The 144,179-nt window shown below is 38.8% G+C and overlaps 2 protein-coding genes and 1 long non-coding RNA gene across 3 annotated transcripts; all 3 read right to left on the minus strand.

Annotated features, from left to right (window-relative positions):
- Positions 1 to 5,126: 5,126 nt before the first annotated feature.
- On the minus strand, positions 5,127 to 21,148 carry LOC119792652 (transmembrane protein 41A-B-like). Its single transcript, XM_038299381.1, has 5 exons — positions 20,854 to 21,148; positions 10,294 to 10,444; positions 10,046 to 10,207; positions 5,857 to 5,995; positions 5,127 to 5,772 (listed from the first exon to the last, which is right to left on the minus strand). Exons 1-5 carry the CDS (start codon positions 20,982 to 20,984, stop codon positions 5,537 to 5,539), a joined length of 819 nt encoding a protein of 272 aa, XP_038155309.1. The 5' UTR covers positions 20,985 to 21,148; the 3' UTR covers positions 5,127 to 5,536.
- Positions 21,149 to 24,177: 3,029 nt separating this feature from the next.
- On the minus strand, positions 24,178 to 27,387 carry LOC119792668. Its single transcript, XR_005282020.1, has 4 exons — positions 27,247 to 27,387; positions 27,068 to 27,157; positions 26,852 to 26,964; positions 24,178 to 24,208 (listed from the first exon to the last, which is right to left on the minus strand). It is a non-coding gene; the product is annotated as an uncharacterized LOC119792668 (long non-coding RNA).
- Positions 27,388 to 39,399: 12,012 nt separating this feature from the next.
- bean1 (brain expressed, associated with NEDD4, 1) lies at positions 39,400 to 116,761 on the minus strand. Its single transcript, XM_038299386.1, has 5 exons — positions 116,281 to 116,761; positions 96,788 to 96,907; positions 48,579 to 48,782; positions 48,334 to 48,475; positions 39,400 to 40,228 (listed from the first exon to the last, which is right to left on the minus strand). Exons 2-5 carry the CDS (start codon positions 96,810 to 96,812, stop codon positions 39,823 to 39,825), a joined length of 777 nt encoding a protein of 258 aa, XP_038155314.1. The 5' UTR covers positions 96,813 to 96,907; positions 116,281 to 116,761; the 3' UTR covers positions 39,400 to 39,822.
- Positions 116,762 to 144,179: the final 27,418 nt, after the last annotated feature.

The following is a 144,179-nucleotide window of genomic DNA, read 5'->3' on the forward strand; positions in this document are numbered from 1 at the left end:
GAAACCACACATTCTTGTCTCACTGTGAGAAATGTTAGAAAAGGCTCAACTGAAATTGTTCCACCGGAGAACAATAGTCACCATCAATAGGAAAGAGAACAACTGACCTATTTATTATGGGTTATAAAAACTTAAAATAGAAGCAGTTTGCCAACATTATACGTTTTAGATGCATGCCAATTAATTTAGAAATCTATTTTTCAGTATAATATTCTTCTCCCCACCTGGGATCTTTCCAAATAACACCCATTTCATCCACAATCTTTTATTTCTCCAGTGGAATCGGCGCATCACTACTATGGATAATATAAATTATAATTAATCAAAACTCACTCAAAAAAAAAAAAAAACAAGGGTTAAAAATTAGAAATATTCAGCGATGACTTTTCCACTGCTTCTTTATTCATTTTTTAAAATTCTTAAATGGTTTATTTTAAAACCTTGGATTTTTTTGAAGGATGTCTCCTCTGTTACCATGACGATTTTCTTAGAGTCTTAGAGTGTTTTCATTTCCAACCACAGCTGAGTTTCACTAAACAGGCTGCTGTTTTATCTGAGTTTACATTTTTTATTTCTATGTAGTGACTCGTTGTTTAATCAGTGCCTGCCTCTGACACCCTGAAGCGGAGTGTGTGTTAGCATGACCGATTCTAGCGGTCTATGCCGTGTGTTTGGGTGCAAAGAAGAGTCTTTCATTCTGTGTGTGACTGGTTAACGGGATAAATATCAACCTGGATGTTTGTTTATTGTATTTTCTCATTAGTCCATCAGGGTGAATAACAGCAGGATTTTGAAATATAAAGAAACCAATAAAATAAATTGCATCCAAAATGTCTCTCCTTCACTTTGTCAGATTGATTAAAACAATTATTGTGTTCCATTATGGGGGAATTTTGTTATCATTATTATTATTAATTAAAAAAAAGGTTTTGAGTTGCATTTTTTTCAAGTATCATTTTGCAGATCATATTCTCTTCACTTATCAGGGGGCTTTCCTTGGGCCTGAGGAATGAAGATGCATTTTATTGGTCTGTATGGACTTTATGGAAGTGAAGAGAACCTGATCGGTAAAATCCATTTGAAAAAAACAAAATAATAATAATAAAAAAGAATTTAGATGGAAAAAAGCAAACATGGAACTTTAGGCAACAGCATATTTCTTTCAAAACCTTTCTTGATTTGAACATTTTTCAAAGTTTAATACCTGGATTTCATTTTTTTCTCAAAATTTCCACTTTCAAAACATGTTTTTTTTTTATGTGCAACAGTAATGGAACAAAATTCAATCCATTTTCTACTAAGAAACACATTTATTGAACATGTTATTTTATATTCCACAGAAATCAGACTTCATTGTGCATTGAAAACACTTTCCCCTTTTTGCTCAAAACAGGGTAATAATTTCAAACAGACATAAAGCTTTTTTAAACTAAAACAACATATTCCCAAAAACACAGGATTAATAAGACTGATTTCTGGTTCTTCAAAAAAAGTGCTTTTTACATTTTTACTTTTGTTTCTGAAGCCTCAGAGATTTTAATGTTGGCTTATTTATTCTTTGCACATTGTGGGAAAAAAAAAACAAAGCTCACATTTTGTGTTACATGAAATTTAGATCAGAAAGATGACAGAAGTTTAACTTAAAGTTAATCACAGATGAATCTATTCATTTAATGACATATTTAAATATGTTAAACAGATGGAAAATAGAAAATATAGAAAATCTATGTAATAGAAAAGTGCAATATAGATCTGCATGCACCTAAGAAGACATGAGAATCCCAAACATGTGTGAAGCACTGAAGCTCACAGTGTGGACATAACACGATGGATTTTATTGAGAACCAGCTGTATATGAGCATAAATTGATCAATGAGCATAAATTCAATATCAAAACAACTTTAAAAAGAACACTGCATTCTAATATGATCCCTGGGATCATCATCATATTCATTTCTGGCCTGGAACCTTGTTGAACCTCCCTAGAAGAAGCTGAGGAGTGTTTTAGGGAGAGGGATCCCTGTTCTTTTAATCCCCCACTGGAAAACAGTACAATTAAAGGTTGGAACACTAGTGGGCGAGAAGAAAAGCTTGTAGCTATCTCCTTTAAAAATATACATATTTGAGCAAAACACAACATTCATGTCTACAGTTCAGATAGTTCCAGGCCACAAATCTCTGTGATTTCCTGACTCATTCACCAGTGAACACAGTTATAGGTACTGTACATTAAGACACGTTTATAAGAAAAAAGGACATATTAGATATGTAAACATACCAAACAGCTCTACAATAAAGTTTAGGTAGCTGCAGTGACCGTATCAGGCAGTAAATATTAGCGTTGCAGTAAGTATTGGCGAGTACCGACAATTAGGGCAGCAATACTATTTTGAGAGCCAAAAGTTTATTCAACTATTGTCAACCATTCCAGGTAGGCATAAAAAGTTCTACTGAATTCACTTTGTATTAGTCTCAAGCCATGATGGCAATTATTTTACATCCAAGCATTATGCAGTTCTTAATATATACACACACATCAATTTCAAACAGATGACATCGGCCAATACTGCACAGCCAGGTATCGGGTATCGGCGCAACACTAGTAAATATCAACATGGTTAGCTTTAGAAAGAGTGCAATAGTAGTGTACTTGTAGGCTTTAAACAAAACATTAAACCAGTAAAGTGGTTATCAAGGTATTTGGAGGTTATCTAATCAATCTTACATTGTTTCATTTGGCTGTAACATTGTTAAGGGCGTTCAGATATTTAGTTTTCTTTGCTCGTATTTATTATGGCTGTTATTAAATGCATTAACAGAGTTTATCGCTTAAAAGTCCAGAATATACAATCCTACACATGTTTTCCCTTTATTTTAAAATTCAACTGGATCCATTGACTATCTGCCTGAAAAATCCACTCAACTAGAGATTGGCATGAAGTGGGTGCTCGTCTGCCTGGCTGTGTGTTTCCTGGATGGGGCTGCCTGTGGAGCTGGTTGAGGGTGGCCTTTTGTATCTCTGCTTCTTTTTCTATGTCTGCTTTCATCTATTTGAATCCCAGTCGGCCTCAGCAGATGGCCGCTCACACTGAGCCTGGTTCTGCTGGAGGTTTCTTCCTGTTAAAAGGGAGTTTTTCCTCTCCTGAATGGAAATTATTGAGAAGAATAGTCTCCCTAAATTGAAACAGAACAGTGTTCTCTTATTTCAACCTTTCTATAAAAGACAATGTCCCTAATGAAAGTCTTGTTCCTGCACAAGGTGGCTTATTAGTGAAATTGATTTTATATCAGGATGAACTTCTGAATAAAATAGGCTGTTTTAGGCTGCTCTCCACAATAAAATGACTGTTGAGGCAGCCTGGCACCTCCTTTGGAGTTTTTCCGGGTATGTCCCCCTGGGGACCCCGGGAAAAACTCAGAACTCACTGGGGGAGCTAAATTTATCCTGTTAAGCATGGGAACACCTTAAGACCCTCCAGAGCTGGCTCCATGGTGGCGCTGCTGTAAGAGATGCATTCCTTCAGGACCTGATAACGGATTCTCATTTCCACACCAAGACTAAATTAGGTTTAACATGTTTAGGTGGACTATTTCATTAGTGAAAGTAAAAGTTTGAGAGAAAAAAAGATGATGGCACACCTTTTTTTTTTTTTTAATCATTAGACATTATTTAAGCTTCTGACCCCCCCGTCATAAAACTCAAACAGATATGCACCCTCTATCTTTAACGGCTCTGGAGTGCAACTTAATCGACTCTGTGGTTATTCTGCACAGTTAAAGTTTTTTAAGCAATCTCTTATTTCATTCCAATAATGTAACCTTAAGTATCTTTAGCAATCTACTTGTTTGGATGATGCAATTCATGGAAAATTAAAAGAAACTCCAAAACGGAAATCAATATTTTACATTAAGACTGGTCAATCAATAACCTATAGGCTCTATACTTACTGTAAGCTGGGTTTTTTTGTTTTTTTTTTACACAAGTGGCTGTATAGATAGTTATAATCCATTTTACATTGCTTTAAGGAAAAAAAGAAACTCTTTAAAATGCAATTACATGGTTTGTTTAAATGAGAAATTTATATTTATGAAAAAAAAATAGTCATGTGAAGTACAAGATGAACAATTATAGCTCCTAAATGCTTAACAAAATTCTATACAGTATTATATATATATATATATATATATATATATATATATATATATATATATATATATATATATATATATATATATATATATATATATATATATATATATATATATATATATATATATATATATATGAAGTGATGGTTAATGAAGCATCTTGAAGCCAAACTGTATTGATGCTGTGTTGATCCTGTCTCATAGAATACTGACACATGCTGGACATTTAAAGACACTACAGCTACAGGCAGCTTATTGGAGGAAAATGTGAATGAGGATCCTTGTCGACTTGGAATTTGAATCATAATTTTAAAACAATAAGTACAGTAAAAATAGTAAATAAACTAAGAGTCATTTTGAAATTAACTTTAATTCAGATAATTTGAGTGATAACTGAGAGGAAAATTATGACACAACGAGAAAATTAAAATAAAAAGGCACGACTGTGCTCCAAAATTCTTGATCATTTTAATGATGAACCGCAAAAGATTAGACATTTTTTAGCAGATGCATCATGTTAACAGATACGTTTTTGAACACAGTTAAATGTGTCAGTAATTTAGAAAAAAATCCTGTATCAGTCACATGACTGTCTTGAAATAATAGGTAATACGCACAACGATACAATGTTCTGCTCTATGGGCTATATATATATATATATATATATATATATATATATATATATATATATATATATATATATATATATATATATATATATATATATATATATATATCTATACTGTTGTTCATTGTGTGTCTTTTTCAAACAATGGTATTTTGACTAAATTCCGCTTCAGTCAGAGAAAATTGGAGCAGGTTGGTGACGTTACTTTAAATCACAAAGAGGTTATTCTCTGCTTTTACAGACAACACTGCAATCTGCTGAGCAATCTGCAAAATAGGAGATGTTGGAAGTAAACACGATTAGCAGCCAACATTCACATCACAAATCCTATTTTTAATAGGACAAAGGTTTGATCGTCTCCAGGCGGACGGTTGATCTTTTCTCTTTAAGAGATAATCATCAATTTCTGGAAAATTTGATTTTTATTCTTTGCGTTTAGGATGAAGTCTTAGCTTCAGTGACCTCTAATGGGATTTTCCTAAAGCAAACCCAAAGGGATTTTAAATCCCACTTCAGGAAACTTTATAATAACTTTTCCATTTTAATATTTCACTTAATTTATGAACCTTTGAAAAGGACTAAACGTAACCGGATAAGAGCATAAGGTCATAACAATTATCGGCCTGAATGTCTTGAGTCTCCACAGTGACCTTAGAGAAATCTCACTTCTGGCGTGGATTAAAGGTCGCATGCTTTCATCTAGTGGTTTCTTTCCCCACCTGAGTTCTTTTAGTATTTAGTCCCTTTCTCATCTTTCAGTCATCTTCTCTTCCTATCCTGGCTGATTTCCACCTGACTGGTGCCATTACTGTCGACGCCGTCCACCTTGAGGTGAGCTCTGCCGTAGTGTTTGATCAGTGCTCCGGGCAGTAGGGCCATGAGGGCGATAGCCAGGAGCTGAGCCAGGGTCCCCAGGGAGAAAATGTCGTCCAGAGAGGAGATCTGGGACAGAATGGAGCCCGTACGGACACAGATGAAGTTATACGGGATCAAACCTGGAGGCGGAAACAGGGCAGCGGACGTGAGATCAGACCTACTATTTAGTTATTTTTATTTTTATGGTTTGTGAGTTAGCTCACCTATTAATACAGAGAAGAAGAAAATGGATATAGGGATGTTGAGGACAGGACAGGTGATGTTAAGGAACCAGTTAGGAGTCATGGGGAAGAAACGAAGGAAAAGCAGGAAGAAGAATAAGCTGCTACGGTTCTCTTCCACCTACAAGGAGGAGGAAGGACCAGGAAGAGGTGCAGGAAGAAAATAGAGGAAGGTTCAGCAGGCATTTAAAAAAAAGAAAAATGTTTTTAGGATTTAGGAAAAATTTATAAGTTACATACATTAATCGAAAATGAGAGAATCTGCTTTATATTAGTGAAACACTTCATGATAACTTGTATTAACAAACCATTAGAGAAGTCCACAAACCCAAAATTATTCATAGACTCGGCAGACTTTAAGAGAATTTCATTTAACCAAGAAGCTGTTTTTTTGATTGCAAATGAAACATGGATAAAAACTCAATCTAAAAGCATTAAGACAAACAGATGAAAGGGAGGTATTGCTGATACTGATTTCACTATTTGTAGGTGGAAAGATAAAAGCAAAGATTAAAAAACTAAATATTTCCACCATATAGGGAAGTAACCCAAAATAGCAGCTAATGTACATACTACAGAATTTTGTTTGCAAGGACTGTTAAATTTAAACAAAAAATAATCAGTACTCTATACACTCACTGGCCACTTTATTAGGTACACCTGTCCAACTGCTCATTAACACTTAATTTCTAAGCAGCCAATCACATGGCGGCAACTCAGTGCATTTAGGCATGTAGACATGGTCAAGACAATCTCCTGCAGTTCAAAGCGAGCATCAGTATGGGGAAGAAAGGTGATTTGAGTGACTTTGAACGTGGCATGATTGTTGGTGCCAGAAGGGCTGGTCTGAGTATTTCAGAAACTGCTGATCTACTGGGATTTTCACGCACAAACATCTCTAGGGTTTACAGAGAATGGTCCGAAAAAGAAAAAACATCCAGTGAGCGGCAGTTCTGTGGGCGGAAATGCCTTGTTGATGCCAGAGGTCAGAGGAGAATGGCCAGACTGGTTCGAGCTGATAGGAGGGCAACAGTGACTCAAATAACCACCCGTTACAACCAAGGTGGGCAGAAGAGCATCTCTGAACGCACAGTACATCCGACTTTGAGGCAGATGGGCTACAGCAGCAGAAGACCACACCGGGTGCCATTCCTTTCAGCTAAGAACAGGAAACTGAGGCTACAATTTGCACAAGCTCATCGAAATTGGACAATAGAAGATTGGAAAAACGTTGCCTGGTCTGATGAGTCTCGATTTCTGCTGCAACATTCGGATGGTAGGGTCAGAATTTGGCGTCTACAACATGAAAGCATGGATCCATCCTGCCTTGTATCAACGGTTCAGGCTGGTGGTGGTGGTGTCATGGTGTGGGGAATATTTTCTTGGCACTCTTTGGGCCCCTTGGTACCAATTGAGCATCGTTGCAACGCCACAGCCTACCTGAGTATTGTTGCTGACCATGTCCATCCCTTTATGACCACAATGTACCCAACTTCTGATGGCTACTTTCAGCAGGATAATGCGCCATGTCATAAAGCTGGAATCATCTCAGACTGGTTTCTTGAACATGACAATGAGTTCACTGTACTCAAATGGCCTCCATAGTCACCAGATCTTAATCCAATAGAGCATCTTTGGGATGTGGTGGAACGGGAGATTCGCATCATGGATGTGCAGCCGACAAATCTGCGGCAACTGTGTGATGCCATCATGTCAATATGGACCAAACTCCCTGAGGAATGCTTCCAGCACCTTGTTGAATCTATGCCACGAAGAATTGAGGCAGTTCTGAAGGCAAAAGGGGGTCCAACCCGTTACTAGCATGGGGTACCTAATAAAGTGGCCGGTGAGTGTATATTTATACAGTATATGCAGCACAATTTGACTTCAAAACCAAACCGTGATTTCTGTGTAACAGAACTGGCTAAATTGAATTTATAGTGAATTCTTGTTATTGATGTCACAACATGAAAAACTATCATAAGACTGTTCTGCACCATTTTCAGCTGGTACTTGATCTCTGTCATTTGGATACTAAAGGATCCAAAGTATTACTGGTGAGAAAATTCAGTTCTGTCAATTCCTAAGATTATTGATAACATATTGATTGAAGAACATTTTACACAGCACCGACTTTATCAACCTTAGGACCACAACTTTTTACACAGGTGTTCCCAGATCGAGATTAGCATCAATACAAGCACTTAAAGTATAATGTGTGGCAGCATTTAGCTTCTTGGAGCATCATCTACAGCTATATTTACATGGTAATAAGCAATCTGAATAAGCTGCCGGTCACACTGAACATGCATCACGTAAAGATGCCAGTCAAAATATTCTTATCAGATCTGGAAGGATTAGAATGAAATTATATTCCGATTGACAATCCAGGCTTTCACGTAAGCGCTTGTTTAGATCATGTTATTTTGATAGAGGCGAGCCAGCTGTGCGCAAGATATTCCCATCGACACCTTTCCACTATATATTTTCAGTCCAGTCGGATGTTTTATTCTATATACTCATGTCTATATCAATTCTAAAAGCTGATTCATTTTTATTTTTGAGTCAAAAATAATTGAGGCAGGCAGGCATAGCTAATAAGCAATTCTATCATCATCTAAATCACTGAAAAAAACTGATCAAAATCGATAAACGAAATCAGAATGTATAGCCTGCATTTTTATTGATACTACTCATAGCTCATGGCTCAGACTGGTAATCTGTCATACCAGGCATTTGCCAGGTGGGCCGGTCCTAATTCAGCGTGGGAGGGCCAGCCCTCCTTAATTCATACCGTCCCCAACTCTTACTCTCCAACTAAAGCTCCTACCTGTGACAGTAAATAACTCAAGGAACTCAAGAAGTAATCCAATGTTAACTCCCTAAAGGATGCATGCAGTATATATAGCCCTTCCTTGTCACATCCTTGTGACCGTTGGCATATGGTGTCATTTTCTATTTCTTCAAACTGTAAAATCCTTGCAACAAACTCGATTCTAATAAAACTAAAATCCTTTCTATAAACCAAACTACGATGTTCCTCTCATATTTGGCAAATTTATGTTTGAATATTTTGCAAAAACATGTTGCTGTGCATGATGGGGTTTTTGTGATGGTTGTCGTGTGATGCTTGAAGATAGATCAGTTAATCTACAATGTTTGTTCGTATTATGTTTCACATTTGAGACGCGCACCTGATGATGATGATGTCAGGCTTTGATGGGCCATGAAACTCTTCATCAACCCCTTTGCAAGCTTCAAAATGGTCTCCAACCAGTGACAAACTAGAGTGTTCATTTTTTGAATCCTTGACAGACGCACTTGGCAAAACTTGCATCCTGAAATTAACGTTTTCCAGGTTTTTCCTACCATAGTTTTCCCAACCACCTTGGTTAATATTTCAGTGTGGCTGGCAATTCTCCAATTCACCCTCGTTCCATATCCTGTTTTTCACATTTTGACTTCATACAGGAAACACTAGAACCCAGGACTTAAAAACTAATGATATCAAATTAAAGGACTTTCAAGGATGGGTGTCTTTTAATGATTGTTTTTAAATAGTTTGAGGCCCTGAACTTATTTTCTTTTTAATACCCAAATACTTATACTTCAGCAATAGTACCAAGGTGTTACTTAATTGTATCTCTTATACTATATCCGTTGGTTGTGCTGTTCTTTTTACATCTCTTTGGTGGTGGTGAAGCAGACTGAAAATGTTTTAAAATTATCTCCCCTTTTATCTCCTCTTTCTTTGATATTTTTTCCTTTTTTCTGTTTTCCCTATCCTGTTCTACTTACATTGAAGTGTCCATATAATCTGTAAAACTCCCTGCATGAATTATAATAAAGCTTTTTACATGCATAAATCAAGCGGAACACTATGGTCAAAGCTGTACTGCTCCACTTATGAACGCAAAATCTGTTGGGGTCTTTTTGGCATGAAAACAATTATTCTTATTGCGACATTGCCAGACAGGACACTGTTAAAAAACAACAACAAAAAAAAAAATAACAAAACAAAAAAACATTTAAGGACATGTGGGAACCCTGTTTTTTTTCCACTTTAAAGACTGAGTGCTGACAACAAATATTCAGATTTTGATATTTCCATTCAAAACACAGTTAAAGTTATTTCTGATTGAACTACTGAGCCCTGCACAGACATGCCTACCTTCATCTGCAGCAGAGCCACCTTGTCAGGGAAGAAGTAAACCACATACTGCTTCCCAAACGTCGAGGACAGCAGGAAGCAGAATGTGGAGCCAAAAGTGGAGAGCAAGCAGGCCAATATCAGACCCACCCAAGGTCCAAATATCGCCCCACCCAACATGTTCTGAAACAAGACAGGAGAAACAAGCAGTTGGAGTTTTCAGTTCTATGAGTTTTTTTTGTTTTTGTTTCTTTCTATGCGTTTCTCACCAGGAAGGACGAGCCAGGTATGGCGAAGGACTGTTTATAAAGGTATGCGCTACAGAACAGCAGCAGAACGTAGCCATAGTTTTCCGTCTTGTAAAACTTTAGCGTGTTGGCGAGTTCCCGCAGAGACTCTAAGTCTGAAGGGAACTTCAACCTGGATGGAAAAACACAGAGGACCAAACCTTAGTACCCAGCTTCTATTCCCCCATTTAGGCATCTGTTAATAAAATCAGGCTTTGATAAGGTGGTTGCCACACAATAACCATGATACTACCTTATTACAAGGACATTTTGTTCTAATTTTGAGGTTGTATTGGCCTTTGCCGGCATTTCTGTCAAAAAAGTTTACCACAACATTTCTGTTGATTGACAATTTAGATCTGAAGTATAACCATAGAGACCCTAACCCTATGTCTACGAATGAAATCCTACTGAAAAAAAAATAATTACTATCAATCAGTGGAGTTCACTTATCGATAAAAAGCACTCGCACAAAAACACTATGCTACTGTGCATTTAATAGGGAAAGGAAACAGCAAACAACAGATTTTTTTAAGTCTTAGGGATTCTCAGTCGGATATTTTAATTTAACCAGAAATTCCTATTGTCTTGTGTTTTTTTTTTCTTCTCTTTTTTGTGATTTTATTTCTCTGCATTACCAACAAGCCCCTATCAACGAGCCCTATGATGAAAAAAAGGTTAATTGTGCGACCTGAGTAACGTGCAGTAACGAGGTGTCGGCAATGGTAACTGTGTTATAGTTACAGTGAAAGTAATTAGTTAGATTACCTTGCTACTAAAAAAAGGTAACGGCGTTAGTAGCGGCGTTACTTTCAACACCGTTATGGCACTTCTCTCTCAACATCTCCAGATGGGATGTGGCAGCACTAAAATCTTACATAATAAGATAGGGTTAAGGCTAGGGTTTATAATTCAATTCAGTTTATTTCTATAGCACTAATTCACAAGACATGTCATCTTAAGGCACTTTACAGTTCAACCAGATCATACAGTCAAATTGATTCAAAGTTTTCTATCTAAGGGAAACCACTTGGTTGCATCGAGTCATTGATTCATATACAATCCCTCACACTAAGCATGGTTCTAGCGACAGTGGAGAGGAAAAACTCCCTTTTAACAGAAGGAAACCTCCAGCACAACCAGGCTCAGTGTGAGCGGCCATCTGCTGAGGCCGACTGGGAGTTAAGGGATAAGGTAGGGTTAAGGAAGTAGGGTTAATAATAAGGTAGAGTTAAGGGAGTAGGGTTAATAATAAGGTAGGGTTAAGGAAGTAGGGTTAATAATAAGGTAGAGTTAAGGGAGTAGGGTTAATAATAAGGTAGGGTTAAGGAAGTAGGGTTAATAATAAGGTAGGGTTAAGGGAGTAGGGTTAATAATAAGGTAGAGTTAAGGGAGTAGGGTTAATAATAAGGTAGGGTTAAGGGAGTAGGGTTAATAATAAGGTAGAGTTAAGGGAGTAGGGTTAATAATAAGGTAGGGTTAAGGGAGTAGGGTTAATAATAAGGTAGAGTTAAGGGAGTAGGGTTAATAATAAGGAAGAGTTAAGGAGGTAGGGTTAATAATAAGGTAGAGTTAAGGGAGTAGGGTTAATAATAAGGTAGGGTTAAGGAAGTAGGGTTAATAATAAGGTAGGGTTAAGGGAGTAGGGTTAATAATAAGGTAGAGTTAAGGGAATAGGGTTAATAATAAGGTAGAGTTAAGGGAGTAGGGTTAATAATAAGGTAGGGTTAAGGGAGTATGGTTAATAATAAGGTAGAGTTAAGGGAGTAGGGTTAATAATAAGGTAGAGTTAAGGGAATAGGGTTAATAATAAGGCAGGGTTAAGGGAGTAGGGTTAATAATAAGGTAGAGTTAAGGGAGTAGGGTTAATAATAAGGTAGAGTTAAGGAGGTAGGGTTAATAATAAGGTAGAGTTTAGGGAGTAGGGTTAATAATAAGGTAGGGTTAAGGAAGTAGGGTTAATAATAAGGTAGGTTTAAGGGAGTAGGGTTAATAATAAGGTAGAGTTAAGGGAGTAGGGTTAATAATAAGGTAGGGTTAAGGGAGTAGGGTTAATAATAAGGTAGGGTTAAGGGAGTAGGGTTAACAATAAGGAAGAGTTAAGGAGGTAGGGTTAATAATAAGGTAGAGTTAAGGGAGTAGGGTTAATAATAAGGTAGGGTTAAGGAAGTAGGGTTAATAATAAGGTAGGGTTAAGGGAGTAGGGTTAATAATAAGGTAGAGTTAAGGGAATAGGGTTAATAATAAGGTAGAGTTAAGGGAGTAGGGTTAATAATAAGGTAGGGTTAAGGGAGTATGGTTAATAATAAGGTAGAGTTAAGGGAATAGGGTTAATAATAAGGTAGAGTTAAGGGAGTAGGGTTAATAATAAGGTAGGGTTAAGGGAGTAGGGTTAATAATAAGGTAGAGTTAAGGGAATAGGGTTAATAATAAGGTAGAGTTAAGGGAGTAGGGTTAATAATAAGGTAGGGTTAAGGGAGTATGGTTAATAATAAGGTAGAGTTAAGGGAGTAGGGTTAATAATAAGGTAGAGTTAAGGGAATAGGGTTAATAATAAGGCAGGGTTAAGGGAGTAGGGTTAATAATAAGGTAGAGTTAAGGGAGTAGGGTTAATAATAAGGTAGAGTTAAGGAGGTAGGGTTAATAATAAGGTAGAGTTAAGGGAGTAGGGTTAATAATAAGGTAGGGTTAAGGAAGTAGGGTTAATAATTAGGTAGGTTTAAGGGAGTAGGGTTAATAATAAGGTAGAGTTAAGGGAGTAGTGTTAATAATAAGGTAGAGTTAAGGGAGTAGGGTTAATAATAAGGTAGGGTTAAGGGAGTACGGTTAACAATAAGGTAGAGTTAAGGGAGTAGGGTTAATAATAAGGTAGGGTTAAGGAAGCAGGGTTAATAATAAGGTAGGGTTAAGGAAGCAGGGTTAATAATAAGGTAGGGTTAAGGGAGTAGGGTTAATTATAAGGTAGAGTTAACCTCTTACACCCTAAGGGGGTATAAATAAATTTCTGCCTGACAAAAACACACAAAAGTAAATAACTTATAGCCTCACAGCTATTAGATTTAAGAAGAAACTTTTGGTACGTCTGTAAAGGTAAGATGTCATAGAATGGAATAGAATTCATAGAATTCTGGTGTCAGCACCATTGTAGCTTTGACCCTGCCTGAAACATTAGGGACAAAATACAAAATATTTTGCATTTTTTGAACCTCACCAAAATTTTCTTTGAAATAAACATTGCAAAACACTACCAAAATATTATTTATAGCACAAAAAAGTAGTACAGACTTTTAAATCTAAATGTTGTGTAAAAATATACCAAATTTGGACTCAATCAGATGAATCATATTTATTTTAGAATGGTATTAGTGAGAAATTTCTTAGGCGGAGAGGCCATTTTGGCACATTTATCCATAAATGTCACCAAACTGTGCCAAATGTGTTTTTTACATCAATACTGGGGGTTTGGTAAAATTACGAGGTCACGTAGCAGCTGGACCCACCGGTGGGTCCGTAGGGTTCTAGGGGTTAAGGAAGTAGGGTTAATAATAAGGTAGAGTTAAGGGAGTAGGGTTAATAAAAAGGTAGGGTTAAGGAAGTAGGGTTAATAATAAGGTAGGGTTAAGGGAGTAGGGTTAATAATAAGATAGGGTTGAGAGTGGATTGGTAATGGTTTGCCACACATCTTATTTTGGTCTACAGACAATGCTCAATCATTCATCTAGTGGTGAAGTTTTTTTTACTCCTCTAAAGAATTCAGAAATGACAACAAAATTGTATCGGACTATCAAAGTTACTGTATCATCTTTAAAATCAATATCAGTCAATGTTACATATCAGTATCTTTTGGTGATGTGTTTCTGTTTACTGTTTCTGCGACTTTTGAGACCACCTCATTGAGGAGATGATGAAAGAGTGGCTGAATGTAAGGAGACCAGGTGTTTTTTTTCCACCCCTCACCATCGCTGTTAATATGTAACTCCATGCGTGCCCATCTCACAGCTGATGTGAAAAACATGGGGAAACAAATTAACGCTGCTCGACATCAGTGTGAACCGGACCCAGCAGGTGCAGCAGAAGCAGCGAGTTTACATGCAAAGTCAATGGTTGACGCGCATATAGGTGCAGCAAAAGGTCCCGTAGCGCATTTTGGTGCAGCGCGTCGGGAGCGTTTAAGCATCTGACGCACCGCCAACACGCTGCTGCTGCTCGAGATGGAAAAATTGAAGTTTTGCTGCTGGACGCGCCGCATCAACCAATCAGAGAAGCTGATCTGGGAGCTGCCAGCGAGACAGACAGCGCTCTGATGACATATGATATTAACGCAAATGGAAAAGGCTGGATGGATGCGTGGCTGAGGCAGGTGTATGTGAGAAGACTAGGTGGTTTTTTCCACGCATCACCATCGCTGCGTGCCCATCTCACAGCCGATGTGAAAAAAAGGTGAATCAAATGAACGCTGTGCTCGCCGTTATCCCGGGGGTCTGACAAAGGAGCTTCAACCGCGCGACATCGGTGTGAAGCAGCCGTTCGAAGTAAGGCTGCGAGCGGCGTGGGAGCCATGGATGACAGACTGAGACCACAGTTTCAGGATAAGAAGGCAGCGCCGGGCAGATTACGCCACCGTTTGCGGATGGATTGTAGATGGACTGTGTCTGCTGGCTCTGTTGTTCAAGCTTTCGCAAAAGCCGGCATTATTTCTGAGGAGCCGCGCTGCACGGAAAGTGACTCTGACAGCGAAGAAGGGGAAACTGGCATGTCTGATTTAGCGCAGCTGTTTTATTCAGAAACAGAGGATGATGACTTTGATGGGTTTGATTAATACTTTGTAATAAATACATGAATAAAGCACAATCATACTCAGTTTTGCTCCCGCTGTATTTTTCTCCCTGAAAACTTAATTCAACAGCAGCCCCGGCGCGTCTCCTCCTCTTCATCGCGGTGGCTGGCAGGTGTTTTTTCATCTAAATAATCTAAATCTTGCAGCTATATTTGCTGTGATCAGTGGGAATAAAGTAGTTTTAATATGTTTTTAAGTGAGAAAGTCCACCTGAAAACTTAATAATTGCAGTCAGTTCATCCAGATTATCTATTTCTGTCGGAGGCGCTCAGACCCCCACATACCAGCGGTGCGCTGACAGTAGAAATCTCTTCATCAGCAGCCTGTAGGCTGGGCAGCCTGGGGTTCACCGCGGCTGCTGGCAGGTGTTTTTCATCTAAATAATTTTAGCTGCAGGCACCAGGATACCGGCAATAAAAGCGAACATATTCCGTCAGCAGGTTTCAGGATTTTAAGTTAATTTAGGAGTGATCACAGCGCTGTGTCATCTGCGATGTGTCCGTCTCACATGAATAAAGCACAGTCATACTCAGTTTTGCCCCCGCTGTATTTTTAAATACGCAGTAGAGCTATTTAAAGGTAGTAGAGGACTTGTACCTGTATATAAAAAACGCGCCCTATAGTCCGGTGCGCCTTATGTGTTTGTTAAATACAGAAATGGGACACATAACTGAGAGTGCGCCTTTTAGTCCGGTGCGCCTTATGGTCGTGAAAATACGGTATGTATTTCTTTCAGTAGAGTGGCTGGCCATGTGGAATTTGTTTCGGCATGTGATAGTGATAGAGATACAGGGAGGGCTGGAAAGTCTTTAACTGAAACAGAGAGGCTATGTCAGCTATACATTAATTCTGTAAAAAGGGGGACATCGGCTCAAATGCTTTTATTGGTGCATCCTTAATCTAGACTATACAATGCCTTTAATCTCAGTTTTGAATTCCCACTATATCAAACAGGGCAAAACTTTGAACCATAAGCGTCGTTAGACCTATTTAAGGGTGGCTTCAGCCACCCTTTCTTTGGCATTAGCCACCCTATAATTATTTTGCGATTTTAAAAAATATATATTTTTTTCTGTATTTATTTTTTCCTCATATTTTCCCAAAACAAATGCAGTAAAGCACCGAATAAAAGCCATAAAGAAGACAAGTTAATCTGAACAATCATAGGCGTAACTTCCTTAAGGACTGGTGTGGACATGTCCCCACCAATATTTTGTACACGTATTTTGCTTTCGGTGCTGTGTATATCTGATTAAAACCCCATTCATGCCGCTCCTCAGAAAGAAAATAAAAAAAGTTCTCCCCGCTGCTCACCGTCCACAAACCCCGACAAAAAAACTCAGAAAAAAGAATCTGTTGCCTCTCGCTTTCTCCCCATCACCCCCCTCCAACCTCTCCCCATAACATTTGAATTGAAGATATCCGGGGGTGACGGGTCGGGTTCGGTAGTCATCCTAACGGGTTCGGGCGGGTGCGGGTTGGTAAAACTCGACCCATGCAGGTCTCTAAGCTACACTACAATCAGTATCGTTGCCATAGAAACAGACAACAGCGCCAATATATCAGAATTATACTAAAACACACGCAAATAATTTCCCAAATAAAAAACAGGACTTTCAGTCCATTACAGTTTTCCGTTTTTAGAGGGTTGTTTATTTTGCGTTTATTAAGTGATGGCTGTGGTATATTAGCTTTCACTGCTATAAGCTTTCGCAGCAGTGATTGATTAATTTAAACACCTGCTCTGCTGATGGTCTATCGGAGTTGGTGTTTAGGTTGAACATAAAGAACACCTTTTATTTGAAGCTTCTTATAGCTACTGTTTTAATCCCGGCTTCACTTAAAACTTTTTCCTGACTTTGATAGTGTTGCCATTCAGTAGCAAGCACTGCGCCCCTTTTTCTTTTATATGTACACGTACATTTAAGATTTAGCGTGTTATGTTGACAGCTCATGAGCAAGCTGCTTTTTGCAATCTAGCAGGGAGGTAAGGATAGGATCTTGCAGATGTGACGTCACTCTGCAGGGGGTCCAAAGATAAAAGATTTAAACAATTTTGGCATTGGAATTTCAGATTTAAGGGAGTTAGAAAGTTCACTTAGTAAAAGTGCAAATAATAAATCTGATTACCGATTACTTTTAAGCTGGTTGAACATACTGCGACAGACTGGTGACCTGTCCAGGGTGATCCCACCTCTCACCCAGAACCTGACTGGAGATATGCACCAGCACCTCCTGATCCCACTGAGGGATAAGGTTAAAGAAAATGGATGGTTGAACATAGTCCACTCTCCCAGATTCTATCAAATCAGTATTGATACCCTCAGGGGCGGATTTAGGAAATTTGGGGCCCTAGGCAAAGACAGGCAGGGGGCCCCCTAAGAAGTAAACCCATAAAACAGACCCATTCTACAGATAGAGAAATGCTAATAGAATAGACATCCATTATTTGTTCTAGGTTTTGTCCCTCTCTCCTTGTCCCTTTTTCCTCTCTATTTATCAGCGTTCTGATGGCATTTTAGCCAAAGGATTTTTAGCAAAAACATAATTAATGTGCACAAATAAGGATTAGTTGTATTAACCATACATGGAAACAGAGTTTTATGGGGCCCCCAGAACTTGGGGCCCTGGGCAACTGCCTAGTATTGCCTAATGGTAAATCCCCCCTGGATACCCTGCTAGTGGATGTTCTTGACAGAAAGACGGAGTTGCTTAATCATATTCTGCTTAAGGCCCCATAAGATCTTGTCCGAGTCCTGGTTTAAAAGTAAATTAATTTTAAAAAGTGACCCAAAATTGACTGTCAATAAATGTTCTACAAAATTGATATATTTATTTGATTTCTTTGATTTGTACTGTCTGTTTAGATTTATGTGATATTTTTTGCACAAAATATATAAGTCAATATTGTAACAGTTATGTTTTCAACTGTAAGCATTAAATTGATAAATGTTATTCGCATTTTTTTGGCTTTATCCTTTCCAACAAAAAAAAAAGGCGTCGCGCAGGTAGCTCCCTTTCCTTATGAGCCGTCCCCACCAACTTTCAACACAAAGTTACACCCTTGTCTTAGACAACGCCTTAGCAGGTGCACTGAAAAAATCCGGCGCGCGCTGCGCGCGCACATTATCTTCTAGGGGCTGAGCCACCCTTGTCTCTTAAACCTAGAGACGCCCCTGCTTTGAACCAAGGCAAAACAAAACCTGTAAAAACAGAACTATAAAAGAAAAAGTGATCATCTTGTATGTCTCAGAGTGGAAAAGTAACTGGATACAGTTGATTTAAAGATAGAAATAGCATCACTGCTTGAATACTAGAGGAGAGACCTAGAAGACTCTTTGGAAAACCCACACAGCAAAAAAAAAAATTCCCCCGTCCAAACCCCCCTCAACTTGAAACTCAAGTAGCCAGCTTCCTGGGCCATCTGCTTTCACATCCAGCGTTGCTCCTTTTCACTGGTCAGAGGACAAACATCCAGCTCTCTCACTGGTCTACAGGAAGGGGATGTGGAAACACCCCGACACGTGAAACTCAGTGGACGTATGTACAGTATTCGAGGAGGGAGAGTTATAAATCTGCTTACGACTATTGCTATAAAAGATGTTCTGCCTCAGCAAAAAACCTTCACACACACCCACACAGCTGGTGGAATGTTTAGATGGGGATTCACTTCTGAAGTCTCTTACCCACAAATCAGATTTAAGCCTTTTTTTTTATTTAATTCTGTTGTTCCGTTTAATAAAAAAAAAAAAAAGTAAATGAAGAAGATGCAAACACACACAAATCAGTCATGTTAATTTTATTTTAAACATGAGCAATGAGTAATAGTATATTGTGAGTACTATCATATCACTAGACACAAGCATACAAACAGACACACACAGGGATACTTCATGCATTTGGCCTCAGAGTGTCTGCCTCAGTGTTATTCTATCATCCCTTTGCAACCTCGTTTGACTGTAAATTTAAACTCACCCAGTGATGACGTGCAGTCAACTTTAACTAAATAGACTCACATCCTGTCAGATGGCGAGTGCTTCATTAGTGGATCAATGAACAATGTTTTTACCAAAAAGGTACATACCTGATGAGATCAGATGTTTCCTATTAACATGTGCCTATTCATGAGTGTTTGGTATGCACTCAGAGGAACATTGCATTCCAACTCTACTTTCTGTTCATTAAAAAAGCTCCAGGAACTCATGTTGGCAAAACATTTCAACATGAGCTCATGGTAATCTGCCTTATAGGCCAAGACTGGACTAAAATAAAATGTCTAACAGTTTAAAAGATGTTCTTTCACAAGACTATAAACGTTCAACTCTATTAATAAATGTACATAGATGTTTTTTTCACTGTAAACTGGAATGTTTGTTATTAGAATATTTATTCCACTTGGAGACTATCCAGTTCTCAAGCAACATCCATTATTGGTCACTTATGTTGAGGTTTTCTGACATTTGGAAGTCCCCTTGTGCTTTTAAAAATAGAGGAGTGGTCATTAAAAGACTTTTTTTTATTTCCTCCAAACAAAGAAAATGAGTAGATAGAAGAAAATAAGTAAAAACTTCAACTGTTATGATAGACCAGGGCTGCTTGAAATGATACGATTTAAAAAAAGCAAACATTTTTCATAATACATTGAGATACCAGATAACCCTGTTCTACAAGGCATTGTCTTTGGGTCTCTCAATCAAGTTTCAGACTGTTAACTATAAAAATTAATGTGCTTGATTATTTTGGTAGAATTTAGAGGGATTTCTGTAATTCTGTTTAACAAAAACAGTAAATAGATCATGTTGTACGTTTTAGTTTGACCTTTTTTTTTAAGCTAACTGTTGTATTTCTAAACTCTAACATAATGTAATAATCTCATACAAACCCAAACCTAGAGATCAAAATACTTTACCTCAAGCTGCTAAAATATTAATCTTAAGCTTAAATCTGATGTTTTTTTTTGTTTTTGTTTTTTTTATTTCAGTGGTAGTGGCAATATATGGTTATTTATTATGGCTATGAAGATCTTTTTAAATTAAAAAAAGGAAAACGTTTAGTAGATGGATGCTTCAATTCTAGAATTATATTACAATAAAGAAATTCCCCCCCCCCCATTCAGTTCTGCTTAATCCTTTATAGGGCAAGATAACCCCCCCAAGATCTATATCCAGCCATTCAGCAAAGATGCTGCTACATGGCTGTACGTCTTATTTTGGTGATTGACCAATTAGAAGAGCCCTTGAATGATATATTACCTAATATAAATTAGGTTGGGAAAAAAAGTTAACGAGTCAAGAAAAAAGATAAAAAGCTAATTAAAAGTTAAAAAGTAAAGTTCAAAAGTTAATAAGCTTAGTTAACAGTTATATTTAGGTGTGTAAGTTCCAGTATCAGCATTAATGCTTCTAAGGTTATGTTGTACCAAAAAAAAAAAAGTGTTTCTTTAGCTTTCAGAGTGTTTTTCATGAATTTCTTATAGAAGCACTTTTATTATTTTTCTTAATATATCCGGGCAAGATGGCTTTTCTTGTTTTTACATTGACATTCATTTTTGCCATCAAATTATACATATTTTTTTAATGTTACAAAGGTAATAAGGTCTTAGCCTGTATTCCAATAACACTATTGGTTTGAAATTTAGATTTTTAAAGTATTTAACTGAGTGTCCTATAAAGGCTTTAATCTAAATGCAGCAGTTCTGCCTCTACCTGTTCTCCTGCTCGGCCTCGCCCTCCTGCAGCTGGAGCTGGCTCCGTCCCGGGGGAAGGTGTTTGGACAGCAGGTAGAGGGAGACGCTCGCCGCCGCCACAATGACAGCTAGTCCCGCTAAGGAGCGCATGTTGTCCCTGTAGACAAACTTCACCGCAACTTTCACCAACAACTCAACTTAAACGCAGGGGAGAGCGCCGCTGCAGGGGAAGTTGACGTGTTCTGGTTCAGTTGGAGGAAACCGGGGGACAGGGGGGTGTTGCTTTCCCAGAGGCAGGCCCCTCAGACGGCTGACATTCTGCCAGGGGTCGGTGAGCGGATCAGATGGCAGCTTGGTGACTAATAGCTCTCCTAAGCACACTGACACTGCTTGACTCTATTGAACAGCTTGTCCAGTTAGTTCAAAGTTTATTCAATGTATATATATTTATATTAATGTACAATGTATTATTTCTTTGAGTCATATTTATACAAATTTCCTTCTAAGATGTATTTTTTGCATGCAATGTAATGTGCTATATCACTAAGCGACCGCTAGATGGCAGTGTACCACAACTATTTCCACGGATATTTGTACATCATTGTTTATCTATTCGGTCAGTGGGTTTGGTAACTTTAATTTGCTTTTCCATTGATATATAAGTTATTTATAGTAGGGAGAAATGTTAAATTTTGGTTATTCTAATGCACATAGAGTGATCTTAAAAAAGTATTTCTCCAGGATTGATGTTTTTTCTTTTCATCATTCTGCTTCATTCTATCTCTATTCTTCTACTCTGCAGAATCTGTTTGTTCAATGTCTAACGTCTTGCTCTCTCTGCTTTTTCTTATAGTAGCTTCATCTGGTCTGTTCCTGTTTGGATTTGACTCCATCCTGGAGAGAAATATCAGCTGTGCTGCTTCTATCAACACTTTGTTTATAGATGTTGGAGATCGGCCTGTTTTTCCAGTGTAGTCCTGTTTCTTTGACTATAACTGGCTGGATGTGCTCTCTTAATCCTCCATCCTGTCTGCTTTCATCTCTTTGAACCCCAGTCGGCCTCAGCAGATGGCCTCTCACACTGAGCCTGGTTCTGCTGGAGGTTTCTTCCTGTTAAAAGGGAGTTTTTCCTCTCCACTGTCGCTACAAGCATGCTTGGTGTGAGGGATTGCCTTCGAGTCAATTAGTCTATGCAATCAACTGGTTTTCCTTAGATAGAAAACTTTAAATCAATTTAACTGTATGACCTGGTGAACTGTAAAGTGCTTCGAGATGACATGTGTTGTGAATTTTAGCTAAATAAATAAACTTAACTAAACTGAAACTGAACTTTTCTGTCACATTAAATGTTTCCAATATAACATTTTTAATGTGAAAAAAAATGTATTAAGTAGATGTAAAATGTGATTTTCCCCCTGGTGATTTTACTTAAGACAGAAAAGAAAATCAAATCATAGTGGTCCTATCAAGAATTGTAAGGGCACCTTAAGAATAATTGGTTATGCAAAACTTAATGTTCCGTTCATCTCAGTCTTCCATGTCCTGCTGCAGCAAAGCTTCACATCCCATTGGATGGGTTAAATGCAGAGGTAAATTTCTCCAATTTGAGATCAATAAAGTTAAATTCTTATTAACATTAAGTTCCACCATTTTCTTTTTAAATACTTCCTCATAAGTCCTGGGCAAGATTCTTTCTGAGAAATGCATAATGTACATTTAAATTCCCTATTCAGTATCTTTATGGTTAAATCCTAAACTTCAGAACACCTCATATTGTACCTCCTACCTCCTGTTCCATGCTCCTTTCCCTTCACCTTTCACAGGGTCAACAGTAAGAGCACCATCCAGGGTAGGAAAAGAACTCCTGACTACTGTGCTGAATCCAGACAGCCTTCAGTCTTATGGACATCATTACACGGCAGTAATGTTGGTGTGTGCCCATACAGAGACACATAAAGGATCGTGGGCAACCTTATAGCTCCTAGAGGCTCCTCGTCATGATGAGGTCCCAATGCTAACTGCATCGGCTCTGAGAAGCATACTGATTCCTGGTCCTAGCTCCTTCCTAACTGCCAGCACTTTTTAGATAGGAATTAATTAGCTAGCTGACTAAACGCACTGTTCTGACATTGTTAAAGAGTCCTTACCAATTTGAGGTGTTTGGATGGAGCCGTTGACTTTAATTGACACATGTGATCCTGTTGAGTTTCAGATGTTTTTGTTTTTGTTATTTCCTGCATGCATTTTTGATTTGCTCTTGACGTCATTGACCATCACCTTCTGAGCCACATTCATCAGTGTTAGTGAATCAGTTATTTACTAGCGTCGGAATGCTTACAAAAGACTATTAAGATTTTGGCTTAAGAAATTCAGTTTACCTCTTAGACAAAAACAATTGCTAATTCATACTAGAGAATTTACTACTTTTTCCCATTTGATCAGGTTGGTGATGATAGTTTAATCCCTTTAACAAATCATCCTTTTGTATGTATTAAAATTTTCTTGTTATATAATTTATTTGGTCATTTAAAATATTGACTTTCCTTTGTGACTGTGCTGGGTAGTCCAAATATGTTGTAATACTTGGTTAGTGGTCTCAGATTTAATCAAATGCCACCTTTCAGACACAAATATACAGTAACTCACAGTGATTTCCATGATATTAATCAGAAATCAATTTGTTGAAGTTCCCAAAAACAGGAAAAACATTCAATTGTTGTTTAGGAAAGCCCATTAAAACCATAGTAGTGACCAAAGTACGTGAGAATAATGGTTGATTTTAGATTTGAATAAAAAATTAAAATAAAAACAGGAAAAAATCTATTACTCATAATATGCTAAGAAGATTCATTTTAAGTCTTTAACAAAATGAAGTCAGCTAGATTCTTTATTAATAATATAATTCATATAAATAAAAATAATTGACTCAAGATTGATTCAGTATTTTGTTTTATTTATTTTCATTTTTGGTATTCATAGAATTTATTAGCTCCTCCATGAAACACATTAAGATGTAGCAACAACTTTATTTCGTGCAAATATCTTATATTATTAATGATGAATATTCTTATATGTATAATTTTGTGATTAAGGCCATAAAGGTTTATGAAGAGGTGAGATTTAGTTTAACTTCTTTTCAAGCAACATTTTATTAAAGGTTTTAAGAAGCAAATCCCCCTTTGGATAGAAATGTGTTTGGTAATATTTTTTCCTAACTTTTATCCAATCAGAGGTGGGATAAATTAAGCATAAAAATACATATAGGTACATGAATGCATCGGGGTTTGTTTTACTTTAGCTTTGCTAAAAGCTATAAGTGAAAATCATTGGATAAATGTTTTTCTTTCATCTCTTCTCTCCATTTTCTTCCCCATCTGCAATAAAAAGCAAAATACAAAGAATTATAAAAAGCACATACAGTAAAGCCATGATGCATTTACTTGAAATGTCCTGATCTCTAGTTCAATGCAAATAGATGTCAAAGAATAGATCACAGAATAATAATTTAATTTTTATAATTGCCCCTAAGTTTCTTTAACTCAGTGTGATGTCAGCTTTCTATGCAGTGATTTCTTATTTATTTTTATTTTTTTTTTACAATTTTCTTGTTATTGTCACAACTGAATGTTTCAGATCATTAAACTGATGATGATCTGATAGCCAGGACCGGTACCTGGCCCAGCTGACACCTGTTCATATTTATCTATTTATAGAAATGGCCAAAACACAGTCACATGGTGTTTCATCCACATGCCTTTCAAATGGGGCTTTAACATTTCTGTTTCAAAATTATTTTTTCACAAGAATTTTTTGTTTCATAGCTATGAAAACAAAATAAAATGAGATTTAAAATTCCAGCTGACATGGCTGGCTCTGCGGGAGTAATGCAACAGCAGGTATTCATTTTTCGTCCCACCCCCTATGGCCGCCATTATTGGAAACTAGAGGCTCAGCCTTTCCAAGGAGGGGTCAGAGGTAATTGTGAAACCATTTCAGCGGATGTAACATGCTTTACATAAGCTTGCTATGTTATTCTTTTTTTCTATTCAGCTTGGTGATATTATTGGTAAATTTCAATGAAACAACGGCAAAATCCTAGGAGAAAAGGCTATGCTTTATGCAGAAGGTCACCAATAATGTAAATCAGCATATTTGCCCAGATTCCCTTTTATAAGTGGAAAAATGCATTTTTGGAACAAACATGCTTCAATTATTCAGTCCAAATTTGCCTGAGTTATAGTCAAGCTATGGATCTATAAAGTCTAAGGGTTCCATCAAAATTTCAAATGGGGTTTCATGGTGTTTTGGAGTGTTTATTTTGGAGAAGAAAAAAAAAATTGGCGAGGCTCAATATTTTTTATTTTTATCTGTTTAAATCACCTACAGTATAAATGTCTTGGTGAATTTTAAGCTTAGTGGTTCCATCTGAAAAATATTCCTCAATGCCTTTCTGTCATACAAATACAAACAATTGTATTTCCAATGTATAGTTTGGGAGCTGTACTGCCTTTAATTCACATATCTAAATTCAGAATCAGGCAGAATTTGCCTCTAAGACCCGCTGGGCTTAAGGGGTTGAAAACAACTAGTGGTTTTAAAGTTGTAATTTTACTGAGAGCAAGATCAAAAGTATCCAAACCAGCTCTATGTGGAAAGCAGCTGCTGCACAAATAAACCTGAGCTGTAGAATTAAGAGAGAAATTCAGTAGAACCCAGAGCTGTAAAGCAACTCAATACCTGTACTTCATTTATTTACGTTATATTTACCTGAGTGACCATTTGAAAAAAAAGAAAAGTACTTTCAGGAGTTGTTTTACAGCATTGTGCTTTTTTACTTTTACTTAAGGAAAAATATGATAAAGTAACACTATTTCTACTCAAGTAAAATTTCTGGTTTCTCCATCCATTGTGAGAAACTTAACAAAAACAAGCTTGTTTTAAACAAATTTGCACCATTGAGACACAATGCTATTGAATGCTCTTTTCCTACTTCTGAGCTACTGAGTCTGCTGTATTGTTTGGAGGTTGGGTAATATTACATGGAAGTGTATACTGTAATTTACATACTGTAACTACTGATTTTGAACATTTTATAACAAAAAGTAATAAGTCTGTTATGATCATAGGTAGTTAGTAGATCAGTTACTCTGTGCTTCAGCTGCCTTTTTACCAAATATTTTTTTACTCTTACTTTAGTTGAGAGTTTTTTAACCCTATAATGCCAAATGTGTCGTATTTGATCCATACGGTTTCTGAAATGTTTTGCGTCTGACACCTTTTGCATAATTTAATGGTAAAAACTTTGCTCAAAATCCTATTGTACACAATCAGATATACCTGATAACAGCCAGTAGAAGACTACACAAAAAATAATCTTGACTTATCGCATAGTAATAAATTATTAATATCAAAAATGTATTTCTTTTTTTCTTTTTACATATTTTGTTAAAAGGGCAAATAAGGAATTCAAAAAAAAAAAAAGTAATTTTCTGTTTTGTTTTATTCTTGGATCGGGCTTTAAAGGGTTAAAGGTCAATTTTTACATTTAATAACTGTATATCATATTATTTTTGTCCTGTCGTATCAGCTGTTTGATTCTGATCACTTGATGCCAACTGTTGCAAATATGCAACACACCATCTGTATCTTGCATACAATAAAATAGCATGTGAATTTTCCCCAATGCCAGTTATTACACATTCAATACAGACATAAAAACCTTTAGCAATTAGTTATTTCTTTTGTGACAAGTTGCTGATGGTTTATTTTATTATTCACCATTATGTCTGTTGTAAAAAAAAATCCAGCATACCTAAATTTTTATTTATTCTTTTGAGCAAAAGTCAAATAATATTTTCTTTGCAGTTATTAATGGCAAAAACTTGATTGCATTTCATTTATTTATCTCCATGTATTTAAATCCAGGCATCAATGCGTTAAACATTATAGAGACAAACTTTTTCAAAATAATCTAAAAGTGATTATCTTTACCCAGTTAAGAACATGTAAACACTCACACTGATACATTTTTAAGTTTCTGGAAAACTCTCAGTAAATGGTTCAGGTGAAACTGGCTTGACTTCTCTCAGTTCCCCTCTCAGTTCAGCGAGGGCCACATCTTCTGGAATAACTAAGATATTGACATAAGTCAGAAAAATAAAATTTAGAAGTGCATCAGTGGTAACCATCAGGCTTGGTTCTATGTATAGAAAGTTTCAAACCTAATTTTGTACCTGGTGAGTCGCGGTGGGATCCAGCTGGCATCAGCTGAACTCCAACCACAAGAACGAGGAGCAGGAACAAAACCTGGGCTTTCATTTTCTCTAGGAGTTACGCACTGATCAGATTAATCCCGTTTGATTTATTTTCCACAACGTACCATCATCAAAAGAAGATCTAAATGATAACTCACCTCAGGTGCAGCACATGAGCCGTATGTTATCAGCTGATCTTTACCAGTTAAGGGACTGATGTCGTGATTGAAGCTTAGACGTACCGGTCTAACAGGTGTGAAACTAGGCGTGTTTCTGAAGCACTTTAAGAATGTGCCCAGGTCACTTTTAGATCTAGTTTTATTTTGCAGAAATATTTCCCTCCTTCTTTGGTTTCTAAAACAACATGGGGCATGGGAAAACATCCCAAAGCTAGTCACATGTGGCTGAATGGTTTATGTCACAGAGAGCTTTTATCATGAAAAGAAATACTCATAAAATTACTCTTTATTGTACCTTTAAAAGTTGGCAGCCTCATTGGTAGTAGATTTAGTAGGTTGATTAGCATTGTCTAAGAACCTTTATCTCAGTCTCAACAGTAACAACAGAAGAGAAGAGAATATTTTAAAAAAGTTCAGGAACTTATTGCAGTGGTTCTCTCTGAAGGTTGGCTTTGATTAGAAGTGAAGTTTATAAAGATGATCAAATATTGAAACAACCCCAAAACGTTCTCCAATGTTAGTATGTGGCCACCATGGCGAAACAACAATGCTCTACACCAGAGGTCTTCAACAGGGGGTCGGCGACCCCTGTGGGGCCCACGGAGGTACTTTGTGGGGGTCACGAAAGTTTTGGTTGATTAACCTTTTTTTTAAATCCCCCCCTGCAGTTTTTTCCACTAATTGAAATGTCTTTAAATCCACATTAACATGAATTCAACACACTGTAGTAAACAGAGAAATGAAGCAGAAGATGTCTTTCAGTCATCAATGCACACATTCAGCGACACACAGGAGCTCTTTCAAGCTGGGCACCGTTTCATTCACAACACCTGTCCCATCAACCAGGAATCAGAATCAGAAAAACCTTAATAATCCTAGGACAAAATTACTTTTGTTTTATTACTCCATCTGTAATAGAGTTACTATAGGACCAGTTTGATATAGCACAATTTTATACAATATATATAATTAGGGGGTCCCTGCTCCATCTCGCCATCAGTTTGGGGGTCCTTCTCCTGGAAAACGTTGAATACCCCTTTTCTACACTGTATGTGTAGTGTTGAAAAATATTGTCTTATAAATAGTGAAAAGTAGTGAGTAAGAATGACTAAATGATACATAAAAAAGAAAAAAACTGCTTAAAAACAGACTAATTTTAGCTATCAGACATTGAAACTCTCAAGGACAACTGGAACTAATCATTTGATTCACCTCAGAACCGGTAGGTCAGAGTGAATATTCTCCATTCTCCACCATAGCCACTGTTACTGTATTTGTACATATAAATAGCATTGAAACAATAAAAAGGAATACATTTTGGACTGACTAAATACTGTGTAAATAAGAGAAAACAGCTAAAAACAGTCAAAGTAATAAATATTACAAATGATCAAATTAGTCTCCTTCATGAATGCTGAAATCAGGTCCTGACACCCTGATAGAGTGCATTAGGATTCTAACTTTCAGTACAAATGTTCTTGAATAAGAACATAATGGTTTGCTTGTGACCCATAATTTGAGAACAGGCACACTCATGGACAGGATATTGCTGCAAGCCTCATTGAAAGTTCTGAATAGTTCAACTTTAACGATGATGAATGCACATGCGTCCGACAGAACCCAGAATGTCCAGCAACATACTAGAAAGACCAGGAACCAAAATAAAATAAAAGTTAATATTGATTGTGAATTCCCCATACTTCCTGACTCAAGTCTGCGACTGAGGTTACTATGGAAACACAGCTCTTTTACAAGCTAGAACAACTCAATCAGCTCTCCGGACCTCAGGTTTCATGCACCCACAGCCTCTTCTTCCTTACAAATGAGTACAGAAAAAGCCGCCACCCAACCAGCACATTGTTAATGGTTAAACCCTGCGGCACATGCAGCACAAACCATGTCCTGTCTGACAGGCCCATTTGGCTGTCACAAATTTTGCTTATTATTATGCATATTTTACCACTTGTAACTCAGTGCCTTTTTTTTTAAATCTAATTCTCATTGTCCTCTCTGGGATGTGTACGCTCATCGTTTTTCCCCTAATAAACACATACTCAGATATATGAAGAATTTATTTTGAGTTTTGTTTTTCTACAAAAGAAAATCTTTAACAAAAACATTACAGCACTTCCTATGAAACAACATTTTAGGTTGCTATTATAGTAGTTAAAGAAAAATATAAATAGGAAGATAAGTGGAGCATGATGCACATGTAACACATTTACATACCATTTACATACAGAGAATGCACAAATTAGCGCTCGTTAGCGAAAAATAACGATGGACAACACGCATCAGGAAAAGCTTTTCTAGATGGTACCAGAAATGTTCTGTTTGCTATAATACTGACATTTCAAATCTGCTCTAACTTAAACACCATCCTCATTTAAAATGAGACGCAGCAAGGCGATTGGACTGATTCAGCTCTACAGCGCCCTCTGGTGATCAGGGATGTAATTGGATTGGTTACAGGGCTTGAAAAGATGTTTTTCATGAACATATAAAAATGTCACATGTTAGTTATCACTGATACAGAGCTAAGGGCCTCCATCGTTAATAAACTTTTCTTTTTTTTATATGAAGTGGAGACCTTTCCCTTAACCAGCAGAATGGAAGACACATTCAAGACCATCCTCTACATCTATATAGAAAAAACATGCTTAAGAAGTGTTCAGTAAATTTGATCATGTTTAGTTTTGTCGTACAATGCTAACCATTTGGAGGAATTTATTACAATTTAAGATGGATTAAATCGCAGCTTAGTTTACTTTAAAGTATATAATTAGTTTGGGGACGGGTTGTTGCAACCATCCCCAAGCTAAACATCTTATGAATATTGTTAAAATGAAAATAGCCCATTTGTTCCTTTATAAATAGTATGGGCAAATAGTAGATAGATTTAAGGTTAATATAAATACATTGTTGTTTAAGGCCAATTAATCTCAGAGTGTAGAGAAAAGGAAAAAAAGTTTTGTTAATGTTCCAAGTCTCCACTATATTAAATGAGCTGCGAGACAAAAAGATAAACCTGTATGATATCAGCATAAATCATGGATGCTTTAATACTTATTTTGTGTTGTGGATTGTTAGAAAAGGTTTGACCAAATTATATTGCTCAAGCAGAGAGCAACAGTCAGCAGCAATAGGGATGAGAACAACCCATTGATTAATAACCAACATGTGACTTTATCTTTAGACAATGTTTTATTCCAATATCACAGATTTTGCAGGCCAATATAATCTGATATTTATTTTTGTCTGATATCAGATATCCAATATCAGTATTGGATTGGGACATCTCTAAATGATAAAACTGAAAGCTTTGCAGGAAAAGGATTTTTACTCATTTTATTTAAACATAAACTGTTGTTAATCCTTAATAAATATATAAAAATAAAGACTTAAAGGTCAAAACAGTGCTTTAAACCCCAATTTTTTTTTTTTTTTACCAAATGAATGATTAATTTCTTTTTCTCCGATAAAATCTCCCTTTAAAAATCGAAAAAGGAATTTATTTGATAAAATGTGCCTTAAAATTACACCGCTGATCACCGGACTAATATCTGCACTACAGCTACAGAGCTGGATCCAACAGTGAGGATGAGGTGGAAGGAAGCTTTTAGGCACATCTTTTAACAAAACATTTCAGTAACAATGAGCATTTTACAAGTAAAGGTATAAATGCTAATTACACGAAACAAACTATTTTAAAAGTTGCAAACCACATTTTTAGAGTTATTAAAGCTTGGTCGACTAATGACTTCCTGCTTTAATAACCAGTGATTAAAATGATGTCTACAGGTCTTAGTGTCTCCAGGAAAACTGGGGTTTTTACTCCCCATACTACCTCCAAACAAACGCCGCCTCTTTGTCTCTGTATATGCAAGACGGAATCATTGAAACAAGGAAGGAAGAGTGGATCTGAAAAGCTTTGGGATTGTGGAAACGAAGAAACAGAGTCATTGGCAGTTATTTAGGTAGAAAACATTATGGTTGAGATTTTGGGCGGAATATTTAAAATATTTTTATTAAAGTTATAGAGTAGACTTTAGAGTAAAACAAAAGGGAAGTTCTTGTATCTGTTTTACTTGTTCAAGGTTTGCATTTAAACTGAACTATATGAAGGGGGCTATAACTCACAGCAAAGCTACGAAATGACTACGGCAGGAGCAAGCACAGACCTGCAAATTGAGGCAAACTACTCTGAGAGTTCTGCTTTCAGAACCTCGGTTTTGTTGTATTTATGCATTTATTACGGCTGCAATATGAAGGACCAACTCTGCCATATTTAAAAATAAATACAGAAATAAATAAATGCTCATTAAATGTATAAGCATACAATTAATTGCCAATAAAAAAGTGAGACATAAATGTATATAACTCTTAATTAGCTTCTTTAATTATTTGCCTTTGTAATATTTACCTTATTTATTTTTCTGTCCTTTATCATCTTCAACTTTATTTTTTAATTACTTATATTTTTAAGTATTTATTTATGTGCATGTTATAATATTTTTGTCTGTTTTATTCTTCCTTTGTATTTTTTTACCTTAGTTATTTCTTCGCTGCTGTTTATTTCTCTCTGCCCTTTTTACATTTCTCTATGCATTTATGCCTCATTATGCAAATGAGGAGGGGTTGTGTCCTAGAGAGTCAACTTCTGCTCATTGGTTGGCTTGGCGGCCCATCTTCTTAACTCACAGAGCTCAGAGTACTAAGTTAAATGTTCTCTTTTCTGTTGATGTTGTTCAATAAAAGTACGTTTTAAGATCATTTGAGGCAAGAACCTTATACTTTTAAGCATCACCATATGGCCCATTCACAGATTTAATGCGTAATTTAAAAGAAAATGTGACGAACTTGAGAGGACCGTGGCAACCAGCGGAGCTCCGAAGCTGACGGCAGCCAGGTCTATAGCCAGGCTATGATGGCGATTTTTTGTTGTATTTGGCAAAGTTTGGCAAAGTCCCTACTCAAGTTCTAATGACTTCAGACTCGACATCAGACTCTCCTCCTGTAGATTCGACCCATGTAGTAAAATGCTAACCAACACGCTTCACACACGGTTATGCCGAGAGAGGGCCGCTGCAGATGGGCTGTGGTTAGACCTGGCTGCCGTCAGCTTCGGAGCTCCGCTGGTTGCCACGGTCCTCTCAAGTTCGTCACATTTTCTTTTAAATTACGCATTAAATCTGTGAATGGGCCATATGGTGATGCTTAAAAGTATAAGGTTCTCGCCTCAAATGATCTTAAAACGTACTTTTATTGAACAACAGCAACAGAAAAGAGAACATTTAACTTAGTACTCTGAGCTCTGTGAGTTAAGAAGATGGACCGCCAAGCCAACCAATGAGCAGAAGTTGACTCTCTAGGACACAACCGCTCCTCATTTGCATAATGAGGCAGAAATGCATAGAGAAATGTAAAAAGGGCAGAGAGAAATAAACAGCGGCGAAGAAATAACTAAGGTAAAAAAATACAAAGGAAGAATAAAACAGACAAAAATATTATAACATGCACATAAATAAATACTTAAAAATATAAGTAATTAAAAAATAAAGTTGAAGATTATAAAGGACAGAAAAATAAATAAGGTAAATATTACAAAGGCAAATAAATAAAGAAGCTAATTAAGAGTTATATACATTTATTTCTCACTTTTTTGTTGGCAATTAATTGTATGCTTATACATTTATTGAGCATTTATTTATTTCTGTATTTATTTTTAAATATGGCAGAGTTGGTCCTTCATACTGCAATTCTTTAAAACAGGAATAAATTCTTGCCGGCAGGTAAAATTTGATCTTTATCAATACCATCACAGTAGTAGCCATTCAAAATTTCCCCACTTTCCTTGATGGGCCCATGACTGGTCCCTTTTTAAACATCAATCTTTGTACTAAAATATTCTTTCTGTCATGATGTGTGGACATTAAGATCTAAAGAGAAGCGTCATCTCCTGGTCAGACCCTGTAATTCAGTGAAAGGGTGGATTCAGAGTAAAAAATATGCAACAGGGAGTCACTGCAGTGGCTGGAAGATGGAGGGGATTTCGCTGTGCTGCTATTCGGCTGGCATTTGACTGAGAAGGGCCATTCTGAATGGCTGCTACTGCATGGTGTCCAACATACGTTTTCTGCATTTGTACTAATACCTAATGCAGTCTGCACCAGTATCCTTTTAGTAGCGGACCACCGAGACCAGCTCAAAAAGTGGGTCTCAGAAAAAGTTGGGGAAAGGAACTCTGGTCCGTTTAAAGTTGACTTAATGTGACAGGTGTAAATGCAGCCTAAATGTTTTGCTATCAAGGATATAATGGTTCCTTCAAGGTTGCTGGAAGCATCTCTTTTAGTGTTCTGTCTTACAGGAGAACTGTAGAAGCCCCTGATGGAGCTAAAACTAAAATAAGTCAGTCAGACTGGATGGGTGGAGACTAGCTTTGAACATAAACTGTCCCATTTTACCACGGATTCTATATTAGATTTTAATGGAGCATAGGAAAGATGTGTTGCATTTGAATTTATTTAGGGATATCGGAGTAAATGGGGCTAAATACGAACTGATTTTTTTTTCAAATATTTTATTTTCCTTCTCCCTTCAGGTACTTCATTCTTGCAGCAAAAGTTTCTGTTTCTGGAGGAACAGTTTGTTAAAATCTACAGTTTTGTGTGTTAAAATCTCCATTGCATCAGGCCAGCCTCTGGCGATGGCAGGCTTAAAAGCTACATGTCGCTGCTTGGTTCCAGTTTTAGCGCAATATTAAAACCAGAGCCCTTAATAGGAAGTGTTTCAACAAAAACAGAGCAAGCTGAGCCTCTCTCCAATCGGGTTCTGAGAAGATTTAACATTCAACGTTGGATTTTTGACCCTGCTGCTTTACTAAAAGCTTTAAATAAAACACACAGGAAGAACAGGCAGCTTCTTGGTTACTTCATAATAGCCTTGTGAGACCATCCTGATCTCGTGAGCTTTCAAGATTTCACTCGCAGATCAGCCTGGAGACTCTCCGTTGAAGAAAATTTGGAGCCGTTCACCAAACGAACGTCCAATCAGCGTTGGCTTTGAGACGGGTTGAGGTGTGACGCAACGAGAAGCGGGACAGTTCAGTCTAAAGAACATGGCGGCTTCAGCCGATGAAACTAGCGTTAGAGTGGCTATCGAGCAAGTTTTATCGGAATGACACTGTATTTCTTCACTGCTCTTTTCCCGACTGGTTTCGCAAAGAGTTTGATCTATCAATTGGCTCCTCTTCGTCGTCGCTCTGTTAGTACGTCATATGCTTCGTTGATCTGATTGGTTTATTTGGCCCGTCTATCACCAACATAGGCCAATCAGCTAACCAGTATTTTCGCCCCTTCCCAAAATTACTTCTACGGAAGGTTTCCAGATGGATATGTGGAGCAAATCCATCTGGCGGAGTCAGGTTAACTTCATAATGCACTTATGACAAAGTCGGTACTTGTACTTGTTAGGTTATTACCACCTTAAAGGAAATTACTGAACAGGTACAGCAGTTGTTGATAAGAAGGACATCGCTCCCTAACATCTCAATTCCGGCTCAACTGATACAGGTTTTTAATTGATTATCTGTATTTTAAAATGTAAAATACTCCAAATGATTTAATCTGAACTGGATTAGTCAAAGGATATATTTTGTAATACATAGTTTAAGATTTAGAGAGGAAGAGGAAATTTAGCTACAAAATACTGCCAAAAGTATGAGGTCACCACTCCCAATCAAAGCATGGAGGCAGCCAGACTGTAGGAGGTCAGTGTGGCCCTGTTATAAGGTGCCAAGTGATAAAATATCCAGTTGTGAAATTTCCTTGTGAGCAAATACTCCAATGCTAGGTTTTGGTACCATTTTGCAGAATAATAGGTGAATAGGAATGACAGCAACTTATCCTCCAAGTGGTAGTCCAGATAAAATTATGACACTGTGGGCAGAGCTAGAGGATAGCTACAGGTCTTCAAATGTTAAAAGACCTTTAGATTAGCTCACAGACGGTACATAGTGAGCATTAACCCCCAATTTACACTTTGTGTCCACCCTCTAATATAGATGATGTCCGCTCCATTGCAGTGCAAAGCCCACAGGCGCTCCAAGGAACATGTGCAGATCACGCATTAAAAGCCTGTCAGCATCGATTTAAAACGCTAAAACTTTTTCATCTTTTTTTTTTTTTTTTTTCAGGAGTTTTTATTCCACAAATAAAAACTGAATGCAGAGAACCTGTGTTGTTTTTATTTGTGTATTTCAATTGTTGATTATTTATGTATAGTAATATAGGCTGCCCAGTATTAGATCTAATGTGCGTAGTTGATAATATACACACATATATAAAAATATTTGTAAATTTTAAAGAAAATATAACCATCTGTAGTAAAAATCTGGATGTTGTTAATCTTCTTTTTATGGATGGATCGATGTGATTTCTGATATTTACTGTGATGTCGGGCAAAAATAGTTTTGAATCGAATTTTTACAGGCACGCCGTCCACTCCTCGCTGTTTACTGAGGATCAACTCTGCCATATTTAAAAATAAATACAGAACTTAATTAATTGCTCAATAAATAAATAAGCATACAATTAATGGTCCCCAAAAATACAATAAACAAATAAATGTGGGTAGAAATTAAATAATACAGCGAGACATAAATTTTTTTTCCTTTTTTAAATAGCTTCTTTTCTCTATTCGCCTTTGTAATAACTACTTTATTTATATATTGTCCATTATAATTTTCAACCTTATTCATTAATTACTTATTTTTTTTTATGTATTTATTTATACCCATTGGTTGGTTAGCATTTAAATAAATAACACAAAAATAAAGCAGACAAAATATTGTAACATGCACATAAATCAATAAGGTTATTATTACAAAGAAGCTAACCAAGAGATATATACATTTATGTTTTACTGTATTATTTCACCGTTCACCGGGTTTACCCCGGTGAACGAGAGGGTAGCCTCCCTCCGCCTACGGGTGGGGGGACGGGTTCTGACTGTTGTCTGTGCTTACGGGCCGAACAACAGTTCAGATTACCCACCCTTCTTGGAGTCCTTAGAGGGGGTACTGGAGGGTGCCCCTCCTGGGGATTCCCTTGTTCTGCTGGGAGACTTCAGCGCTCACGTGGGCAATGACAGTGAGACCTGGAGGGGCGTGGTTGGGAGGAATGGCCGCCCTGATCTGAACTCGAGTGGTGTTCTGTTGTTGGACTTCTCTGCTCGTCATGGATTGTCCATAACGAACACCATGTTTGAGCATAAGGGTGTCCATATGTGCACATGGCACCAGGACACCCTAGGCCGCAGTTCGATGATCGACTTTGTCATCGTTTCATCGGACTTGCGGCCGTATGTCTTGGACACTCGGGTGAAGAGAGGTGCTGAGCTTTCCACTGACCACTACCTGGTGGTGAGTTGGCTCCGGTGGTGGGGGAGGATGCCGGTCAGACCTGGCAGGCCCAAACGTGTTGTGAGGGTCTGCTGGGAACGTCTGGCAGAGTCCCCTGTTAGGCGGAGCTTTAACTCCCATCTCCGGCAGAACTTCGAACACATCCCGGGGGAGGTGGGGGACATTGAGTCCGGGTGGACCATGTTCCGTTCCTCCATTGTCGAGGCAGCTTATCTGAGCTGCGGCCGCAAGGTTGTCGGTGCCTGTCGTGGCGGCAACCCTCGAACCCGTTGGTGGACACCTCCGGTGAGGGATGCTGTCAGGTTGAAGAGGGAGGCCTATCGAGCCTTTTTGGCCTGTGGGACTCTGGAATCAGCTGATGGGTACCGGCGGGCGAAGCGGCATGCGGCTCGGATGGTTGCTGAGGCAAAAACTCGGGTGTGGGAGGAGTTTGGAGAGGCCATGGAGAAAGACTTCCGTACGGCTCCGAAGCGATTCTGGTACGCCATCCGGCGTCTCAGGAGGGGGAAGCAGTGCAGCACCAACACTGTTTATAGTGGGGATGGTGTGCTGCTGACCTCGACTCGGGACGTTGTGGGTCGGTGGGCGGAATACTTCGAAGACCTCCTCAATCCCACCAACATGTCTTCCATTGAGGAAGCTGGGCCTGGGGACTCTGGACTGGGCTCTCCAATCTCTGTGGGCGAGGTCGCCGAGGTGGTTAAAAAGCTCCTCGGTGGCAGGGCCCCGGGGGTGGATGAGATCCGCCCGGAGTTCCTGAAGGTCCTGGATGTTGTAGGGTTGTGTTGGCTGACACGACTCTTCAACATTGCATGGACATCGGGGGCAGTCCCCCTGGATTGGCAGACTGGGGTGGTGGTCCCCCTGTTCAAAAAGGGGGACCGGAGGGTGTGCTCCAATTACAGGGGAGTCACACTCTTAAGCCTCCTCGGCAAGGTCTATTCGGGGGTGCTGGAGAGGAGGGTCCGTCGGATAGTCGAACCTCGGATTCAGGAAGAGCAGTGTGGTTTCCGTCCTGGTCGTGGAACGCTGGACCAGCTCTACACCCTCAGCAGGGTCCTGGAGGGTGCATGGGAGTTCGCCCAACCAGTCTACATGTGTTTTGTGGACTTGGAGAAGGCGTTCGACCGTGTCCCTCGGGGGGCCCTGTGGGGGGTTCTCTGGGAATACGGGGTGCCAGGCCCTTTGATACGGGCTGTCAGGTCCCTGTATGACCGGTGTCAGAGTTTGGTCCGCATTGCCGGCAGTAAGTCGGGCTCGTTTCCGGTGAGAGTTGGACTTCGCCAGGGCTGCCCTTTGTCACCGATACTGTTCATTACCTTCATGGACAGAATTTCTAGGCGCAGCCAAGGTGTTGAGGGGATCCGTTTTGGTGGCCTTAGGATTGCGTCTCTGCTTTTTGCAGATGATGTGGTCCTATTGGCTTCATCAGGTCGTGATCTGCAGCTCTCGCTGGATCGGTTCGCAGCCGAGTGTGAAGCGGCCGGGATGGGGATCAGTGCCTCCAAATCCGAGGCCATGGTCTTGAGCCGGAAAAGGGTAGAGTGCCTTCTCCGGGTCAGGGGGGGTGTCCTGCCCCAAGTGGAGGAGTTTAAATATCTGGGGATCTTGTTCACGAATGAGGGAAGAAGGGAGCGGGAGATCGACAGGCGGATTGGTGCAGCGTCTGCCGTGAAGCGGTCGCTGTACCGGTCCGTCGTGGTGAAGAGAGAGCTGAGTCAAAAAGCGAAGCTCTCGATTTACCGGTCGATCTACGTTCCTACCCTCATCTATGGTCATGAACTCTGGGTCATGACCGAAAGAACGAGATTGCGGATACAAGCGGCCGAAATGGGTTTCCTCCGTAGGGTGGCTGGGCTCTCCCTTAGAGATAGGGTGAGAAGCTCGGTCATCCGGGAGGGACTCGGAGTAGAGCTGCTGCTCCTCCACGTCGAGAGGAGCCAGTTGAGGTGGCTTGGGCATCTGTTTAGGATGCCTCCTGGACGCCTCCCTGGTGAGGTGTTCCGGGCACGTCCCACCGGGGGGAGGCCCCAGGGAAGACCCAGGACACGCTGGAGAGACTATGTTTCTCGGCTGGCCTGGGAACGCCTTGGGGTTCCTCCTGAAGAGCTGGAAGAAGTGGCTGGGGAGAGGGAAGTCTGGGCCTCCCTTCTTAAGCTGCTGCCCCCGCGACCCGACCCCGGATAAGCAGAGGAAGATGGATGGATGGATGGATGGATGTATTATTTTAACTTACATTTGTTTGTTTATTGTATTTTTGGGGGTAATTAATTGTATGCTTATTTATTTATCGAGCATTTATTTATTTCTGTATTTATTATTAGATATAGTATAGCTGGTGCTCCATAGATGTTGTTCCAAGACACTAAATGCTTCTATTGATTATAACAGTTGTGTATTTGGTGAGGAAAGATCTCTCAGTGTTTGGTCCTGTTTTCAATCTGATTCAGAGCAGACGAACTGAACTGGATTTCTCATCAAACATCAGTTTCTGACCTAAGAATTTTTTTTCTGGAAAGCTGAAAGGGAGGCAGGAAAAATGTTAAACCCTTTTGATTAAATCACTCAGATTCCAAGGTTTGTAAACACATAGCAACACATACCTTCGGCAATATAGTGTAAGTTTTTAAGTTTTCAAACCGAGGACTTAGTGGGTGAGGTTCTGCATGGAAGGAGGCTCCAGTTATATAGGAACCACCACTGCTCTAAAGTCTACAGCCTATAACGACTTTAGCTCTGTGCTGGTCATGTAATATAAAACTAGAAGAAAAGTAAAGAAATCTGAATTATTAAACTCAGTGTGCTGCTCTGTCTTTTAAGCATCCTAATTCACGAAACAATAACCTGGAAAAAAAGGAACCATGTAGTGAAACAGGCAGAGCATCCTCTCTGGATAAGCCACCTGGAAGAAAAAAACAACCAACCAGGCGAACAGTTTCTCTTCTGGCAAATTTGCCACTGCAGCATAATGGTTCCCCACGGCTTCTGTGCCTATGTTCTGTTGGCAGCTGTATGGAAGAAGTTCACACATTGTTGCTTTCCACTGTTTGGTGCACAGCTGCTCCTAGCAAAGTGTTAGTTTCAATAACCAGGGGCCAGCTGAGAGCTTAGGTGAGCAAAACAAATTAATAGTCTTAGGAGATCTGGCCGGCTGGGAGTTGCTGGGAGTTTTCGCCGTAGTCCCTCTCCGAATGGTGTTTAGTAAGGTCACATGGCATGAGAGGGAGGGGCTGCCTCTGCTCAGCCAGCACTGCCTCGTAAGGTGGTGCTGCCTCCAGGGGGAAGGAAATAGATGCAACGTGTTGCTGCTCCCCCTCATGCAGTCCCAGGGAATAGTGGGAGGAGGAGGAGGAGGTGGAGGAAGGCCAGGCAGCGCTGGCTGACGTCTCCCCACAGCGCTGGGAGGCATCTGGACCGGAGTGTGTGGGATTCTGTTCTGGCTCGGCCAGGCTCTGACAGGGGTCCAGCAGGGAGTAGGGAGGCGGGTCATCGGTTGGGATGTAGATCTGAGTGGAATCTGGTCCGACACACTCCTCATAGCTGTGGAGACAAGTCAGAGGGTGAGTTAGTAGAAATGCGGGGGGAGGGCGGACATAAAAATAGGAGTTAAAATACAGTGTGTTATAGCTTTCAAAACATTTCCACAAGGAAAGAGATCAAACTTTAGGCTGATATACCAACACAGAGAGATGAAGGTGAAAGACTTCTCCTCTGTGATGAATGGTAGTGGCAGCACCATGCTGTGGGGCTGCTTATTCATTAACAAGGACAGTAGAACTGGTTAGAGTTGTTGGAAAAAAAAACTAAAAATGAGGCAATTTTAGAAGGAAACCTGAAAAAAAGCTGCAAAGGTCTCAACCATGTGCTCAAAGAAGAAAAGTGGATTGGAGATTGGAGCGTGGCTCGCATGCACACACAAAAAAAAAATGATATTACCCCTTTGAATTTTTTCCAACCTGGGATCCTTTTTCTAAAAATCATCATTTAGGTTCTCCAAACACGGCAGATCTCTTGGATCCCTCTATATCAACAGGATTCTTTCTGCCAAAAACCTTATTCCACTAGAAGTATTTTCAGATTGGAGCCATCAAGTGGAAAGGTTGTTATTTGCAGAGACGACAAATTACCTTCAATAGTACATTTCCTCTCATCTCCATGAGGACAGAGCCCGACTCTTCCTAAAAAGTCGCAATGAATCGATAAACCCTAACCAGAATGTGGCAAATAACCCAATACCATAGTGAAGATCCTTTTGGTAAACTTTATAAACACTTATAGAGAGATTAAACAAGCTAACTTACTGTACATTCCTCATTAGCTAAAGCTTTGAAACTTCAGAAATGTGTCCAAACATTGCACAAACTAAATCTTTGATATTTAAACTGCAGTATTTGCATTAATGTATTACCAAACCATCCAGGGCATTAGAGTTAATAAAAAGCTAAGATAAAAAAAAACATATACAGATATGGGAGAGTTTACTTGACAATTAAAACCAAACAAGCTCTACTGTAATTCTGTCACATCTCACATTTCTTTGGATGTAAAAATGACGTTTCTAGCCAGAGTTCAAGCCAGCTGTTCAAAACCCTTCTCCTTGAGATTAGGGGCCTTGCATATTTTAAAAGTACCTCTGCAGCTGAAAACCCTGATTCAAATGTTTTAGCAAATGACTCGCATGTTTAAATGTTTAAACGGGTGTAGAAGGACAGTTTTTCCTCCTGTAGCAGCTCAAGAGATTTATATGTCAAAGTTTACAGGAAAACAGGTCCTTTAAAACTAAATAAAGCAGAAAATAATTAAATTGAAAGATAAATGTGTTGTGTTGTGTCTGTTTGGCAAGAGGTGGATTAGGATGGGTTATAAAGAAGCTATTATGGGGAGTCACTCAATCAGTACAGTGGGTAACTGGATTACTGTGGTACTACTGATGCAAACATCTTCTTTCTTTCTTTCTTTCTTTCTTTCTTACTTTCTTTCTTTCTTTCTTTCTTTCTTTCTTTCTTTCTTTCTTTCTTTCTTTCTTTCTTTCAGTTATTGCTGCTGAATAATTATGCACTTTTTATGAAAAAAAAAACATGTCCAAATTAAATAAATAGTAAAATAAAAACTATTTAAACATACATTTTGATCACTAAAGTAAAGGAAAATGTGAGAATATGAGCTGAAAGGTCATCATTTAATGAGTGCACACCAGCTCAACCCCTCCGCTCCACATGAAGGACATGAAGGACATGCTATGGTTGTGTTTTTAACAAGGAAAATCATTTTCTTTTTATTGTTTGCAAAATAACTACGACAGAACTCTCCTGACTGAATCAGGAAATAAAACAAAATGATCGGCTTCAAGGAGGATGGAGACAGACCTGCTCCTGACCAGGTTAACCTTAGAGAGAATCTTACCATGTTAATAGAAACTGAGGCTAAGTAAAATCTCTTTATGAAACTGAAAACTCAGAGTTTGCCTGATTTCAGGTTTTAAAAGACTTTGTGTTTTTCAGAAATCAGATTTTTTAAACGGGCCCCAGGACAACTCTCAATCTCCACAATGTCGGTTGAGTTTCTACTGTTTCTCATTTGCATCATGTGCAGTCATACAATGGGAAAAAAAAAAACAACACAAGTAGTTGGTTATAAAAAGTACGGTGGCCCTGAAGTGCAAACTTCAACTACAAATCTAAAAGCGCAACTACATTAAGGAAATCGTAACTACATAAAGCAAAGCGAAACTACATTAAGGAAAACAAAACTACATAAAGCAAAGCGCAACTACATTAAGGAAAACACAATTACATTAACCTACCGGAAAAGGTAGGTACCAGTGGGAAACATGAGACATCGCTGATTGGACGACGGCGCAGTTTGACCGTTGAACCAGAAGTTGCGTCAGCTGAACAGTCCAGCTTCTTTTAAGTGTGTCTTCAGTGTACGCAAACTAACTGAAATTTCGTGATTAGTCTTGAGCATATCCAGTATCACCTCGTACGTATGTCCTGATTCAAAATATTCCTGGATAACGGCAGCTATGTTTGGGGCGCCGACAATATCCATGTTTTCAAAAGCCGCAGTAGGCAGAATGACTTCCGGTTCAAGGGTCAAACGGCGCCGTCGTCCAATAGGCGATGTCTCATGTTTCCCACTGGTACCTACCTTTTCTGGTAGGTTAATGTAATTGTGTTTTCCTTAATGTAGTTGCGCTTTGCTTTATGTAGTTTTGTTTTCCTTAATGTAGTTGCGCTTTGCTTTATGTAGTTTTGTTTTTCTTAATGTAGTTGCGCTTTTAGATTTGTAGTTGCAGTTTGCACTCCAGGGCCACTGTAGAAAAGCTTTCTATGTAGACTAATTAATCACAGTAACAGATTGTGAATTGAGTTGAGAATTGAAGATGTCGGAAAAGTGTGCAGCAGCTAAGCTGAGGTGCTAAAGCACTTTGTAATCCCTGCTGTCTTTGGTCTCTTAGGAGTTACATGATCCTCAGCTTTCACAGCACATTTCTGCTGCCTGGACCTGTAAAAGGCGTATCACCTAATTATGAATCTGATGTCTGCACTTATTTGCACCTCCTGTTATCACATACGGCCCGTTAAAATTAATTTGGACCTCAGCTTTTACACACTGGGATTCACACAAATTAAGCAACTCCATGTAATCTCTATAAACTGGAGCTGCTCCTCTCTTTCCCACATGACCTACCTCACGTTCTTCAGATCAAATCAGACACACACAGGTGGTCCATTCAAAATGTTTTTTTTTTTTTTTTTTAAATAACACAACAATTGGTTGTTGATTTAATTTATTGGAAAACACCAGGAATTAATTTAGATTTTCAAACATCCACCACAGTAAAGGAGGCAGGACTAGGGCTGCTTCCATGGAAACCCTGATGTTTGATTGGCTGTTTTTCACTGAGCAAGACAAGACAACTTCCTGTATCATTACCAGTGGATATCAAACATCTATCCCAAACCTAAACTTAACACACCATATTTTCTAAACATAACCCCAAAAGAAAAAGAAAAAAAAAGGGTTTATATTATCGCTCTCAAACAAAAGGTTCCCATTTTGCTAGTAAAATGCAGCAAGAACAAGAACAAACCCACACACACCATACATGTGTTCATCTGGCTATATGCAGTTGTACTTTGTATTGACTCTCATCAACTTACTTCGAGTTTTAGACATTTTAATGCCCTAACCCTGACACTAATTCTATACAAATAAATAGATATGGGATAAATAACCCTAGTGTTTACCTAAACTCAACTAACCTACCAATTAGGAGAAGCAAAAAGTCAATTTCATGGTAAAATTGTGAAAGAATTGTACTTAATCTGGTGCCAAAACAGTAGCACACACGCACAGAGAGACGTGTGGCCAGCTTTTCCCTGAGAGGAAGCAGAAGCTTTCAGCCTCCACAGGTGAGCTACTGATCCATGAGTGTGAGTAAGTTTGAAGTGACAGAGAGAGAAAGAGAGGATACTAACCTTCTGAGGACCTACAGGCCTTACAGAGACCAAAGGTTGGTCCAAATGATGCAAAACCCAATTTTAAACCTAGGATTTGCTTAAGAATATACTCAAGCAAAGCAATTAGGGGTGAAATGCAGTAACTGAAATAAATGTTGGTGTAAAACGTGTGTGTGTTTGGGTGTATGTGCGTTTGTGTGTGTGGATTTTAACGTACGCGTGATCTCTATGATCCCAGGTAACCGGGTGTGTTTGTGTTAGAAAGCATTAATGTTCACAGTCTCAGTAGGTAAGCTGTTGATCTGAGTTCACCAAGATTTCCTCCACCATCTGTGTCCCGTTCACACACAAACACACACACACATACTGGTTCTGCCATTGTAGTAAGGACTCCTATTGACTTCCATTGATTTTCAGTCATTTTCAAACCTTTCTATGCCGTAACCCTAAAACTAACCCTAAACCTAACCATTACCAATGCATACCGCACTCTAACCCTAACCTATTGACACCTTAGCCCTAAACCTAACCATTAGCAAAATAGCATATGAGGACCGGCAAAATGTCCTCACTTTGCAGCAGCTGGTCCTCAATCTCATGGTGAAATTGGGAAAAAGGTCCTCACTCTGAGGGCTAGACACGCACATCGCAACTCAGCTACCACCTTAGGCATAAACCTAACAGTTAGCAGAAAAGGAAGAGTTCTCACTAAATGTTCTCATATTGATACAAATGTCATTAATTTAAAGCTAAAACAGGAGCACACACTCTGCAGGAGGATCACATGACCGCAGCATTTACTGCGTCGCAAACAACAACTTGCCAGATCTGTGATAAACAAATCGTGTTGCTTCTATGTATATATGCATATGTTTAGTTGTTGGCTGCCTTCCTCTCATCCTCTCACACAGGCGGTCCAGAATGTTCTGATTTCCTGCCAAGACCTCTGACGTACTTTAATTTCCCTCTTCTGTTTCTTTCCTTTATTCCTGTTTGCATTTGTGGAAAATTGTATTCATGTTTCTGAGAAAACAGCTGAAGTAGGAAGAGCACAAACTTTATGAACTGGAATTGCTTGCATCAAACCCTGGTGCTACCAGGTGCATCCCCCTCAAATGATGATCTATTTGCCCTGCAGGAGGATGGATTTGTCTGACTTGCAAAGATAACCGCAAGAACATGAAAAAGAGCTCCAGCTTAATCCCCAGATCCCAACCTGAGCACAGACCCTGCTCCTCAAATTCAGCGTGATGAATGCACATAGGACAGGCCAATGTTGTGGAATCAGCATGAATCGGGATCCATATGGTGCACTTCTTTTCACTGCTGAGTCTGCTAAAACGTCAGAGAAAATCCAATGGAAGAGGGGGAAGTAAAAGATGCTGTCCAAACCTGTTTTTTTTTTCTTTTTAACCAGGAATCTAAAAAAAAATAAATGTCAAACTCTTTTTATCTGTTTGACCATACATTTAAATGTTGTGTAGGCTTTTCTGGAAGCATAGAAACTCTAGTTTGAAACCCACATTATAAAGATAACAGGATATTAGCTATCATTACAGCGTTTGAATTAAGGACGTAGCATCGGGCCTCAGACAGAAACATTTGGATTTAACGAGTGAATATTTAGGGCGGTGCAAAGAAGGGGAGGCTCACTGCAGGGAAGGGATTTATGTGAATTATTAAAGTTGCCAATTAGACCAGCTGACATTTAGATCAAAAATGCCATGACACTGGCTTTTAGCAAACTTTCTATCTCCTCCTTCCTCACCAATTCTCTCAAAGGGCAGCAAAGCAGAGACTCCTCCATGAAAAGGAAGACAGCTCAAACTGATGAAAGAGTGGGGTGCACTGCATGAATGCACTCTCACTATTCACCCTTTATAAGGTAATATATTGTCAAAACTATTTCCTTATCCACCAAAAAAAACTAAAATAAAATGTTTCAATCCCTTCCCTTTCTAAAAACTTCTGTTTTTTGTTTTTGTTTGAATTTTACTTTATAAAATGTTTGAAAATGAGAGATTTTTACAATTTAAGAGAAAATGTTGCATGAAAAGTAAGAATATAAAATACAATGATATATATATATATATATATATATTTTTTTTTTTACCAGAGACATACAATAAGTAAAAAAAAGTGCCTTTAGCTTTCGTATTTAATCAGAATGTGGATTGTTTTGCTGGTAAATCTTAATTTTCTCAGTTCATGATGCTGTTCATCCATAAACTGACCGTAGAACATGAGCATCTATTCCCTCATCAACTAAAAGGTCCAATAAATAAGAAGATTGTAGGTTTTATGGAAGTAGCTTGTTTAATCAATAAAATAAATAAAATTAAAATTATTGTTGCAAATCTGGGGAAGTGTAACATTCCATTTTTATTAAAGATGTAATAAAAGACAACTCTGACCTAAAGTGGGTGATTAAAAAATGCTCATAAATGGGAATCAGAGGTCATTCATTGTACTGAGATCACCTATAACCATTCAGGTAGATGTCAGGTTGTGGGAAAAAAGGCGTTAATCTGTTAAAACTGTGCAATGCTAGTTGATAGTACAAGAGTACTCCAACATCAGATAGTTTTCATTACTTTTCTTGAGTGAAGAGAATTAGCATTGCCTGGAACAGAGGTGCAAAGCTAAGGAGGGACAGCTGGACTGGTCCATCCAAACATAGCCTGTTGGAAAAGATTTTTCTGTCAAACCGCTTTGAGCAGAAAATGCCTGAATTTGCTGGAGAAGTTAAGAGAAGTTAAGTCAGAGGGCCTGATAGACTACAGATGAAGGAGGACCTTGAAGGGAGATAATGTTTTCATGCCTGTTAGTGGATCTAATATAAAAAGCTCAAAAAAGAAAAGGCTGTCATCAGACAGTTCAGCCTCACAGGTAAGAAATGGTTCTTGTAACCTTAGATATCGGTACTTATTGTTTGATTAAAGTAAGAGATCTGTTCCAAAAGCCAATCATTATCAGAAAATCCACTAGAAACCAGTTCTGATCATAGGCTGTATTGTAATTTTAAAGCTAAAAACTGTACCTTAACTTAATGTTTCTATAGTGTACTTAATTATTGAATGAAGTTAATAAAAACACAAACACAGACTAAAAGGTAAATGTATTGGACAGAAATCAGGAAGTGTCTTCTAGGTCTACGTACTTAATGGTAGCTGATTTTCCTTTGGATATTTAAATATTATTGATATTGATGTTCTAAATAAATTTTAAAAAATCGGTTATTTCATTTTCAGCAGTATTTTTAACTAATTTAATTTTGGATTTAGTGTCCAAGACTTGTCCATGGCCGGTCATGCCTTGGAAGCTGTCCCTATTATCATTGCAAGCGATCTACTAGTCTCTTTTGTCCTTAATAAAATCAGCAAACTCATGCAATTCCATTGTGTCTGCATTGAAAGTTTATTCAAGTGATTTTAAAGCAACACTTGTGTGTTACGTACAGCTTCCTATGTACCCTGTATGTGTCTCAAACACAGAGATCTGCACCCTAAAGGTTGCTCTGCTCCCAGTGACAGCTGACCTTCTTATTATGACTCTACTTCGTCTTCGTCTCTCTCTGATATTGACGGAAGTGTCGTCAGCCACTGTAAAAGCAGTCTATTTACATAATGATGTGCCCCTTTTTACATCAAAACGATGCAATAAAAAGAAAAAAATTCAAAAATTTGTCAAAAAGTACCTTTTTAACAAAGATTTCATTTCAGTAGACAGACATTTATTTCAGCAGAACTTATTCAGTTATTTGGACATATGCATAATGAGAGAAGGATCTCACAAGTGCTTTAATACAGAAGAAACATTTCTTAGGAACTTCAAATGCAGGTTTGCTATAAATGGCTGCCATGATGGAAATCTATTGCTGGTCACTTAGCTGTTTGGTTTTGCAATGTGTTTGTTTACTTTACTAAAAAATAAGTAGTTCTAGAGGAGAATTAAAGCACTTTAAAAAGATCTTGGCTCTGAACAAGATTGTTACTCATGAGTTCAATTATTATATCTAACAGTTCTGCCTATATGTTTAACCTAAGCTGATAACTGTTGGTGCACATCTAGATGCATCTCGATGCAGTGGAAGGTTATTGCACCTTTTCAGTACTTTGAATCACAGTGTTATGTTGTATGTATAATACATATTCACTGTCCCTGTACTGTAGTACTTACCGTGGTGGAGAGTCCTGATACAGGTTGCTAATCTGTGGAAGATTCTCCCCAAAGGAGTCAATGTCTAAACCAGGAGAAAAGTCCTCTACACAGCTGGACCTCAGTTCCCCCGCAGAGCCCCCGTAGGAAAAACCATCTTGCCCTGGAAACAAAAAGATAAATATTTTATTTTATAGCGGAATCAGCTGCCTTAAATGCTTTCATTTCATCTTACATTTAACGCTCTGAAATGTCTGAAAACTGACCATAGCTGGCGCGAAAGTGTGGGTTTCTGAGTCGACTGTCTTTGCGTAAGCTGCCGATGATGATGGTGATGCAGGAGAGGAAGAGGACCAGTCCTATAACAATCCCAGCCACCACCAGAGGAGACACCAGGAGAGACGCCTCCCCTCCTGATTCCCTCTCACTCCGACAGTCTGGATACTCCCCATGGCTCTGGTTGGAGCTCACTGCAGGGAGGCAGACAGAGATGGAAAAGGTCAGACATGAGAGGATGGGAATGGTCTGGTTTGTTGCTTTTAAAGACCGTGAGGACAAAAGAGACATTTATCATAGTAGTACATTTTAGACATTTTGGAACCATTAGCCAAATGGGAAAATACAAAATATAGAGAAATTCAGAGATGCAATAAACACTTGTGTTTGAAAAAACAACTTCTTGCTCTGATTTTATGATTGATAATCTCCTGAGAAATCTACCAACTGTTTACTTTAGTGCAGCTGATGACAGTTCAGCAGAGTCTAGCTATAAAGTCATAGGGAAGCGGCTGTTCAAACTGTTGCAATTCTCCGAATTCTCCCGAGTAGTGCACGACTTTACACGAGTGAATAAAGTGAATGTGATTGGTCGTTTATAAAAAGGGGCAGGATTGTTGTGGCGGAAGGTTCGCAAGCTTTAAATATGATTTCCCTACAACTCCAAATCTCATGTAGCATCTTTTAAATTCAGTTTTAGATTCAAATACACCCTTCTCTATTTAGCACATTTTCCCGTTATAATCCATAATCCCAGCAGTCATGTTGGTTTCGATATTGCAGTCATTTTCTCCAATAAGGATTATTATAGAGCAGAGGTCTTCAACAGAGAGTCCACTACCACTAGGGGAAAGGTCACAGATTAGTGGACCGCGGTCCAGATCCGAACCCACCTGCTGGCTAATCAGGACTCAACCTGATTTAAAACATTTATGAATTACCACATGTTGTCTAAACGTCACTTGCGGCGCTTCTCCTGTTACCCCGAAATCCCACATCCTCCGTCTCCGCCCCGCAGCGCTCCAGACCGCCTCCGCAAAGCAAAGCCTACAGCCTCCGCTGTAGGCGTATTTTTTTTTTTTTTTACAGTTTTGGCATAATTATTGCTCTAAGTGGGTTGCTCTTTCAGTCAACGGCATGTATTAAAATCTGTGTATCGACAGTTATTGGTTTACTAACTAAATTAAATGATGACTATTTTTATAATCAGTTAATTAGGATTATTCTGGTTGTACCACTAGTGCTATCCTGTTGTAGATATTCAAGATAGATGCTGTAGACATTCTACACCTATATAAACAGAGAAGAACTTTCTATCATTGCCTTAATAATTCAAATAATCCCTTTTTTGTTGTTTGTTTTTTTTAAAAGCCGCATTTAAGAAGCCAAAGAGGAACTAGGCTTGGATCTTAACATGTGTACTCTACTGTATGCTGCCTCTGTCCATTCTGCTTTTTCCTCCTCTTCCTTGTTCCTGCACGCGCTCCCTGAAGACTTTTTCCATTTCAGTGTGTGACAGATAATTAGAGCTGGAGTTGACGCACACAGTTGTCATTATCATTAGATTACAGAGCAATCCTGTTCCTTTCCATTTCTGTGTAGTGTCTCATTTGTCTGTTTGTACTGGTCATCCACTCTGCCTGTCTTTCTGGTGATGCCCATTTTTTTCGCTACCAGTCGCCTTAAATCAGTTGCTGAACTGTTGCATTATGGGCCAAATATTAATTTGCTATTGCATACAGCTTCTTCAACATTTGTGTTGATGCAATTTTTGCCATTCAGTGCCTAAGATCAAAAACAATAAAATCATTAAAAAAATTTTTTACTAAATGCATTATCTGGTGAACACTAAAAGAAAACTTTCACCGTACGAATTTCTATCATTTTAATCAGGTTTGGTAAAGAAAAATGTTGAAAAGATATTTACAGAAGGTATAATAAGGAATTTAGCTCCAATACACAGACTATAGAAAGTAATGGCTTTACATAAAGGTGAATTCACACTATATGGTGTTTTTAAAAAGAAAATTACATAACTCAGTAGTTCCCTCTGGTTGCATACTAAATTTTACTGAAACGTATTATGTCATGCTATTGTGTATTGTTAGTTATTAGTCAGTTTAGCCAATTTTAGTCATTAACCTTCTTTTTTACTAATTCACCTATGAAATAATGCCTTTAACGTACATATACTACAACAACAATAAAGGTAAGATACTGTGTATTTTAGGGTGACCAGACGTCTTTTTCTGACATTTCCTACTTTTCATACCTAAAAAAATGTCCTGGGGGGATTTCAAAATCGTCTGGGATTTTGGTCGACTACAGTGCAGCACGTAGTCGAAACACACCGGGCACCGAACTGAGCCATCAGCTCCTGAGCTGCTCCGGATCCGGAGCCAGCGGGGGACGGAGCGACCGAACCCGACACAGTGATGGTAGGTGTGGCCCCTGTGCTTTCCTCCACCTGCCTTACCGGGGAAGCATACCGTCACCGGGTCGGGTTCGGTCGCTCCGTCCCCGGCTGGCTCCAGAATGGCCGCCCTCTAGGGGAGTCGGCTTCGCCACTGACAGCATACATGAGGCATCTATGTATATAATGTTTATGAATCCCTAGAGGAGAGCCTGGTTTACTGATGTACAGGCAACTCTGAATGTTTTGTAGGTAACATTATTACAACATGGGTTAATGAATAAATAGCATGATAGTGATACCAGTGAGACAGGTTGGCCCTATATTTTTGCTGTGTATGCTGAATGGAGACCCTCTAAAGATGTGTTATCATGTGTTACCTGTGTCACATTTTATAGATGTTGGAGATCGGCCTGTTTTTCAGAGTAGTCCTATTTCTCTGACTGTGAATGTGCTCTCTTCATCCTCTGACATGGGAGTTGGCTCGGAGCTCGTCTGCCTGGCTGTGTGTTTCCTGTATGGGGCCGCCTTTAACAGTTGCTTTTTGTATCTCTGCTTCTGTCTCCTTGAACCCAGTCGGCCTCAGCAGATGGCCGCTCACACTGAGCCTGATTCTGCTGGAGGTTTCCTCCTGTTAAAAGGGAGTTCTTCCTCTCCACTGTCGCTACAAGCATGCTTAGTGTGAGGGATTGTATTTGAGTCAATGAGTCGATGCAATCAACTGGTTTTCCTTAGATAGAAAACTTTTAATCAATTTGACTATGATCTGGTTGAACTCTATAGTACCTTGAGATGACTTGTGTCGTGAATTGGCGCTATAGAAATAAACTGAATTGAACTGTTAGCTCAAGGCTAATAGGACATGGGGGTTAAAGGGGTGAAACAATGTGGAGCAGACTATTTATGTTTTGAGTAATGAGTTATTTTGTGTTTATCTTTTACTTGAATTTACATTTGGCCAGGGTGATTTTAAAGGAAAGTAAACCCGTCTCCCGTTCTGTGAATGCCAGGAAGAAAACCTGTTGCACTGATGTACAGAGATGTGTGAATGTTTTGCAGAAAATAATAACCACAAAATACCCCTGGATGCTGTGTCTCTGTTTATGTTTGTTTGGAACCAAAATGTACTTATTCTTTGATGATAGAAGGGTCTGTGGAGGATTCACCATATATAATTCAATTTGATTTGAACTATTATCTAATCCTCAACCTTTAACTAGATAAAAAAGTTCTACTCTTTGAGAAATCTGTGGTCAAATAGGGGTTTACTTCTTTATCGCAGACGGCACTGGTCTTTAAAACTCTGATACTTTTCCGCCTTACTATAATGTACTAAAAAACCTATTCAACATTGGTTATTTCACCTAAAGGTAAGCTTAATATATAATTTAAGGATGGAAAAAAATAAAATATAAAAATAAAAATCTATGCTGCACTGGGAGCCATTTATTAATTTTGTCTGAATAAGACACATTTGTTATTGATTTTCTCTTGTAACTTGGTGTTAATTAACCCGTTTATGAATCTAGATAAAGTGGTGTTTAACGTATTTTCTAATGAAGCATACCCATACATTTATTGTTAATTGACTGATAAATTAAAAAGTAAATTCTATTTTTTTATTTAAATCAAACTTAGGTTATATAAAAAATTAAAATAAAAACTTTTTTCCTTTCTTGTTTTGCTCTTTCCTTTCATTTCTATTCTATAGATCAAGCAGTTAAACCTCCCAGTGTTTTACACCAATATAACCGCTTTCATTTTCAGTCTCTGTGCTCCTCCGTTACGCAGGTTTTGTCTCCATCTCTTCTGGATGGCAGTCTGTGTAATTGCGTTGTCTGTAATAATTTGGTTTCACACAGATTCCCCAGAAGAGTAAAATGTTCTCTCACCCGAATGATTCCCAGCAGACATCTTCACTCCCCTTTCCTCACACTCTGCCTCATCGTCCTCCCTTTCTGTCAATCCTAACATGTTTTTGTCTTCCTTTCACTCCTCATCACTTCTTCATTAAACTTCATCTTCCCCATCCTCCCTGGAGAGAACTAAAATGGAAAATTCTAATTGTGTACATTTATATTCAGATAAAAACCTCAACCTCTGTAAAACCAGGAGACAAATATGAAGACAGCAGGACTTTTCTTCCCGTTAATCCTGGCAGAAGCTACTGATATGTTTTGTGGATTAAATGAGAGTTTAATGTAAACCTATTGTAGTGTTATATTTTTTATTTTATTTTTGAGGACAGGATTTTATATTTTGCCTATTTGCTTTGTCTTCCCTTAAATAAAAATTCAGTGCAAGCAATTACCTTAAGTTTTCCCCTAGCCTGTAAGTGATCCACTTGTGTGTAATTAAATCTGTATATATGTGCTGCTGCTTTAAAAAGAGACACAGCATATATGTCAGAATGATGTGCAGGCGTTAAGTTTACTGTTCAGAAAAGAGTATCCAAGGTTTGAACATCTTTTTTAGAAGCAGACGAGGTTGTCATGGTAACTCTGAGGAGCTGATGGCCGTAGACTTCTTAGTTTAATGACGGGCTTGGACTGAAATTGTTCAGCTGCTGTATGGAGTGAATTTTGGTCCATTATTGTTGCAAACAAAGAACATATTTTGTTAAATAGAAATTTTAAGGAAAAAAATGCAATCCAGAAATATCACTGAACGTTTTTTTTAGGTGTCTTTACAGTTTTCTCAAATTTCATGTTTTCAAATTATCTTCAATTTTTACCATATTAAATCTTTTTTGAATTACATTTTTTTTTCACTTTAAGCCCGATGCAAATAAACACTTTTACACCCACATTAAACTATAGAAGTCTTGTTGCTAACTTCATACCTTTTGAAATGTATGATAGAAATGTGTCCTCGCTTCTCACTTTGACCCAGAAGCGAAAAGAATGTGATCTGGAATTGCAATTTGAATATAATCAATTTGTAAAATTGCAAAACTCAATCTTTAAAAAAAATAAAATTAGGAAAAGCAAAAGTAGGAGAAAAAAAAGAATTTGAAAAGATTTGAATAACACATAAAAAATTGAAAAAATAAAATATAAAAAAACTTGATAAAATAAAATATGACAAAAAGGATTATATTATTTAATATAAGATCATTTGAAAATAATTATCCAAGACAGCAGCACAGTAAGATATGTTTCATACTTGAATAGCATTTTCTTTTAGTTTCCATTTACAAACCTTATTATTATTTTTTTTTTTAACAAAATGTGCTATTTTCTTGCAACAATAATGGAAGAAAATTCACTCCACAGCTGTTTGCGGTGCAGACATACTGAAAAACTCCCTCACTGAATGCTCTGATCAGCCCAGCCCAACTCCACTCTAGAAAAAACAATGTTATACAGGTTCTCATTCTTTCTGGGAGTTGTTGGGCAAAAGCCTTTAGGTATAAATAAATAAATATCCATAAATATCCTTTTTTATCCTCTGTTTCTGTTTTTACTTTTTTATTAAATTATTATAATTTATTTCATTATTATTATTATTTATGTGCTTTAAGTTGTAGGGAAATCATATTTAAATCTCAAATCATTCTGGCTTAAACATGTATATAAATGTACTCTTTATCAGACGATGCTGTCTTAAAATTTAGAAAATTTCTATTTAAAAAAAAAATCCTGTCTTAAAATCTGTGTTGTTGTTTTTTTCGTTATTCTATGCAGGCCAGTCAGCTTGTACACCTAAATTCAGCCAATCATATATCAATCTGTCAATCAAATGATTCTGTTTATAGCATCTTGATTCATATGCCGCAGCTTATATACGCAACGGTTGAAATAAGAAATCAGAATAATTTCCTTTCCCATTGAGTTCCGTCCCAGTGTTCACGGGGATGGACGTCTGTGTCTTCAGCAGGCGTAGAGCTAACAGAACTGGCAGCGTTCAAACATGTACGGATGTAAGCCTTCTACACCAAACCAAGCTTCTGCCGCCCTGGCGGGAGAGTTTGGAAATGCAACGGTTGGAAAAGTTGTTTCCCTACGACTTTAAGTTGTATTAAATTGATTCTGTATTTTTAAAATTCACCAGGACTTTTTTCCGTATGGGGTCTGATCTTTCCTATTTGTGAATCTCAGAAGCTTGAGCTTCACACTGATTCCTTCATCCGTGCACCCTCTGTTCTGTCACAAATAGAAACCTGTCTAGTCAATGTGGTCATTCCTACCGACACTGTTACACTGAAGCATGATGGAAAGCTCCCCTCTGTCATTCATAGATTGAGACTATTTGTGACGGATGACGAAGCAAAATGCGTCATCCGCAAAACCAGATGAGTCAGACAGGAAGACATGGGGAGAAGAAAGCAGATCTGTCAGACAAACAAGTTACTGTATGTGTGAAGCCGGCTTGAAGCCGAGACCACAGTGCCGTTCAGCCACACTTTCTATTTTCAGAATCATATTGTTGAGAAAAACAGGTTTGGGTTCCTAGAGGCCCCTGGAGATTAAAGCTCCAGGCCCCTGTAGGGTGTACAGGGAATGAGTCTCTGAGCTCCATAGCCTACAGGCATTGGAGCCTTGGTACCCAGGAGACTCCTAAGGGTATTAATCCTGCTTTAACTCTGTCACATTATTAATGTTGCATATAGGAAGAAGACGACAGACTAGGAATTGCTTTTTTGTGTACCTTTGTAAATCATTGTGACCCCATTTTAATATCTGTTAATCTTACCTGTGACACAGAGTAAAAAAAGGAGCCAAGGATCTTACAAATGTATTTTGAGCTGGTTTGCTAAGATATTGAAGTAGACGGTGAAAAAAAGGGAGGAAATGGTTGCATTAAAGGATGATAGTGATGGATTTCTAAGCCTGGAGGGAACTGGACCCAGCTGCAAAGGGAGAGCAGAGAAGGATGGAAAAACAGTTCAGATTTTATATGAAAACAGATATTTATGCCCCCTATAAAGACACAGCAGCACAACAGGGAAGTGGTTGGCACTGTTACCTTGCTGTAAAACTGCTGTGGGTTCAAATCCCAACTACTGGAATAAGGTTGGGCGGGGGTGTTGGCCTAGTGGGCCAGAGCAGTGCATTTGTGCTCTGAGTACAGTAGGTTGCAGGTACCCGGTTCAATCCCCACATACTGCCCCTCTGGTTCTCTAAGCAAGACCCTTAACCCCACACTGCTCCCCAAGGGGATGGGTTAAATGCAGAGAGTGAATTTCTCAGATGTGAGATCAATGAAGTTCAATTATTATTAAGGGTGCTTGTTCTCCTCTTACATCTGTGGGTTTTCTGCCACGGTCTAGAACTGAGGTCGTCAACAGGGGGTCCGCAACCCCTAGGGGCTCCACAGAGGGGGTCGCGAAAGTTTTGTTTGATTAGACTTTTTTTTCTGCAATTTTTTCCACTAATTGAAATGTCTTTAAATACAAATTAAAATGAATTCAACACACTGTAGTGAACAGATAAATGAAGCAGAAGATGCCTTTTAGTCATCAATGCACACATTCAGCGACACACATGAGCTCTTTCAAGCTGGACACCGTTTCATTCATAACACCTGTCCCATCAACCAGGAATCAGAAACAGACTTTAATAAACTCAGGGTGAAATTACTTTCATTACATGACTCCATCTGTAATAGAGTGACTATAGGACCAGTTTGATATAACACAATTTTATACAATATATATAATTATGGCGTCCCCGCTCCATCTCGCCATCAGTTTGGGGGTCCTTTGCCTGGAAAACGGTGAAGACCCCTGTTCTACAGTAGAAACATGAACGTTAGTTAATTTGTAATATTTAGATGGTCTGGGTGTTTGCAATGCAGAGCTTTGTCCCACATGGTTCAATCATTAGGGTTGTTCAATGGTAACTAAGTACCCTAAACCTACTAACCCCAGTTCTGATAAAATCATTAACTGTTTTAATACTAAGCACACCAATGTATTTCAAATACTAATTAAATTAGTAAATAGAAAAAAAAAAAAAAAAAAAGAATCTTACACTGTGAGGAATCTTGATTTTGTAATTATATTTCCATAAACTAATTAACATTTTTCTCTGAGACATAATCTTAAACTTTCCCGTACATAATTTAGATTTCTAAATAGCTGACTGTAATCTGACAGAAGACAGAGCAGGAAGAGGAATTCAACCAAAGGCTTTTAAAGGCTGTTTCCTCCAAACAGCTTCAGATGAAACATGGCAGACGAATCCATAGATACTCTATTGCTCTGTTCAAAAACCTAGGACGCATCCTTAGAAGACCGGATTCGAAGGCCGATTACGCCGAGGTCTGGTCGGATTCCAAGAGTCCTCGTTATGCGGCCTTAAAATGCGTCCTTCTTTTTGCCTGATTTGAAGGACGGGTCCGATGTATCCTCGGTATTCTTGGATATCCCAGGATTCATTGCGAGACCAAGCAAGCTGTGATCAGAGTAAAGGTTACTTCGCGCCGAACAGTGGTGAAAATTGGAAGTTCAGTTTAATGTAATACAAGTCAAGTAATAGTTCCGTCTGAGATTAATGAAAAATAGTTTTTTTAATGGTTATTGAGTCAGATATGTGGCGGTAGTGTTTGATTTATCTAAAGGTTTTAATCTGTTACTGTGTAAATGGGTTTGGCTGTAATTTAAGGACAGATTCTAATATATTTGCAGAGTGGGGACTATAAATCTGATAGGATTTTTATCTTTTTATTGCTGTTTTGCACAATATGCTTAACTACGTATTTTTTGTTGTTGAATATTAGAGATTTTGCAGATATATTTTTTATAAATACATTGTTTAGATTTACTTATATATTTCTAACCCTTTTATAGAATAGAATAGAAAATCCCCTCATTGTCCCACAATGGGCAAATTTACAGCAGCAGAAATATTATTAAATGGTCACACAAATGAGGACCTTAGAAAAATGTATAAGAATAACATAATAGGGAGGAGTTAAAATATAAACAATACAATAATGTAAAGTGTTTTAACAATATAAAACTGGGGAATAAATAACCAATATGCAGCTATGGACATTTTTACAGTAATGGATATTTGAAAATAGCATCAACATCAGAGATGTGCAGAATGACAGCATCAGGTTATTTAACTGACTAAGGTTTCTATCATAACATTTGATCTTATTTGTTCCTGCTCCCGGTGGTTGAAACCTTTATTCCATTCTGGATTCTTGTGAGTGTAGTCTTTGTTCACTTCACAATAAAAAAGAAATAAATAAACAGTTTTGAAAACTTCTGTATTCATTCTTTTCCTGCTTTGTGTGTCAACGTTTACGGTTGCTAAGCAACAGAGCATACAGCGGTAAAACCCGCCGAAGGGTATACCTGGTCCAATTCACAGCCTAAACTCTTCCGGTCTCCTTGTTTTCAAGGACTTCGAAGGAACAGTCTAGGTAGACCGCGTCCTTGGAGGACACGTCCTAGGTTTTCGAACAGAGCCTATGTCTATTTGTCTTACATTTATGGGAGCACCATGCTGGGTTGGTTTGTTTTATAGAACCGAGTTGAGGTTCTGCTCCAGGTTCTATCATCTCTCCCTCGGTGGGCTTTCAGCTGTTTTATCCTCTAGAATGGGATCCTCTTAGACTGGGAGGCTGTGGGTTATGTGGGTCAGTCTTATATCTAAATCAGTTATTTCCAAAGTAAAGGATTCAGTTGCTGGGGAGGAAATTACCATTTTTAACAGGTATAGGTGGATAGAAATGTAGAATTATGTTTCATAATATACTGGTCACCTTCCGCTTTATCTCTTACTCCCAGACCTTCCTCTCCCTCCTCCCAGTGGGACGGGACTTTTTTTTTCTTTGTTTACTTTTTTTTGCAAGGAAAATAAACTGTTAGATCTAAAATAATTACACTGTTAAGGGATTAGTTTTGTGATTTGAAGAATATTTTATTTGATTATAATGTGTTTTACTGCTGTTGAATTTTCTGTGTTCCACTGTCCAAAAATTTTAGTCGGAGTGCTGCTCTAAAAATGTATTTTAAATGAAAGGTCGCCGACTGAGAAAAGCTTGCAAACCAGTAAATGATTAATTTCTCTGGATTTGGAACTGAAAATGGAGGATAAGTATTGGTTTTACATTTTTCCAATTAAGATGTTGTAAATCTGCTTAAAAAAAAGGAATACCATTTTTTATACTTCAAACATTTTAGTTAAAAAAGGTGCCCCTAATAGGAGATTATTTATAATCAGAGATACTATACCCAATGCACAGAGGCATCCAGGCAAATAGGGCCAAAAGGGAGCCACAGCCAAGTCACCATAGTAAGGCCCCCTGTGACCTGTTGTTTCTGTGCCCTGAAGGGCCAAAGACCTCAAACCTCTTGCTTTGCCAGTTGTAAGCCTATATTTAGCCATAAAGGAAATTTCCCAGTGAGTAACCTACGTTTTAAAGGTTACTATTAAGTAGGTCAGTTTGATTTTGGAGCTTAGAAATTTAATCCATTAAAGTTTCCAGTAGCATTTTTCTGCTCAGTTCCTGGAAAAACATTTGCGTCCTACTACTGTCATCATTTTTCCATCTCAGTTCAAGCATGGCAGATATTGATATTACATATTATTCAAACATTAGGCTATAAATCAACTTTCCCAGATGGGCCAATGCAGAAAGTGCATTAGAGCATCTCTTTAAAACATGAACCGGTCAGGATTAATGGAGCTGAACATAAATATCCGTATTCGTCGATCACACAAAAAATTAGAATCTGTCAAAAAAAAACGTAACACTAAATAAGTATTTTTTCTTATTTCAAGTGCATTTTATCTAATAACTTATTTTTAGAGTAACAATGCTCATTCCATCAGCAAATCATCTTATTTACCCACTCAAATTAAGGGTAAATACACCTAATATAAGAATTTTTTTTTTTATTCTTTAAATGCTCCCATGGAAATTGACATATTATAATGTATCAACATTATAGGAGATGAGAAAGTATGATAAATTAACCACTTTTAGGGAAGGAGGTAGCAGAGCAGAGCTTTTTTTTTTAACATTCCCAGATGACAGCTCTGCATTCTTTTAGTTGTTTTTGTTTTGTTTTGTTTTTAAGCGAGGCTTAAAACTTATGCTTTCAGAATGGATTATAACATTCAGTAGTTGTTGTCATGTTTTGTAGTTTATGTATTGTGTACTTATTTTTTTTTCTTTCCCTCTCTTTCATTCTGGTTTCTATCATTTTGATTTTATTTATACCACTCAGGGCTATAAAAAGAACAGTTGATCTATTGTGTTTATATACATCAAAATAATTTGTTTTGACATTATGTTTGTGTTTGAACATAATTTCTTTCCTTCAGCCTTTTAAAACTCAGAAAGAGATGCATTAAAGTTTGAATGGAAGCATATTCTTCCAGAAGCAATGCTTTATATTCCAGACAGAACTTAAGTAATCTGCTTTGCTCCTTACTATCACTGCATGAAAAGTGGGATTTTCGTCAATAAAGAGAGCACTTTAGATTGTCGTGGAACTTCAGGTTAGCGGCAGTTTACGGCAATTTGCAGGCTTCGTCGAAAACTCCCGTAAATTGTCAGAAATTGACGTGGAATTTCTTAGGCAGTGTTCCCCCCATGGAATTCTAGGGGAGGCTTTAACATGTAAATGAACATGCTGTGAGCTATACAAATGCAAACCAGGGTTGCAGGGGGGGTTTTACCCCAAGTGACATCTTTCTGAGGAAGAAAATCTCTGATACAAAGAGATCAGGCTTAGTATAGCCTCTCACATTTTAGCTTGAATTTATTTATTTAATTAAAGTATAGAGACCAAAACAGATCTTTAGCTGACAGAGCAATACATTTAGAGCAGTAATTATTTTAAAAAAAAAATTGCATTTAAGATAAAAAATTTAATATTGTCTGTCAATATGCTCAATTCACAATTACTTAAGGGGAAAGGTTTCAAGAAATGAGTCTGAGATGATTCACTTTATAACATGGCGCATTATCCTGTTGGAAGTAGCCATCAGAAGATTGGTACACTGTGGTCATACGGTCTGGCCAGGTCAACATCCGCAATTGCAATTGCACCAAACAGGAAAAAGAACATCGACAAATTCCGGTTCGTCAAATTAAAATATAGCAGCAACAGATCGGTGACTAGAAATTATAGCACAATTCTTATATATATATAAAAAAAAAAAAAACTAACACCGTTTATTTAAATGATTGGATCCAAACTATTGGTTATTCACCAACGAGGAAGCAGATTTCTCATCTCCATCAAAATATTTATTTTATACCGAGGGACTTAAACTTTAATCAAATCCATTCAAAAGAAACTTCTTATTACAGGAATGAAAAAAGATGCTGAGTTTGGAAGTAGTGAACAAGTTCATTAAAAAAAAGCAGTTTTGAATTATCCTTATCCCCGTTACAAAAATCTACAAAAATATAAATATATATTTGGGCAGAAACTGAACATATGCTGGATGATGGTGGGATTTTTTTAATATGTCATATTAAATTAAGCGCTCACAGGGTTCATACAGGAATGAGTGACTCTAATTTAATGCTATTTTAATGCTATTTTTTAATTATTTTTATTGATCCGCGGACACCCTGGTTCATCTCGCGCATGCTCTGTACGATCTCCAAGAAACCTCATTGATTTACATGACAGACAAGTACTCCGTAAGTGAGCGGGGCGGAGCGCTGACGGAGTATGTGGAATCTGGGAGTAAAGGAGGACAAATACACGTCCGGCTGGGTGCAGCGCCGGACGCCGGACAGTGCAATGAAAATCCGGACTGTCCGCCCTAAAGCCGGACATCTGGCCACCCTAAAACTCCTCTTGGACGCGATGGCGACTCTGCATCGAACAAGACGAACTCAAAGAAGAGATGCTAGCGGTAAATATATGTTCGATTACTGCCTGCTAAGCTAAAAGCGGCCTAGCCTGAGCTATGGCTAATAGCAGCCTAGCTATTAGCCTATCTAGCCTAGCCTTGCAAGAACAAGCTTTATTAAAGTGCATTTTTTGTGATTTACAGGAAGCAGTACGCCGTCTTAACAACTCGGAGACTAATTGCAGGCGCTATGAACCGGAGCAAGGGTAAGATTTAAAGAATATGCTTTCATTCTGCGGTAAAAGGTAATGGATACCGATCATAGCTTTACATTTTGTTTTCACAGACCTCTTATTTGCTCGGAGCCATAATCAGCAAGTCCAGATTTGCACGATGTTGATAAAGACGACATTGTGTGTAAGTGACTTGTTTTCATGTTTTCTCCTTCCTTGTTACTGTGACTTGCGTTTGATTTTTTTATTTATACCGCTCTCATTTAATTGTTTTCCAGCTGCTCGGAGTCGGGCCAGAAGAAAGAGGGTAAGACTTTATTTGGTGATTATTTTTCAGGTGCATTAATAGATGTGTTGTGTCCATACGCAGTGCGCTGATTCATTGTTTTGTTTTTCAGCTGCTGAAAGCGAGGCAGAGTGTGCTAGCAGATGAGGAAGTGGAACTCTGGAAGTCCGCCTTCCTCGGCGGTGTCTCTGGATGGATTGTACGGTCGCCGCCATTTCGTAGGCCGGATCTCACTGAACTCTGTGTTAAGCTGCAGTCCCGGTTAGAAGCGATGCCGAAGTACAGGGCCACGCACAGTAGGCGTCTGCACATCGGACCTGCCTCGGAGGGAATGCTGCCTGTTACCTCCAACCCCGAGGAAGCAAACGGACCGTTCACAGAGTTTTAATTTTTAGAAACGCATGTGTTTGGATACGCGTTGTATATAGTTGTGTGTGTTTTAATAAAGCTCTTTCTTTGCATAAACAGCTTCCTGGCAAATGTTCATTTCCTGTATAAATTCATTCATGTCCTTGATGGTAGCATAATAATTGTGTAGTAGTGTAGGATAACATAAATACACACCATATGAATGAATAAATATATGAATGAATAAATATATGAATGAATAAATATATGAATGAATAAATAAATATAAATATATATATATGAATAAATATATATATGTAAATATATATATATATGCCAACCAATCACGAGCGACTTTACTTGTTTAAAAAGAAGCGGTTCCGTCCAATACTCAGTAAGAAAATTAAAGCCTGGCGTGGCCACGTGTGGTTTTGCTGCCAATCACGAGCGATTTCATTTGTTTGAGAATAGTGGTTTCAGCCAATACTGAGAAGGTTATTCAAGCCAGACCTGGCCAGTCGCGCGGGTTTGCTGCATTCATATGCTAATTAGGGCCATTAGTACAGCTGATCGCTCTCCACATACGTCACGGTACGTTTCCGACAATTTGTGGCACGACAAACGCGGACAAGCACGGGTTGCAAATTGTCGGAAACTGACGAAAATCAGGCAGATCTGCGGGAGTTTACGGGGGTTTACGGGGACGAAAATCTCACTTTTCATGCAGTGTATCCTCCCCCATGTGCACTGCAGCAAGGTAAACATGGCTCCTCTTCCAACAACCTTGAATGCGGCGTCCTCTGGTCTTTTCTGTCTTAAAGAGAGTCTATTTCTAGTTCCACCTTGGTTTGCATTTCAGCTAACTTTCCAGTTTCCATGTCTAATGTGAAACAGCATATGCAGTAAGAGGGTAGATGTCAGCCAGTGTGTCTTAAGACCAGAGGTGTCAATAGTATTAATGTGTATTACTCAAGTAGAAGTATAAATCCTACTTTTATAGAAGTTCAATCAAAACTACTACTGTAAAAGTAAAAGCAATACAGGAAAAAAATGGTTTAAACCTTTTACCGGCTGCTGCACTACGCTATTAAAGGAAAGTTTTTCTACAATTCTGGATGATAACTTCCTTACACTTAGTTTTCTTAGTTTTATAAATAATGCCAACAGTGTGGAATTTTACTTTGCATCATCTTGAAAAAACATCTATTTTGCTATGTGGCGAACAACAAGTTGGTGCAGAACCAAGTCCAACCACAAAGAAATGTATGGCTGAAACAAAAAATTTTATTTTTTTGAAATGCAAACGGGGAAAAAAAAAGGAACTTAAATGAAAAACTAACTACTTTTAAAATGTAAGGATTAGAAAGTAAAGATAATTGCTGAAAAGATGTCAGTTGTAGAACTAAAAAGTTTTCTGAAAAATAATTACTCCAATAAAGTATAGATAAACAAAATGTGTACTTAAGTAAAGTAACAAAGTATTTGTATTTTGTTACTTGACACCTCTGCTTAGGACCTCTACTCGCCCAGCAAGGAAGTCAACGCCTCGTTTCTGATAATTTTTAAATGGGCAAGATGACCTAGTGGGTTGAGTGACCAATGGAGGTATGACGTATGGTTTGCAGGATCAGCCAGAAGCTGTGAAGACTTAAAGGCGTTGACAAGAATAGTAAAATGGTGACACGTGATATTAAACCCGAATGATTTTCTTCATCTTCAATTAAATTAAATTAAATTCAGTTTATTTCTTTGGCGCCAATTCACAACACAATTCACAATCATCCAGTCAGGTTGATTTAAAGTTTTCTATTTGAGGAAAACCAGTTGATTGCATCGACTCATTGACTCGAAGGCAATCCCTCACACTAAGCATGCTTGTAGCGACAGTGTAGAGGAAAAGCACCATTTTAACCTCTTCCCTTTTAATATCTTCAATATTGCTGTTGCACTTTCTTTGTCTGGCATTACCCCTCTTTTTTCTTTTTTTAAATGTAACCTTTATTTAAAAAGAATAGTCCCATTGAGATTTAAAACAAATAAAATAAAAGTTAAGCCAAACCTTTTCCAAACATACCACTCTTAATAAAAAATTTGTTTTTTTCTTTTACTTACATTTTTTTTTAAATATTTATTTATTTTATACAGCTTTAGTTTTAGCCTCAGCTTTAGTATTTTTATCAGATTTCCCAGCAGTGGTTTAAAATTGAGGGTATATATACTGTGCTTTTATTGGTATCGCCCACAGTCCATCAGTACCATCCATTAACTTTTCATGTAAAATCAAACGGCACCTTGTTTCACTACCTAAATGTATTGTTGTGACGGAGAGCGAGCGGAAGCAGTATTGCACACGTACATTGGGTGAAAAAAGTCTTCAACAAGCCACCATTTCTCTCAGTAAACATATTTCTAGAGATGCTATTAACATCACATTTTCACCAGATCTCCGTAACAATCCATGTAATCCACAGATACAAAGATATCAAACCATAGATGTCCAGAAATTAAGTTAGTTTTACATAAGAATAATTAGAGACAGACCGGAACATCTGCCGGCAAACATTTCTGGCCGATATGAGAGGCTTTTGTTCTGGTATCGATACTGGCTGATCTGTGAATGTGTTCACAGATCTATTCGTGTATTTACCTGCAGTGCCTTAAAAAACACATGAAGCAGGCATTGCCATTCCCTCCATTTGCAATTTATTGTTTATTATCTAATTTGATTAGTTTAGTGTTTTTTATTTGTTAAAATTAAAACTTTTATATCATTGTGTCAGTTTTTTACCATGTAAATGGAGGGGGAAAAAAATATCATGATGGGTTAGGCTGACCGGTCGATCTCTAAAACAACTTAAAATATTAATCACTATTTTGATTCAGGAAAGAATGACTTTACTGAAAATAAAAGGATGAAAAAGATTTCCTCGACTCACTTTGGACACAGAGGACGAAACAGAGTGAAGCTTCTTCCTGACAGCTACATCTCTCTGCCTCTATAAAGCTGCAACTAACTGCTGTCTTGCTGCTTTTCTTCCCTTTACATCTTTGATCCTTCCTGTTGTGTATTGAGCAAATGCCAACCATGGTTTGGTTCTGAAGGACTTACAGCGATGATCATTAAAGCATCATATTCTATCACCACTCAAGCAGGAAGAAAAGCGGATCATTGCAGTAAAAGCCTTCACACTACCTAAGTGGGCTATCTTCTTTAGAGAGTAACTTAACACTGCTTCTGATTGAACTCGGCCTCAGAAGTGGTGTCATTGAGTTTATCAATATCTCTCTTCTCCAGGAAGAGACGTACAGCCATCAGTTTAAGGCTAGATCAGCTTTGGGTTTTACTTTTTAACCTTTACCATTTTTAGATTCCTGCCAGTACATGTGAGTATTTCTAAAAACAATTTGCAAAGGTTGAAAACTGAAGGAAGAGCATTCTGTGAAACAGGTCATATCTATATTGCCAAAAGTGTTGACCTATCTATATAAAAGGGACATAGTCATGTTATATGATATTTGTTACATCTATACGCTGATAGCTCCTCCTGGGGGTATATACAAATTTTTTTTTTCTAAAAGATTACCACGACCTGCTGGTGTATTATTATTATTATTATTGTTATTATTATGCTTTTTTTTTTTTTTTTTTTACGCTTTTTTTTTTGCCCAATTTGTTTGCAAATAAAACTCTTTGTACCCTTGGCGCTTCACTGATGCAACGGTACTAGAACCTCTAGTTGTTGTGGATTGATTTATGTAATTAATATCTGTTGATTTTTCCCCACACTGAGCTGTCTCTTTACCGTGAGGCATTTTAGCACTGTGGGTCTCTATTAACTAGCTGCCATTTTCAGTGCTGCCAGCAGATGGTGCCATATCTGTTAATGCCTGTTCCTTGCTCTTGGTGCTGAAATTCCCTTTATGCTCAAAAGGGATCTAAATCAGGACAAACGCTTGGTGTAAATAACCTTTTTTTTTATCGTGATCAAATTATTTTTGGCCTTTTTTGTATAGACTAATAACGTTAGCCCATAATTTACTAAGTATTGATCAGTAGTAGTTCATTTTGATGTTGGTACATCTCTTGCAGATGCAGCTTCAATATTCTTAGAAGGCACCTGTTTTAGGGCTTCTGATTTTACAATTTTTTCAGAACATGTTTGTGAGGTTCTCTGCTCTGTTTTGTCCTAAAAATGTTCTGCCGTGTTAAAGTCAGTGAGCTTCACACTCAATAGGCTGTAAAGAAAAACTATAATGCTATCCCCTGACCCTGGGGCAGATAATGGCAGTGGGGTCCGTGCTTCGCCTCTTAACAGTCTGGTATCAGGTGCAGACATTTCTTTCTCATTTTATTTCATACATAAAAAAAAGAAAAATAAATATCCTATTTAAAAGTTTCAATATAGCTTTAACAAAGGCATAAACTTAGTTAACTAACCAAAAGAAATGCTAACAACAAGCACACTGTGTGACGAACTGCACTTTGGTAAATATTTTGAAGCTAACCTCTCATATTCCCCTCGCTTTGATAGAAGATTTAAGATTTCTCTATTCTCAGCTGAGATGATATATAAAAAAGTCAAATTTTAATGTAACACTCCAGTGACGTGCGGTGAGGTTCATAGCTGGTGAGGCACTGACGTCATCAGAATCAGATTTGCAAATAGATGCATAGATTGACAGCAGTTTACAGGTTATGTTTCACTTCTGCATCCTTACACATACAAACTGTAGCTCACAAAACACACATTTCCTTAAAAAACAAAACAAAATAAATGTTATTACTGTCTTACCTTTACTTATAAATGAATAGAAGTCCTCCTTATCTTCCTTCAGTTTTAAAAGTCTCTCTGTCTCAATGGAGATCACTGCCAGGGAAGAAAGCCTTCCTTGATCCGTCCTGTTCCTGCCTTATGTTTTCAGTCTCTTGAGCACCCCCTGCCATGAGGCAAGAGAACTGCCTGCCTCACCTCGAACTTGTTCTCTGCCGTTTATAATCGCTCATTACACGAAACACGTTACACAAACACAGTTGGTGACAAAAAGCTCTGTACATTATATACATAAGCCAAATTATTAGAAATAAGTTCACATATTACATTTGTTTAAACCATTTTATTGACGCCGTACAGCAACATGCTCTCTCCGCTTTGCAGCCAGCGCAGAGCCAGGGGTTGCGCAATCCAAGGTGAGGCAGAGCTCGCTGCTGCCTCACCGGCATCGCTTCCAAGCATTTGAATGGGAAAATAAGAAAATTCAGCGATTTTGAACAAATAAAAATCGAAATTGGTGAAGCTACATGAAAAATGAATATTTTTAGTACAAACCACCGGATGAATATAACAATTTAAATTACTTTATGATTATATATTTTCTTTCTTTCCATGATGGCTGGTGAGGCACTGCCTCACCTGCCTCCCCTGACCGCACGTCACTGTAACACTCAAATCCAGACGCATAACAGAAGCAAGGCGGTTTAGAACTCTGTTGTGAACTGTGGATCGATGTTTGAGGCGCATTGCTTTTATAACAATACTGAAATTCCACTCTGGTTGAAAAATAAATCTGAATTCTTTAAGTGCAGATGCGATCGATCAGGTATATACACTATATTGCCAAAAGTATTTGCTCACCTGCCTTGACTCACATATGAGCTTAAGTGACATCCCGTTCCTAATCCATAGGGTTCAATATGACGTCGGTCCACCCTTTGCAGCTAGAACAGCTTCAACTCTTCTGGGAAGGCTGTCCACAAGGTTTAGGAGTGTGTTTATGGGAATTTTTTACCATTCTTCCAGAAGCGCATTTGTGAGGTCGCACACTGATGTTGGACGAGAAGGCCTGGCTCTCAGTCTCCGCTCTAATTCATCCCAAAGGTGTTCTATCGGGTTGAGGTCAGGACTCTGTGCAGGCCAGTCAAGTTCATCCACACCAGACTCTGTCATCCATGTCTTTATGGACCTTGCTTTGTGCACTGGTGCACAGTCATGTTGGAAGAGGAAGGGGCCAGCTCCAAACTGTTCCCACAAAGTTGGGAGCATGGAATTGTCCAAAATGTCTTGGTATGCTGAAGCATTCAGAGTTCCTTTCACTGGAACTAAGGGGCCAAGCCCAGCTCCTGAAAAACAACCCCACACCATAATCCCCCCTCCAACAAACTTTACACTTGGCACAATGCAGTCAGACAAGTACCGTTCTCCTGGCAACCGCCAAACCCAGACCCGTCCATCAGATTGCCAGATGGAGAAGCGCGATTCGTCACTCCAGAGAACGCGTCTCCACTGCTCTAGAGTCCAGTGGCGGCGTGCTTTACACCACCGCATCCGACGCTTTGCATTGCACTTGGTGATGTATGGCTTGGATGCAGCTGCTCGACCATGGAAACCCATTCCATGAAGCTCTCTGCGCACTGTTCTTGAGCTAATCTGAAGGCCACATGAAGTTTGGAGGTCTGTAGTGATTGACTCTGCAGAAAGTTGGCGACCTCTTCGCACTATGCGCGTCAGCATCCGCTGACCCCGCTCCGTCAGTTTACGTGGCCTACCACTTCGTGGCTGAGTTGCTGTCGTTCCCAAACACTTCCATTTTCTTATAATACAGCTGACAGTTGACTGTGGAATATTTAGGAGCGAGGAAATTTCACGACTGGATTTGTTGCACAGGTGGCATCCTATCACAGTTCCACGCTGGAATTCACTGAGCTCCTGAGAGCGACCCATTCTTTCACAAATGTTTGTAAAAACAGTCTGCATGCCTAGGTGCTTGAATTTATACACCTGTGGCCATGGAAGTGATTGGAACACCTGATTCCAATAATTTGGATGGGTGAGCAAATACTTTTGGCAATATAGTGTATCTTCAAGGTCCGTAGAAGCATTGAACCTCGAACAGCCAAGGCTTCGAATCTGACAGCTGGTTGAGATGATGAATAAGTGGAGCAGTGGAGAGAAGGAGCAGATTGAAGTGTTCTTCAATCAGATGGTTTAAGTATAAAATAGACCAGGAACACACAGTGAAATATGGTATAAAAGCACAAATAGAGCCACAGAACAATTAGGACTGGGAGATATTTAACATGCAATAGATTAAATTCACCCCACAAAGAGATGGTATTCTGAGGGCTTACTAATATGTTGCAGAACATTTTCTGTAAAGAAGATAACTTTTAGGGATTCCTGCTACTCCTGAATCAAAGATGGACTAAACATGAAAGCTCTACCATAAAAATTTGAAAGCAATATCAGATTTTCCCCACCACCCAATCAGCTGTGGGGATTTTTCTCAATCAGCCCCTCTTGTCATGTTCACATTTGTCTAAATTAGGAGTTATCCAGTCATAAAATCCTCAGTGCTCTGAATTCATATGTCAAACACTGAGCAGCTCTCACTTCTTTGTATTTGAGGATGAAATCAGATTTTTGTCTTGAAATGAGGTTGAATGTGGGTCACAAAACATTGCAGCGTGTGTGAATATGGGTCAGAATGCATCATAGTTCTGCTTAATCTCCGTTCCTCCCTCCCATGTGGGATAGTTGGGAGAGAGACAGATTATCACACCCTGCTGGCCCATATTCCTGCCTTCCTCTTCTTTAATCATCTGCCCGTTTTAAATGGATTCATCTCTCAAGACCAACTCATGTTGATGTGATTATGTCTATTAACAGTTTATCTCCACAATTAACTGTTTTCACTTTAATCAGGCAGGATTTTAAGGACAACACACTGAATTTCAGTTTATAATTTGTGTAACTATTTTCACGTTTGCTACCATCAGGAGCAACATTTTCCTTTTGATTTAGCCTTTTTGAACTACATGTTGTCCGACTTTCACACAGGGGCATTGGAGGCCAAATATACATGGGGACCAATGTTTTATAATGGGGCACAGATTAAAACAGGACAATAGTACGGAGTGATTTTTGTTCAATTATTTTTTCCAGCACATAAAATGTTTTGTAAAGGAAAAATCATAAAACAGTTATGTTCAGAAATTATTGTAAAAAATGTCACAATCAAAAATAGTTTTTGCGTGTAACTGCTATTTTACCATTTTAGTCATTTTTTAATTATTTTTTTAAATAACATTTTTTTCCTTCATTTGTTTTTATTGTGTTTTTACATTCCTTTTGTTCAAAATGTATTTATTTGATGTTGTCAAGGTTTTTATTTAAATTTCGTTTTTAAAATCTTTACAAATTATATTATTTTTAAATGTGTTTTACACATAAAATTCTTTTCACTTCAAGCAAAAAAAAATGTTGTTGCTAGCATCCATGCAATCCAAAAGAAACATGTCTTTGGCCCCTCAGAAGTGAAGAGAAAGTGATGTTTAAAAGGCATTTTGAAAAGAATGCATTTCAGAAAACCTATTTCTAAAAAGTGAAAAAAAAAAAAAATAGACTAATAAAAAGAAATGAAATTTAATATACAAATATAATAATACAAAACACAAAAATTGTGAAAAAGTACAATAAAATATAAAATTCCATAATGTAATCCATATAAATACAAGCTATTAAAATAACAAAGTTACTATTAAAACCTTTTCTTTTAAGAATTTAAAAAAAGTTTCATTTCTGGACTTCCTTTTTTTTTTTTTTTTTTTAGAAAATATGCTTTTTGTCTTTTCTCTTAATTTCCAATTGATAAAATGTGTTCTTTGCTTGCAACACTATAGGAACAAACTTCACTCCATATGCTAGTTCTTCATTTGATATATAGCAGATGAAATCTGTCGTCCTTTCAAAAGACGATCTTAACTAAAAGTTCAACACTTTATTTTTAAATCATTGTAGTAATAAAACTGTACATAAAAAAAAAAATTATGTATGTACTCATATAATCATGAAGAATCTATGACGTATTACATTTTCAGTATCCAGTCCAACGAGATTCAATCTCATAGGGGGCACTGGCTCCTGTTGGCCCCCAACTAGAGTCGCCCATACACACAGGCACCACAGGTATAATGTGAAGGTGGAAGAGATGTTAAGAATTTGGTATATTTTTGTCTATTCGATCCATCACATTTTAGTTAATTAGATTATACAGGATCTCAATTTGAGTAGCTGAGTAATTAGTACTTCAATGGAGCGGTCAAAGCTTCTTTCTTCTTAACAATCATTAGCAAAGATTTAATCAATTACCTGGAAGTGTTTTTGATATCTCTGCAAAGGTCAAAATGACACATCCTTTTAAGGCTTAACTGCTGCTGTTTCAGGCATCAAAAGGGACAATAAATCTTTATTTAAAGGTTTATTGGAAGAAAAAACACAACCAAACCATACTCTATTTAGCATTTTCTTAAATAATTGACATTTCAAACACATAGGAAAGCTATCCCTATACAAATTTACTTCGGATGTAGAAAGAAAAGAAAAATACTACGGCTATATTTTCCCTTATTAATGACTGAAGTTTTCATAAACTTTCACTGAACAGGTTGTTAAATTTTTTTTTTTTTCATGTTCTGGCAGAGAAGCAGATGAGAAATGCTTTGGCGGGTTTAGGTGTCGGGAAATGTTCCTATAAACAGGTGCACAGAAGGCCTTGGAGATTTCCAAGATGTCCTGTGGTCTGGTTGTGTCAATGCTTGGAGAACAGAAAACACATGTGTTGAAATAAATTATGTTTTAAAATTGGGAATCTCTGTTTGCTATTTTAAGCTCCTTGTGACCCAGCTACACCCGGTGAACAACAGTGGGAAACAAATCCGAGTTATGACTGTGGTGGATCTTTCAGACACTTTCTAGGCAGTGTTTCATTGACAGTAATGGTATTTACAACAATACTTAAGGAATGGATAGAGAAAAATAAAAATTAAACATTGTTAAAGGCTTATAGTCTCTGTTATACAGTCTGGAGTAGATGTTTGTGTTCATGATCACTCCAAAGGGGATTATGGTTGTTTTCTTTAGGTTTATAAGGGTATATTAATGTTAAAAATACATTTAAAGATATTGTAATCACAAACAAGAGAAAAGCTAGTATCTAAAGCTGGCAGCTTCTGTTTCCTTCAATAGTAACTGTGAGCAGCTTAAAGTCGTTGAGTCGAAAGATAAGCTCCATCGATGACTGAGGTAGAGCCTTCTGAGATTGGTCAGCCATCCTTAGAAATCCAGCTTTGATTGCTCAATCCCAACCCCAGATCAGTCCATGATTGGACCTTCTGTGCAAACCATTCTGATTGGTGAATAAGCCACGTGAAATGAAGGCTAAAGGAAATGGCTTTCTAAGCTTCATCCATCGATGCACAAACTCACCAGAATAAAGGTTTTACTTTGACTTACACACAGAAACTTTTCTTATCTCATGTCAGATGCAGTTTCAGGATGAATTTGTGCTTCTAGATTAACATTTAAACACTCAATTTTAAAAATTGCATCCATAACTAAGTTTGTGGGAGATTAAAATAGCATTTATGCAATGCTATGTAGTTCCTTTCTGTATGTGACTTCCAAAATAAATAACTAAAATGGCTTCGGCAGACTTTGTTTACTTGGTGGGGAAAAATGCAGAGTAATAAACAAAATTTTATTTATTGGTATACTTGTACTAGTTAGATATGCCGCTAAATGAGTTATTATCTGCTTTGTAGCTCCCTTTAACCAGAAAAAAAGGATTATCCTACATTCTTTCTTTAGAATGCTTTTTATTAACCCACCTCTCTTTCAACATCTAACATTCCTAGACGGATCCTGTTAACTTAATTGTTTCACATGAAATAAGTGGGTTACGCTGCATCTAGCTGCCAGAATACGTTGGAACTTGGACCAATTCTTTCCTTGAAAGGCATAATTTGTAATCACTGATTTCTCATTTTAAAACCCATCATGCTGACTGGAAGCATCCTTACACCAACACAATGATCTACAGAGAAATTTTGAAAAACGTTTTGCTAAACTTTTTTAAAAGAATGAACCATTTGGCTCAGATCAACACTTGCACCAAATGTATGCAATTTATGCAAAGGAGGTTGCCAAAGTTTTCTTTTACTTTTTTACTCACTTTTCTGCCTCTTTCTGCTTGTCTGCATACAAGTCCGACAAAGCTCTAAACTTTGTGACATTTCTACTGCTTGTGAAACAATACAAGGCAGCATTATAAGCTTTTTTAGGTATTAGACCTACAGACAATTTTAACAAGCAAAATCCAACCATGCCTCCTTTTTCCTGCATGCTTATCCCTGCTGGGGTCATGAGGGGTGCTGGTGCCTATGCCCAGCTGTCAATGGGCGAGAGGTTGGGTCCACCCTGGACAGGGCAACACAGAGACAAACAGGACAAACAACCATTCACGCACACACTCACACTTAAGGAGAATTTAGAGAAGCCAATTAATCTAACAGTCATGTTTTTGGTCTGTGGGAGGAAGCCGGAGTACCCGGAGAGAACCCACGCATGCTCAGGGAGAACATGCAAACTCCATGCAGAAAGATCCCGGGCTGGGAATTGAACCCATAACCTTCTCGTTGCAAGAGTGCTTCCCACTGGGCCCTTAAGCATCCTAAAGAAAAATCCGATCAGTCCATTTAGGAAAAAAACAGATTAAAAGTTTTAATTATAAACATGCATCAATATGCATGATGCATCTTTACACCCCTAATAATTCGTCTGTTTTTATGCATGAAATTGTTCAAGTATTACATCATATAACTGATTTATTCTAAGAGCATGTTGTTTTTCCGTAACATTACAGAATTCTTGATTTGACATCTAAACCTCTTGGCTCCATACAGGCAGAGAAGTCTTTTGAAACGAGGGCGTATCAAACACAAAGAACCAGCCTGGTTTTGTTAAAACGCTTTCTTTTTTCAGGCCATCTATAAGACAATCTGCACAGAAGGTCTTTCTATTTCTCTGTAAAGCTGCCGGGGCACGATTACACCTGATCCGCTCAACTCCAGGGCCTGCAGGAGCAAGTGGAGCAGCCACATGAATAAAAGCCAAAGCAGCCATAACAACATATCAGAGAAAGCCATTTCAGATAGATGTCTCCTCTCTGAATGAAAGGACTGATCTCTGCTTCCTCTCTGACCCTAGATACACTCTGCCTCTATGGTTTCTTTATCCTTCGGTGTGAATCACAGCAGAGCCTTTTAGACCCTTCCCTTCCCACCCTGTTTCGCAGAAGTGCTGTTTAAGGGGAAAACGATGATGGGTGAGAAGACGGTGAAGGAGGCGCAGTGGAATAGATGATGGCAGAGATGAGGGAGGGGAGGGAGGGCTGCTGTTTAATCATATTAAAGCAGCTCCTCCACAGACAAGGCTGCTTTGACTATATATTTTTTTTGTTCTAGAAAGATATTTTTCATCTGAATTATCTAGAAATGCATAACTTGAAATTATAAAGTGCCTGATTTCATTACATCCAGTCCATAATCAAGCACTTTTATGTCTTACAAGTTTGGGCTGCATTGTGTCTCTTAGCATAGATCCTGTATTTTTTATTCTATTTATTTTTCTTATCTGAATTAAAAAGGGAACTTGGTTCTGTCGTCTCCACAACGTGCATCAGAGAGTTGGATCAATTAACTGACTTCTGATTCCCCTCTGGATGCAAATCCATTATCTCTTGAATGGTTTCATTCCCATCAGCTTTGTCTCTTGAATATTAACAATATTTTATGAACGCATTGTTTTGTGATTTGCACTTTACCTAAAAATGCATTAACATGCAGGTTCTTAGCCTTCATTAGTGCAAAGAACTATTTATAGATTATAGCTTCATCTTTAACAAAATAATGCATCTCTGCAGACGTTCTAGAGAGGTGCAGAATTAAAGTATTCATTTTTCTCCTAATAGAACTGAGAAATGGTTCCTATTTGTGTTACATTTCTCAGATTCAAGCAAACCAAAAAAGGAACAGAATAAGGGTTAGATTTAAAGGAATAGTACACCCAAAACATGATTAGCCTTCATTTTCTACTCACCCCCATGCTGAACAACACTCTGGAGTACTTTTTTGATATCTCAAATGCATCTGGAGATCTGGGAGGCTTCTAACTGTCTGCTGACATTCAAATAATGGAGGTCTATGGTGACCGAGACAGAAAGGTCCATAAAAGTCCACAAAAAACTTGTCAATATTCCTACATACTGCTCGTCCAATGTATTCCAAGTGTCCTGAGTGGGTAGCATCCAGAATTTACTCGAAACGAAGTCATTTAGAATGTTTTTAGAGCATAAACAGTAGTGTATAGGATTTCCTGAAAGCGCGCACCCGCACGTTCACAACGCTACGGAAGCCGGCAGACCAAACCAGCGCATTCAGCTCGGCAAAGAACTCATGCTCTTCCTCAACACTGAAGTCCTCAGACATTTTTCTTTCGTTGTTTCTTTCTTTGCACAGGTAAACAGCACATTTCTTCTTCTACGCTTGCATTATTGGAAGAGCAGACGCTGAATGCACACTTTCATCTGGTTTGATCTGCCGGCTTCCGTAGCGTCGTGAGCGCGCGTGTGCGCGCTTTCAGGACCTCCATTATTTGAATGTCAGCAGACAGCAAGAAGCCTCCCAGATCTCCAGATGCATTTGAGATATCAAAAAAGTTCTCCAGAGTGTTGTTCAGCATGGGGGTGAGTAGAAAATGAAGGCTAATCATGTTTTGGGTGTACTATTCCTTTAAGGTGAGGTTTTTGAGCAGAGGTTGCCACTTTCCTTCTGGTAGGTAAGTTAAATGTTTTGCTAATGCTTGTTAATGCTATCCAAAGTTTAGCATTAGGCAGACCTTACATCAGATCTGTCCCAGAAGCACAAGCTGCAGCATCAGCTCATTTGTGCATGTTCAACCAGAAATTCAGCCAAAAGTATTTATTTCCATACCTAAATACTTAAATAATAATTCAATCAAATAAAACCTTAGTAATGACTTTACTGACAGAATGGATGCATTTTTACATTCATCAGACATGCTAGGAGCAGTCTGGCGAAATATGATCATTCTGTGTTTATCTGTATTTTAATTGTGAGGTTTGCAGTGTATGCACTGTATATCATACAAGCAACCATATACAAATCCAAATCTGAAAATTGCTGAAAAGGATGTAAAACATCTTTATTCTCTCAGTAAAGTTGTCATTGAACTCTTACATGGTATCCTTTTTGCCTCCGCATACTGTATGACGTTATGTTTTTAGGGGTTTGTGTGTTTATCTCTCTATCTGTCTGTCTATTTGTGTACAGGCTAACTTGAAAAGTTTTGGATACATTTTTATGACATTTTTTTTAAATCAAAATTGTCCCACATTTCAAGGAATAAGGTGATGTTGGTGATGATCCAGATCATAATCTGGATACAGGAAATATTCTCTAACATTGTGAGATAGAGGTTTGGTGAAACAAAAAGAGTCCCACTCACTGCATGAAAAGTGGGATTTTCATCAATATACGGCACTGTAGATTGTCGTGGAACTTCAGGTTAGCGGCAGTTTACGACAATTTGCAGGCTTCGCCGAAAACTCCCGTAAATTGTCAGAAATTGACGTGGAATTTCTTAGGCAGTGTTCCCCCCATGCCTCCCCCCATGGAATTCTAGGGGAGGCTTTAACATGTAAATGAACGTGCTGTGAGCTATACAAATGCAAATCAGGGTGGCAGGGGGGGTTTTACTCCAAGTGAGATTTTTCTAAAAGGTAAGAATACAAAGAGATCAGGCTCAGTATAGCCTCTTAAATTTTAGCTTGAATTGATTTATTTAAGTAAAGTATAGAGACCACACAGATCTTTAGCTGACAGAGCAATACATTTAGAGCAGTATTTATAAAAAAAAAAATTGCATTTAAGATAAAAAATAAAATGTTGTCTGTCAATATGCTCAATTCACAATTACTTAAGTGGAAAAGTTTCAAGAAATGAGTCTGAGATGATTCACTTTATAACATGGCGCATTATCCTGTTGGAAGTAGCCATCAGAAGATTGGTACACTGTGGTCATAAGGTCCGGCCAGGTCAAGATCCGCAATTGCAATTGCACCAAACATGAAAAAGAACATCGACAAATTCCGGTTCGTCAAATTAAAATATAGCAGCAACAGATCGGTGACTAGAAATTTATAAACACCGTTTATTTAAATGATTGGATCCAAACTATTGGTTATTCACCAACGAGGAAGCAGATTTCTCATCTCCATCAAAATATTTATTTTATACCGAGGGACAGTGTTGGGAAAGTTCTCTTTCTACGTGAACTAGTTCAAAGTTCAGTTCACACATTTTAAAATGAACTAGTTCAGTTCATAGTTCATAATTCAAAACCAAAAAATGAACTAGTTCATAGTTCTTTTTTTTTTTTTTCATATATTGCTCAATTACACCATAGCCTACTGTAGAACCACAGACAGCAATTATTTTATCAGTTGTAACTCTGAAACTGTGCGTCAGATTTCATCTTCATATCCAGTTTTGAATCCTTATCCAACCAGGGTTTACATTAGCATTGAGGGGACAGCATTTCCCCATTGTTGCTTTAACGCTTTGTTGCTGTCCATTCACTTCACACTAGTAGCAGCTGCAGCTTTCACCCCTACAGTATATTCTCAAAAACATCAGGAAAAATGTGCTGCTTGAATGGTCTTTTTTATGAGGAATTATTAAAAGAAAAATAGGAAAGTAGTCTTTAAGGTGCAAATGTTTTTTTTTATTTTAATAATTTTTTCCATTTGAAATTCCATTTCAATACATACTAAAAAGGAATACTGGAATCCTGGAAAATTATACCAGGCAGGTTTAACAAACAAGTTACATGGATAGTAAAACCCTCAAGAACAGGGGTCTTCTATGTTTTCCAGACCAAGGACCCCCAAACTGATGGCGAGATGGAGCGGGGACCCCCTAACTATATATATTGTATGAAATTGTGTCCTATAGTCACTCTATTACAGATGGAGTAATGTAAAGAAATTAATTTCTCCCTGGGATTATTAAAGTTTTTCTGATTCTCATTCCTGGTTGTTGTGAAGGAAATGGTGCCCAGCTTGAAAGAGCTCCTGTGTGTCGCTGAATGTGAGCATTGATGACTGAAAGACATCTTTTGTCTCCATTTATCTGTTTACTACAGTGTGTTGATTTCATGTTAATGAGTATTTAAAGACATTTCAATTAGTGGGGGGAAAAATTGCAGGGGGGGAATATAAAAATATCAACTAACCATGCAGACCCTCATGCAGTACCTCCGTAGACCCCCTAGGGGTCGCGGATCCCCTGTTGAAGACCTCCGCTCAAGAAGATTTTACTAACACAAACTGAGGGACCAGGCTGAGGTAGGAGTTTAAGGTTACTGAAGTGCGGATTTTTTTACTGAAAGCCGGCGGGCAAACTTGTTGCCATCATCCTCACCGACCACCTGGTCATAAAACTGTTTTAAGTTATCATACTGCTGCTTTGTCGCATCCACGCTGCTGTAGGCTACGACACTGGTAGCTGGTGTTGCCAGATTGGGTGTTTTTCCCGCTACATATTAAGGCCTGTTTACGGTTTGATTTAGCCGGGGTTTCGCCTGGAGGACTCTATAGAAATCTGGCAACCGATTGAAAGGAGCTGAACTGAGAGAGCGTGCCGTTCACAGACACCAGAATGAACGAGTTCACAATAACGTTCATCAGGCAAGAATGCAGTACGTTCAGTTCACGTTCGCCCAAAATATGAACGAGTTCATGAACTTTCGTTCAATGAACGCGTTCAGGCACAACACTGCCGAGGGACTTAAACTTTAATCAAATCCATTCAAAAGAAACTTCTTATTACAGGAATGAAAGAGATGCTGAGTTTGGGAGTAAAGAACAAGTTAATAAAAAAAAAAGCAGTTTTGAATTATCCTTATCCCCGTTACAAAAATCTACAAAAATATATATATATATATATTTGGGCAGAAACTGAACATATGCTGGATGTTGGTGGGATTTTTTTAATATGTCATATTAAATTAAGCGCTCACAGGGTTCATACAGGAATGAGTGACTCTAATTTAATGCTATTTTAATGCTATTTGAAATGATTTTAATGCCATCAACAAGAACCATGTACACAAGTTATTAGTGTACATGAAATATGAAGGAGCTGTAAGCACAGTTCCATGACTCCTGTATGTATGTAAACAAACACACACACACATATATACGTATATATATATCCTCTAGCTTTTCCTCCGCCGGGAGCGATATAATATATCTGACGAAATTTTTTTAATAAGCATTTTTTATTAAAGAATTATAAATACTTCGATAAACATATTTAAATATTTTTACTGCCAAATAAGGCCTTGATTTAAAAAAAAAAGAATGATTTTTTAATTATTTTTATTGATCCGCGGAAACCCTGGTTCATCTCGCGGATGCTCTCTACGATCTCCAAGAAACTCAGAGCGGAGCGGTCTGGATGTATGCTTTGCTTTGTGCAGGCGGTCTGGAGCGGAGTATGTGGGATTTCGGGGTAAAACTCCTCTTGGACGCGATGGCGGCTCTGCATCGAACAAGACGAACTCAAAGAAGAGATGCTAGCGGTAAATATATGTTTGATTACTGCCTGCTAAGCTAAAAGCAGCCTAGCCTAAGCTACAGCTAATAGCAGCCTAGCCTAAAGCTACGGCTAATAGCAGCCTAGCCTAAAGCTACGGCTAATAACAGCCTAGCCTAAAGCTACGGCTAATAGTAGCCTTGCAAGAACAAGCTTTGTTAAAGTGTATTTTTTGTGATTTACAGGAAGCAGTACGCCGTCTTCACAACTCGGAGACTAATTGCAGGCGCTATGAACCGGAGCAAGGGTAAGATTTAAAGAATATGCTTTCATTCTGCGGTAAAAGGTAATGGATACCGATCATAGCTTTACATTTTGCTTTCACAGACCTCCTATTTGCTCGGAGCCATATCAGCAAGTCCAGATTTGCACGATGTAGATAAAGACGACATTGTGTGTAAGTGACTTGTTTTAATGTTTTCTCCTTCCTTGTTACTGTGACTTGCGTTTGATTTTTTATTCATACCACTCTCATTTAATTGTTTTCCAGCTGCCTGTAAGACGTATTTTGAGACGGTACGCAGGAGCTTCAGATATACGCAGCCAGCCAACACTTTGCGTGCGGAGGCTGCCAAGCAATCTGCTCGGAGTCGGGCCAGAAGAAAGAGGGTAAGACTTTATTTGGTGACTATTTTTCAGGTGCATTGATAGATGTGTTGTGTCCATACGCAGTGCGCTGATTCATTGTTTTTTTTTTTCAGCTGCTGAAAGCGAGGCAGAGTGTGCTAGCAGATGAGGAAGTGGAACTCTGGAAGTCCGCCATCGTCGGCCTCATGTCCGACGAAGAAGATGGCGTCGTTGGCGGTGTCTCTGGATGGATTGTACGGTCGCCGCCATTTCGTAGGCCGGATCTCACTGAACTCTGTGTTAAGCTGCAGTCCCGGTTAGAAGCGATGCCGAAGTACAGGGCCACGCACAGTAGCCTCGGAGGGAATGCTGCCAGTTACCTCCAACCCCGAGGAAGCAAACGGACCGTTCACGGAATTGTAATTTTTAGATACGCATGTGTTTGGATACGCGTTGTATATAGTTGTGTGTGTCTTAATAAAGCTCTTTCTTTGCATAAAGAGCTTCCTGGCAAATGTTCATTTCCTGTATAAATACCTTCATGTCCTTGATGGTAGCATAATAATTGTGTAGTAGTGTAGGATAACATAAATACACAGCATATGAATGAATAAATATATGAATGAATAAATATATATAAATTTATATGTAAATATATATATATATGCCAACCAATCACGAATGACTTTACTTGTTTAAAAAGAAATGGTTCCGTCCAATACTCAGTAAGAAAATTAAAGCCTGGCGTGGCCACGTATGGTTTTGCTGCCAATCACGAGCGATTTCACTTGTTTGAGAATAGTGGTTTCAGCCAATATTGAGTAGGTTATTCAAGCCAGACCTGGCCAGCCGCGCGGGTTTGCTGCATTCATATGCTAATTAGGGCCATTAGTACAGCTGATCGCTCTCCACATACGTCAGAGTCCGTTTCCGACAATTTGTGGCACTGACAAACGCGGACAAGCGCGGATAGCAAATTGTCGGAAACTGACGAAAATCAGGGAGATCTGCGGGAGTTTACGGGGACGAAAATCTCACTTTTCATGCAGTGACTGAATTAGTTTGTTTGCTGAATTCAAAAAATGTATCAAAGTATTTTTTGGATTTTTTTAAACAGAGGTGCGCCTCATGCCAATTCATTTACATTTGGTAATGATCCAGATCATGTAGCAGTTTTAGCTGCAGGTGTAAGTCACAATTTGGTGCAAAATGTGCTGCTTGGCAGAGGTCTGTTTTCTCCAAGTTCTTTTCCAGTCTGTTATTTTTTTGGAGAAATTCTCAACAGTCTTGTTGTTGTGCAATGAAATATCTAAATAAAATCTTATTTGCCATTAGCCTGCTGAATATTGTATCAAATGGGGTTTAAAAAAAGTGCTGAATGCTGGAAACTGGAAATCATATGCCAGTCTTATGTTTACATTTGATCACTGCTGCACTTTAGAAATGGAAATGTCTTGAGAGCTGTACTGAACGGAATTTCGTTTTGTATACACTCTGTGTATACAAAGTGACAGTAAAGTCTAAACGCAAAATTGTCCAACTCTTGCCAGGATTCACACCGAGACAGGTTGCCTAAAGGACTCAGGTTTCCATTTATGAGTAGCATACCTTGCTGCTGCACCACTTCCAGTACTACACGCTGCACCATATCCTAGAATTGTTTGATAGTGGCCTTATATCTTCTTCTGTATGCCCTTATTTGTGTAATGCTGTGATGCGTGCAAACAGCATCTCAGCTTCCGTACATCATCGATCAGGTTTTTATGGCTCTTGAATTATAATCTTAAGTGATGCTCGGTTTGTCTTCATTCTCAGTTTATATGAACAATTTCAAATTAACCGCTTATTCCATCCTGCCTTTTTGTTACTGATATCAAACTGTTGCTGCGTTGTTCAATAATGTCAGCTATGACACTCAACCATCTGATTTTTTTAGCCTTTTTAGAACTTCCTCTCATATTCCTGCAGCTCCACCTTTGCATATTCTCTTTATTTTGCTGATTTCTTATCAGAAAGATCATGGCTTTTAAAATAAGTTTCCTTTCATCTCCACACATTTGAACCTAGCCACCTGTGGTGTGTATTAATTGTTTGTGGGCCCTGATGGCGGGCCAGTGAGATGGAACAGCCTTGGTATTTGCTAAGGCGGCGGCCCATGAAATCTGCCCGCACTTGCACACGCTTTCTATCCATTTAAATAAATCTTAATAAACGACCTCACACCGTGAGATTGGATGAGAGGGCATGCGGGTGGCCGGTCGGGTAGTCAAAGACAGACGGGTGGATGGGATGGGAGGTAAAGTGGCAGTAAATGCATTTTTTCCCTCCTATTTCCATAAGCATGGGAATGTGATGATGGATGGCTTGGCACTGGGAGGGAAAGGCATTGTGCATTTCTGATGGATGAAAAGATGATGTGAGCAGTGAAGTGGAACACAAGGAGATTCCATTTCAGATCTTTCCTCATCTGATGCAAAGGCTTGCTAGTGCTCTAATATGTAGATAGTGTTTAGCTTTTATCTCTAGAGGTGATGGGAGTGGTGGGGCATGAGGATACTGCTCACATGGGCAGGTATTTAATAGGTAACAGTGCTTTGCAAACTACTCATATATGTTTATGTTTTCTCACTTAAAAACACATTTAGTGTATTTTTCATTGATTGTGTTTGACAGATGATTACAACGCTGTCCTGCCTTTTTTGATATAACCTTGATTAAATCTAGATTTTTACGCAGCGATCCGCTACACTGAAATACACTAGCAAGAACCCTGCTAACGTATAAAAACTTTATGTACCGTTTTGTTGTAAACAAGTAAAACAAGAGAAACAATTATGTGTAAAAGAGATGAGAAGCATAATCCTCTTAAGTTGAATATATGCTGTTTTTGACAGGTCCTTTAAAGTATTAAAAAGATAAAAAATCAGATCAGAACAGGAAAAGGCAGGCTCAGAGATCCAGGAGTCCAAAGTCAGGTCAGGCAAGCAGATCAGAGTTCAGGTGGGAACAGGCAGGAATGGTGGTTGAGAGGCAGAAAAGATCAGGATCAGGAAATCAGAAACACTAAGGAACTCTAAACACATTCTCACCACTGGCTGGAGAGAACAAGAATAATCTGGCCCTGATGACTGGGAGCAAGCAGCTTAAATAGAGGCAGGAGCAGGTGGATCAGATGAGAGGTAATGAGAAACCGTCTAGAATTGGAGAGTTGAATGAAATGAGTAATTAAGCCAGTAATCAGTGCCAAGATCATGACAAGATGTAAAATTTTAACTTTTTTGTGAAGAATAAACAACAAGTGAGAAACAATAATAAGGTGGAACAAAATGTATTAGATATTTAACTTTTTGAACAAAAGAAAACTTAAGAGTTATTACCCCCTTTACTTTCACTACAGCAAACTCCCTCCAGAAGTTCAGTGAGGATCTCTGAATGATCCAATGCTGACCTAAATGACTGATGATGATAAATAGAATCCACCTGGTCTCTGTATAAATCTATAAAGTCTCCATATAAATCCGCCTGCTTTGTGATAGTCTCAGAGGTCTGTTTGAATGCAGAGAGCATCATGAAGAGCAAGAAACACACTAGGCAGGTCCCAGACACTGTTGTGGAGAAGTTTAAAGCCAGACAAACAAAAAGATTTCCCAAGCTTTAAACATCCCGAGGAGCATTGTGCAATGATAATATTAAAATGGAAGGAGTATCTGATCACTGTGAATCTACAAAGACCTGGGCGTCCCTCTAAACTTTCAGCTCAAACAAAGAAAAGACAGATCAGAGATGCACCCAAAGGCCCTTGATCACTCTGGATGAACTGCAGAGATTTATAGCTGAGGTGGGAGACTCTGTCCATAGGAAAACATGCAGTCGTATACTGCCCTTTATGGAAAAAAGCTATTTCTCAAAGATATCCATAAAAAAGTCTTGTTTATAGTTTGCCACAAGCCACCTGGGAGACCCAGCAAACATGTGGAAGAAGGAGCTCTGGTCAGATGAAACCAAAATCAAACTTTTTGGGAACAATGCAAAATGTTGGGTTTGGCATAAAAGCAACACAGTTCATCACCCTGAACACACCATCCCCACCGTCAAACATGGTGGTGCCAGCATAATTAATTTTGCATTCCCATATTTCCAGTATTTTGCCTGCTCAAACTTTCCGGTCATTTGCCACATTTGAGGCTTCAAACATGAAGATGTAAAGTTGTAATTCTTTGTAAAGAATCAACAGCTAGTTGGACCCAATCAGGAAGTGGAATGAAATTTATTGGATATTTCTTTCTTTATTTATTTATTGGATATCAACTTTTTTTAAGAAGTAAAAAACTTTCCCAAAGCATTGTATAAGATCTTAATATAACATACCTGCCAAACATTTTCACAAGTATCTCCAGATCAGGCAGTACGTAAAACGAAAGACTGGATCTCGGGAATTACCAGTTACACGCTTGAAAAAAACTTACTGTACTGCGAGCAGCATGGACTCTTTAGATTCTATCCTGAGTTACAGGCTCTGACAGTAGACAAATTGACACACTTTAAAATATGCTGCTTAAGGTAGCATTTGATCCTGAGTCATGGGAGGAAATCCCAATACTGCCCTCTAGAATATTAATTTCTTATATTGAAAGCTGTTCAATATTCTACAAAATGTTTACTTATACCCTTATGTGTACCTTACAGTAATTACACTCCAGGTGTTCCTTCAGACTGTCCTAAATGCAACTACTGTATGCTAAGGAATCTAGATACCACTGTCTTTGGGAGTGTTAGAACATCAAGGAATTCTGGCAGGCAGTATGCACTGAAATCAGTTTGACAAGACAGACAGTCCTACTTAATCTGCTCATGTGCCTACTGGGTCTTATAAAGACCATGTAAGAGCTCACAAATGTATTCTACTGATTCTATTCTATTTAGTTTCTACTGATACCAGCTCAGAAGAATATTATGACCAAATGGGTCAGTTGTGATCCCTTTCAACTTAACCTTGCTTTGCAAGCTTGATTGTCACGAAATCCAAGTTTTCAGTCTCACAATTACTCAACCTTGAAAGAGTCCCGCTAATACGTCTGTCTCGTAACAACCAGTGAGTTGGACCAATGACATGCCAGCAGTGTTTTTTGGGGCAGGACATGTATGAATGACTACAGTCAAAAGGGTTTTGCCTGGGCATTACTAACGTGGCTACACTGGAGGTAAATTGCGATATTGCAATTGACACGGTTTTAGCTAAAATAGCAACAACCTCTTGTATAAAAATGGAGGAAAGAGAAGCACTTTGTGCATTTGTAAATGGGAAATGTCTCTGCTTTAATTCCAAAAGGATTTGGAAGAAAGTTTGATTTATCAGCTTACGAAGCGTCACGATTCACATCAGTATAAACCGGAGGTCTTCAACAGGGGGGTCCGTGACCCCCAGAGGGTCCACAGAGGTACTGCATAGGGGTTGCAAAAAGTTTCGGTTGATTAGACTTTATTTTTATCTTCCCCCCTGCAATTTTTTCCATTAATTGAAATGTCTTTAAATCCACATCAACATGAATTCAACGCACTGTAGTAAACAGATAAATGGAGGCAGAAGATGTCTTTCAGTCCTCAATGCACACATTCAGCGACACACAGGAGCTCTTTCAAGCTGGACACCGTTTCATTCACAACACCTGTCCCATCAACCAGGAATCAGAATCAGAAATACTCTAATAATCTCAGGGTGAAATTACTTTCATTACCAGTGTTGGGCACGTTACTTTGAAAAAGTAATTAGTTATAGTTACTAGTTACTTCTCCCAAAAAGTAACTGAGTTACTAACTGAGTTATTCCACAATAAAAGTAACTAGTTACTAGTAAAAGTAACTATTGCGTTATTTTTGTGTTTCTTGCCCCCGTAACCCTCACCACCCAGCCCCCACCTTCTCGCCGTGTGTTTCCAAAGCCAGCTGAATAGAGCGGACGACAAAGACAAGAACCTGCAGAGAGTTTAGCATTTATTGCAACTCAACGTAAATGACATCAGGGGGGAACGCCATGTGAAGTTTTTTAACAGGGCATTCAGATCTGGTGAATATATGAAATTAATAACTGGGGATGTCTAATTCTGAAATCCTGTGTGTTTGGGTTGTTATAGATACTGCAGCATCTATCTATCATCTATCTATCTAGATGTATACTCTGTGTGTGACATAAAATATGGATCTCCATCCCTGCCACAAAGGCCATCAAATAATGTTTAAAATAAAAAATACAGTAGGTTGAGAAGGCAGAGTATCCATCCATCCATCCATCCATCCATCCATCCATCCATCCATCCATCCATCCATCCATCCATCCATCCATCCATCCATCCATCCATCCATCCATCCATCCATCCATCCATCCATCCATCCATCCATCCATCCATCCATCCATCCATCCAGATTTCTCCCTTTCTCCATATAGGCTATAATTTGGTCGTTCACGCTCTCCATAGTTCTCCACAGTGCGACTGTTGCCCGCCTTTAGCGAGCATGCGCGTTTCCTGTCGCTTGCGCGGTGAATCGTGTCGCCTGCGCTGTGCGGAGATGCAGGGGAAACCGTATGTGATGGGGAAACGCAGCTCGACGTAACACCGGTATTTCCATCTGGAAAACGCTGTTTTGCTGCTGGAGTCATCCTCACTCTCCATCTCTCTGTGTGTGCTGTACGTTAACACCCACCAGCAGAAACACCCACCTACCCAACTGACGGACAGAAACTCACTATACATCAGCCATTCTCATCCTCCCCTCTCTCATGACAAGGCGCGAACGAGTCCTGTCATGAAAAAAGGTTAATTGTGCGACCTGAGTAACGCGCAGTAACGGGGTGTCTGCAGTGGTAACTGCGTTATAGTTACAGTCAAAGTAATTAGTTAGATTGCGCATTACTAAAACAAGGTAACGGCATTAGTAACTTAGTTACTTTTAACGCCGTTAGTCCCATCACTGTTCATTGCATTACTCCATCTGTAATAGAGTGACTATAGGACCAGTTTGATGGAACACATTTTCATACTTTATATATAATCTGGGGGTCCTCTCTTCATCTCGCCATCAGTTTGGGGGTCCTTGGCTTGGAAAATGTTGTAGCCCTTTGGTTTAAACAACACAAGAAAATACATTCTTGCTTAAAATAAAAAGACTAATAGATTTAAAAGAAATGATAACCAGTGAAATTGTTGGCTGGAGGATGAAGTAAACTAGGACAGATGTTGGTGTAACAGACAGATGTGGGTTCTGAAGGCATAACCTTGAACATGTGGTCATATGATACAGCATCCAGCTGAGGGGCTGTTTGTTGGGAATATAGCCACAGTTTAACGCATAATGGAAATACGAAAATATCCTGTAAGGTAACCTCTACTGGTGAGTTCACAATCAACTAGGGAGATTTATTAGCTTTGATGAGGGGGGAAAAAGTAGTTGTAACATGCTTTTAAACAAGAAGTAACCAAGTATTTTGTTTTTTGCATTGTTATGCTGACCGCTCTGCTAGAAAAGAGAGATCATGGCTTAGATCTAGAGTTTGTGTCCTAAACAGTTTCTGGATCAGCTTCTCCAATTGGTTGGTCCTCAGCATCAAGCTTTGGTGTCTGCTGCATTCAATTAAAGGGTTAGGTAGAGGAAATAGGGGAGAGATTATGCTACAAGCATTTAGAAATACCCTTTATTCATGTTTAAATACTATGCAAAATCTAGACTCTAGATGTGCAATACTGCTGGAGATGTACCCCAAAAGACCTGCAAGTATGTTAAAGGGTATTCTACAAATTATTAAAGTCATGCATACACTGTGCGTTATTTTCAATCATTGTACACAGCTATAGCTCAAACTATATGATAAAACAGCAGTGTTTAAAAGTTCACAGCTCATGACGCATGTTCTCACACTGTGGGGCCGGACGCTCTGATGCGACCTTACCACGGCCGACTGAATTTCAAATATGTTTTATTTTCTCCTTACCTCACGATTCCTGATCGGGAGGTGGTTGTGAGAGGCTGACCGCCCCTCGTTACCCCTTGTACACTACATGATGCACGATCAGGCTGAAGGTCGGCCTGATCAAAAATTTCTCACACCACTGCAGAATCGGCCCGAAAAGGGCAAAAATTCGTGCAGTGTATGCCCGACTTAAGGGGTGCTAAACACTTATATATTTTTTTCTTTCAATATATTTTTTTCCATTTTCCCAAATCTAGATACGGAAACCTGCTGAGAACCAACCCACCAACTAATTCTGTACTGGAAGACCCTCTGGTTTGTTCTAGGGCTGCAACTAACGATTATTTTGAAAATCGATGAATCGGACGATTATTTTTTCGATTAATCGATGAATCGGACACAAAATATTTTTTTTATATTAACCTCTTTATTCCAAAATAAACATTTTAGACAGAACAAGCAAGCACACAAGTACAGGTTTCTCATTAACTGTACTGGTGCTATATGAAAAATAAATGTTTGTGTTAAAACTATGCAAACTTACATGAGAAATGTAGCTGTACATCCACAAAATATAGGGTACTTTGTTTCATAAAGCGCAAAAAAAGACATTTTTGTTTTTAAAAGCCCCTAAGGGGTTCAAACAATAGGCCCCCCCATTTCAACAAATGAGGTTTTTATAGACTAGAAGAGTTCTGCCTTTTAAGACAGGAAAGTATAGCAGTTAAAGTTGCTACTTAAGAAAATACTTAACCATAGAGATAAAAATAGCCCTGTGATTCAAATTATAAATTGTATTTGGAATAAAAATGAGAGAACTAGGGGTGTTAAAAAAACACATCCTCCAAAGACAGATATTTACATGGGAATTTGGCAGATAATTAATTGACATATTACTGATCTTGCTGGATTTTATTCTGCTTTACTTCCATAAATTGCAGGATCTTCTTTACTTTCTTTGCCAGAAGATTTAAACTTTAAAAGCCTTGCCCTCATAATTTGCAAATTTATTTATTTATAAAGAAAATATAAACGCTGCTTAAGCTAATTCAAATGAAATTAAAAGTAAAATAAGAAGCCAACCTTATCACTGTCTGTAACCTACTAACAAGCTAAGGAAAGCATCAGATGAGCTATCTGAGAAACTAACGTTACGTTTCCCCACTTTAAAATGAAACAAACATGGTTACTCATCCTGCTGATCAGCTATCTTCACTGCCATTGAAGGCTCCAACGTGTTTTCTTTTCAGGTGCTGCGTCATAACAGTGGTGCTTCCGTGCCATGTTCATTTGTTTTTTACAAAAGTTGCATGTTACGACTTTTTTCACTTTACAAAGCGCAGGCTATTTTAATTATTGTGATCAATTTGCGCCGTCAATCCCGGGGCATGCGCGCTTCATTTGCAGTCTGGACGCTGAGGGTAAACTCCTCACTAAAATCCTGCGGCTCGGACTGCACGCTGAGAGGGATTCCTGTGGGAGAGGGAGAAAGGCGTTGGGATGGGGGAGGCGCCCCACGGCAGCAGCTGCCGCTGGAGGACAAGAGTAGGAACGATACATGCTTTCACGTAAGAGTCTCCAAAAGCCGCCAGTGACACCGTAAAAAGTCGCCAGATTTGTCGCTAGTCGCTTTTTAAAAAAATAGTCGCTGGAGGGGTCTGAAAAGTCGCTGAGTTGGCAACACTGCAACTGCGGCGCTGACTCGCTCCGCCATATTTTTTTTTCTTCCCCGGGATGACGGCGGCGGCGGATGACGCATTAATCGCGCGACACAACTAATCGATGATTAAATTCGCTTTTAACGCTTTTAAACGTCGATTTTTATCGATTTTATCGATTCGTTGTTGCAGCCCTAGTTTGTTCACTCTCCTATCGCATAATTAAGGAATGGACTCGATTGCTCAGTGACAACGACTGTGTGATTGCATAAATGAGTCATCATCGTACCAAAAGTGGGGCAATGTCACTTATTTACAGACTACTTCAAATAAACTAAGATGGGACCAACTTTTCTATCTATATTTCTGATCCAGAAGTTGTTTAAATTAGTATTTTTTTGTTTGGCAGAATTTTAAAAATAAGGCGAATGAGAGCCTGAAAAAGCCATCTGATCTTTATTATGCATTTTAACTGCAAGAGAACAAAAGGGTTTGGTTAAATTTATATAACTGACACACCTTAAGCGATAAAGCCATGCTTATTACCTATTCTTAATGTAAAAGAATGGAAACCTGAGTTACCTGAGTGAGCGAATTATTTGATTCTAGTGATTCAGTCGACTGAAGAACTGAAAGAACTACGATTCCCATCAATGCTGTGTAAAACTGGTTGAAACGTAAGCAATCACCCTGTTCTTCGAAAACACCATACGTAGTTTAATAGGCTATGACGCCATTGACATGCATATACTGAAGGCTAACTAGAACAAAAAAAGTGAAAAATATTCCCTGACATCCTCACTGACAGATGTGACTGTTTTTGCTGATGGCAGAGGACTTTCTGACCTTCTCTGTCCAGCAGAGCATAAACCTTCCTCAGGCAACAAACTAGCAGCCATGTGTTTAATTATGAGTCCCCTCTCCTCCCTAAAAGAAGTGATTTGAAAAAGGATTGAGGTTCCCATCCCGGATTTGACTCTGAGTGCCCATGCATTTCTTTAGTCCCAACTCTACAGACACCATTTTTTATGTATTTCTTTATTTTCTTTAACATAATAATCACCTTTATTGCCAGACAAGGTGAGAAAATGCAGAAACCAGAATTTTTAATTAGTAGTGTTGCACCGATACCGATAACAGTATCGGGCCCCGTCCAATACTGTTATCGGGCCACATCAACCAATCAGAGAAGCTGATCTGGGAGCTGGCAGGGTGACAGAAACAGCGCTGCTGATGCAGAGCGCTATGATCACTCCCCTGAAACAGCTTATTAACGCCTAAATTAACTTAAAATGCCAAAATCTGCCAGCAAAACATGTTTGCTTTTATTATCCTGGTCCCTGCAGTTTAGATTATGTACATGAAAAACGCTAACATCAACCTCCATAACTGCCTTTGTTACAGGCAAAGTAAGGATAGGAAGCTACACCCAACACGAATCAGTCCCATTTTTGACCCGCGCAGCTGGAGCAGCAAAGACGCTTCAGCTGCACGTCAGAACTAAACTTGTACAAGCATAAAAAATGAATCAGCTTGCGTGTTGTTGCTGCTGTTGCTGCTTGCGGTGTGAACGTAGCATAACAATAGCTTTGATAATGTTTACGTGCGCATCCATCAACTCTGCAGCTACATCTGAAAGCTTTAGCAGCTGTCGCTCCCATTTCAGCGAACACCAACACTGATACTGTATTGAACCTTCTATTCCATTCTTATCCCTCATGGTATCAAATACTTGTTTGCATTTTTTTAATACTGGATCTTGGACTTTTCTTCATTAATTCCACACTTCACTTCAAGGTGGAGCTGGATTAGCTGTGATATGCTATTTCCTTGTTTACCCCCTGCGCATACTTGCAGTATTTTACCTCCTTTGTTATTGTAGATATACACAAGGCCACTGGCGCCTCCAGAAATCTTTACATAATGACCAGATGGGGCACAAAGAAAAAAGAAATCACAAAGACTTAAGTAAACACCTACTCATATCTTGTTTTATTGTGGGATTTTTAATATTACGTTATTGTCTGTGCATAATGGGATGAAATGCAAAACTGAAGCAACTACTATATACACTGGCAGAAGGTATGACCAGTGGCCACCCTATGCAATGCCATGGCCACTCCCTGGTGGCGCCACTGCACAAGGGGCTTTATTTACTAAAAAACCGAGTGTAAACAAAAAAAAAAAAAAAAACAAATAAATCACCAGTAGTTCACAGTAGTCTTTCAAAAAAACTTTGTATGAAACCAGAGATAGTAACTGTTGAGTAAATTTCAAAAATATGTACCTTTAAATGCCTGTTAGAGCTTAGACAAATTTGTTGTTGTTGATATAAAGGTGTATGATTTTGTCAGATGGGTAGATGATACCGCAATAAATTGATTACAGACTTGTGAACTGAATTAAAGGGAAATCATATATAGTGTTACTATCATATATTCTAATCAATTCAATATTCTATAATTTTGATGATATACACATCTGTTTTTTACCCGCTAAACCATAGAGGTGTTTTGACCATAGTAATATACTGGTTTAGGATAGTTCATGTGTTTTATACATGGTATTAATTCTATTTAATTCATTTTTGTTTCCCATACAATATGCTGTGAAGGATGCATCATCTCTGTGTTACTAACAAACTTTTACATAATGAAGCTGCTGCTGTAATTTTCTGTTTATGCAAACCATGGAAAAAAATATATATATCCCAAAATTTCAAGACGTCATTTGACTTTCTTTTTTTTTTTTTTTCCCAGTTTGATGCTTTTGGCCCCAAAACTGCTATTATCAAAGAACTACATAGGGATCTGTAAAATGTCAGCCGCCACAATACAACCACAGGAAGTTTTCTGGAGGCATATCTATAGAAGCAGCCATCCCAAAGCATTTTATCAGTCTATTCACTCTGTTCCTTTATTCATCGTTTTTTCTCTCTTTTCTGGAAGGGAAGCACTGTTGGTAGAGGTCTAAAACACCCTGGAGGGGATGGAGAGATTTCAGGTGTCAGGGGAAAGAGAGGAAGTGTCAGAGAGGGATGTGAATAATAGATCAGACAGTGAATAGAGATAGAGTAAAAAGTCAGGAGGAAAGAATGGGGAGACTTTAAAGGTGGAAAAGAGGACTCTGCAAAAGTCTAAAAGAGAAGATGCTTAAGTGATTTGTAAGATGAGGGAAGGGTAGATCATTTACTGGAAGGGCAATCGTGATACGAAAACACAACATCTGTCCATCATCCCAGTCGTCCATCTGTCCCTCCCTCCTCCCCTGCCTCTTTCTTGCCCACAGCAGTCAGGAGTTGTTGCATAAGCCCCTGATTCATCTTTTATTGAGACTTCTGTCGACTATAAATGTCTCCCCTGTTCTGTGGAGTTACAAAAAAAAATCTGAATCCGGTAAAAATAAACTTCTAAAACCTAAAACAAGAAATTATGCTGTAATGTGGGAGGTTACAGCCTCATGTCATCTTAAAAAAATATTAGAAAAATTATACCTGACCTTTACTGTATAAATATTTATCTTTTAAGTTTTAGTTACAGTGCCTCATTAAGTATACATATTCATATTATAACCACAGATTTGGAGGCTTCTTCTCTTTTTAAATGGTTTTTCATATCTGAGAAATAGGAGAATTTTACTCAACCCAATTGTTGGATGCCATAAATAAAATCCAGTGCAAACTATTTAAAATGTGACCACAGTATAACTGCAGCTGTTCTGAGAAGGCCTCAGTAGCTGGAGAACCGCAAGATCAAACATCATCATGATGACCATGGAACACAGCAGAAAGGTCAGGGGCGAACGCTAATAATAAAGATAACATCTCTGGTGAGACATGGTGATAGCAGCATCATGTTGCTTTTCTTCAGAAGGGACATAGAAACTAGTCAGGACTAGGTATGTAAAAGGCTTGACTTATAGTAATTATTGAATAAAGGTTTAATATAGTGATAATTGTTGCACTCATTAATTAAAAACTGCTTGAAAGGAATTTGTGTGTTACTAGCTGCGTCTCAATTCGCAGGTTGCTTCCTTCAAAGGACCCAGCCTACCCAGCCTTCGGAGGACCCAGCCTTCGGAGGCTGCTCCGGAGGATCCTCAGCCATTGGTAAATGGGATGGTCTAGCCTTTGGAGCGCTTCCTGGTTGCGGCACGACGTCATCACGTCTACCCCAAAAACAGCGCCAAACAAACACCGACAGCTCGAGAAATCCGGAAAGAAACAACAAAAACAAAAAAATGGATATGGAAATTTTTATTTATTATTTTTTTATTATTATATACTTGTTATTGGAGGAGGAGAGTCGGTCATGACAGCAGCAAATCCGGTGACGGATTTTTCTCAGGCTGGCAGTGCGCAGTGGAGAGGTAACATTTATCTGTTATTATTTTCCCCCACAGAGGCCTGCTAATGATCATAATATACCAGTTATTAAACAAACGTTTGTCAACAGATTGACCAATATGTTTAGATATCAAATTTTATATTTAATTGTTAGACTTTATATAAGTTTATGTTTGTTTCTATGTTATATTTTTAGTAGCACCCACTAGGGGGCACTACTTCTCATTCTTAAGCGACGCCTCATTGGTATTTATGAGAGAAGTACTTCAAGGGCAAAGGCCTGCCATAGCAGAAACATGAATCTGTCCAGTCTGCAAAGGGATGCAGAATACACTTTATGAGGTTCTGTTTGTAAATTTAAACACTCCATAGGTATCACCTAAATAGCCCCCATTTAATCTTGCTGTATGGCAGAGTAGCATCGACTTCTTTAGTGGGCTCAGAAGGACGGGATGTAATAACTGAAAAGTTGAGGCCATTACACAAAACATCTGTAAGCTGACATAAACAGACATGCTAGCAATAGGGACAGTTGATGCAGAAGGGTTTTTTAGTTTGATGCACTGCATAGAGCCAAGTTTTAACATTCCTCTGAAAGAAACCACCTTTTTAAAAGAGCTGCTAAAAGCAGAAAGTCTCTCCTAGCACTGGTTGTTGGATTACACTAAAACAGAAAGCTGCATCACAGTTAGTATCCACATTTCCATGTGGCAAATAGTCTGACAGCATGTCAGTGCGACATGCCCTCTTTTTAATTCTAGTTTTTCACATATGATTTTTTGTTCAGTCACCCAATAGTTTTTTTTATCCAATAAATAAGTTAAAAAAAATGTCTAATAAATTTTTTTGGTTAATCAGTAAGCATCACACACAGTTGGCATAATAAATCTAAAATATAATGATGTACAACTTTATTTATGAATTCAGCACATTGTAAAAAAAAAAAAAAAAAAAAAAAAAAAACCAAAACAAAACAGAATTTGGGGAAAATGGCAGCTTATTAATTAATATTTAGTCCATGGATTGAATCAATCAACTTTAGATGAATTAATTAAACGATAACTTGCATCCCTAGTTAGAACTATTATAATACTGGATAATAACTGAAAACTGATTGAGGCTGCAAAAAATAAGATTGCGATTGAGGTTCAGCTTGCTAGAGAACGATCACTATAAACAGCCAGCTGGAGCTGGAAGGTTTAGTATGCTGTAAGGTCACTGTTAATTAAAATAATTCACAGGTTTCAGACTTTTGTAGATGTAAGTCAACAAACGTGAAGAAATGTCTTTGATTTTTTCCCTGTCAATTCATACATACAAACAACATCAGATAATTTACTTGTAAAAATACAATTTTTGTAGTTAAAACCCTGTAGCAATACAAGTAAGAACCACAAATTTACAAAGCTAGAGCTTTTTTCTGCATTTATAATATAGAATTTTGAAAAGAAGAACAGGCAAAGCTTTTAGTTTCTAGAAAAATGGTAGCAACAATCTCCCCCAAAGGACTTGCAGCTGTTGTTGCAGAAACAGATGGTGCTGCAAAGCACAGAAAGTAGAGGAGATCTGTGTTTTGTTGTCACAGGTGTTGGTTGTCAAACTATTTTTATCTAAATCTGAATAGAATCAATTGCATTGATTTAATGTTGTGATTTAATTACCTATATTCTCTATTTGACTTTGACCTTTATAAATAAATCAAAACTCTTTTAAGTTTAAGTACAGATTTACCTACAATTTTATATTTGTCATTATAAATAAACAGTAAAAAATATTGTTGCAGAAATAATACTTTATTGCTCTGTTTTTTCACCTTAGGTCGTTTAGGATCTGCAACGTTTGACATGAAATTGCTTTTAAACTAGAACCATTGCCCTTAAATGTTGTTTCCTACAACATTTGCCTGATGAGGCTGTCTGTCGCCTTCCTCCAACGTTAAATGAATCACAGTGAGTGTCATTCAGAAAAAAAAACAACAACCCACACATAAAACTTCTCAGAATCATAGCGGAAATCATACCTCCTGTAACACCAGGAGACAAATTAATGCAAAAAAAAAAAAATTAATTAAGGAGGAGGAGATCCGTGTTGCTCCCTACCTGAGCAGATCAATTTCATCAGCATGAACCTCCTTCACTGTGTTTCCTCTTGCAGCATCTCAACAGGCAGGGAGCCAACTGGAACTGCTCTCGGCCACAGCACTGCCTTTGTATGCGTGACTGAGGGGACAGCAAAAGAGAGAGAGACAGAGGAGGAAAAAAAGGGAAAGGGGATCAGTGGCACATTGGGGACAAAACAAAAAAGTGAGGTGCAGGCCTAGAGGCGGCACACAAAGACATCAAACAGCAGGTGGATCGACAGCAAATGAGAGCAACAAATGAAACAAAAGTGAGAGGAAGCTGTGCTGTTTCTCACAGAGGGAGGAAGCACAAGACAGATGCAGGAGTCACACACCCAAGCCTGGTTGTTTATAAAGCCCCAGGCTCTGTGTGGGTGTGTGTGTGTGTGTGTGTGTGTGTGTGTGTGTGTGTGTGTGTGTGGGTGTGTGTGAGAGAGAGAGGAGGTCCAGTGGTCGCCTACACCTCTGTGATCGTGTGTGTGTTCATTGCTCTTTCCGGAACATGGCCAAAGGGTTGAAATGTTCCCATCGATTCCTCAAACACGGACACATCTGATCTTGTTTTACTAGCAGGGAGCAACGCTTGAGGTTATTACTACAACTATTACAACTTAAAGGTAGAGGCAGGAATTATCATTGCAAACATAAAACCTTCCACACAAATAATGATTTTAAACCTATTAATACAGCATATTTTTTTACAGTTTCCTTTTAAGATATACCCCTTTTCTGTCTTTCAAGCTTTGTTTTTATTCTATCATTATTTTTACCCTATTATATCAGGCTTGTTCATTTATTTATGTAGGCTTGCAGAGCGCTTTGGATACTGTAAAATAAATCATCTAATCTGTTATACATACATAGTCATTTTATATGTCATGTTATATCATTTACAGGATATTTTTTAAATTTATAAAATCTGGAGTAAAATGATAGAATATAAAATATTCAATATTAGTTATAATAGATTATTTGATTAATGAAAATGAGAGCGTACACTACACTCAATTATAATACAATTATTATGTTTATTATAATTATCATGTTTAATATTTATATGAAAATCAATAAAGCAATTGGGTGTTTTATAACTTGATTTCTTTATTTATCTTTTGGCCTGGAAATGCAATTTATCTCGTTTCCTGTTTAAGCACTGAGAAAAAGGCTTATAAAATGTATTTGAGATATGTTTTTGACACACTGAAGATAAATGGATTTAAACTTTTACACAATTTTTGTTTTGCTTTTAATGTCTACTTGTAGTCAAAAATTAGAGCAAACTATAGTTGGATCTTTGTTATGGTGCAATTCCTAGCTTCTGTAGTCATTTGGACATTGATCACCATATAGGTAGGTTCTGTTTAGCGCTTGTCTTAATACTATGATGAACAGAAAATATATTGTAATAATTACAGTTAAATTAATTACCCTCCTAGTAAATTTCTCATTCAATATGAATGTGTAGGAGTGTCTATTTCGATATGAACAGATCTTATATTGTTTTGTTTCTTCAGTAGATTCTACTGTAAGATTCCCATTTTCACATTGCTTATGCTGGTCAGCTAACTGTTTTATGGACGCCTCCATCTTTTTCATAACCTGTCCTCCCACTAAACTCTACTCAAACAGAATACATTTAAAAAAATTTTCATGAAGTAAGAGGGTTTTGGTGAAGACAGAGAGATAAAATAGAAAAGGAAGAACTTTATTGTTTCATGGAGGGAAAGCCTGGTGTTTCAATGGCAAAACAAGTAGAAACAGCAAGGCAAGTTTATCTGTATAGCAAATTACAATAAAATGTGAAGTATATGAAAGAAAAAAAAAAGGTGAAAGGACATAGCAATGGGAAGTAAAGAAAAGGAATATTTCAGCGTTGATTTAAAGCAAGCACTTTTACTGTTTTCTAAAAAACATATGGGTGGTAGATGAACTTAGAGCTGAGCTTTTTCAATCTTTGGTTCTGGTTTATGGTTCCTAAAATTAGTAGAAGTAGTCAGCTCTTCTCCTATGAAACCAACTACATCTACGTCCACTTTAAAAGGGAGTCTTAAAACGTTCTTTTTTGATAATGCTTACAGTATGGTTAGAATGGCTCGGGTTATCCTGATATCTATTGTTATGCTATTATAGGCCAAGGTTGCTGGAGGACATAGGGGCCACTTTGCATCAAATACACTTTATTCTACTTTTCAATGTTTTTTTTAGCTGAAGGGCTAAATTTATCTAACTCTTTCATATCAGAGTACTCTCATCTGGACTGACTCTCGTCTTAGCTGTGACAACATCCTGGAGGGAAGTATCAGCTGGGCTGCTGCCATCAACAAATATAGATGGTAGATTTTGGCCTGTTTTTAGGTACTTAGTCCTGTTTCTCTCCTAGACATGAGCTCATCTTTGACCATGTCTTATTGTATGCACTCTCTTTGATCCTTTTTTCCCATGAAAACCAGCACATAGCTCATCTGTTTAACTGTTTTTTAGACAGAGCCACCTGTTGAGCTATTTTATTTAGGGATCAATTCTTCCATGGCCCTTTTGTAACCCAGTGACCTTGGCAAACGGCTACTCACATTGAGCCTGGTTCTACTGGAGGCTTCTTCCTGTTAAAAGGGAGTGTTTTCCCCCTCCTTTGTTACTTCATGTATGCTCAGTATTAGGGTATTGCTGAAGAGTCAACTACACAAGGCGAGTGAATTTTGCAATACATAAGCTGAATAGATTTTAACTGTATGTAGGGTAAACTTGAACCAGAAAACCCTAGAGGTCTGGGTGTTAATACACTGGCCATAAGCCTGTGTTGTATTTTGATGCTGATATTCAGTTATTTACTGAACAACAGATGTATTTTCAATTCAATTCTTTGAGATAGTGTCAATTTAAGGACTTTAGAACTTGGGTGATGCGCTCTACTATCTTAGTTTTAGTGAGGACAGTGACAGCAGCATCTTTAGGTGATAGAAGGCCACCCGTTATCATATTAATCATACGCATCCCTGTCCTCTGAGTAGAATTGATTTTAGTCAAAAGCTTTATTAGAAAGGTCAACCCAGTTTTCCAAGGACGACACTTATTCTTATCATTCAACAGTGTTGAATGCTGAACTAAGATATAATATGATCAGTACATTGTTTCTTCCACATTCTGCATTCCTTGTTAGGAAGTTGTTCAACTAACAAAACAGCCTTTTCAATAACCTTAGCGATGAAGAGGAGGTTTGAGGTTGGCTTGTAGTTCTCAGTAGCCTACTTGCAGTTGACTTGTACTGTAGTTCTGCAGTACCATCTTGTACAAGTGGCTCTTTTCAGCGCTCATCAATTGATCCTCCGCCATCTGTCAGGGTCCAATAGCCTTTGGTTAAAATGTAGGGTAGAACGTGGACAGGTTGCCAGTCAGTTGTGGGGTAATGCAGAGACTCACAGACAGTAGGAACAAGAACTTGGTCGGTGATTTCCCATTTTATTTGTCAGAATTGTAACATTTTGTCAAGATCAGCTGTAGCAGAGAACTTATGCACTGAACTTGATATGTATATATAGAGTATCCCTCTTATCTTCCAGGAGTTTCGATAAAGATATTTGCAAATTCAGTGAAGTCTCTGGTAGAAACAAGAAAGGCTACAGGTATACACAAGACTAAATATCACGAAAAGGATAACTGAACAGAAAATTATGCTTTACTCAGCTCCTCACTGGATTTCTTACAGCTGCATCTAACCTCTAAATCGAGACACTTAGTTGAATCAGATATCATCATCATCTGTGTACACAGAACAGTATGGTGATGCATGATATTTACAGATTTGAGTCGGACGAAAACACTTCATGTTGACAAATGCAAATTGTCACCTTAGTCACTGTTCAGTCAAAGCAAGACAATATTACATGCTCCATCTGTGAAAAACATTTGAGAAGGATTATAATATAACCACTTACCTTGCTAAGATGTTTTCTGTGTATGTGTGTGTGACTTGAAACTACAATCCATTCTGCACCGCTGTTATGTAAGCGTCCCAGCCACTCTGGCAGCTCAGCTCAACCAACTTTCTTCTCTTCCTTGCTCTCTCTCAAACACACACAGCAAAATGAACACACACATACTGTGGGTCTTACAGTTGGGTTTTTTTTTTGTGTCATTGTGTGAGGCAGAACAGAACTCACAGGATTAGTGTCATCTCTCGCCCCACAAAAGAACTGAAGCAAGCAGAAGAGCTGCTAGACTTTCTAAGGAAAGAAACATTCAGTAATTCCAAACCTGTGTCAATTTCATAAGAAAACTGTAGGTGTACTCTTCATGCAGGGTTCTAAATACAAACCTAACATAAGATAAGTTCCTGTTTTTAGGACCGTTAATTATAGATTCACCTGAAGATGGGTTTAAATATTAATACAGAAACAGTTGAATAACAGAGTCTGACATTTTCTGATGGTTATGAAGGAACGGGAGACAACCGCATCAGGTTTTATTGTCTAATGCTGCATGAGAGGGAAATAAAACATACCAAAACAGAAAAAAAAGCTCTACCAGCAGAACCCTGTTAAGAGTCCAAATAATATATAATATAATTCTTGGCAAATTTGTTTAATGTCTGTGTAACTAATGTTACCTTTTAAAAAGTATTGCCATGGATTGTTATGACAAGTTAAGGCAGAAATACATTGTATAAGTTTTTGCCCTTTTCGGGCAGATTCTCAAGTTTTTTTGATCAGCCGAGTTTCAGCCTTATTGTGAGTCCTGCAGCATACAGGGGGTAACGAGGGGTGATTAGCATATCACAACCACCTCCCAATCAGGAATCTTGAGTTTGGGGTAAAATCAAACATGTTTAAATTCAGTCGGCTATTGTGAGGTTTTCGGTCTATTGAAGCAGAGCTACGAGCCTCTACAAGCTGATTTATCTGAACCTCATGCACTGCGCAAGTCCAAACAAAGTAATCCTTCTTCTTCCAGATTTACCAGCGCCATCTCTCAGCCCTGAGTCCGAGGGTGGGTTTTGGACGTAGAGTGTGAACTGTTAGATCGCATCAAAGCATCATACAGTCTAAGAACATGTATCGAAAGCTGTGAACCTTTAAACCTTGCAGTTTTGTCATACAGTTTGAGCTGTAGCTAATCACAAAGATTGAAAATATGGTACAATGTATTCCCGGCTTTACCTGCTAAATTCAGCACAATGGAGAGGGGCATTATGACTACTTACCAAATCACACTTACATTCAAATTTATTCAGTAAAAATATAATGCCCTGACTGCTTCCTGCTGGTTTTGTGCGGTTAGGTTTCTTTCAGACCCAATCATCAGATCTACGCAGAGTTCTGCTGCTTCTGCCTCCACTCTAGGAGTGTAATAGAGACTGACACGGGAGTGGATTTTCACTCCTGTCCCGTCCTACTCCCACAGAAAAAAATTGTGTCCCGTCCCGATCCCGGGCCAGAGTAGAAATCTAAATCCTGTCCCGTCCCACTCCTGGGGAAATTACTCCCACTCCCATCCCGCTCCCATTCAGAATGACTCCCGCTCCTGCACCACTCCCATTCTTGTTGTCTTCAATAAGATTTCTGCAAATACACTGAATCTGAATTTCTATGAAGGGTCAGTTAAGTTCCTGTTTCTAACTGTAGTAACTGTTGGTCTTCCTGGTCTGATGCTCTTGTTCCAGATAATCGGAGCGTCCAGTTGATTCTTCCATACCTTTTGCTCCTTTCTGATACCAGTATTATAGTGAAATGTGGCCTTGTTCAGCACAGGAGCCCACTCATTTCAGAATGGCAACTTTTAAAATTGTTGCTGTGGGGGATTGTCATAGAGCGTGGTTGTCTGCATAATGGATCAGTCTAAGTTTACTGTCTTCAGTGAGCAGTGAGGGCTGCTGTGAGCCTCTCATTCCAAGAATGAAGAGCACCTGCTGTCTGTTTCCAATACAGAAAGCTTCCACTGATCTCCACATAGGCAGGATTTTGATATGTTTAACATATCTTTGACACTGTTGCATCAAAATAGATCTCTTTTATGTTTATTTCATCCACAGTCATATCCACTGTGTACCTCTGCCAACTGAACTTAGAATAAAACATTTTATAGAGTTTTTATTTTTTAGTTAATTTTTTGTTTTAAACATATTGAGTGTTTTTAATTAAACTCTGTCTTGCAGATGCTGATATCCCTATCTCTTAAAGCCTAGATCAGAGCTTTACGAAAGCCAGTAGCAACTTTCTCTGCTGAAGGGTTGCCATAACTAAGTACTTTTTAAGCAACAGTAAAGTCAAGTGAAAATGTTCTGTTGAACTGGAGTTAAATGTATATACTTGACAACTAAAATATGAAATAGAAATGCTGCTGTTAGTGTTACTCTGCAATGCTAACAGAGCTAAAGGCTAAAATTATAGTGAATCAAGTCATTTTAAATTATTTAAATAAAATGGCAAACTCCTGCCTTAATGAGCTGTTTGGTGTGTTTTCTCTCTGTGTCACGCACATTGACTACCCTCATGAATAACTAATGAGTGTTTATGACTGAAAGGCTTTTTGAAATACATCATTATGGATGTGATTATGTCACTGACTGAAGATGCTTTTTTTTCAGTCCTATTTACTCTCAAGTTAAGCAACAGTTGATTGAAGAAACCTTTTGAAACCATGATTATTAAATTCTGAAAAACAGCCTAACATCGTCAAGACAGCCTGTTTAGAGATTCATTTACTGTGTAGCGTAATGTTAATAAAATCATAAAAGAATCCATCAGAGGCTTATTATCAGATATGCATCCGATAATTTATGTCTCTCCTCAAAAGTGTACTTCCATTTACTTATGTAAAAGCAGAGCAAAATAACACAAAAAGTTTAAGTTATGCTCTGGGAAAAAATATTGGTATCAGACGTTATTTCGTCTGGATCAAGAAGAACCCAAAAATCATAGATCAGACTTTTTCTTTCTTTTTCTTCTCATGATTTTTAGCTTTGTACATTGAATTCATCCATGTGAGGATTTTTGCTACAGTACATCTAATTGACCATAGCGCACTGCCACATCAAAATAAAATCCATCACACCCTTGGAATGATTAAAAATTATGATATAACAAGCCTATAAGGTAGCATAATGTATATTTGCACACCTGTTCTAATTATTCAGAGTTTAAAATTATTTCAAATATAATGAGATATTCAAATGTACTTTATTTTGAAAAACCGTCTCCACCAGCTTCTGTCTGTGTTGCTATGAAGCTGGCTAGTGTATAAATGGCACCGGTGCTCTCTGTAGGGAAGGAAAATGGAGACAACAGTACAGTGTTGTTAAGTTAGAGACTTTGGGGACTTTTCAGACCCCTGGCAACTTTTTTTTTCATTTTTAAATAAACCACTAGACAAATATAGTGACTTTATGGTTTTAAGACGGTTTACTTTTAAGACTTTAAATGAAACCAGCAGTGGTTGTATTGTACTATTTGACAGCAGTTAAAAGTTGCCTTGAGTCTTTCCCTGCTTCCTTAAACACACAGGCAGAGGCAGCTGCCTTGTACTGAAAGCTCCGAATGCAGTTAGAGAAGAGTGTTGCATTTCAACTTCTTAATGTAGTTTAGTATTATAATTTTGTTGCAGATACACGTGTTTATCTGCAGATACATGTTTCATAGCATTTTACAGTTACAGGGTGGAGAGACTGTAGAAAACTGGGAAAAATAAATGTAACAATAATGATTTATTTTTGGAATAAGAATTATAAACTATTATTATTTAATTGCAATTGAAGAGTATCTCATTATTTTTTTAAGGGTAAAAATACAAGATAAATTTAGCAGAGCACCTAAGTAAGGTAATTATAGGAATTGTTTACTTATTTTTCAAACTGGATTCGTTCACATCCAGCAACAACCTTTTGGTAATGAATAATTCATATACGTACTGCAGCATGCTGGAGCTTGAACACTCATCAAGTCCTGCAAATAGATGCAATTTGCGCCTATATTTTTTAAATAGGGTTGTATCAGGTGTTCTTTTTTTTCTTTTTTAAATTCTTCTTTGCATAATTCTGATTTTTGAATTGGACTGTTTCTTTTAGAAAAAGATCAATTTCCAAGGTTTTGGTAAAATCCTTCCAATTCAAATGTTTTTAACTAGCTACCTCTGTTGTTAACTTCCAATTTTTGTCTCAATGTTTTGATTCAACCAAATTTAATTCAGTTTATTTCTATAGCGCCAATTCACAACACATGTCATCTTAAGGCACTTTACAGAGATAACCAGATCATACAGTCAAATTAATTCAAAGTCCTCTATCTAAGGAAAACCAGCTGATTGCATCGACTCATTGACTTCTGGAAACAGATGACGCCACATACATTGGTATGTGTTCAGTGGAGAGCAATACTACTTAACACTGAAGTTACAACAGTCCATTAGCTTGCTCAGATTTTGATCATTATATTGTTTAATCTAACCAAAACAGTTTTAACCAACTAGATTGGTTGTTTTTCCAACCAATCTATTCTTAGAATATATCCAAACTCTATCCAGCTGACAACTACTCTCCTACAAACTCGCACATCTTGACTGAATACTGAGGCTGTTTGAATCCCTGACGAAATTCTTGCAGTTTCGAAACCACTTCCCGAAGCGGTCACGTGGAATCACGGTGGCGAGGCCTCGGACGTCATCAATTTTGGCCCCTCCACTAAATGAATCACACCTCGACATGCGCCCCCTCCATTACTCGACACACGCCTCGAAGCCTCGGCTCATCTCATAACATCAGAAATGATAACTTTTTCAAATTTTTTGTATGCTTTACAACTTTCACTGTCCAAGGAGGAGAAGAACACAGAGAGGAGACAGAGCAGATTAGGTAAAGAGAAGAGGAGACACAGAGGACCAGCATAGCAGCCACAAAACCAAAGGGTCTCCAAATCTGCCCTTTGATATTTGGGATAAGTCTACTGGTCCTAAACAGTTAGAACTGTTGTAGTTCCCCTTCTTTAGTTTGGCAAACAAAAGAGCATTTCATGAAAACTGTTTTAAAAGCTTTAAATGGTTGGAATATTCCTGTCAAAAATGTTGCTTTCTGCAGATATGTTGCATTGGTGAATGATGGAGTCAATAATTGGTAAAAGGAACTCAGCAAGTTTAAAAAATGTAGAAAATGTTTGTAGAAAACAGTGAGTTTTTTCATGGCTGGCCAGGCAGCTTGCTGGATGCTCAGCAGGCCTAAACCTCTGATCCTAGAAGTGCCCCTGCTACATAAACATAAAGTCTTAAAAACAATATCTAACTTTTCACATATTTTAGCATTTGCAGTTTGTTAGCTGTCCAGCTGTAAACTGTGCAGAGATTATTTTTCTCCCTATTAGACCAATTCAGAGAATAATAACAGCAAAGAAAAGAAGCAGAAATTGAGAGACATCAGCAGTTAGTGAAAGAGAAACTGGGGGAATCGGGTTTCACATGAAGCCGCTACACCACTTCATCATTCCTTCAACTCACTTCCTGGTATTCCCTCTCTCTGATGCTCTCCAGTGTCCCTCTCTCCCTCCTCTCATCCATCTCTTCCTTGCTCTCTCTGACAGTCCATTAGGCCCACACAGCCCTGTCATCCATTCAAGCTGTCAGTCCTGAATGCTGCCCAGATCTCAGAGCGACTCTCCGTTTGTAGCCGGGTAGGCAGGAGCAGCGCTTAGAGCCTTCGATAAGGGCCCCAGAGTTCAGTTCTCCTGACAGTTGGGTCACAGGGTTAAACCTCACAGTTAGACGATCAGAGCTTTGCTCCTTGCAGAAACAGACTTTATGTGGTTACACACAATTACAGGACCTGGAAAAATCTGTTTTTTTCCCACCAAGTGTTCCAGACCGGTAGTTCTCCAGAAGAGCATGAATTCTTCTATAAACAGGATGCATAACAGTACCTGAAAACACGGTCAGAAGCAGCCCGTCCTTCTTATAGCCAAATTCTTATTATTCTTTCACAAAAAAAATATGTAAATGAATTGCAGTGTTTGGAACATCGGCCCCACCCCCATTTCAACTAAATGGTTTGGTCGCTGAAAACTGAAAGCTAAAGTGTATCAGGCTGCTCTGGTAAAATACAGAAGGCTTTCTGTCCTGCAGATAGTAAAGAAAACACAGAGCCTAAATTTTCTCTTCATCTTTCATATATATAGTAATCTTATGTTAGATTACCTGCCTATAGGGCGTATGTATAAAATACAGGGAAAATCGTTTTTACTGTCTACAGTAAAAGAACTTTAACTGTACTTTATGACAATCACTGAAATAATTTTCAATTGATATTGCAAATTTATTTTGATTTTCTCTTGCACTAACCAAAGACTTGTGGATGTTTCACTCCAGGGTTTTTATAGTTTTCATGAGCTTGCAAACCCCTCTTTTCCAGAACCCATTGTCTGATGACTTTATTGTTACGGCTGTGTGGAAAAGTGCTCACTTGCATGAACATTTGCCATGTCTTTACCAAGGAAAGTCATTATTGGCTGTCCTAACAGTTGCTAGATGACATCATCAAGTAATTTGCTTTAACCCAGCCCTAGAAGAGAGTAATATTGAGACAAAAAGTAATTAAAACCCTGTAAAAACATTGAAAAATAAGAAATTAAATCTAAAAAGTTAGCATGTTATATTTTGCTGGAAGCAAAAATACAACAAATAAAAATATAAAATAATCTTGTACATTATTATTATTACTAAAGCCAGATGGCAGAGGCACACAGAGTGTGTATTAGACTGTATATGAGTTAAATAATGGCAGGAATCTTTTTTAGTGTAACATTTACAAAGATAAAATCCCCCCGCACATTTTGTTACATATATTAACACCCAATTAAGGGTGGATCAGTGTACGGAAGAGGATTTTTTTTTTTTTAAAGTTAACTGTTTTTTAAATATTATTTCAGTATAATATGAGAAAAATGTCAGAATTCTGACTTTAATCTCAGAAATCTGACTTTTTTCTTAGAATTCTTACTTTTTTCTTATATTTATTATTATCATTATTTTTTTTAAGACACTAGAAAGGTCTGAATAGTTTCCAAACCTAGAGACAAAGTCGTTTGATAGGTAAGGGCCATTTTGGATGGCTGCTACTGTAGTAACAGTGCTTGCATGGATTTATCTGTGTTCTAGCTGCAACTCTCTCTTCCCTAATGTGGCGCAAACCCACTTTAAGCTTATTACTGCCAATAACAGGCTGGAGTGAGAAAATCAATGTTGTTAAATCTAATATGACCAAACTTTAATGCCATATGTTAACCTTTGACGTAATGGAAGTAAAAACCAAGATATTTAGCTGAAAGAAGGGATTCAACAGACCTCAAGCAAGATGGGTTGAGTCATGCACACAGAGTGCACTAAACTGTGTTGAAACGTCTTAAACCAAGAGATCATGGCCTGTCTTGGTTTATTGAATTTTCCTGACCTGGTTCAGAGACACAGTGTCAGTGTCAGACTAAAGTCAAGAGGCTGTTGATGCATCGACCTTCACGGCTGACTGGAGAGGCCCCTCTCAGATAACCCATGGCAAGGCTTTAATAGTCTCTGTCGTACTCAGCACTATGCAGCCTTCGAGATGTCGCAATGTTAGAATCCTCCTCGCAGAAAAGTCACAGGTGAAACAAATCTCCATGTTTTACTTGTTTCATTTATTATCACCCCACAGGTCTTTCTGTTATTTGTTGAAATCTTCCTCTTTCTTTTAAACTCAAGAAAGAAAACACATTTTTCCCTGTACTGCATTTTCATTGCAGTGTAACCTGGGTGATGTTAGTTGAGTGGTTGTCTTGCTGCTGAAGCTGTGCGTGGAAGGGTTGTGAGGCTACTGTACTTCACTGCTGTAACAACTGAGCCAACCCGTGTGGGAGGATGACAGAGCGAGAGAAGAGATGAGTTGATCCAACAAAAAAAAAAAAAAAATCTAATCCCTACAACTCGCCTGTAATGCGCCTGTAGGGAGCTCCGTTGTCTTTGTGTTGGCCAACAGTGAATTTGCCTTAAGTTTAATTGCTTCCTCTGGTGTGTGTATGTTTGTTCTTGGCTCTCTTACTGCAGTAAAATACAAAACTGTGACTGTGGGTGGATTTCTGATAAGCTGTGATTTAATACTCATGAACTCACCCAATGCTGAGTAAGAACACACGTCCTTTCCTCTTATTGTCCTATTATAACTATTACACCTTTGCTAGTGGTTCCTAGAATTTCTAAAAGTAGAATAGGAGGCAGACCTTTTAGTTATCAGGCTCCTCTCTTGTGGAAGCAGCTACCAGTTTTAGTCCATGAGGCAGACACCCTGTCTACTTAGGTTACTAGGTAGGCTTAAAACTTTCCTTTTGATAAAGCTTATAGTTAGAGTGGCTCAGGTTATCCTGAGCTATCTCTATAGTTATGCTGCTATAGGCTAAGACTGCTGGGGGACATAGGGGCAACTTTTTTTATCATTCTGCTTCATTAAATCTCTATTCTTCCACTCTGTAGAATCTGTTAGTTCAATCTCTGTTCTGCTCTCTCTGCTTTTTCTCATAGTAGCTTTGCCTTGTCTGTTCTTGTTTAGCTATGACTCCATCCTGGAGAGAAATATCAGCTGTGCTGCTCCGATCAACAGCTTTGCTTATAGTTGTTTGAGATCTGCCTGTTTTTCCAGTTTAGTCCTGTTTATCTGACTAACTGGATGTGCTCTCTTCATCCTCTGGCATGGGAGCTGGCTCGGAGCTCTTATGCCTGGCTGTGTGTTTTCTGAACGAGGCCGCCTTTTACAGTTGCCTTTTGTATGTCTGCTTCTGTCTCCTTGAACCCCAGTCGGCCTCGGCAGATGGCCGCTCACACTGAGCCTGGTTCTGCTGGAGGTTTCCTCCTGTTAAAAGGGAGTTTTTCCTCTCCACTGTCGCTACAAGTATGTTTAGTGTGGGGATTGCATTTGAGTCAATGAGTCGATGCTTTGAGATGACATGTGTTATGGATTGGCGCTATATAAATAAATTTAACTAAACTATAACCAAGACCTTTAATACATTTTGCTGTAATACAAAGGAGAGCAAAATTATAAAGTGCAAGAAAAGGGGTGAATGATTTTATATATCTGAGAAAAGTGGCGTGCACTGCGGTTTAGCTGATTAATCCCTTCCATTAATTACCTACCAAGTCATGGCAGTTAATTTAAGCTGACAGTTCTACTAGGGTTGCATTAAAGAGTAACTTCACCTAAAATAAAATTTATTTTTATGATAAACTGTATAAATCGGACTTTAATTACATTTCATTTACATTTCAGTGTAAACTTGTTTAATTCTGCAATATTTCAGATAAACTGCCTCAGTGCTGCCCTCTATGTGATGAATTTTCCTATAAGTTAACAAAGTACGCTACGAATGAGGTTTGGGCTCCATACACATTCATGCAATCGTAGCTTGAATTCCTTTACCTTTCGTGGGGTAGAGCATATGAACACTATTGGTTGGTAAGAAACTCCATACAGCCTTTAGCCTTACGGACATCAGCACATGACCAAAATGCACATGGGTGAAGCTAATGACTAGCATCTACAACCTGCGGCTCCGGAGCCACAAGTGGCCCTTTGGACATTTGTAATTGTTTTTCATTTGTACAGTGGCTAAAAAAATGACAAAGAATCAAGAAAGGCTAAGTTCACACGGCAAGCTAATGCAACCTCAGTAATGCTACGTTCACACCGGACGCAGCAGGAGGAGCAAAATCACGTCTGCTGCTTTCATTTTGCTGCTTGTACCAGTTTAGTTCTGACGCGTGGCTGAAGCAGGAAAAAGTGGGCCTGATGCGCATTTGGCGGAGCTACCCTATCTTTTCTTTGCCTGGCAGCTATATTTGCTGTGATCAGTGGGAATAAAGTAGTTTTAATATGTTTTTAAGTGTGAAAATCCACCTGAAAACGTAAAGGTACACTATGCAACCGGTGTTGATTTTCCAGCGAGACTCCCCCCAGAGGGCGAAAGTAAAAGTGCACTGTCGTAAATATGCACAGCTGTTCTCCTGGTTTCTCCGTCAAGCCAGGCGCGGTTGTTTTGAGCTTAGCAGACAGGCGAACGCAACGAATGACTAATGCTGCGTTCACACCGCAGCTGGCGCGACAGAAGCAGCGAGTTTACATGCAAAGTCAATGGTTGACGCGCGTCAAGGCGCAGCAAAAGGTCCCGCGGCGCGTTTTGAGCAGCAGGCGCAGCACGTCTGAGCAGCTGAAGCAGGGAGAGAGACACAGCGCTGATGATCAGAGGCTATGATCTCTCCTCTTAAACAGTTTATTGACGCCTAAATTAACTTAAAATGCAGAAATCTGCCGGCAGAATATGCAGTTTGGATTATTTAGATGAAAAACACCTACCAGCCGCCGCGGTGAACCGCGAGGACGTGACCTGGCCAGAGGCTGCTGATGAAGGGATTCCTTCTGTCGGCGCACCGCTGGTATGTGGGGGTCTGAGCGGCTCCGACAGAAAAAATATTGAAGGCAGGATAATAATCTGAATGAACTGACGGTACTGATTACGTTTTCAGGTGTATTTTCTCATTTAAACACATATTAAAACTACTTTATTCCAAATGATCACAGCAAATATAGCTGCAAGGCAGAGAAAGGATAGTGAAGCTCCGCCCAACGAGCGTCAGACACACTTTTGCACCGCACAGCCAGAGCAGCAAAGCTGCTTCAGCCGCGCGTCAGAACTAACTGGTTCAAGCAGCAAAAATGAAGCAGCAGACACGATTTTGCTGCGTCCGATGTGAACGTAGCATAACTGCACAAAGATCGCCACTGTGCTAGCAACGAGCATGCTTTTAACTCGGGGGTGTAGCAGTTCTCGGCCGTAAAGCAAGACTGACTCTCACGAGACTTCTGAGCCTGTGGGTGCGGGTCGGTGCTCCTGCAATTGCAAGTGCGGTTTTTCCCCCACAGACCACCAGGGCGGCCGAGAATACCTTTGTTCAACCTAAAATGACTCATTTAATCATCCAAAACGTTATGGAACACATTAACTGAAAAATGTTGCATAGTGTGCCTTTAATCAGTGCAGTCAGTTCATCCAGATCAGCCGCTCAGACCCCCACATACCGGCGGTTCGCTGTCAGTAGGAATCCCATTCAACAGCAGCCTCTGGCCCGGTCGCCTCCTCGCGGTTCGCCGCGGCGGCTGGAAGGTGGTTTTCAAGAACATAATCCAAACTGCAGGCACATGGATAATAAAAGCGAACATGTTTTGTCGGCAGGTTTCAGCATTTTAACTTAATTTAGGAGTTAATAAACTGTTTCAAAGGAGTGATCACACCACTCTGTATCATCAGCGATGTGTCTGTCTCCCTGCCAGCTCCCAGAACAGCTTCTCTGATTGGTTGATGCAGCGCGTCGAGCAGCAAAAGTTCAATTTTACCACCTCGAGCAGCAGCGTGTTTGCGGCGCGTTGCGCACGTCAGATGCTTAAAAGTTCCCGACGCGCTGCTTCAGCTGCTCAGACGCGCTGCGCCTGCTGCTCAAAACGCGCTGCGGGACTTTTTGCCGCACCTTGACGCGCGTCAACCATTGACTTTGCATGTAAACTCGCTGCTTCTGCTGCTTCCGGTGTGAACGCAGCATGTGTGTTGTTGCTTTCTTTTAAAAATATGCCACCCATATATTTTCCCCTCCCAAAAAAAAATCTAAATTTTTATGCTTCCATACGGTCTGTGGTTTAAAATTGGATACTTTTAAATGGCATAGGTTTTGTATTGTTTTTTTGGATTCTTTTGACTTGTGATTTGATCATAGTATTGTCAGCTCTCATTAACAATTATAATAGCAACACAGAGACGCCACCATTTGTTATGACTTATTGTGCTGCTTTGCGACATCTACACAGTCTTTCTGTACATGTGGGTGGCTTTGTGGCCCTGGACCATTTATACTGGATTTTAATGGCGACAGGAAAAAAAAGGTTTCAGCCAAAAAAATCAGAATTGAAAATCAAAGGGTATTTTAAATGAGTTCTCACAACAGGAGGACCTAACATTGACATAACAACCAACAGGATGGCATTGTTGTCAGTTTTAACTTGGCATCCCCAAAGTCGGTCCACAATGGCCATTGTGCTGCAGGTTTTAGAGGTTTCCCTGCTTTAGCACAGCTGATTCTGATTATTGCAGTTCAGCAAAAACCTGTTAATCAGCTATCAATGAAAATCAGCTGTGCAGAAACAGGGAAAGCTTTAAAACCTGCAGGACAGTGGCCCTTGAAGACCGACTTTGAGGATGCCTAGTTTAAACTAACGTTAAATTAGTAAGAACGTTCCACTTGAGAGCATCAATGCTGCCCCCTTTTGGTATTAGAGGGGAACTGCTTGTTCTTGTGGCAGAGAATTGTGCCATGAGGGTGAACATACGCAGCCCAGGCCACTACCTAGCTCCTCCCTTGCCAAAGGTATGATATAGCTCCCAATGGTGCATTCACTTTACCTATAAACTTGGAACGACTTAGTCAGAGTGACTTTATCTCTGATTTCCTGCTTCTAGGTGCTATTGTTGGCCATTATGGCCACTGTTGTGAGCATAAAAATGACAGAAACACTATTTTACGTGGTATTCCATTTACTAAACGGAAGGTATCAATCTCACTATGATAGGATTTGGTTTGGCTTAAATTCGTAAGGAAATCATATTTAAATGTCAAATCATTCTTGCTTAAACATGCATGTAAATGTTCTCTTTATTACACTATATTGTCCAAAAATTTTGAAAATTTATATTTAAAAGAAAAATCCTGTCTTAAAATCTGTTTTTTTTCCTTATCTTCTGAAGGCCAGTTAGTTATACGTCAGCCTGAACAACTAAATTAGGCCAATCATATATCAACGGTCATCTGTCAACCATTTTTTTTTTGGTCATAGCATCTTGATTCATATGTTGCAGCTAATATGCGCAACGGTTGAAATAAGAAATAAGAATCATTTCCTTTCCCACTGAGTTCTGTCCCAGTGTTTACGGGGATGGACGTCTGTGTCTTCAGCAGGCGTAGAGCTAACAGAACTGGCAGCGTTACGAGGCAAGGGCTCAAACATGGACGGCTGGAAGCCTTCTACACCAAACCAAGCTTCTGCCGCCCTGGCGTCCTCTTCCACAACATCTTCATCCCCGCTTTCCTCCTCTAAATAAAAAATGTATGACGGAGGAGACTCCTCCACGACCTCCGACACTAAACTCTCCTCCTCTTGCATGTTTCCTCTGTCCATAGCGTTCCTTGACAGTGTCGTTTTTCTAAGTCACCAATTTAGTGCTACTTGGTCCCAATGTAATTTCCCATGGGGAACCTACTAGCACTAATTTGTTAACTGGTTAGCAAAATGCTCCCAACAAACTGGCCACAATCAAACTTGTGAACCTTCGGCCACAACAATCCTGCCCCCTTGATAAACGACCAATCACATTCACTTTATTCACTCGTGTAAAGTCGTGCACCACTCGGGAGAATTCGGAAATGCAACGGTTGGAACAGCCGGTTCCCTACGACTTTGATTAGAAAAGCAGCAATGTTTTTTATGGAAAACCTGCAGAGATCGCAGTTCAAGCTTATTCCAAACAGGAAAAAAAAGTCTCTGTGCACACCAACCATCTGGCTTTGAAGAAAGCATGACTAAAAGCCATCATCAACACACCTTGATCCCAGTGAGACTTTTTATGGTAGAAGCTTTGTGCTATTTAGCTTAAATGGTATAATGCTAGTGTCAAACTTTCACTGGTTAAAAGTTTTATTCTCTGGTAGTGGTGGTTCTAGACCTCTTATTTTGTGCTAGACCTCTTATTTTGTGCTAGACCTGGTTCTAGATCTAATCTCTAGACCTAACCTAATTTTACCAAGGGGGTTGGGGTGAGGCTAGTGTGTCTTCGTGGGAGCTCAGAGCAAAACAATAGCACAAAAAAAGAGGGCAATAGTTAATTTTCTCTTATCAATAACCTAAAAAAATCTGATGGCTTTGGAGAACCTCGTCTAGTAGATGAAAACTGTTTTTAGCTCAATATAGATGTAACTAAAAGTGCGACACCTTCTTTTTATAAATCATGTATACCCTAACTTTAAAAAAAATAAAAAATTAGGTACAGCTTCTTGTCACTTCTTTGCAAAGGTACATTATCATATAAAATGTATTTAGTATTATGTTTTCAGTGTAGGGGCCATAATAGGGGCCAGGACCAATTCTATATAAGATTTGTAGCAACAATTGATTTTATGTTTGTTTAAAGGAGAAGTTCGGTTTTTAACACTTTTAGCCCATTTTCTGTAGTGTCCAAGATGAAATCGAATGATCGACACCAAAATTTTGACAATTGGTCCTGTCTCTGCTTTTTGGCTCATTTAGAATCCACCCCTGGCTGCTTTAGAATGGCTTCCATAGAGCATGTCCGATAATGTCCTTAAAACAACCTTAAACGTTCTTTTTTTTAAATATGCTACTCACCGGGTCGTCAGCGCTGTTCAATGACGTTCCAAAAAAAGTTTTGTGAAGAAAAAACGTTCCTGTAGTGTTTTATTTAGCATTTTGTAAATCCCATTGAGTTCTGTTGGAATAGTCAATATTCCCCTGCCACCGGAAATGGAAATGGGGCCTGTTTACACAGTTGTAGTCTTTTCGCTTCACTCTGTGTACTCCGACGTCGAGGTGCTAACGTCTCTGTTAAACACTTTAAAAAACTCTGAAAATGGAATACGAAAGGTGGATTCTTGATTCTCGACTATTCCAACAGAACTCAATGGGATTTACAAAATGCTAAATAAAACACTACAGGAACGTTTTTTCTTTACGAAACTTTTTTTGGAACGTCATTGAACAGCGCTGACGACCCGGTGAGTAGCATATTTAAAAAAAAGAACGTTTAAGGTTGTTTTAAGGACATTATCGGACATGCTCTATGGAAGCCATTCTAAAGCAGCCAGGGGTGGATTCTAAATGAGCCAAAAAGCAGAGACAGGACCAATTGTCAAAATTTTGGTGTCGATCATTCGATTTCATCCTGGACACTACAGAAAATGGGCTAAAAGTGTTAAAAACCGAACTTCTCCTTTAAGACATTAGTCAAAAATCATGAGTTATTTTCTTTCCCCATTAGAAATATCTGTTAGTTAGAAAACACATTAAAGTTCATGGCTATTAACTTAATGTGAACAACATTAAAGGATAGAAACCCTACTTTTGCACAACAGGGTGCTTTTTAATAATGCTGTAATATGTTAAATTATATGAGTAAAATTAGTCCAACAGTTGGGAAAATCCTGCTCCACCAACATTCAGTTATTTGGTTCTCATAAAGTATTTTTTTTATGGAAATAATGCCTAATATATTTTTCCTTTCCCTGGGAAGAGAAAGGAGACAGAAAGATGTCAGCAAAAACTGTAAGTTCGGAGCCTCGGCAGAAACAAACCCTCCAACCCACACATCCAAACACTGCAGTGGGTTTACAGCGCAGTCAGCATGAAGGCGGTCAGCTGCTTACCTGCAGGAGAACTGCAGAGATGTGCGCCTGGAGTCCTGGAGGTCCTCAAATCGATGCCTCCCGCAGCATCAGCAGCAGCATCCCACTCTCATCCCCTCGATGGTCCCTCCCCCTTCCTCTCCTGTCCCCTGCCTCTATCCCGGGACTTGGCCCACCGCCTCAAAATAGCGCTTGAGGATTTACCAAAAAACAAACAAACAAAACAGCCGAACCGCCGCCTTCCTCCCGCTCCGTCCTGCAGAGCTACCTTTCTCCTCACCGCTCGGTCACTGATCGGAACCGGGATGAGAAGCTCTCATCTGCGTCCCTCCGCATCCAGCGCTCCTTTGGTTCGGTTCGGTTCGGCTCGGTTGTTCCGCAGCTCATTTAAAGTGTGTCATTCCAGGAAAGCTCAGCGCACGAACCAGGCCATGGTTTATGCAGGCAGAGCGGAGACATCCAGCAGGAAATCCCTCTCCTGCACAAACTGCATCAGCTTTAATGTGCTGTCAGCTGAAAGTAGGCAGTCCATCGGATTTAAATATTTATATGGGCCAAAAATCATTTCTTTTGGACCGCACATTAAAAGCATTGGGAGACCGTAAGCACAATAAGGTATCTTAAAATAAAATTTGGAGAAATTTAGGAGGAAAGCATTCTGGGGCTGCAACTAACAATTATTTTGCAAATCAATTAATCTGTCGATTATGTTTTCAATTAATTGATTAAAAGTTGGATAGCCGAAGGTTCTGTAAGCAAGATTTTTACTAAATTAACCAGAGGAAACTTTGGATTTAACATATTGACAGACGAAAACATTTTTTTTTATCTTAATTGTACAATGTTTACATATATATATTTTAAAATTATGGTATAATAAGTGCTCAAAGGTTGGTTGCTCTGTCAGCTAAAGGCTTGTTTTACAGTCTCTATACACCATTTAACGAATAATTGATTACTAAATTATTTCAAAAATTACCATTAAGGATTAATTCTATCAATTGTTTCAGCCCCAAAGCATTCCTTACTTACTCCATTTATATAAGCTATAGCTATTAAACAAACTATAGCCTATAGTTCAAAATGTTTAGAATATTCAGATTAAGACTTTTATACTTTCTTCATATCTCAAACTAAGTGTGACCTCTGATTTGGTTGATTCCTGCACTAGCTACGGTCTGTTATGGTAAAGGAAAAGCTGGTAAGTCCATACAAAACACTTTCAGGTAGATTACCCTAAAGTTAGCCTCTGATTAAAAGGCATAAATAAACAAGCTCAGTCTTATTTCAGATATATCAGTTTCGCATGTTCTAAATGGAGCACTTTGCTTGACACTTCCCTTTTTTTGATCAAACTTATAGTAAGAATAGTCCAGGTTATTGTGAGCTATCACTATAACTATGCTGCTATAGGCTTAGGCTGCTTGAAGACTTGGGGTCACCTTTAATCATTCTGCTTTATTCTAACTACATTCTCCCATTCGGCAATATTTTTCAGTAGCTTCATCTCATCTGCTCCTGTTTAGCAGTGACACAGTCTTGGAGTTAAAATATCAGCCGGGTCGCTGCAATCAACGCCTTTTTTATAGTTGATAGAGTTGGGCCTGTTTATACATGTTTGGTCTTGTTTCTATCATATAAATAGCTTTAGGTTCATCCCTTTGACATGAAAACTGTCTCAGAGCTCATCTGCTTAACTGTTTCTTTCCTAAACAGAGCCACCTATGGAGCTACACTGCAAAAAACTTCTAGAAATAAGTCACATGTCTTAAATTAAGTGTATTTCCCCTTAATTTGTGTAGGTAAATAAGAGGATTTGCCAATGCAATGAGTATTTTTTTTTTTCTCTTAAAATAAGATAATTCGATAATATGCACTTGAAATAAGACAATGCAAGCGTTTCTTATTTTATTTTAAATGTAAATTGTCTTTTTTCATCGGTAAAGTTTCTCACTTACCTCCTCAAGTCAAGAAAAAATTCACTTATTTTAAGAAAATAATTACTTATTTAGATTTTTATTTTTTCCAGTGTAGTTTACCTTTGCTCTCATCAAAAGTATTTATGTATCAGTGCTTCTATGTTTCTTTTGTATGTCTGCTTCTGTCTCCTTGAACCCCCAGTCTGTTAGGATCCAGAGGTTTGCCCTCCAGAGGGCGACATGGATCCCTTTCTGTGGGCTTCTGTTGTCTGTTGGGAGAGCTTCCCTGTTGGGAGAGCTTCCCTCTGAGCCGGATTGTTGTTCCCTGTTGTGGTTAGCAAGCCTGAGCCATCCTGCCCGTTCTGACTCCGTGAACCTGTACCTGAACCTAACCTACTTTGTCTCCTCCGCTCCCCAGGAGGAACCCTGTCTGGTTTTTCCAATAAACAATTGGACTTTTAACCTGCCTCTCTGTGTCTGTGTGTTCTGCGTTTGGGCTAGAAATCCTGCCTGATCATGACACAGTCAGCATCAGTAGAAGGCCGCTCACGCTAAGCCTGCTTCTGCTGGAGTTTTCTTCCTGTTAAAAGAGAGTTTTCCTCTCCCCTGTCGCTGCATGCATGCTCACTGTGAGGGATTGCTAAAGACTCTATGACAAATTGGAGATGAATATCTATTGTTGCCACACGCTCATCCAGGAGGAGTGAATCCTGCAAAGTAAATGACTGCATGACATCAACTGGTTTAAATGGTTTTTTTTTACCAATCCGACTTCATGACCTGATTGACTGTCTCTGTAAAGTGCCTTGAGATTGATGTGTATTATTTTTTTTTTTTTGTCTTTTTATTTTTTTGTTTGAGGTTTTAGACATTACACAATGGCTCTAATGAACTTTGGCTTAAAACTATTTTATTTTTTTATATACATATGGTCTGCTTTAAAGTTCCTGCCTGTTTGTTTGCTCTTACAGATGATCTCAAGATATGATGGAACCTATTTTTTAATTGTTAATCATGGCGATGTCAATGGAACATGGCTCTATTTGGTGTGTATTTGTTATTATACTTATAGTGGAGGACTTTCACGTAGTTTTGAAAAGACCCATCTCCACTTTCAAACAAAAAATGCACATGCACAACCCTGTACTTGCTCCCGAGAAGGAACAGCAATTAAACACGTGCAAGAGCGTGCACAAGCCCATTTCTCCTCGTGCACGCTCTGTTTAAAATTTGCTGTTTCCATCGCTCATACAAATTTACTTTCCAAAAGAAGTTTTGCAATTTTTTCATTATGTCAGACTCACCACTGGTAAGTGAGAATGGGGACGAGCGAGTAGGACGGCTTTACGTAAACATATCACCAGAATGATTGATAATTAGGGGGACCACTTACTGTATTTTGATGATCCACTTGGAAAAAGAAAATCCTCCACTTTACCCTTAAAGATTTGGATGTTGACCCACAGCAATAATTGCAATTCATAAAAAAAAAAGTAAAAGCAGCAACAACAACAAAACGCGTACAGTTTAAGAATGCTGATAAAGATGCATGCATTTAATAACAGTTGTTGTAAACAGCTCTATATCTCAAAAGGTTGGGAATAAAGGTTTAGCCAATGCCTTTGGCATCAGAGATGCTTGAGTTCATGATCCTCTGCAGTTTGAGATGTATTCATAGTAAAGTCATTGAATATTTCGACCGAAAACGGAAGCAGTAGGAAGTTTGCCACCAGTGATCTTTCTGTCTTCCTACTCAGAACAAAACATCGAGAGAAGAGTAGAATTATTTACACTGAACACAAAATTCAATCACCTCCCACTGCTCTGTGCGGGAAATACAGTAAGGTATAAATAATTCCCAACTTAAAAAAAATTTACTTTAAATTTGAATGAAAAAAGTACATTTAAGAGTTAGTGTGGTTCATTGTTTTACTCTGTATAGCCAACACACATTCTAATTGTTCTTTAATTGTATTAGTCCTCTATATAAACACACAGCTCAGTGTATTTAGTTAAGTAATCTTTTGTGATTATCTCTCTTAACTGTGAAGTAGAATTAAATTAATGAAGAGTCTGCATATTTTGCAAATAGCTGTATGAAAAGCACAGCGCACACAGGCACTGCCACCAATTCCCTTTTCACATAATTAGTAAATGAAAGCCACTTCAACTGAATTTCAGTATAAATAAGAAGCAGCTGGGGGGTGGGGGGGTGGTTTAGTTTAAGATTTTACCACATTCTTTGTGAGGCTCCAATCATGTATCCCTTAAGTCCATACCTGAGGATAATCGCTGCGTTTTGCTTCCTGTGCAGCTATGAGTCTGCACTTTGAGCCAAAAACAAGCTTTTAAAGCAGTCTCCCTCTTTCTGTTTTTTTTTATTCTTTTTTTTTTTATAATAGCTCTTTTCTGAAGTCTCTTCACAGACCATCATCCATTTCCATCACATTTGCTGCAAGCTGTGAAAAAAAAAGAAGAAAAAGAAAAAAATGCAACTAAGCGGATGTGAGGATCAATGATTTAAGAGCCTCTGGAAAGATGGACATTAAAAGAACAAAGCAGGATATTTTTTATAACCTCCAATGCCTCAGTTTAGCTGCAACTTCTTTTTTTTTTTTTCATCGCTATGGCCTATTTTATAAAGTGAAAATTGTCTTTGATCTTTTGTTGCGAGTGTAGAAGATCATTGGTAAGCTTCTCCTAATGTGCTTTGGAGGGATTAGAATATACTTTACAGAATGGGACAGAAATATAAAAACATTATCTACTCGGTTCATAAAGAAATAAGGAATATAAATTATGATAATAAAAAAAAATACTACTGGCTGCACAGGTTCAGCCATTGCACCTTCCTTTACATTCTGACCTTAGCTGTTACTGTTGGATAGAAATCTGCTGGTTTTCGCGGTAACTTCTGCCTGACATTAAGGTTCAAACAGTTCGGCCAGATTGAGAAAACTCCTTCCTGTCATTTGGTTTTTGGAGACAGCAGAAAAATAAATTCCAAAAAGTGAACAAAAAGTAATAAAAATCTTCCTTAGAATGGTTTTATGCATTTTCTTTCAGTAGGTAGAGTAGTAGCCGTTCAACATTTCCCCACTTTCTGATGGATCCTTGGCTGGTCCCCTACAATTCCTTTTTAAACATCAATCTTTGTATGAAAATATTCTTTCTGTCATGATTTGTGGACATTAGGATCTAAAGAGAAGCATCATCTGCTGGTCAGACCCTGTAATTCAGTGAAAGGGAGGAGTCAGAGAAAAAATATGCACGCTCGGGAGAAGGCCAGTGGCTGGAAGTTGGAAGGGATTTTGCTGGGAGCTGCAGGGAAGTTGGCTGCCATTCGGCTGGCGTTTGACTGGGAACGGCCATTTTTAATGACTGTTACTGTAAACACAATTTCTACTAGTGGAATAAAATGTTTACTTAAACAAAAAAATAAAAGAAATTAAAAACTAATTTTACATATGTTTTACAGTGCAGAATAAACAGTTTTCTTATTCTAGAGGCCTAAAAACTTGCTATAATGAAGGGCTATTAAATATTATTATATTACTTATTCTTTCCCAGTTTGTACAGTATGTTTTTCAGATATTCAGTCTTATGTGGCCGCCTGCATTGCCGCATCTGATGCACTGCGCAGCTCCTGTTCTACAAACACAGATGCAGGTGGTCAAATTTGCTCCTTTGTGGATTATTTCTGTTCTTGCTTGTTTGTTGCACTTAAAAGAGTTTGATTATTTTACGAATTTGAATAAGTCTGAGGAAAACCGATTTTTATATCATTTTAATTATTGCAAGAAAACAAAGCATATGTCTCTTAAATCTCATTACTTGTTGTGTAAAAGCAGCATTTATCTCTATCATGGGTCGATGACACAGATCTCTGTGGAGGATTTTGTTCCCCTATTTTGCATGATCGTTTTGAGAGACCCATATATCAAGATTAAGTCTATTCTTTTATGTGGCTGAACTTGCTGATTTGCTATTAGATTATTTTTTTTATTGCTTGGGAATAATTATAGAACTGTCTATTTAAGAGATTACTCTTGTTCAAATAAAGTTTATTTTATTTAAGTCTTCTCAGCATCTTTACAGGTGCTGGTCATAAAATTAGAATATCATGAAAAAGTAGATTGATTTCAGTAATTCCATTTAAAAAGTGAAACTTGTATATTATATTCATACATTACATACAAACTCATATATTTCAGATGTTTATTTTGTTTAATTTTGATGATTACAAATGACAACAAATGAAAATCTCAAATTCATCATATCAGAAAATTAGAATATTACTGAAGACCAATAAAAACAAAGGATTTATAGAAATGTTGGCCAACTGAAAAGTATGAACATGAAAAGTATGAGCATGTACAGCACTCAGTATTTAGTTGGGCCTCCTTTGGCCTGTATTACTGCAGCAATGCGGCGTGGCATGGAGTCGATCAGTCTGTGGCACTGCTCAGGTGTTATGATAGCCCAGGTTGCTCTAATAGTGGCTTTTAGCTCTTCTGAATTGTTGGGTCTGGTGTATTGCATCTTCTTCTTCACAATACCCCATAGATTTTCTATGGGGTTAAGGTCAGGAGAGTTTGCTGGCCAATTAAGAACAGGGATACCATGGTCCTTCAACCAGGTACTGGTAGCTTTGGCACTGTGTGCAGGTGCCAAGTCCTGTTGGAAAATGAAATCTGCATCTCCAAAAAGTTGGTCAGCTGCAGGAAGCATGAAGTGCTCTAAAACTTCCTGGTATGTGGCTGCGTTGACCCTGGACCTCAGAAAACACAATGGACCAACACCAGCAGATGACATGGCACCCCAAACCATCACTGACTGTGGAAACTTTACACTGGACTTCAAGCAACGTGGATGAAGTGCCTCTCTTCTTTTCCTCCAGACTCTGGGACCTTGATTTCCAAAGGAAATGCAAAATTTACTTTCATCAGAGAACATGACTTTGGACCACTCACCAGCAGTCCAGTCCTGTTTCTCTTTAGCCCAGGCAAGACGCTTCTGACGCTGTCTGTGGTTCAAGAGTGGCTTGACACAAGGAATGCGACAGCAGAAACCCATGTCTTTCATACGTCTGTGTGTGGTGGTTCTTGAAGCACTCACTCCAGCTGCAGTCCACTCTTTGTGAATCTCCCCTACATTTTTGAATGGGTTTTGTTTCACAATCCTCTCCAGGGTGCGGTTATCTCTCTTGCTTGTACACTTTTTTCGACCACATCTTTTCCTTCCCTTCGCCTCTCTATTAATGTGCTTGGACACTGAGCTCTGTGAACAGCCAGCCTCTTTAGCGATGACCTTTTGTGTCTTGCCCTCCTTGTGCAAGGTGTCGATGGTCGTCTTTTGGACAACTGTCAAGTCAGCAGTCTTCCCCATGATTGTGTAGCCTATAGAACTAGACTGAAAGACCATTTAAAGGCTTTTGCAGGTGGTTTGAGTTAATTAGCTGATTAGAGTGTGGCACCAGGGGCCATCAATTTTGAACCTTTTCACAATATTCTAATTTTCTGATATGATGAATTTGAGATTTTCATTTGTTGTCATTTGTAATCATCAAAATTAAACAAAATAAACATCTGAAATATATGAGTTTGTATGTAATGTATGAATATAATATACAAGTTTCACTTTTTAAATGGAATTACTGAAATCAATCTACTTTTTCATGATATTCTAATTTTATGACCAGCACCTGTATGTTCTTACTATGTCCCCCAGAGGAGGGTAAAGTATCTAGAAATTCTACTAAAGTAATGCTCCTACTACATCATAGTGTGAAAAGTAGTCAGCCAAGAAATTACTCAAGTAAGGTAATAGATTGATCTACTTGTCAGGATCCTGACATCTGAATTATTATTTTGAAAAAAAGATGCAAAGTTAGACAAAATAGAAAGTAAAGTAAATTCTGGTGTTTCAAAGAATGTGAATCAAAAATTAATATATAACAAAAAAGGTTTACGTAATAACAATTTTAGGCAGAATAAATCATCTTAAAATTATAATTTTTGTTGTAAAACTAATAAAATCATTAGCTACACAGGAAAAAATCAAAATCTCGATTTTTCTTAAAATAAGTGCATTTATTCTTGGATTGAGGAGGTAAAAGAGACATTTTGCCAATGGAGCAAGACAGTTTACACTTAAAATAAGAAAACACGATTGCATTGTCTTATTTCAAGTGCATATTTTCTAATTATCTTATTTTACGAGTACAAATTTTGAGTAGGTAAACTCCATTTACCTACTCAAATTAAGGGTAAATAGACTTAATTTAAGAGATCTTAAGTTATTTCTAGATAATTTTTCTAGTGTAGAGTAATTTATGTATATAGTATGTTAGAATAGGGTAGACTACTGTTTTCACTCAAGTTTCAATTGATATGGCCGACTAGATGGGTGGAAAATAGGATTAGCCTTAGCAAAACTAAGCACACTTCAAGTTTATATTTTCAAGTGTACCAAAGTATAAATCCCAAGTCAACCAAGTTCATGGATGCAAGTGTACCAGAAGTTTACTAAACAGTTAAATCTCATTATAAAACGTGACATTCTACTACATTATAGAAAAAATAATCCTTTAAACTACATGACAAGGCTCCATAGGATTCATTCAGGAGGTTTAAATTTTTAGTGTTTTACAAATCAATATCTTCACACAAATAATCCACACGAGGTAGCAAACTATTTTTATAAATATTTCAAAACCTAGGTGTGGCGGTGGTCTAGGGGTTGAGCATGTGACCCATGCACAGAGGCTTTTATCCTTGACTTGGCTGTGGCAGGTTCGAGTCTCGACCTTTTGACCTTTGCCACACTTCTTTTTCCCATTCCTCTAATCCCATTTCATTTCTGCCTACTTATAAATAAAGGCCTCTAGACCCTGAAAAAGAATCTTTATTATCTGAAGTCCTTTGCATTAATAATATAAAGCTGAATCCACCCAGAATGTACATATTTGAAAGTGGTGGAGGATCATGCACATAAGTATGACCTCATTTGCTGATTTTTTGCATTGGGTAGCCAGAAAATACCGCAGGCAAGGTCGCTGAAACAACTCATGGGATCTTTTCAAAGTCGCTGGACGCAGGACAATTATGAGGTGAAATATTGCGACCATCTGGTTGCCTGATGAATTAAACCACCAAAATCAAGAGTCACAGACTTGGTGATGTTTCATGCTCAACAGAACAACATTATGTCATCAAAGCAATACTGTATTATTCAGTAAACAGGGTTATTTTCGGTAGACTTTAAAGTGTCCTTTTATAAGTTATTAGTAGACTTGGGAGTGTATTACGAATGGTTTAAGGTGTAACAGGAAGACTACCTTTATTATTGGTCCAAGTGTACTGTGATATAAGAGTAGACCTGGAAGTTTATTATGAGTAAACTAAAATAATACCTTGACGACTACTTTAAGATTACTGCTAAGTAAATTTAAAACCAGCCAATTTAGTCCCAAGAGGTATATTCATAAGTATATTTAGTATGGGGCATATATATATTCTTTGGGTATAAGATTGATGGTTAACATAAACATAGCTAAATGCATACTTGATAAGTACACTACAGGTTAACTGAAATGCTTATATTTAATTCAAAATAAGTGTAATTTGATGACACTTATACCTTTTGGTAGGGACGCAGTTTATGTTAAACTCTTATATAGACTGTAGGTGGGTGTCAGTCAGTTGTATTTTGTTTTTCATTGAGGGAAGTTACTAAAGGTTAGTATTTTTCCTCAAGTAAAATGAAAAAGTACAATGCAGCAAAACTGCCTTTAAATCTACATTTTATATTTTTTTAATTATTAAATAAAAATATATAGTTACTACCCAGGGGTCGTATCTATTTTTTATTACAAAAACGCATGGCTCCAAAAACAAAAAAATGGCTGCATAAAATGAAAATAGACTTCTTGTAATTCTCACATTTAGCCACGGTGTGGCGACAAAGCACTTCTAGCTCAACCTTTAGCTGCTGACTCTAAAGTTTCAGCTCATTTTCGATCATTTATCATTTGATATCGCATTTTTAGGGATATAAAATTGTCAACATAGTCAAATGTTCACTTTGTCCCCCTTGGAAATTGTATTTCCTCTCACTTGAGTTTAAAACAATATTTTATATCAGCATTTCCTCTTATATTTGATTAAAATGTTCAAACAGAAACATAATAATCTTTATTACTATTGCAACAGTGTTTTTACTTGTTTGAGCAAGAAGGAGCTTTACTGTTTCCAGGTTCTTCAAAACTCTGCTGCAACGATTTATACTCACATTAACAAAAGAGAACACGTTACACCAGTATTAGCAGATCCGCACTGGTTAGCAGTCCAGTATAGAATCCAATTTAAAATCCTTGTTCTTACTTTTAGAGCCCTGCACAGTCAAGTTCCTCCCTACATCTCTGGGCTGATAGAGCTCCAGACTCTGTCCCATAGTCTGAGATTAATGGGCCAAACTTTACAATTGGTTCCACACACTCGTTTTAAAACCAGAGGGGATCGTTCATTTCCGGCAGGAGCTCAGAGGCTTGCAATGATTTGCCTCCTTTTTTACGCCTTATGAATTCTGCTGATTCTTTTAAAAAGCAACTGAAGATGCTGCTATTCAATCAGACTTTTAATTAGATGTAGGTTTTTTTTTTATGGCTTTGTTTATATGTTTCATTTATTTTCTGCGACTGTGCGGTGTGTGTGTGAACTGCTCAGGAACCCAGAGTGGAGGCTGTAGGGATCAAACCAGGTACATTCAACCTTCTCAGAGCACAAGCACACTACTCTAACCACTAGGCCAACACTCTGATGTTGTGAGATTTAGCCATAGATTCACACAAGATCCATGTCAATATTCCATGAGAGCCTAAGATGCTTCCAGCTGTATGAAAATACATCCTGAGAAGCTCCTTCCTTTACATTGTCATCTGCTGATGAAAGACAGGATGCTGGTCAAACAGCCACAGAGTCAGTCTTTGTTCAAACTTCACCTTTTGTGAGCATACTATAGAATCCTAAATGGAAAACAATCAGCATTTTTAGTGAAATAGAGGAAAACATGTCCCTGGGGATTATTTTACCAAAACATTTCTAGTTTTGTTGGGTTTTTTTCTCCCCCTTTTTCTCCTTTCCAAACCACAGCGTGTCTGTGGTCCCCTCAAACGCTCAGTAAGATGTTGGACATGAGCGCTGTCTAGATCTGAGACAGCTGTTTTGAACTAAGCTTTATTCGTCAGTGTGTCTGTTGGGCGTTTGATGCAGTCCTGCGTTATGTGATGGTTGACTGCAGTGCTCCTCGGAGCAGTGCAGGAATGAGGAGTTTCCAGTGGGCATTCTTAAGTAAAGCCAACCAGTCTATCTGAGCAGCCTTTCCTGTGGCGGGGGAATTAAACCCTTAAGTTTGGCAATGTCACAGTCGATTCACTTCTCAGTGGTACAGTAAAGGCCTTACATTTTCCTTATGACAAACACAGACACACATCTGCTAAACAGACCAACAGGGACATGAAATGAAAGCGATCCACACGCAAACACTGACACATTTTACATCTTAGTTCATGTTTATTCTGTCCGCCATTTTTCTTACAGTGTGATGAAATATCTTCATAGGAAAACCTATGAAAAAGCTTTTCTCTTCCTGGCAGCAAATGTTCATTAATCTTTAGATTTTAACACACGATTATAGTCTGGAAACAAGTTTTACAAACAGTGCTAGATATTTTCTTACACCATGAAACACTTTTGGGAAACTTTGTTTTGTGTGTAACAGATTAACCTGTAAATTGGTGACACGGACATCACTATAAAATGTGTGTAAAAGCATAAATTAATCCAATTTCTCTTCTTTAAACCTTGGGAGGGTCTGGCCTGCATATTAAACTTTTATAATGGAGGACAGTGGCATTTTTTGGCAGTATGAGACAGCAAATTTTGAAACACCACATACAATGTAAATATCAGATAATCAGCTAAAGAAATGCCGATCTTAGATACTGTAGGCAGAAGGCAGAAAAATCTTTGGAGAAACAGAGATTCTTTCAAGGGCGTCAAGCTTAAAACTATTAAGCCTCTTTCCCACTGAAAATAACGTGTTAACCCGTGTTTTTCAAACATGGGTTGACCCGCTAACAATTTGCATTTGGCTTCCTTCCCATTAGCAAAAAAAGCCGTTTCTAACCCCTCGCTGGCAAGCTGCGCTGCCTCTGTCCCCCAGCAGCTGTGTGTACGGTCACACCATCATGTTGGGTTAACTTTGATGATGTCATCAGTGCAACAGAAATCAGAAAAGTGCACAATGTAAACCAACATGTAAGGAAGCCAGGGCGTAGTAAGAGTGGTTTACTGTTTTGCTCTGTTATATATAAGAATCTCTCTCACCAGTTCTGCGCCATGTTTATCTAATGGAAACATTTGTTTTTCCTCATGATCTTGGCACTGATGATTGGCTTAAATGCAAAATATATTCACCTGCCTAGCTCCGCCCAGTTTTTCATTGCTGTTCATCTCATCCACCTGCTCCTGCCTATATTTAAGCTGCTTGCCCCCAGTCATAGGTGTCAGATTATTCGAGTCATTGGTGAGAGTTCTCCAGCATACCCTGTGCATTGTTCTGATTAACTGATCCTGACTAATCTTCGACTTTTGACCTCTGAGTCTGCCTCTGTTCTGATATGTTTGCCTGACCTGTCTTCAGACTCTTGCTGGATTCTGCTTGCTTATGACCCTGGATCTGTCTCCTGACCTCGACTTGGATTTTCCTTTGGTACCTCTTCGGACCTCTGATCTTTGAGCCTGGACTCCTGTTTACCTGGTCGACACCAGCTTTGGCTTTGCCTTTTGGAAACTCCTGCTTTCACTTGTCTACTTGCTTCTGCTCCTCAGTCACTTCAGCAGCCTTCTTGGCTTTTGCTCCTGGAACTCTCGCGTGTTGTGGGAAATCATCCAGCTGGATTCCACTCCTTCCTCTGGACTCGGACTGAACTCACACGCTTGTGATCATCCTCCATCAGATTTACGTGGTCACTAACCTGAGTTTTTCCCTCTACAGAGATTTTGCCCTTTTTCATTCTAGCTGCTTAGTCGCAGATTTGAAGTATTGTCAATAAACGCCATTGTACACCACATCAGTCTGTCTGCCTGAAATTCTGGGTCATAAGTGCTGAGTTCTGACAGTTTTAAATTGGGCTTGTTAGATCAGGAGCAAATTTAGCGGTTCAACCCAGCTCACAGCATGCTGATCAGAGCAGAGGCGATTTTAACACTGGTTGTTTACTAAGTCGCTTGATCTGGATAGACACCCTTCAGTTAGCAGTTCCCACCGCCACTAAAAGCTGGTTGTTTCCCGGTTTAAAAGGGTTTTTCGGCCAGTGTAAAAGGGGCATAAGAGCAGGAACCCTTCAAGGATTGATAACAATCCTTAATGGATCATGATTAGAACTTCATTCTAGGGATGTTCCAATTTGATATTGGCCAAAAACTAATATCAGATTAAGTCAATCTGCATCTAAAATCCCTGTATCATAGTATCATTCATCCCTCTTCCCTTCTGTTTAAAGTTAATGTAACCCATCATAAGTATTTGGGTTATCTATATTCTTGTTGACAATTGTTCTATATTTCAGTAATAAAACCTGAACAAAAATGTTCTGCAACATTGCAAAATAAGTAATAAAGGTATTTATGATTCGTGCTGATAATGTACTAGGTCATTATCGCTATCGGCCAAAAATCGGCTGAAATATGGATATTGGAAATTTAAAAAATTGCATTGGGACAACCCCAATTAATTCAGGGTTCTAGCAAACTTTTGTGGATCTTGGTATATCTTTTGTTTTCCAATGGTTACTTCTCTCTTGGTCTCAGTTTTAATCTGGCCCGCAAAGAAATAAAGCTCATCTTTGGTAAAAATAAACTCACTTAAGGCTACAGTGTGTCATTTTCAGCGACATTTAATGTCCAGACTGCAGACCGCAGCAACATGAACATCTCACCCCCACCGCTCACGTCCGCATCACCTACCTTCTCAAGTGATGAGGTTTGTTTACATCGATAATTTTACAGATAGTATTTCATTAGTCTGTGTAGGGTATAGATTTCATGTAGACTTAAGATAATAAATATACCCGTTATTTTTTCTACATCGTTGTGACGTTTTGGTGAGCTGCTTTGCATGGTAATATAAACAGACAGAGTAATTGTAGTCATTAGTTTAACAGCGAGATTGTGTTCGCTGGAAGAATATATATTCCCCGTTTACAGAGTTCAAGTCTTGTTTGTGGCACGGGGGTTACAAGGCGAGGGAGAGGAAGAGGGTGAGGAAGAGGGCAGAGAGGCCAGGGTGGGCGTGCAGCCAGGGCCAGGCGAGGGAGAGGTGCCAGCGGGGTGACTAGAGCAGAGGAGGAAAGGCTTGAAGATCTCCAAAGGAGCCGGAGAGAAGTAACCGAGGTGTTGGGAGCTGGAGAAGTACCACCTTCCTCCAGCAGAGTCCGCCGTGGATCCTCCTGAGCCGAGCCTCCTGCACAGCTGAGGCTCATTCCTTCATCAGAGGATCCACAGTATTTAAGCTGTCTTCAGACCTTGCCTCGACGCTGCAGTGTTTAATCCAGTTGGTTAGCACCTAAGCCTAGTATCTCTGAGAACCTTCGTAGACTTTTGAATCCAGACTGGATTCTAACCTTTGTCTCTGTTTTCCAGGAAACCTGGTTTTCTCCTGTGAAGCTCAGGAAGAGCTCAACCTGCCGAGCCTGCCCTCTGAGCCAAACCTGAAGTCTCTCTCTGGATTTTCCATGCAGCTCTGGACTAAGAGCTGGAAACTCAAAACCAAGGTCAGCTCTCTCTCTCAAGAAGTAAGACGCTGAAGCAGTTAACGGACTCTGCTGAACAAACTATCTCCGGACCCAACAGTTCCTCTCTCAAGCTCTAACCAAGAACCCTCAAGGTACAAATCTGAAACGGTCTGAATCAAACTCCTCTGAGCAAACGCTAACTGAACTGTCTCCCACGCAGACTCCAGTGAACCAGTTCCCCAGGCCTGAACCAGAACCAGTGATTCATGCAGTGCTTGTGACAATAAACATTGTTAAACCTTTTACTTCTGTTTCCGTCTCCGTGGTGTTCTGCATAACTGGGTCTCACTAGTGAACCCATCATGACAGAACACTGCGGCCAAACACAAGGCCCAGCAGATCACCTCTGCCGTCGATTGGAGGAGCAAGATGCCCAAATCCAGGGACAAACTCAAACCCTCCGTGAGTTATATCGTTTGGTTGAGACTCACAATCATATGCTTCAGAGTTATGCTAATTTTATGAGCAATGCTAATGCCACATCGGCAGCGCAACCATTTCCGGGTCCAGTTCCGCCCCCGAGGTCACCAGCAGTGACGTCATCAGAGTTCCGCCCAAGCTTACCTGAAAATTTTTCTGGTAATATGAAAGACTGCAAGGGATTTTTGTTTCAATGCCGTTTAATCTTTCAGAACTCTCCAGGCAGTTTTCCCACGGACTTTAAAAAAATAACTTTCATTCTTTCCCAATTGACAGGAAGAGCCCTGGAATGGGCTCAGGCAAGGTTTGCCTCCGACGAAAGCCTCAGTTGTCTATACTCTGAGTTTATCTCAGAATTTTCTCAGGTTTTCAATCAAGAAACTGATCAAACCATTGACTCTCGTGCTCTTTTCAACATTAAACAGGGGAATTCTTCAGTGGCGGAGCTCTCCATTAACTTCCGGGTTAAAGCAGCAGCTTCCGGATGGAACCAAAGCGCTTTAAAGGGGGCTTATTTTATGGCTTTAAATGAAAGCATCAAGGATGAACTAGCAACCCTCCACGAACCTGCTACACTTGAAGAATTAATCCGTCTGACGATAAAGTTGGACAACAGAATCCGAGCAAGAAACAGCTCCAAGTCTAAAAATCTGGGTTCTTTTTCCTCTGCCCCTGCGTCTAATAATGTGACTGTTTTTTCTGCCCCCACAGAACAGTTGTCCAAACCGAGATCTAAAACCCAGTCTCTCCCTTTGCCTGTTCAGGCCTCTCATTCCGGAGATATGGATGCCGAACCCATGCAGGTAGGGCATACCAGGCTCACCCCAGAGGAAAGACAAAGACGTTTTTTGAGCAAACTATGCATCTACTGTGGAGAGAGTGGTCACTTCATCGCTTCATGCCCAGCTAAATCAAAAGCCTGGGCCCTCCAGAGGTTCTGAGGAGTCTGGCCGGCCATGATAACTCTAAGAAATCTCCTCGACTGATGCTCCCTGCCACTTTGTTTTGCTCTAATCAAAGCCTCTCTTTTTCTGCCTTCATCGATTCAGGCTGTGAACGAAATTTTATTGATTCAAACCTTGTCCAGCAGCTTCAAATTTAAACCATTCCTCTAACCCAGCCTCTTAGTGTCTCAGCTATTGATGGGAAGAAACTCCACCAGGTTACCCATCAAACTCAACCTCTCGAGCTACTACTCTCAGGTAACCATCGTGAAACCATAACATTTTTTGTTTTTCCCTCCGCATGCTCCCCCCTGGTGCTTGGATTCGAATGGTTGGAGAAACATAATCCACATATTAACTGGACTGATCGTCATGTGGAATCGTGGTCAACGTTATGTCACGAATCATGCCTCCGTTCGGCAGCCCCCGTGGTGGGGTCTCCTAGAGGTGGGGGGGAAATGGACTCTCCTGATCTTTCTTCTGTCCCTTCTGAGTACCATGATTTGGCTCCTGTCTTCAGTAAGGTCAGTGCTACTTCCCTTCCACCACACAGACCATATGACTGTGCGATCGAGCTATTACCTGGAGCACCTCTACCCAGCAGCAGACTATACAATATTTCCAAACCAGAACGAGAAACCATGGAAAAATACATAAACGAGTCGTTAGCTGCTGGGATAATTCGCCCATCTTCTTCGCCGTTGGGTGCAGGGTTCTTTTTCGTAGGCAAGAAGGACGGTTCTTTAAGACCATGTATTGATTACAGAGGCCTGAACCAAATGACTATTAAAAATAAGTACCCTCTCCCACTACTCGCCTCAGCTTTTGAACCTGTACAAGGCGCAACTGTTTTCACCAAACTAGATTTGAGGAACGCTTATCATCTTCTTAGGATCCGTGATGGAGATGAGTGGAAAACAGCCTTTAAGACCCCCTTGGGCCAGTTCGAATATTTGGTCATGCCTTTTGGTCTAACAAATGCTCCTGCCTGTTTCTAAGCCCTAGTGAATGACGTTCTCAGAGACTTTTTGAATGTGTTCGTGTTCGTCTACATAGATGACATTCTCATTTACTCTAAAGACCTCTTAGAGCATAAGAAACATGTCCGCCTTGTGTTGCAAAGATTACTGGAGAACAAACTTTTTGTCAAAGCCGAGAAATGTGAGTTTCATCAGCCTTCAGTCACCTTTTTGGGGTTTGTGCTCGAGGGCGGGCAGGTTAAGCCTTCAGAGGATAAAATAAAGGCAGTTTTAGAGTGGCCAGTTCCTGAAAACCGCAAACAGCTGCAGAGATTCCTGGGTTTCGCCAATTTTTATCGCCGATTCATCAGGAACTATAGTCAAACAGCTCTTCCACTAACCTCCTTAACCTCAGTCAAACGAACTTTTCAATGGTCCCCTGAGGCCCAAACCGCATTTGAGAAACTGAAATATTTGTTTTCCAGAGCACCCGTGTTGATCCAGCCAGATCCATCCAAACAATTCATTCTCGAAGTAGACGCCTCCGACTCTGGCGTTGGAGCTGTCTTATCTCAAAGACTCGACACTGATCAAAAAATTCATCCTTGTGCCTTTTTCTCTCGAAGACTTTCCTCCGCAGAGCAAAACTACGATGTTGGAGACCGAGAACTACTGGCCATCAAGTTGGCACTGGAGGAATGGAGACACTGGCTGGAGGGAGCTGAGCACCCGGTTCTCGTTTGGACAGATCACAAGAACCTTGCTTACATCCAGTCAGCTAAACAAGCCAATCCCCATCAATCAAGGTGGTCCATTTTCTTCTCTCGTTTCAACCTCATTATCTCCTACAGACCCGGATCCAAGAATGTCAAACCCGATTCTCTCTCTCGTCTATACTCCGTTGATCAACCCGAGACGCCTGAACCTGTCCTTCCCGCATCATGCACTGTTGGAGTGGTTACCTGGGAGATCACCGATCTAATTAATTCAGCCCTGGCTTCAGAACCTGACCCAGGTAACGGTCCTACTAACCGAACTTATGTGCCTTCTTCTGTCAGATCTCGCCTAATACAGTGGATGCATGCTGCTAAGTTCTCCGCCCATCCGGGGGTGAGCAGAACCGTCGCTTTAATTTCAAGACGTTTCTGGTGGCCAACTCTTCACAGAGATGTCAAGGAATATGTGTTGGCCTGCTCCACCTGTGCCCGAAATAAAGCCTCACACCAACCTCCCTCAGGCCTGTTACAACCTCTTACAGTCCCCTCGCGCCCATGGTCCCACATTTCTATCGACTTCATCACTGGTCTTCCCATCTCCCGAGGTATGTCCACAATTTTCACCATCGTTGATCGATTTACGAAATCCTGTCATCTCATCCCTCTCAGGAAACTTATCACGGCATTTCAAACCGCTCAGCTCCTGGTATTCCCCTGGCTCCTTGGCATTCCCCAAGAGATCCTCTCAGACCGTGGTCCCCAGTTCATTTCCCAAGTTTGGAAGGCATTTTGTTCCGCTCTCAACTGCAAGTCCTTTCTAACTTCCGGTTATCACCCACAGTCCAACGGTCAAACTGAGAGGATGAATCAACCCTTCGTTGCCTGACATCCAATAATCCCACAGACTGGAGCCAGTACATCACATGGATAGAATACGCCCACAACTCACTCAAATCTGCTTCCACCGGCCAGTCACCGTTTCAGGTCAGTCTCGGTTACCAACCTCCACTTTTCCCCGCAGATGAGAGAGAGATAGCGGTCCAGTCAGTCAACCAGCACATCAGACGATGCCAACGCATCTGGAAAGAGACCATCACAACCCTTAATCGTTCCTCCGAGACTACCAAGCGTTTCGCGGACACTAGAAGACGTCCCGCCCCTGAGTACTCCGTGGGCCAAGAGGTATGGCTGACCACTCGTGATATCCCCTTCAAGGGGATGTCTCGCAAACTTTCTCCTAAATTCATTGGTCCATATAAGATTTCCCAGGTCATCAACCCATCAGCCATACGCCTTCAACTTCCCCCGACTCTTCGTATTCATCCCACATTCCACGTCTCCCAAGTGAAACCAGTAGTCTCTAGTCCTCTGTGCCCACCATCCGACTCCCCTACACCCGCCCTGGAAGTCGATGGTCATCCCGCCTTCACCGTCCGCCGGATCCTGGACTCCCGTCGGCGAGGTCGCGGCTGGCAGTACCTCGTCGACTGGGAGGCCTACGGCCCGAATGATCGCCAATGGGTTCCTGGCTCTTACATCCTTGATCCATCACTCATCGAGGAGTACGAGCGTTCCTGTCAATCGACGTCTTCCGGACCGCCAAGGGGCGGTCGTTGAGGGGGGGGTACTGTTGGGAGCTGGAGAAGTACCACCTTCCTCCAGCAGAGTCCGCCGTGGATCCTCCTGAGCCGAGCCTCCTGCACAGCTGAGGCTCATTCCTTCATCAGAGGATCCACAGTATTTAAGCTGTCTTCAGACCTTGCCTCGACGCCGCAGTGTTTAATCCAGTTGGTTAGCACCTAAGCCTAGTATCTCTGAGAACCTTCGTAGACTTTTGAATCCAGACTGGATTCTAACCCTTGTCTCTGTTTTCCAGGAAACCTGTTTTTCTCCTGTGAAGCTCAGGAAGAGCTCAACCTGCCGAGCCTGCCCCCTGAGCCAAACCTGAAGTCTCTCTCTGGATTTTCCATGCAGCTCTGGACTAAGAGCTGGAAACTCAAAACCAAGGTCAGCTCTCTCTCAAGAAGTAAGACGCTGAAGCAGTTAACGGACTCTGCTGAACAAACTATCTCCGGACCCAACAGTTCCTCTCTCAAGGCTCTAACCAAGAACCCTCAAGGCACAAATCTGAAACGGTCTGAATCAAACTCCTCTGAGCAAACGCTAACTGAACTGTCTCCCACGCAGACTCCAGTGAACCAGTTCCCCAGGCCTGAACCAGAACCAGTGATTCATGCAGTGCTTGTGACAATAAACATTGTTAAACCTTTTACTTCTGTTTCCGTCTCCGTGGTGTTCTGCATAACTGGGTCTCACTAGTGAACCCATCATGACACGAGGTATATATCCAGAAAATTATTTTACAGAAAATTACTGAATCATTACCTGTGAAACGTCAGGGACGTTGCTGAATAAGTATACTGGAGAGTAACAGCATCATCACGCAGCATGTTATTGTAATGGGCGATCTCGCAATCGCTAGTTTGTTGGCTCTGCGCTGCCGTAGCGCAAAGATGTCTGCCTCCATGGCTGCGAGACCCGCTCCTATGTAATTATAAATAACGAATTCTAAGGCAACGCAAATATTAAGGTTAAGAGGCTGAGCTCGTAGATGATGATAAATAACATAGTTATGTATAATATATTACATTTCTGACTGTATATCCCTGTAGTTATTACACGCTGTAGCTTTAAAATAATCCTCTACTTAGATATGTAATATAGCATTCACACTGCAATATAATCTTCCCCTTCTGAGAAGCCCTGATCATTTGGAAGATAATCCTGCCACCTGTGGTGTGTCCCTGTAAGGAAGAAGTTGAATTTTCTCAGAAGAAGATTTATAATCTAACAGACTTGTTTTAGTTTGTTGACAAGAACTTGATTAGATGGACAATTTTTGCATTGCAGTGGTGATATTTTAACCCCTGAAAATAGGTGGTTTGAGCCGCTTCCAAATGAGGCTTTAAGTTTAAATAGTCATTCTGCATTGTATCCAACTTTTACATGATTGCCCTGCTCCAACTACAGATATACACAGGCTTCTCTGGGGAAGCAGAATATTGACAAACAACATTCACATATAAGCAAATTAGCTGGTGATGTCACATGGCAACGTCTAGCGGTTTTTAGGACACCCAATGGGGACTGTCCTTGCTGAATTGTTTGTAGTACTGCCGCTGATATGAGGCAGAGAGTGATCATATCTGGTCGAATTTTAGACAAAGTGGCCCTTTTAGCTTGTTATCTGCACAGTTACAGCAAATATTCTTATTTTTAGCAGTTATTTCAGTCATGAAAATGTGTTTACGTCTACGTGAGGTCTCAGACTTTTTTTAGCCTCCCTAAAGAGGAGCCTAATTGCCGGAGGTGATGTGATGAGAGGATATCATGAAATGGGCAGCACTCATATGATACTCTAGGTGGCATCACAGTTAAGGCAACTTTCTATCTTCCTTCTTGCAAAAATAGCTCCAGAAAACAATTAGTTTTTCATATCTAACTATTATAAGCTGTGGAGCTTGGACTCTATACTGGCAGGTAGATGGAGGTATAAAGAAGAGTTAAAGAGTCACACTTTTTTTTTTTAAGGAAAAAACGTTTTTCACCCAGAGCATGGTTTTCTTTGCATGGTATTGCGTGGCTTAACAGAATTGGAAATCAATAGCACCCATGAATGAATGAAAAATTACCAGAATATAAGTGGTAGTGGACATGAGCAAAACCAAAGCATTAAAATCTAAAAGGGAGATATTGTCAGACTGTCAGGGCTGCTAAATTTAACTTTTTTTTATTTCTTTAAAACAGTCATCAAGCAAGGCTTAAAAAAAAAACAACTATTTTTAATAACTGCTTTCTGTAGATTAACAGAGAAAATCAATAAATGATATTTGGAATCAGATTAAAAAATACTTTAATGATCCCAGGGCGAAATGATCTTCGTTGCACGCTCCAGGTATACAAACAACATAATTTTAAAACTACTATAATATTACACAGGCATGTCAAATTGTATGATATGTATTGTGATATTGAATTGCTATTTTTAGTGTAAAGCACAAATGTTTACATTTTTCTTCTGGGATAAAATGTATGAACTTAGTTAAAGTGAATTAATATTTACAGTTTAAGAGTTTTCTGTATGGAGAATGAAAAATGTATAATTGTCTCCAGCTTTAACAAGGTTAGCTGCAGCAGTAAGGCTAGAGTTAAAATTGTAAACCTTTTAACGTGACAGCCATGCTAGCAGTGAATGGTATCCTTTGTCTGTGGTGGTTTGGAAAAAGGTTTCAAAGCAATATTTTTAATGAATATTTTAAATTTACAACTTTCGGTCTTTTCACTGAGATTATCATTTTTTCTTGTTTACAAAACCAAAGGAACAATGTTATCATAAAAGCAAAGTAATCCAAAATAGATCCCTTTAAAGGAGTGCTGATCACATGCTTTAATCCTCAGTTAGTTATTATCATGTTTTGTCTCCACACGTTTACGGATCATCTTTTTAATTTGGAATTAGCCTTTACAGAGAAATACACCTGGGATTGCTTGTGAGGTTTGCTATACGGATGTGATGAACTGTTTTAAAATGTTCAAAATAGCCTTTTTTCCCTTTTGAATTTACCCTCAAAGGTTCCTTTAAATAGCTTTACACTGACACCATTTTTGGATGCATCACTGGTTTTCCATTTCTAAGGCTGCAGCATCACATTAGGGCTGCAAATTCAATGTGATTTGTAACTAATTTTCCACACGTTTTCCCAGAGCCGTTTGAGCCCCTGAGATTACATTGAAAATCACAGTTTTTCAGGGTCTGAACATTGCTTTGGTGCACAACCAGCATCTGTAATGAATGACCAAAGGGGCTGTGGGGCTCAAAATGATAACAGTGCATGAATAGATTTCTCTCCTCTCTTTGATAACATCTGCCTGTCTCTGCCCTCTGGGTTTATTTTGGTTGAGCTACATCTGTTGGTTTCGGTGTATCTAAGCTAAAGGTTGACATTTCTTCAAATACCGACTGCGAACATATGAGACATTCGTCACATTTCTGCTAGAGGTCAGAATACATTTTGAAAATGCAATAACTGAAAACAGATTGAAAATAATACAATTCAAGGAACGCCTGCTCATCTTTGCATGTAAAATAATGCATAATGTACATTTAACACAGGAACTTGCTGCTTTCTGTTATATCTAGCATATCCAACAGGATTGCATGCTGTCATGTAAACAGCTGCAGATATCAACTGTTTCTATAGATCTTAACATAAACCTACTTCAAATTTTAGACTTTCTTTGATCCAGTCCGTGAGGATTATCCACTCATTATCTAAATGTAATCTCATTTTAGGGGCACATAGCCTGTTGGAGACCTTTACAAAGTTAAATGTACGCTCGCCCAGGCCCAGTCCTTACAAAGAGCACATTGAAGCTGAGCTTTAAATGAGGAGTGGGGACATTACAGAAGCATGCCTCAATCCTCTCTGCTGATTCACCATCTTTCCCTCCTTCTTGCCGACATCTGTCACATCTTCCAGCTATCCTCCTCGCCTGAATAACTGATGACGGAGTGAGTTTGCACAAGCCTCACAAAGCTGTGTTGGACTGTGTCACTGCAAAGAAGAGATAGGCTTGCAATAAATCAGAAAAAAAGAAATATAGGCGGTTGCACTGTCCAGGTATCTCCAAACACAAACTCAGCTGTCACACCCAGGAAATAACAACAATAATCTCGTTACGATGGATGTTCCTCTGGTAAACGGAGAGGAAAACACTCCGATGTTTTTCTAACTGCAGTTTAGCCCAAAAATGTTCATACTTTGAGCAGATTTTGGTTTAAGATTGTTTATTTTTGTTGTTTCATTTTTTCATACAGTTTTTATCTGACTGGAAGTAATATTAATAATTTGTAGTTACAATATTAATGTTTTAAGTACTCTAAAGCCACAGAGAGCAGAGTGTGATCCCCAAATCCTCGTGCTGCATTCTGTAACTTTTAAATATATCCCTTGTCCTACACTCGCACGACTTAAAGGAAGCTAAAGATTAGGGAGATGGCAAAGAGGCTTTCCAATTTCAAAAAGCTGGAGCTTATTATATAATGTTATCCCTTCTGCAAGCTGAAATCTGACAATGTGTTTACTAAAGCAAAAAAAATTTATCTTGTCCACTCTGGCTTCAACTGTTAGTGACTGACCCAAAATGGGTCGGTGAATCATGTTGCAGTGTTACGGTTTAACAGGGGATAGATATACAGGTGCTGGTCATAAAATTAGAATATCATGAAAAAGTAGATTGATTTCAGTAATTCCATTTAAAAAGTGAAACTTGTATATTATATTCATACATTACATACAAACTCATATATTTCAGATGTTTATTTTGTTTAATTTTGATGATTACAAATGACAACAAATGAAAATCTCAAATTCATCATATCAGAAAATTAGAATATTACTGAAGACCAATAAAAACAAAGGATTTATAGAAATGTTGGCCAACTGAAAAGTATGAACATGAAAAGTATGAGCATGTACAGCACTCAGTATTTAGTTGGGCCTCCTTTGGCCTGTATTACTGCAGCAATGCGGCGTGGCATGGAGTCGATCAGTCTGTGGCACTGCTCAGGTGTTATGATAGCCCAGGTTGCTCTAATAGTGGCTTTTAGCTCTTCTGAATTGTTGGGTCTGGTGTATTGCATCTTCTTCTTCACAATACCCCATAGATTTTCTATGGGGTTAAGGTCAGGAGAGTTTGCTGGCCAATTAAGAACAGGGATACCATGGTCCTTCAACCAGGTACTGGTAGCTTTGGCACTGTGTGCAGGTGCCAAGTCCTGTTGGAAAATGAAATCTGCATCTCCAAAAAGTTGGTCAGCTGCAGGAAGCATGAAGTGCTCTAAAACTTCCTGGTATGTGGCTGCGTTGACCCTGGACCTCAGAAAACACAATGGACCAACACCAGCAGATGACATGGCACCCCAAACCATCACTGACTGTGGAAACTTTACACTGGACTTCAAGCAACGTGGATGAAGTGCCTCTCTTCTTTTCCTCCAGACTCTGGGACCTTGATTTCCAAAGGAAATGCAAAATTTACTTTCATCAGAGAACATGACTTTGGACCACTCACCAGCAGTTCAGTCCTGTTTCTCTTTAGCCCAGGCAAGACGCTTCTGACGCTGTCTGTGGTTCAAGAGTGGCTTGACACAAGGAATGCGACAGCAGAAACCCATGTCTTTCATACGTCTGTGTGTGGTGGTTCTTGAAGCACTCACTCCAGCTGCAGTCCACTCTTTGTGAATCTCCCCCACATTTTTGAATGGGTTTTGTTTCACAATCCTCTCCAGGGTGCGGTTATCTCTCTTGCTTGTACACTTTTTTTGACCACATCTTTTCCTTCCCTTCGCCTCTCTATTAATGTGCTTGGACACTGAGCTCTGTGAACAGCCAGCCTCTTTAGCGATGACCTTTTGTGTCTTGCCCTCCTTGTGCAAGGTGTCGATGGTCGTCTTTTGGACAACTGTCAAGTCAGCAGTCTTCCCCATGATTGTGTAGCCTATAGAACTAGACTGAAAGACCATTTAAAGGCTTTTGCAGGTGGTTTGAGTTAATTAGCTGATTAGAGTGTGGCACCAGGGGCCATCAATTTTGAACCTTTTCACAATATTCTAATTTTCTGATATGATGAATTTGAGATTTTCATTTGTTGTCATTTGTAATCATCAAAATTAAACAAAATAAACATCTGAAATATATGAGTTTGTATGTAATGTATGAATATAATATACAAGTTTCACTTTTTAAATGGAATTACTGAAATCAATCTACTTTTTCATGATATTCTAATTTTATGACCAGCACCTGTATAGCGGAGCCAACAACTAACATAAACATGGCAGTGCAGCAGGACGTAGGTGTAGCTGCTGCTATCACATCTGTTTTTAAACAATCCACCATTTTAAATTTGAAAGGGGAACAGAAAGAGAGTGAAAGTGAAAGTCGTTCCTCATTGAGTCTGCTGCTATTTTATTTGTTGTTGATCGAGCAGTGTTTGCCTGCTTCGCCAAATGCATTCAACTGGAGGAACATTGATAATTGTCTAACTAAACCTGTGTATTAGGCATTATCAATCTGGTTTACCAGGTTAGTAAAATATAAAACATCAAAAATATAAGGAAGAGACAAACAAAAAACACTAATCAACATTTTGGAGATCTGATCGATGTAATATTAACTAAATACTGCATAACATTAGCCAAAGTGTTAGTTTATTCCTAGATATATCACATGATATTTTAAATCAATATCACCTGGATGGTATCGATGCTTCCTGCAAGCTGCCCTTACACTGAAAAAAATCGAAATCTAGAAAAGTCATTAAAAAAAGGTGTACTTGTTCTTGAGTTGAGGAGGTAAGCGAGTAAATTTAAATTTAATATAAGAAAAAAAGCATTGCATTATCTTATTTCAATTGCATATTATCTAATTATCTTATTTTAAGAGTAAAAATACTAATTCCATTGGCTGATCATAAAACTAAGGGTAAATACACTTAGTCTAAGAAATGTTAACTTATTTCTAGATTGTTTTTGCAGTGTAAAAATGTCATCTACACTAAAAAAGTGATCTAGAAATAAGTAAAAAATTCTTAAATTAAGTGTATTTACCCTTAATTTGAGCAGGTAAATGAGATGATTTGCCAATGGAATGAGTATTTTTACTCTTAAAATAAGATATTTAGATAACATGCAGTTGAAATAAGACGATACAATGGTGTTTTCTTATTTAACTTATAAATTACCTTGTACCATTGGCAAAATGTCCCTTTTACCTCCTCAGTCCAAGAACAAATGCACTTATTTTAAGAAAAAACGACTTATCTTGATTTCGATTTTTTCCAGTGTATTGAGACGGTCAGTCGGTTGCTGAATTGGTCACGTGACCCAGAGCCCTACCTTACTGCAGTCTGAACTCCATATAAACGCAGAGATACCTAAGATAAAAGTTATGACAAAAGAAAAGATAATACTTGTAAAATTAACATATATTTTGGTTCTATGATGTTGGATTCAAATTAAAGCTGGGATTTTAAACTTTGATTTTAAGTAACTTGAGTAACTTTAGTAACTGATCTAATAAGAAGGGGAAAAAATCACTTTGGGTGCTGATATTCAGCAGTTAATGGGTGAACAGGAGCAACTTGGAAATAATTTTTTATATGTATTTATGTTGAAATTTATGTTGATATAAAATAATAATAAAACAAGTTCCCAGTATATCTGCACAATACAAAGAAGAGACATTGTAAAAAATCCCACCAAGCATGGATCTTTCTGCTGTTTTTCACTTTAGCGATTGCAGACAACTCATTCAGCTCACAGAGTAGGTGGTGTAGTCGGTTTGTCTGAAAGCGCTGGTATTGATTGGTCCCAGAAGGTTTTCAACCTGCCTCCTGCCCACACAAACTTCTTGCCTTCGGTTCTTATCGCACATCAATCTGTGACTGTAGCTCCAGATGGTTTCTGTAAAGATAGACATCGATGAGAGCCACTGATATATGTTTTCTTAAATTTAGATGTATACTACAATTTAGAAATAACGAGCTGCTGGGAAAACAAAGACCTTTTGAATCATCTTGAGCTGCTTCATGTAAAAAAGAACAGCTTTCCTGTGGAAAGTATTGGGTATTATGCTTTCAAGTATGTTAAACGGATCATTACTCTATCTAACTTTTTAATAATTTGACTATGAAGTCAAGATTTGTCAACAGCAGAAACTTGCTCTTCATTGTCTGTGAATGTTTTGCTTTTAATCCTGTATTTTCTCACCGATCTCACTTAGTCTTTTTTCTTTTTTGGCCTAGTGGTGTGCTTACTTCTCTTTCTTGCTTTTTGCCCCCTTGTGAACTTGAACAATCAGTCAAGCGTCTCACAAACATGATCACACATAAAGGGGTCTGACCCCGAAACCTACAACCTCCCCCCAGACCATAACAGAACAGCACCAAGCTGTGGTTAATTTACACTTGGAGGAAAACACAGGATTTCCTCCAGGTCCCTTGTGATTCCAAGTCAAAGTTTAAGTTGGGGGAGATCGCAGGTT

This window comes from Cyprinodon tularosa, unplaced genomic scaffold, assembly GCF_016077235.1.
Source record: "Cyprinodon tularosa strain WSP-4 unplaced genomic scaffold, ASM1607723v1 ctg428, whole genome shotgun sequence".
NCBI lineage: Eukaryota > Metazoa > Chordata > Actinopteri > Cyprinodontiformes > Cyprinodontidae > Cyprinodon > Cyprinodon tularosa.

What these genes read in the sequence shown, in the direction of transcription:
- LOC119792652 (XM_038299381.1), bottom strand. Translation starts at nt 20,984, where the DNA reads ATGCGCTCCTTAGCGGGACTAGCTGTCATTGTGGCGGCGGCGAGCGTC. An exon ending in GAGGCCGAGCAGGAGAACAG is followed by an intron (nt 10,445 to 20,853) that starts GTAGAGGCAGAA and finishes TTTTCCATCCAG; the next exon opens with GTTGAAGTTCCCTTCAGACT. An exon ending in TACCTGGCTCGTCCTTCCTG is followed by an intron (nt 10,208 to 10,293) that starts GTGAGAAACGCA and finishes GTCTTGTTTCAG; the next exon opens with AACATGTTGGGTGGGGCGAT.
- bean1 (XM_038299386.1), bottom strand. Translation starts at nt 96,812, where the DNA reads ATGCTGATGAAATTGATCTGCTCAG. An exon ending in ACACTTTCGCGCCAGCTATG is followed by an intron (nt 48,476 to 48,578) that starts GTCAGTTTTCAG and finishes TTTTGTTTCCAG; the next exon opens with GGCAAGATGGTTTTTCCTAC. An exon ending in TATCAGGACTCTCCACCACG is followed by an intron (nt 40,229 to 48,333) that starts GTAAGTACTACA and finishes TTGTCTCCACAG; the next exon opens with CTATGAGGAGTGTGTCGGAC.